This window comes from Chaetodon trifascialis, chromosome 23 (genome assembly GCF_039877785.1).
Source record: "Chaetodon trifascialis isolate fChaTrf1 chromosome 23, fChaTrf1.hap1, whole genome shotgun sequence".
Lineage (NCBI taxonomy): Eukaryota > Metazoa > Chordata > Actinopteri > Chaetodontiformes > Chaetodontidae > Chaetodon > Chaetodon trifascialis.
The window spans coordinates 12,219,313-12,360,617 of NC_092078.1; the positions used below are offsets into that span (position 1 = coordinate 12,219,313).

Sequence of the window (141,305 nt, forward strand, 5' to 3'; positions counted from 1 at the left end):
GGCTTATAATGCAGAACTGCGGTGAGGATTTGCCTTCTGTCTCAGTTCCAGAAGCAGTGAGGGACTGATTGTGAAGAAAAGAGGAGCTGAACACTGAGTCACAAAAACACAGGGCTGGTTTTGATCTGGATTCAATGGCCTGGAATAACCGGCCCCTGAAGAGCTCTTGTGTCAAATGGTATCTGTGACAGGGAACAGAGAAGGGGGATAAACATGCTGCATTTAACATGTGGACATAACACCTCCCCCTCACACCATCTGGAGGAAAACAACCTCATCTTCAACCACTCAAAAAGATCTTGTTTTGGTTGTATTTCATAAACTTTAACCAACCACAGATTTTCATGCAGCAACTGCTTCTGAATAAGCTCAGTTTCTTGAGGAACTGTTGAAAAAAGAAAAAAAAAAAGCTGCAGAAGCTACAATACGAGCATGAAAATGTTGCCTTTTTAACAACAGGCAGACTACCGTGCTAGCAGTGAAGATGCATCGACAAGTTGGCTGACTCCCCTCTCCCTTTGAATCGTCCTCTGCTTTGTAACGTGAGGGTGTTTGGAGGCAGGTCAAAAGGCCCTTTCAACCCAAGTCCTCACCTACTTCCTAATGAATTCCCAGGGTCCATCAACCTGCAGGCGCTCCCATACAAGCTAACCAATGATTACACCTTGAGGGGGAGAGGGGGCGTGTGGAGGAGGAGGAGGAGGAGGAGGAGGAGGAGGAGGAGGAGAGGCTGGTGAGATAGAGCATCCCCAGTACACGCACACATACACACAACCTAACACACAACCACCACCACCACTACCATCACCCCCCAGATTGGAGGCAGGTGCAGCAGCAAATCAAGCCTCATTAGCTGCACCTTCTGCTAGCGTATACTGTGGACAGATGGAAGCTCGCCCTCACATGTTACCTCACATCAGATGGCAGTTGGAGGAGGGTGGCTAGGGGGTAACAGGGAGGTACACTCGCCCCCTTCTGCCGGCACTACTTCCTCTGAGCTACAAGATGCCCCTAAGCGCAGATCTAGCACCAGAATGCTCCTTAACCTTAATCCTGCTGGCATCTACTAGTTTCCAGAGAATATCTGACATCAGATCAGTTGTAACTTATTCCCCGTCAGGCCTGGCCCTGGTTAGAGAGGTGCACGCCTTGCCCAAGGAGGAGTCGTGGACCTGCAGAGGCCCCTGTCGATGTGTTTCTGCCGAATACATGTAAAAAGAGCTGGGAGCGTGCTAAGGCATATGATATGCTAAGACACGCTATGGGGCCACCAGGTAGGCGACAGAGCCATGACTGCAGGGTATCACATCGCCCCCTTGTCCTCATGGCTCTGACACAAGATCCTGAGCAGCTAATTGAGGCAACAGTGCAATTCATTGGTGCCAGGCCCAGTGTCAACACCTTCTTCAAGGTAACAGCAGATTTATCCCATCCCGCTAGGGAAGTGGGCAAAAAGTGTCAAGGGGAGGCCATGTGCAAATTGATGCAGCCTGTGTGATAAGAAATATTGCACATGTGCTTTTCAACACAGGGAAAGGTCGTCAGAACTGGATGGGTTTAGGATGCTGGAATTTCCCGTTGAGCCCCTGGAGGTGTCTTGGGTCTAATTCAGTAAATTATCTGTGAGGGCCGATGCCCGCTTGGTGACAGACAGCAAACCAGTCTAACACCAGCATTCCTCAAGTCTCAGGTGAGAAGAAACTGGACAGAAAAAAAAGCATATCTTCCAGAATATTCATCAGCTGAAACCCCAAGGAGAAAGAAGTCACAGGACCGGGCACATTGATTGGAAAGTAGAATGCATTAACACTGCAGGTAACATTTAAGTGCTTTACCCTGATAATGAGGTCAGGCCCAGTTTTATGACTTAGATAAGTGGTGTTTTGGCATGTCATTATGTATAATTAATCAAAAATATATATTCTCAAAATTAGATGTGGGTGTATGACTAAATTTAGGTTTAGGTCCGCAGGGGTGGGAATAGGGAAATTCTTAAAAGGCTGGTGTTGTAGGAAGAATGAGGGCAGTGGTACAATGGCTACTTTGTCTAGATTTGGTAGCTAGCTGAGGGAGGGGTCACTGCAGTGGGAATGGAGCCGCGGCATTAATGGTTTGAACTTAACTGTTTTCTCACCATTTCCAGCCGCAGCTGGCAGCTGATATCAGCTAATGACGTCTGATAAACACACTGTACACCATATGCCCATCACCAAAAGACAGTTTGACACAGTTAGCATCAGGCTGCAGGAGAAAGTGGAGCATTTAGCGACTGAAGAGCCAGAAATTTCCCTCAGGAGTTGGAGGAGACCAAAACCGGAGTCATGTTAGCCATATCAGCTTCATAAGGTGATTATAGGTCATTGTCCTCTTTGCAGCTTGGTGCGCTGCCCCATGTGGGCAAAAAAAAAGTCTGGTTAGCTCTGCAAAGTGCTCACCTCCAGTAGGACTTGAAAGCACTCACTTCACTTACCTTCACTTATTATTTTACCATGGGCAGTGTTAGTTGGAAGGAACATGAAGACAAATCTTTCAGATGCAATTTAAACATCACATGCATTTCCTAAATTTAAGAGCCCTTTCTAGGCAATGTCAAAATCTCTGAGAACAGTCATGTTTGTGATGTCAAGTCCTTGTGTAAATGAACTGTGCGCGTCTTGACATTTTTAACAACATTAATTTCAATCAAGCTGCTGAGGAGGTACTTCTGTTCGGCTGGGAGCTAATGAAGAGAAACAGACACACATATGGGACTTCTTTTTTTCTTTAGCTTCCTTTTTTTTTGTGCGTCTCATCCTTCGATCTACACCCAGATCCATATGCCATATGGGAAAGTGTGGATGAGAAGATCCGAGAGCTCAGTGCATGTTCAGTCTCTCTCCAAATGCAGCTGAAAGAAACAAAAAGTCTCCCTCTCTTGTCATGCTCATTCCCATGGGCACATGAAAGTGAAGGTTACACTTGCAGCCCTTTTAATGAAGGCCCTTTTTTGTGGGGTTCTGTTTCATTTAGAGGAAATCTTCATTGTTAATCCGCTGCCTGTTGCCAGGTTTGAACACGCAGTGCCATATGTTGTATTCTGCCTCACTACCTTACTTCTAAACCGAGGATTTCAAATTTGTCATTTTGATATGCCTCACAAACACGCAGCTTGATTCAGGTGGGCTGATGGTCTTGTTAATGTTAAGCAGCAAGCTACGACAGTTACAGGGTGAATACATCTTAAAACCAAAATAATGTAATGCAGGGAATTGCGGGGGGGGGGGGGGGGGGGGGCGGATTAATGCCTTAATCTTAAAGGTAAAAGCCTTAATAAAGGTTTAAACCAAGCTCACTCATGTTATATCAGTTACATTAAACATACAAACACTTCTCAGGAGAAGTCGCTCACAGTTTCCAGCTTCAGAGGAGAATTCTGGCTCAATCACGTCTATGTGCTTCAGCCAACATGAAGTCTGGAAGCCATTAACAGACAGTATAGCAGTGCTTCAGCAGAAAGTACAGTAAATGTTAAGCAGGTGAGGGATTCGAAAGCTATAATGATGTGAATTCTACTCATCAATCTTCTGCAGGAAAAAGCTGGAAAAAGATTTTGTGAAGTTATATTCAAGCCTGGCACTATTTTTTTTTTTAATCTCTCACACTGGAAAACATCTTTTGTCACTCTTAAAATATGTTGCAGGAGCCATTTCTTTGCAGGATAAATCCATTACGTGCAGCAGTATAGTCTAGCAGGTTGTGTTTAGGGGTTACATGAGGCAGATGTTTATGAATACCATACTTAAGATACCACCACAGCCCTTTCTGCATTTCATAAATAAAGTCGTCTCCCCCAATGTAAACAATTATTCCAGCTAGTATTTTCACAGGTGGGATTGCAATATTATTATGCCAAAGTCTATACATTACACCATTCATCACATAATTACATTTTCATGACGTAGATTGCCTCCTTATTGGCTGTCACTTCAAGTCTATGCTGTCAATGAGAAAAGCCCCCTCTGTGGTCCGTTCCCATCTTTACTTTGCATACCTGCCAGCACAGCTATAAAGAAATTACCCTAATCATCACAGTAATTAACATCAATAATTATTGACAGTGCCACAGACTGGAGGGAATGATAGACAAAAGAGCTGGGCTTTGCGCTTTGAAGCCAATTTCCTGGAAGAGTGCGTTGTTTGGTTTGTTAAAAAGTCCAGCGAACGTGCTGTATGCAGCGAGGTATAGGAGCCAGGTTCGTGTCATATACTTGCTAATGTAGAGTGCCAACCGGCAACAGCAGGTGACAACCCCCCAACACACAAACACTCCAACACTGCCACCCCCCTGCATCTCCTCTCTCTTTGCCAGGAGTGCACCTGCAGCTTATTATCCAAGCCTTTAGGTTTATAATGTAGCGCAGGTGCCAAAGTGCCAAAGCACCATTGTAACACATGCATGCACGCACACACACACACACACACACACACACACACACACACACACACACACACACACACACACACACGTCAACAATGCACCAAAATGGGCATACACACTTACAGATGTGCAATGATTAATTAATACTATGGTAGGAAAATCCTAAACATTGTTGCCTCCCAGTGTTGGGAAACACAGGGAGCACATACGGAAGAGTCAGATGAAAGAGGAATGCCACTTATTTGAGGAATTCATGCTGTTACATTAGTTATTACAAAATATTGTGACGCCAAATTTCAGAGATTTATTTCTCAGACATGATGTTGCAGTGTACTAAATAAAGGAGAGAAAGACTTTTTATGTCTCAATAAAATGCAGTGTGTGGAGTGATGGTTTGGCACAGGTTGATGCTGGACTTGTCACTTCTCGTTTTTTTTGTTTTTACTGAGGATGTCACTGTTATAATTGACTAATCTGTACAATGAAATGTATTGATTCCTCCAGGAAATGTATTGTTCTGACAGACTATTGCGACTCCACCTTAAGTATATACCTGTGCTAAATGTCTGATGTCACAATATGTCATATGATGATGCACAAAGCACCGGTGTTGCTTTTCAAACAGCAAAACAAGCTTGTTTTGACTCACGTGTTGCCAAGACAGCAGGCTTCTTCAGGATAAGAACAGCAGTCACCTCTGGCATTTATACTGAGACAGGTGTCACAAATCAAGGCAATCAACTTGAGGTCAAAGCACATGTGCACATTATCTAGGAAACAGCAAGCACCAACCAGGAAGAAACAGGACAAAAGTCAAAGCAGATCACATCCGGCATTCATTCATTGAATGCTGACATCAGTGTAGTAGTTAGTATGAATGCCAGTTAGGTGATTATTTATAGATGTTTTTTGGCAGAAAAATCCATTTTGATGTTAAAATGAATGCACTTGTTGTGAGTGCACAAGTGATGAAATGAATTGTGGCATAACAGGGAAACCATTCATTTGCTCTCCTTAAAAAAGAGGTCAAAGGTCAGACTTGTGTTCAAACAGGCAGCCCTTCAGTTGGTGGGGATATAGTGTGTTGCTCAAGGATACATCAACAGTGTGTCTGGGCATTTAGCTTAAAAACCAACAAAACCAATCTTCTTTCTGAACTAGGTCTGGTGCAGCCCTCAACATACGCACCTTATGGAAGCAACAAGGTCCCTCATCCAGCAGATAAACTCGCTTTACAGCAGAACTTTCATGTCAGGCCTCATTATTGTACAGCGGGAGAACATCTGTCTGTGTTTTAATTTCCAGCATACTGTATCCTGGTGTTGTATATGTTCAGTGAAATAGAAACATGCAGTGCATAAAAAAATAAACTTTGTTGGTGTGTGTCTTTACCCACTTTGTTTGGCGATGATTTCGTGTGCTCAACTGATGGGAAACCACAGGGAGCTACAGGCGGGCTGAGACACTGACCACAGGCACCCCGATCCAGACTCAGTGACAGACCTTGTGGTGACATCTGCTTTTACTCAGGAAGAGCACTTCAGCACTTAATAAAGCATGTAATCGCACTGTTGTAACTTGGGAGCAGACAAAGCGATGCAGGCGCACAGTTAACGCTTCTCACACTGGCTTTTGCCTTTTTCAGAAATGTCTGTTTCTGTTTATCTGATTTCAGTTTATCAGCAATTTTACATTAAGACCCAAATGAAGACAAACAGCTACTTAAAGCCTCTGTGATTGATTACAGGTCTTCACTGCACAAGCAAGAAAGCCATTTACAGCAAAACACTACAGTAAAGTCTTTTCTCCTGCATACACCTGCATGCAATTTTCCACATGTAAGTGGACAGGAAACAGCAAGGAGTTGTAGTTAACGTTTTTAATCCCAATGTAATTCAGGAAGGTGAAAGCTGCATGTCGCAACTAACAAAAGGGTTTTTGTGGGTTTCGTGACAGCTGGGTTACAGTTCTTCTCCTTGTTATCAACCAGCAGGACATGTTGATGAGGCAGACAGACCGTACCACATTGCTGAAATATTTTAACATCTAAAGATTTTTTTGTTGTTTCTCAGGTTTTGCACAGACGAAATGTTAAGGCTGCACCAGCTCCACAGTGCACACGCAGCCTAAACCAAAACTCACTTTGAGTGTGTTCTCCGCATCTCTTCTCATATTTCAGCTAAACTGCCTCCTCGCCAGGGCCAAGGAATGCATCAAGCGCCATAAATCAGGGGCTTGATAGGAACTTGGCGGCCGGACAGCAGTGCAGAGAGCTGTGTTATGTAGCCACAGTACAGTAAAGATGTTTTAAGGTGAACATTACCATCTTGGAGGAAGAGAAAAATGAGGGGGAGGATACTTTGATTCAGGGGAGTTTTGTCCAAATGACAGAGCAATGAAAGCCCTTCTCACCTCCTTCAGGCCTTTGCTTTCCTTTACTTGTGAATCACTATGATCACCAGCAGGAATACAGGCCTCAAACCCCAGTCTGGCCCTGCCTTTAGCTTTAAATATTGCACGGTTTGGACTCAGGAAACGGGTCACTGTGCAGGTGGGTTTGCTTCAGCTCTATCTTGTGTCTCTTCCTTGTCACGGCGAGAAACAGGGGAAGAGTTCATGGAAAGGAGGCAGCCGGCGCTGTGTGTGCCAGGTTTGTTTGTCACATCTCCGCCTGTCTGCGCCTTATGCAAATGGGCAGGGGGCTGGGAGGGACGGCTCCATGGGAAACTGCTGGTGCTAATCCAGCATGTTGAACAGGGGAGGAGAGGAGTACTTTTCAATAAAGCACCCCCACCCCTCTGTCAAGTCATACACACACAAACACACACATGTACTCACACACACACACACACACACACACACACACACATGAACGGCGTGTTCTCATCCCGTGTGCGTGCGTGCCTTCGAACAAACATCGCAGGGACAACACAAAGACGCACACATGAGTTCGCTTCCTCTCTCTCTCTCACACACACACAAACACTGAACACCTGTTTCTTTTCTGCGCATCCAAACAGACATGCTTTAATATGTGAACAAATCCCACGATCTTAAGACCCACTCCCAATCCACTGGGTGTAATACCAGGGTGCTTTCAATGAGATAACAACAGGCCTCAGTGTGATAGGCCTGTACCACCACCTAAAGATAGACTAATAACACGCTCCAGCCACAGTCCATGACTTAGACTATGAAATTTATGCAAATTTGTGTGGGAATACGCAGAGCTGTGAGTACTGTTTAGGACTAGTGCACTTTCAGACAGTCTTTTATTCCCGGAGCTCTCCTCAACGACATTTTTGCAAACTGACGCAGTTGTCTGAAATCTTGAGGGTTCATTCGTTCGGGAAGGCCAAAGTTCTTCAGCTAAAGAGGGGCTTTTGTGAGATTTCTCCAAACATTTTCACTGGAGCAAGTTCTGCTGCCATAACTGTTATTAATCAGTTTAAGGTCCAGGGTGTAGAACACTGAACACCCCTCGCTTCACCATCTCCTCCGTGGCTGCTAAAAATGTGAAAGGTTCCCTCTAAAGCGAATGTTTGGTTTGTCTGTTCGGGACTACCATAGAAACATGGTGGTGCAACATGATGCCTCCCCGCTCCCTCTGTAGATAGACAGAGCACATTCAAGTTTCATACAGATTAAAGAAACAAGATCTAAAATGTTAATTAATGAGCTTCAGCAGCGCTATTTTCTTTCACCTCTGGACATGGCCAGGCTAGCTGTTTCCAGTCTTTATGCTAAGCTAAGATAAGCTAAGCTAAACTAAGCTAAGCTTAGCTAACCATCTGCTGGCTGTAGCTTCAAGTAAGTGAATAATTGTATTTCCCGAGTTGAACCAGTCTTTCATGTGGAGTCCTGCTAACTGAAACCTCTTCCCCTGCTGATTTATTTCCAAAGAGACAGATCTTATCTATTTCAACAAACTTAATGTTTTGTTTCCTTTTTTTCTAATGAAATCATGAGCTCAACATTGTCTGCAACCATATAAATCTCTCCCTTAGTCATAAACCAATGAAAAATCTGAGTAAACCCTGCCTTAATGACTTCCTGCTAGATAAAGTGCATTACACTCGTACTTTGATGCCAAAGGAAGAAAGGATCAGATTAATTCATTACCTGATTCCAACAGCACACAAGATGAATATTATATCCCTCCAATAAAACTTAGGGATGTGACAGAGTTCTTTGTGCTGGCATTGGCTCGTGTCCAACAGCCCAGTCCAGCCTCTGCGCTCACAGGGTTGTGTGAGAGTACTCGCTGTGCCTTCCCCCTCTCCATCCTCTCTTTGGTACACAGTCAGACGCATGTCGGAGAACCACAAGGCGCCGTTACCTCTCCTGGACCCATGAGGGTAGAAGAGGAGAAAAAAAATGGACAAGCACAAAGGCAATCAACAAATCCCCTTTGCTTGAGCCCTGCGAAACATAATAGGGCCAAATCATCATCTATTTAGCTTCGTCAAATCACTGACAGAAGGCTTTGATAAAAGAGAGTGGAAAATATGTAGGGTACAAGATGCTGCCAAGACCCTCACCGACTAGAGCACCCTATTGAAGCCAGATGTTGACTCAACTGGCCAATTTTGATAAATGGCATGATGATTACCATTATAGATCGAGTAATTTTATATCAGCGTGCTACATTGTTGGTCCTCTTTAATGATAGCCAAATGAACTCTGGTTTGTGCCCGAGGCCAGGTGGGCTTTGCTGTGATTGATGTGCAGCATGCAGTGCCTCAACCAGCCATTGGGATGGCGCCCCTGCTGCAGACTGGGTGCTGGTCTTGTGGGCACCGCTGATGGTGCCCGTTGTTGTCACCAAGTGTCCAGCTGAGCCCTGAGCCCATCGCAAGGACCTGTAATGAGACTTAATTGGCGCTTTAGCCTGACTTTTGCCTCCTTCAGTGTCCTAAATCCCATTAAAAAGGCTTACTAGATCAGAGCTTCGCGTACTTGACACAGTGACCCAGATGGATGTTACCTCGTATGACCCTCCAAGGTCCCAACAGACTGATTCTGCTTTGGTCCAAACACTAGCCTGTCTCCCATTCCTCAGGGATTGGGGTATTACAGTAGATTAGCTGGAGTAATACCACGATGGAGCATGGGTATGTGGGGTCATGGGATCGCTCCAGGACATGAAAACTAATGTTTGCTTTCAGGGAAAACTGTCACAGACACACTTCTGAGAATCAACAAAATCCAATTAGTTAATACTTAAAGTCAGATAGTTGTCTTTCCTCTGATTCGGCACTGTCCTTGTTCCACCCCTGCAGCAACTAACCTTGTTTTGCTCTCTGTGCCTGCTTTCAAAGTCTTTTCTGGGTGTGATGATCCTGAACATACAGTTATTTTAAACTGTAATCCAGTAAGACAGTTCCCCTCAAGACACTTTCAGACACTGCACAACAACTACTGTGTTGAATCTACAGGTCTGGATGCAGGCAGGCCAGTCCAGTACCTGCACTCTTTTACTGTTGAGCCACTCTGATGTAGCATGTGCAGAATGTGGCTTGGTGTTGTCTTGCTGAAATAAACAGGAACGTCCCTGTCCCTGTCCTGTCTGGATGACGGCATGTGTTGCTCCAAAATCTCTATGTACCTTTCAGCATTAATGGCGCCTTCACAGATGTGAAGGTTACCCATGCTATGGGCACTAACACAGCCCCATAGCATCACAGATGCTGACTTCTGTACTTTGTGCTGTTAACAATCTGGATGGACCATTTCCTTTTTATCCCTGATGTCGGCCATGACTTGTCAGACAACAGCACACTTTGTGTCAGTGTATCCCAGATGAGATACTTGGGCCCAGAGAAGTCAGCAGCGTTTCTTGTTGTTGATATGTGGTTTTCAATTTGTATGGTCGAGTCTTAACTTGCATTCATAGATGCAGCGACAAACTGTGTTTACCAACAATGGTGTTCCTGCGTCTCTGTAGTTACATCTTTTATACAATCATGTTGGTTTTCAATGCAGTGCTGCTTGAGGGATTGAAGGTCACAGGCATTCAGTGTTGGTTTCCTGACAGATTCTCTGAACCTTTTACTGACATCATGAATTGCAGATGGTGAAGTTTCTGTTTTTCACAAAGTGGTGAACCTCGCTCCATCCTTGCTTGTGAACGACTGCGGATGCCGCTTTTATACCCAATCACGATACGATCACCTGTGACCAATGAACCTGTTTACCTGTGGTTTGAACATTTGAGCACTGAACATTTATCAGTATGAGCATTAAATATTTTGTCTTTGTATTGTTTTCAAATGAATTCAAATCAAAAAGGGCTTTCACATGATTGCATCCTGTTTTACACGTTTTACACGTGTCCCAACTTCTTTGGGAATTGGGGTTGTAAAAAACAAGCATTATTAATATTAGTAACAGAATGAATCAAATGAGCACTCTGTCTTCTGATGGACTAGGGCACCACAGAATTCCCCCACCCACAGATTCCACTTATATATATGAACTAGATCAGATGATGTTCAAGCCTGACACAGTCAAATCAATTACATAATGCCTGATTTGCATGGTCTGGCATATTGGACACATTTCAGTGCAGCATTAAATATGAAACCAAAGCCACCTTTGTGAAGAATTTGGTCTTTTATGTCCTGTTTATTTATTTTATGACAAATCTCACAAGAGAAGAATTAATCTGGGATGCGGAAAAGTTGAAAGACCCCCTCCTGCTCTCCAAAATGTTCAAACAAGCTTCCCTTCGGCAAAAAGGAAAAATAAGCATTCCCCTTCTCACCCTAATAATTTTCATGCAGTCCCTAACTTACAAAGACCAATTCAATGCTTTTTGTATTTCCTTGCAACTTCCAGCCAACTGGCTTGACTAGACACGTGGCAGTTCACCTGTTCATCCAGCTGAATCTGATGTCAGACCTCAGACAGGAACCTTCATATTTAGGTCTCCAATTGCATTCGTTCCAATTCAAATATAATGAAATAAACACAAGAAAGAGCCATAACATAAAAGTCGTTTTTGTAGCATAGCTCATTTTATTGTTTAAACAGTTTTGCATAGGAAATATATCCACTTCCAGTAATTGACTGCAGTAAAAACAGCTGCTAGCAGTATAGGCTGGATATAACAGTAACAATCACAAAAGTTGAGCCTTTATTTACACTGATTTTAATCTTGTGGCAATTTTAGCCCCTGCACCAAATGTAACCAGCTTGAAGGCATCGCCTAATGCTCGGCGTTTCTAAAATCAATAAAAGAAGGGATATCAAGGCCTTCGCTATACAGTTCACAATGGACACCTGTGGCTCCTAAACTGTCAATGAAAAGATAAAAAACAAAAGAAGGTTTCCAAAAAGTCCTCTAAAACGTACATTCAGATACATACATAGACCTTTGCACACACTTGCAGTGTAACTACGATCACTACTGGAGACTGTTTACATATTGTTTTGTTGGTGTTGTTGTTGTTGTTCGTTATATATAATTCCACCATGATTCATGAAGTAGAAATGTGTGCGCAGAGGGAAGTAAAAGTGCCACAAGACCCAAAATGAAATCAGCCCTGCAGAGAAAACTGGTGACTTATCTTAAGAAAAGACTTTATTTCATCCTTTCACTGCGCTTCGTGTAGCACTGACCCCCCCGCCCCACTCCCCCTCCAAGAAGAAAATTAAAAAAAAAAAAGAGTGAACATTTCCTCTCAAATTTTTTGAACAAGCTTGATGTGGGCATCGTGTGCTGACATAATTTGAAAATGAATAAATCACACGCACACACACACAAAAAAAGCTCCAAAAACATCAAAGAAGTAATAAAGAGCTTGTTTCCAGATGAGTTTGCCACATTCTGTTCTGTGTGATGGTGTTTTTCTCGTCACATATGAAAGTAAGTCTATCACATTTTACAATTATATACAACAGACACTTGGACAGCTTGAACAGGCACTGCATTGCTATCTTTTTGTCTTCTTTTGGTGAATGTTACATCCTGTAAAAATGCTGGTTTTCATGTTTTATAACAACCTGATGCCAAGTGACTAGCAGCTAGCCAACGTATGGAAGGTGTGTATTGCTCATGTCGGATGAAAATGAAGTTTTAATGTTTCCTCTAAGTCTGCATGTATACTCCCTCTCAGTCCCCACAGAATGTGTGACGTCCGGTTCAAAGGAAAATCACACATATTGCATGAGTGCCACAGGTCCTCCTTGCATAAAGTTGTCCTGTTTCTTGACGATCGCAGTGATCACTGACATAATACTTTCTAAAATAAGTCGCTGTGAGTGCCAAAGTCTGCCTTGAATACGGCTCCCGAAGGCGATGATGGGTGGAACACTGATTCAAATTTCATAAAGTCTCAAGAGCTTTTCAACAGGCTACATTCACACCCAGCACAGCAACATAAATACGTAACCATGCCTACTACCTAACGTCAGCCGGAAGGTGCAGCTCTGAAGCACCTGCAGTGAATGTAAGGTTTGTTTGTAGTGTGAACGAAGGGTTTCCTGCATCACATCAGGCATAGACAGCATGTGGAATGTGCAAAATGAGTGATGCCTAGATGCTGTTAGTGATCTCTAAAAGAGATTTTTCTTCTTTTTTTTTTTTAGAGCGTGGTCTGCATATGAGCCGGCTCAACGTGGGCCAGCCGGATCTGAACAAAGCCGAAATGTAGCACCAGTCGTCTCGCAACATTTCCTCTGACAAAAAAAAACCAAGAAAGAAAAGAAACTATGTGATAGATTAATCAAGGACGTTTGTCACTGCAGATTTTACCCTGCTTCAGATCAGGTGCAATCTGGGGCCTTTCCTACTGGTTAAGTGACATCACCTCCCAGCTGCTACAAGGAACACACTCAAACCACAATCTTGTTGGACAAGAATTCACACCCATTACCAAAAAAAAAGAAAAAAAAAGAGAGAGATAAATCACATCACACTCGCTATGGCCACACTAATGAAAGAACAACAATTCAAATATTCATGAAGTGTTTCCAAAATGGAAATATCTAAGCACTAACCAAGATCAGAAATAATAATATTAAGAATAAAAAAAGCCTTCATTGTTGTTGTTTTTTATTTTTATGGATCTGTATAGAATATCCCCCCCCCTTTTTTTTTTTACTTTACATACAGGAACACAACAACTGATGAAAACACTTTAGAGTCTACCAATCGGAGAAACCTGGAGAGTTCTAACTCGAATCCAGCCTCCGAAACGAATAAACAAAAAACCCAAATTGATTTTTTTTTTTCCTAAAATGGAATTGACTCGTTTGTCCCCAGAATTGAAGATTTACAAATAAGGGCTTAAGAGAAGAACTCTCGAGAAAGTTTACAGTGTACAAACTCCTGTCCCACGGCAGGCTTTTTCAATAGCAAGACCCTCATCTTCTCTCATTGTGTAGTGTCAGAGGCACTCGATCGCACATCCAGCTCACAAAGTCACACACACACACACACATGCGCATGCACACGAACACCCAAGCTGCCAAAGCAGAGTTCAACCCCACAGACTACTGCTATCGACGCAATCAGGATATTTACCTTTATGTACAGTCTCCTATTCAAATAAACACCAACAGCACAGTGACCCTGACACATTTTTATCACACACACACAAGCAAACACACACCCGCTCACAAACACACTTGGGGACAATGCACTTCAGTGGGGTCTCCAATGGCCAAAGGCTGCAAAGCACTTATAGTTTTTCTTTTAAAAGAAAAAAAAAAAAGAATAAAACCAAAAAGAAAAAGACAGAACAGTGCACATAGAACGGGGTGACTTTTTCAATTTTGTTTTCTGCATAAGAAATCTGGGTGAAGACGGAGAGATGGAGCTTGACTTGAGGATTCGTTGTTTTTTTTTCTGCTTCTTAGCCCTCTACGTGGAGCGCCCCGGTGGCACCGCCTCTCTCCGAGGGAAACCTTTCTTTCACGATTGTAGGGAAAGAGTGCAAAGAGGTGTCATAGCAGCAATGGAGGCGCTGCTCTCTCTGTGAGAGAAGTCTCTCTTTTTTTATTTTACATTACAAATGGTAAGAGAATGATTGATATAAATAATGCCCTGTAATACGCCTGAGAGATTTAGTTTAAGACTAGCTTTAAAACACTGCACGGGGAGAAGACGATTGCCTATGTGCTGTATAAGTGCTATATTTTTCTTCTACTGGATTCTATTTAAGCTTCTACTGGGCCACTGGACAGGAAGTTAGAAAACACCATGCTTCTGCGGGCCAATATTTACTTCAACATACTCTACGGGGCTCTGCTGGGGATGTATCTCAGGAATTGACATATGTGCATATCGTATATACATTTATACAAATCTACTACTTATAAAATACTTTCTAAAGGCTTGCTTGAGCCTGTCTGCAACTGATTTGGACAGGTCTCACTAGCATTAGTCGGTGTGTGATTGTTGCGCAGGTCACAGGCCACTTCACTGATGTGTTTAAGGCATCTACTTGGGAATTGCATTCGGTGACGTCGAGAATAGTACGGCGTGGTGTTCGACGAAAGCACGCAACGCGATCCGTGCTCGGTTGCAGCTTCAAGGGATCTACGACAGAATGGGATTCTACGCGAAATGATTTCTTAAAATGATTGTCATACTCAAGTCAAGCCGTCTCTCCTGTGAAAAATGAGCTCCTTCAAGGTCACATGCTAGCACCCCAGGTGGAAAGTTGAAAGTAAGAGTCACAGTAGACCAATCAGTGACTTTGCAGCCGTAGAAAGACCAAGGGTGCATTTCTTTTTTTTTATAAGTACTTCTAGAAAAATACCACCCCTCCCCCTAAAACTCCCGAATTCAAAATACACTGGAACACGTCTCACTGTCATTCGGCAGGCCTATAAGCTAAAGAAAAGAAAAGAAAAAAAAAAAAAAGACCTTGTCATACACTGCATAGAAAGCAGTCCCCACTTTGGTCAATAAAAAAGGAAAACACCCACAACAACAACAACATCATCAACAACAACAACGACAAACAACGATATCAACAAAATAAATGCATTACAATATTGTCTATCTCCAAACTAGCCTCTAATAATTGACGCATCTATAAGCACTACCTACATAGGCAAAACTTGGTATTGCATAATTTTCATAATTCTGAATTCCACCCTCCGCAATAGTAACTGGAAGATGAACAAAATGAGCATTGAAAAATAAGGAAAACAAAAAGATGACAGGTTATTAGAAAAACCACCAAAATACTGAAAAAAAAAAAAGAAAAAAAAATGCTGGTTGATTACAAACTTTAAAACGGCAACTATACACAGCCTTGATATGCAATGTAACTGTGAGATAGAGTAGTACATGAAGTTAAAAATCAACAATTTCATTCAGAGTACAAAACAATTCTTATCATAAAAATGTTAATTTTTTTTCCTATAATGATAAATGCAGCAAAAACAAGTGTAGTGATGTCTCTATATTCAAAGGCAAGGCACGTAATGTGGACTATACGTCATCGTGCAAATTAAGAGTATTGGAGAGATTTTTCTTGTATAAATATGTCTGGACTGGAGAGGCAATGGCTGCGAACGCGCCGTGCACAATTCTAGATTTCAGGGATTTGCCACCACCTGGATTCATAATTTCAGTTTTCAGCCTCTTCCACTGTAGAGTTAACCTTGCACAATCTAGCTTTACACATAAGCCTACTGTACATTTGCATGAATTGTACATTTTCATGATTTAACACTTTGCATTCCATATTTTTTTTTGTAAACATAAGCTTTAGAAGCTGATGGCCAAATGCATATGCTCTTGATCTTATCGTGAACATTTATTTATTTTTTAAAAAAAATGTCATTTTAAGACATTATGTGTCATTTCTTTTATGTTCGGTTATTTTTTTCCCCAAAATAAATTACAAAAAAAAAAAGAAAACTCCCCATAATGATGGGGAGGGCTCAAAAGAAGTGCTGGTTTCGCTCAGCGCTGCACAGGTAGCTTAGTGCTTGCCTTCAACTGCCTTTCACGCTCGATGTTTTTTCTCATGTGAGGAGACGGATATGTGACTGAGATCAAATTTAAATGTTTTCTTAAACATTTTACCCATTAAACTATTTAATATTAATCCCCCTTCCTTTAGAGTCTTAGGGCTGACAGACTGATAGCTTCCCTTCAAAAATTCAATTGCACTTGCCTCTTCCGAGATTTTCCTATTCTCCGTTTTTTCTAATTCCTTTTGGAAAGGAGTTTGCAAAATTCTTTAATGAGGGGTCCAATCTCAAGCCTAACATTTAGTGTTTTTTGAAAACCACATCAAGAGTTTTCAACTCTTACCGTTAATTCTCGAAGTAAGTAGCAGTAAAGAATAAGCAAGGTCAACACATTTTCTGAACAAAGAGTCGTCTCACAGTAAACTGAAATCAAACGGAAGAAGAAACACTCTGAATTCACAATTTTTTTTTGTTCCTATGGTGTACACAGTGAATCATTTGACGTGGGAAAGCCTCTTTTCAAGAGGTCCGAGTCGGAGAGCTTCGAGTCTCGGAGCCATCCACCAGGCAGAGGTTGTCGATACGCAGACCTCCTCACTTTTGTGTGTAAATCAAGATTTTACATCTTCCCCCAACATGGAAAAATAGTAGGAATTGCCGCTAAGAGACTAGAGTGTCATGCAATAAAACATTAAGGCATCTATACATCACAGTATTTGAATGGATCGAAAAGTTCTGCAAACACAACAACTGACTGGTGGGTGGTGGATGCGTGGGCTGGGCTCGGGCGAGGAGACAGCAGACCTGAAGCTTTCTCTTTTTCCTTTCCTCTCAACCAACCCTCGTCTTCACTTCACGGCCAGTGTCCTTCATGGGGAGGGACGGGAGCGGGGAGGGGCGTGGGAGGGGCGAGATCGGGAGGGTTGGGAGTGGGGGGGGGGGACGATTGTGCAGCTCATGCTGCTTTGCTGGTTTCATCCATGGCTGCGGACACCTGTAGTGCTAGCTCTGCACCACCAACACCCATCCACCCTGGGGGTCATCCGGCCTCTGTGTGTTCAGTTCCCTGTCTCAGCGGGGACCAGGGGCTCACCAATGATGTTTATGCTGTAGTTCTGGTGGACATTTGTTGGCAGAATCGGAGTCCCGTTCGACACTTGGAATGGAACTAAGCTCGCCCAGGTACCAGGACTGTGGAGAGAGACAAGAAGACACAGAGAGAGAGAGGCGGAGACGTTAGTCACGCGCCATTCGAGGAATCAAAATCACATTCTTTCTTTCAGTTATACCCAAAACTGCCTTGCACGACTCCACTGACAGCCATTAAGGTTCAAGGTCTTATTTTTGTTTTGCTCAGGCAGAGAGGCGTAAACAAAAAGCAAAATGGCCGCACTAGCTCATTAATCTAAGCTGAGGCGATTCCACTTGATTCCCAGTGAAGGACATCACGTGAGGGGGCCGTGACGCGGGCCCTCTTCCCTGCATTGATGGCAGTATAGAAAAGCATGAGGCGGAGAGTGTGATTGGTGGTGGAGGTGGGGGGTTGTGGGTAAAAAGTGAAGGCGGGGTGGGGTGGGGGGGCGGGGGGGCTCCCTACACAAAGCTGTCCCATCCCTATTCATCTCACGCTAATGGCAAAACAACACAGTGATTGTTCCTGGGGAGCAACGGCGTTAACTGAAAACGAGAGCGGGAACAAACAGCATGTTGTTCCCGTGGGGTGCTGCGCTACGTAGATGTCAGATAATTAGCCCTCCACCACCGCCGCCGCCACCCCTCCTCTCCCCCACAGGCCCCCAGTGTGCACTCATCTAACACCCTCCCACAGTCTGAGAATACCTGTGTCGCACAGTTTCTCTCCGATTCACCAACTTTTTCACCAAGTGCTGAAGTTACGGCACGGACGCATCAAGGGGAGAAAGAAAAGTGGGGAAAAGGAACGTTTGGGGAGAAGATGGATGACGAGGAGGAGAACTGTTTTCAAGAGAAGCAAAAAATCTGACTGCCCGTGGGTCTGAAGATGCCCGTTTGGAAAGGTGGAGCTCCCAGACCAGACGACACTGTCCGCGATAACCCAGTCTACGTTTCACACAAATCGCTGCTCTTCCACTTAATACAGTGGGAGTGCAAACTGAATTCACCTGGTGGCCTGAAAGAGTCAGCCTCGCTCATGAAGAGTGACAGGAGAGAGGAGAAGATGGCTTCAGAATCAAAGCAAACATCCCTCCACTTTCAGATTGGGTTTGAGTGCGCAAAGAGTTAAAAACAACCTCAAGGCTAATCCTCTCGAGCAGGCTTTTTTTCCCCCCTGTCCAACCCGTCCTCATGCTATCCTCTCTCTCCTGCTTTCTTCCCTCCCTCCTTCTCTCTTTCACCCTGCCAAAAATCATCGGACAGGAAAGGGGGGATTAAGTTTTTCCTACCTTGCTGAACAAAGAGCGCACAGAGTGGCCAAGGGCTGCAGCTTTCTCTTTTTCCCCGTTCGCTTTCTTCCTCCCTCCCTCCTTCCATCTCTCTGTGTTTTCTCTTTTCCTTATGAAACTCCTCTCAGGTAATGGCTTACATTAACGGGGACCACACAGCTACAAAAGCGGACTCGCCGGCCTTTGTGCGCACTAAACCGGCAGATCGGTTTTAATCTTGTTAAAATCGATGGCTGTCAGTCCATATCTGCATCCCATAACCTGAAGCTGCACTGGGCAGGATTATTCTATGTAAAGAACTCCTCTACTATCAGGCTAACTCACAAAGCGGGGAGGGGGCCTGAAATCCTCCCATCACTGCTAATTGAGACTTGCAGATTTGCCTTATTAGTATGACTGAAGTTTGAATAGAAACTGTCCTAAAAAGCCTCAAGTGAGGGCTCCATCTGAAGAAAACCATACTTCTTGTACTTTCAAACCATTTGCTACGATGCCACAACATACAGGCCATGTTGGAAAAAGGAATTCTGGGTATTGTTGTTCCAATTTGTCAAGAAGTTCCATTTTGCTGCCAAGATGGCGTTAAAACAGCTCAGTTTTTTTTCATATTTTGCCTCCACATGACTTGTTGCTCTATGTTTCTACACTCCAAGCAGCTACAAAACAATAAAACTAAAAAAACCTGACCTCCATCGCCGTATTTCCTTAGGTAACCTTCAAGATGGCCTCCACTTGCCCTGTCCAAGCTCCCAAACCTCACTAATTCTACTCCCTGCAAGCACAGCCCGGGCATACAGCGTGCTTCGTTTAAGGATTAGCTCCCTAAATTAGATTATCTAATGGCATCTTAATGGATTGCTGACCCATTTCCTGCACAATGGCAACATGCGAGTCTGGCAGCATTTTAATTTGGGGGCGAGCACTGAAGAGGCATTGCTGAGCGTTCCGTTTAAAGGACAAGCAAGATAAAAGAGGAAAGCGGCTGATTCCATCCATACGTTCGATGGTTTGTCTTGAATAATCCATCAAAGAGGAATAAAATCAAATAGATTACCGTCCCATCTTTGTAACAAAATTAACTAGATTCAGTTGGGATCTATTTTATCTGCGCTCATTACTGTACGCTCGTGGAGAGAAGAGGAGGAGTTCGCTGGTGTGTGAGTAAAATAAGAGACCTCGAGCTGCTGCAGGGGACATTTTTCTCTGCTACCTCCACTGGCCTATTAGGAGGCCTATTCAAGGGGGTTCTGCAGAGTGCATGTGTGTTTGTAAAAAAAAAAAAGTTTGTAACTTCAGCGGGCGCAAAATGAGCTCTACACACACACACACACACACACACACACACACACACACACACACACACACACACACACACACACACACACACACACACACACACACACAATCTCACACACGCAGATGCTCTACACTTCCAGGGAAGAGGGGAAAAGGGAGACGTAACAGGAAAAGGCTTAGCTCAGCTTGCTCGCTCTGCCATGGTGAAATGGTTCAGGTTCTTCTCCCCTGAGAGGGAGACATACAGTATGGAGGGAGGGGGAGGGAGGGCAAAGGGGGGGTTCTGTAGCTTTAAGTTAAAGAGAGTAAAGCATGACTTCAGCATAAAGCCAAACAAAGCTGCGCTTGTTAAAACGGGGAAAAGTAAAACATCCTCACGTGGCTGAAAAGCTGACCTGAAATGACTCTTTTTGTTCCACGTGGTTTGACTTCGTTTGTTCTAATGAGCTTCATCAAGGTTTGTGTTACGAAATGAGAATATCTTTTTTTTGTTGGGTGCGACGCCTCAAATGCTGAATCGCTGCGCCATCTTTCCGTGAAGAGTCACATTCACAGCAGTAAAATATAATCAGGACAAATTTGACAGAAATAAACTTCTAATATTTTGCTGCTTTTACCAGATATGCCACGAAATATTAAGCTTCGACTTTCCAAAGGCTAGGATTTAGTGTATTTTATGGTGCATTAAAAAATCTCTTAAACATAAATATGAAGATCTATTCTGGGGCAAAGAGACCAAACCTAGAATAAAGCTCAGCCAAATCCAATTCTCTCTTAAGGATTGAGTGCAAAAAAAAAAAAAAGTCGAACAAAGTAAAAACACTATAAATTACTGGGAGAGGCGGCAAATAATTGAAGAACAGGAACAGAAAGGCGGGAAAAGATAGAGTGAGACACAAGTAAATGTGTTTTATCAAAGCAATGCGTGACCTCACCTTCACACTCAGAGCCACAGTCCAAAGGAATTAGATTCATATGTGAACTTGTATGTGGCATATCTGTTTTTTTATGTAAGGTGTAAGAAAATCAGGAAAATCATTTATTATATGCTGTTATTAATTCAAGTGTGTGTGTGTTCGTGTGGTGCAGGCAGAGAGACGGCATGAAAGAATGAAAAGGTTACCTTTGCCAAGTAATCCCCAAAGTGTCGTCAGTGGCACTGGGGCCATAATGCCTGCCGTTTTGAGTCACGCTCCAGTCACACTTCCTCAGCTGTCAATTGAAACCTAGCAGTCAGATCACTGGGCCAAGACAACTTCCACTTCAGATAACACTACAACTCAACACTGTATACACAAATGCATGCAGAAGAGCCTAAAGCAGGAGCAGCAGAAATGTAAAAAAAAGACTCCAAAATGAGTCCTAGCTGGTGCTAACAAAGTAAAAACAGCGAATGGAATCAGGATATTGATTATTTGTTGGGGAAAATAACAGTGGCATCAAAGCTACGATAAAACAGACACAAAGAAAAAAAGCATGCAATCACAGTTAGTGGTAACAGCTAACCTGGAAGTAAAAAAACACGGAGTTAGTTAGTTGCAAAGGTGAGTGGCATCATATTGGTAGTTCATCTGTGAGCGGTTGCTGCTTTCCAAGCCGGCTAGCCAATGAAGCCATGCAATCCACTGGATGCATGCACCCTGTCGATAATCAGCGCTTCACTGTGAGTGCACTTTAAGATTCAGGGAGGAGTACGCATGCCCTCAAGCATGCAGACTTTTTTTCATTAGCTAACTGTTTTTATTGATTAGGGGTCAAAAATTGTACAATGGAGTTAAACAGCACGCACACGCACACATACACACACATGCACGCGCGCACCAAACCCTTTTCCTCCCCTCTTAAGACATGCCAACCTTACATACAGATTACAAATTACTGCAACAGAAAAGCCACACACAAACTGCGCCTCCTTTGCATGCATTATGCGAGCGCACGTGTCGGCAATCCAGCTGAGAGCTATCTCTGCCAATACCAACCTAACCTTGCCCTGTGGTCAACACATTCATTTAGTAATGCACCGGGATAAAACTGCACTGTTAGCACTCTGCGTGCAGCGGCAGACGTTTTTGCAGGGGCTCTTAAGAGGGATTTAATCAGATATACGCATACGCTGAATATTCAAAGCCATTTGCGGCGGTCGAGAAATGTGTTCTTTTCTCCTCCGAGCACCTGGGCGAGCACATCAGGAGAAGATGATGGTTTCCTGCTTAAGTCATACTTAAATACAGAATGTGTCTTTGTTATGTCCCTTGACTTTTAAATGCAAAGCAGTGGCAAGAAACAGGGAATTTTAGGAGTTAATCTCAAAAGCCTTTCAATGACGTAATGACCCTCCATTATATTACAGTTTAATGTATGAGTTTTCCTTGATCAAAAGCTGCTTAATAAAACTGAATAGGAAACAATGCATCTTGTTCCATCCAGTGTGCGTTCTCTGTATTTATCCAAGGTTGGGAGACTAAACCCCCGCGCTCTCCAGCCTGACAAAAGCTTGGAGAGAATGCGCAGGCTGGGCCAGACGCTCGGTGCCACCGCTCCTCGAGGGGCTCGCCATCTGTCCGCTGGCACCGGCACATCAGAGTGGCACGGGCAGCGGGGGAAAGGAAGGGGGACGGAGCCGGGGAACGTTAGCAAACAGATGCGGGCAGATTGTGGATTAGGATCTTTCCTTAGATAATACCAAATGACATCTGATCACGGATCTTTCCCTGCGGAATGCTAGATGGTGGCATTCCCTCGAGGGGTTAACCAAGGCGAGAGATGAATGGAGGGTTTTCACACATTCGCTGCCTGGGAATCGTAGAGCAGGTGTGGGAGCGTGTGGTGGTGTTTTGTTTTTTTCCATATTTGAAGCCTACTGTGTGTGTGTGTGTGTGTGTGTGTGTGTGTGTGTGTGTGTGTGTGTGTGTGTGTGTGTGTGTGCATCCAGGGACTTCTATTTTAGTGGTGCCACATTTTAAAATAGCTCCTGCTCTAAAAAGCAGGTTGTTTTCAGCTGTACTACCAAGTTATCGGATGATTATTGAGTCATTTCATAGTAACGTAATAATATAATTATCATTCATGGTTTGGAATTAACACTGTGCCGGCGGTTTAAACGAGGAACAGGAGATCTATGTGTGTGCTGTATAATTAAAACAATGATTCCAGGAATTAAACAGCCGTCTGACTCTTCTGTTTTTCCTAAAAAAAACCTGCAGTGCAAATCATGGCCTCTATCCATCATACAGACAGACAGACAAAGAACAGCGCACCCCCATGATCCAGCCCCAACGCTGACCACCCCTAAAAAGCTTCTAGGCATGCGTGTCTGACGTGTTTCCCTTTCCTGTCAACCCTGGCGACAAACAGGTGCAGCTAACCGACCAAAAGTGTCGGCAAACCTCACGGATCCCGCACAGTAAACACCCCGTGGCCAGATGAGGACAATGACAGAGTGTTCGGTGAAAGTGTTGAGCCACGACGGACTTGGCCCGGCGTGGGCCCGCTCCGCCGGGCCAGATCCCAGGCCGTTAAATCACACCACAGAAAACAAAAACAACTGTGACAAGCAGAAGCGCGATGAATCAATGTGAAGACTGTTTAGAGCTCGCTAAGCCGACAAGAACGTTCATTCATCTGGATATAGCATGTAATGGCCTTCAAGAAAGGTGTCACTGCTGTGCTTACAAATCCCTCATTCTTCTTTCACATTTTGAGCCGCTGTCTTTTCGGTATTCCTCTTTCCAAACCGAGTCAGTCCAAACACATCTGAGCTGCCTGAAATAATTCATGTGTCTGCCTTGTCACTGCAACAGGATCACAAAAATGTAATTTAATTTGGGGTAATTACAAATTAGGCCGTAAAAATAGCAGCGCTTTTTATTGTATTTTCATACTTTATGTATCTGGCTGATTTACACTCTAAAACAAAAAGGCATTATAGCCTCTGGGGGCAATGCTTTGGACAAAATTCAGTGGCTCATGCAGCTATGCTCAGACTGCTGCTGTCTTGTGTCGTCACTTAATGCCCCACTGAAAGAAGTAGCAGGGCTGCAAGAAAATGTGACAAACTGTGCGACATCAGCCAAGTGAATCCTCCGTCTCCTCCTCCTTCTCCTCCTGCGTGGAATAAAAGCATCCCGCGACTGCTGACAAACATTCAGATTGTTTCTTCTTTTTTTTTTGCCTTCTCTGATTTTAGGGGAAAAAAAGAGTGCAAGAAAGGCAGAGAGAGAGAAACAGACTGAAAGAGGAGCGAGGAAACAGAGGCTAGCTTTGTCATTTTTACTAAACATAAAAAAAAAAAAAAAAAAAATGAGGCGAGCTGAGGAGAAACCCAGCGATCATTATGTAGCCGCGTGCAGATGCATTCAATTAGTTGTGGTTGGAAAAGCCTTGGCCTGAGACCAGCACTTTCAATAAGACGGGGTGGGGGAGAGCACTCTCTCCCATCCGACAACACCGCAACACTCCTAACCTCGCACACACACACAAACACACCCACACACAGACACACACGGGGTCACCACATCTGTCCGAGGACCGCTGCTGGGGCAACCGCGTGACGCCAACGCTAAATATTCAGCCTGTGTGCTGTAAATGAGGGAGTGTGCTGATTACATGTGGTGTGTGTGCATGTGTCTAAAGTAGAGTGTGAAGGAAGTGGAGCCGAGCACATTACACTCTCAAAGTCACCCACATGTCCCATCCATCTTCTGAGTAGTGGCCACACAATGACAGTGAATTTCCTGACACTCGTTTTTTTCCTTTAAGGCAACTTTAGCGAAGAGAAGCCTTTTTCAATGCTAGGCTGTGAGATTTCAACTCAAACACACTCACACACACTCACACAGTAATATATATATGCATCAATACTAAAAAATCGAGAAAATGAAATAGTGTTTTAAGGTACGTCATTTTTTTATTTGACTGATATGAGATTAATTCTACTCTGCTTACAAAGTGTATTTTTCCAAAACATTTCTTACTATACAAAATGAATACAGTCCCTTCAAATTCAGCTGCTGGACACCCTGAGGATATTCAAGTGTGAGTCATTTAAGGCTCTTTCAAGGGTGGCTAAATATAAACTGTTAATGTGTTAATGACACCAAAACCTAAGCTAAAATTAACACAGCAGTAAAAAGCATCATAGCATTTAAAGCAAAAATGTTTTGATTATCACTAAGACCGGCTATCTTTAGCCGTGCAAGTCTTCGATCTTATATGTTGATCATTTTTAATGCCAACAGCGACGGCTATGCCTGACCTCAGCCTATCTGATCTAACGAGACAGTTTAATGCTTCCTGCGAATCAAATTCAGAGTGCGAAAGGCTTTTGCAAATAGCAGGGGTTTCACATCTGATGTGCAGGGAGATGGGAGACAGAAAATGAAAGGATAAGAGGAGCAGGTGAGCTGAGTGCTGGAGGGGGGAGAGCTCACCTGTTGCTGGTGGAGGAAGGCAGGATCTCTCGGGCTCAGGCCGACAAAACGGTTAGCCGTCGGGGTGCCAGGGGCTGAGTAGCCTGGGTAACATGCCATCACAAAAACACAAATGCATGCTTGCATTACAAATAGCATTTCAGGAATTTACATGTAGCAGTTGCTCTTATCCACAGTGGCTTAAAGTCAGGCATTTGTCAACAGTACAAACAACCAACAGTGAAAAGTGCACGTGGAGTCCCACACAGTTCAATTTTGGGCCCACTCCCATTCTTCAGTATTTGGACATTTTGTCAACAAACATGGGATATTTTTCCACAAATATTATTTTATTGTTGCTGTAATGTTTCCTATAGTTTGAAAAACTTTTCACAGATATTTTTTGTATTTTATACTTAGCACCAGCTGAAAATCTTGATTTCCAGTCACCTTGCTGCAGTGATATACAACCCTGATTCCCAAAAAGTTGCAATGCTGTGTAAATCATTAAACCAAATGTGACAATTTGCTAATCTGTTTTGACATTTACTCAATTGAAAACAGTCTAAAGACAATATATTTAATGTTTTATCTGATCAACTTCATTGATTTTTGAAAATATATGATTATTTTGAATTTGATGCAGCAACACTTTTCAAACAAGTTGGGACAGGAGCAGGTAACAGGTGATAGTATCATGATTGGGTATGAAAGGGGCATCATGGAAAGGCTCAGACGTTCACAAGCAAGGATGGGGGGTGTTTGTGAACACGTGATTGTATGAACAATATTACTACATGGGCTCAGGAACACTTTGCACTCTGAGATACTGCATTTTAGGCTGTTATCCAGCTACACTTTAAACATTATTCTCCTTATTACCATTTCAAGTTAAAACATAAGTGCTCTTAGAATAACCCAGCAAACACTGAGCTGAATGTAAAATCATAAGTCAAACAATGTAAAAAAAACTAAATGCTGGGTCTTTAGTAGCAATTGTCATAGGATGTAGAACTGCAGGCAGCTTGGTGTTTGCTGCAGGTTGGGCAGTAGGTGATGGGTCGTGGCTGTCAGTAAGGTCTCACCTTCTGTGGATGTGGTGATGGGCTTGGTGTCGGGCATGGAGAGCGAGACGGGTCGCACAGCGCCGTGGTGTGGGGAGGGAGCCAGAACTGGGGTGAAGTGGCCCGGGACCTTTCCTACCACCTGACCACTGCTGTTAGGCTGCAGGGAGGTAACAGACAACAAGAATAAACAAGTCAGCAAGTGTTTTCCTTCGTGGGATGACTTATTTCATCCAGATTTAAGGCACGTTCATGCCAAACATGCGCAGAGTGGTTTACTGAATCTCTGGAGTTTATCAGCTTCTGTTTTGGTTTGTTTGGTAAGATGAGAACACCGCCTGAAATATCTCAGCGACAACATTTTGTGCACGACGGCCTTCAAATGTGCAGTTCAATGGCCACAGATTGACGGTATTAATATCAGCCAGTAAACAGGAAAGCTGATTTGAGGCTAAAAGCACAAACAATCACGCTTTGTTAAGGTTCTTCACCAACTGTATTTGTTTTGCCTACCTCTAAAACTCCTCTAACCCTGTGACGACAAACTGTGTCCACTGACTTATGTTTACAAGCTCTTGTCCGCTTGTAAATGTGCAGTTGAGCAGATCTCAATAAACCAATACAAGCATGTAACAAACTACACTTTCCCTCCCAAAATGGTTAGCACTAAACATGCCCTGTCCCCGTTTCAGGGGGGAGTTAACTCATCTTTACGGCTGTGTTTGGCCCTTGCAGACCTAACATCAACAACAAAAGGTGACTGGACCGCTCTCACTCTTACACTTCATGTTCGCCGTGAAGAAAAGATTTCAGCACTTTCAGCCGCTGTGCTGTCACAGTTATTACTAAAACTCTGGGGGGCACAAGCAACAATAGGTCCTCAGTCCCTGACGATGGATTTCCTACATGATTTTAAACAATGATTTTAATGGCGCTCATAAATGGAATTTAGGAGGACTCGGGCGTGAAAAGACAGAGAGCGCTGCAGAGTGACCTGTTACAATGGTGTGAATGCGCGAGTATGGAGAGCGAGGCAGAGAGACTATATATATGGAGAAAGAAATAAAGGAAGCTAGTGGGAGCTACTCTTTCAGACGGCTGGAGACTGTCTGGGGCGTTCATTTCAGGGCCGCCCCAAGTTCAAAACTCAAACAGGCCTTTTTGGAAAAGAATTGTGTCCACAGGGTTCCCTCCCATGTGAATAGAATGTTTAATTAGAGTGTAATATAATCTGCGTTAAAGCAAGCATAAAAACATTCTGGCACTCGTCCATGGGATTATAGGCGCTGTGTTATTTGTTGAGCCTCCCCCTGCTCGCTCCTCCATCCTCCCTCCTCTCCCAACTGGTCTTCTAGCGCTCCCTCTCTTCCCTACCGGACCCCACCTCACTATCCCGCCACCAACCCCCTCTATCTCCAGCACCCCAGCAGAGGGCCAGTTAATTCTGCACAAGAGCCGGGCCCCGGCAACGGCAAATATTTACAACCTTTATCATTCCCCGCGGTTTTTCTCTAGAGTAACAGTCCCCCCCCCCACCCCACCCCAGCTCGCTCCCTGCTCTGGAGATGGAGCCGTCTACGAGGCCTTTGTTTACAGTGAGAACAGCGGGGATATAAAACTCACATAAATATCACACTGCTCTCTCATCTATAAAGACGCCTGCTCTCTCTCTCTCTCTCTCTCTCTCTCTCTCTCTCTCTCTCTCTCTCTCTCTCTCTCTCTCTCTCTCTCCAGCACACTGGCTGCACTGTGTACCCAGAATGTATAAAAGCCCTCAGCTATCTGATTTACTACAACGTCTTGATGCAGTTTTGTGTGTCACGTGTAACTGCCACTGCAATAGGTTGGTTGACTTTTTTATGGAGACACTGTTTTTTTTTTAGCAAGACCACAAATATAAGGCTGAAAATGTACTATAACCATCTCCATGAGCATTGCATCCAACAGAAAATATACGGGTCCCTGCCACATGAAGTGGTCTGCAGAGTTCAGTCTGGGGCTGCCTGCAAAATGGGAAGCAGTTTAGTTTAACTATGATTTAATTCACTGTAAATTATTCTGATTAATTAGCCTTTTTTTACGCTGGCTATTCTAATTATAGGTTTGTCCCCACATGCAGCGCAGGAAGCTCTGTGCTACAAAAAGAGACGTTTAAGGGTTCCCAGGACAAAATCCTATCAAACTGTGGTCATCTTAAGGGCTTAAAATGTCTAATTTGGGGTTTGTAAAACGATTCCTTTTTTTAGATTCTCTGGACTTGAGAACAGCACTAAGAAAAGGCAGTTTTATAAACATGTCATCCTAACCCTCCCCATAAATAAAGAGCACAACCAGGAGCAGCTTTCAGATGAAAGCAAAAACAAGCAAAACAGGATGACGTTTCTTTACTTTACTTCACGAGGCAGTAATGAAATAATGACAAATGCATGCTGGAATTAATCTAATCTTGAATCTCTTGAGGTCAGATGGGAGTAGAGCTGAACAAGATAACAAAGAACTACTCCAGGCCATGAAAGTCTGGCTTCTTCAAAGCCAAAAAAAAAGAAAAAACAGAGAGAGAAAAAGGCTGACCTGGCTGCTCTGTGGGCTGGACGGGTCGTATGACGGCACGTAGCTCTTGAGGGGATCAGCAGGGTTGAGGTGGGGCGGGTAGCGGATGGTGGTGTGCGAGAAGTAGGGTGACGGCGCCGGGGGCAAGATCGCCGAGGCTGAGAACTGCAGGGGCGAGTGCGGAGGGGGGCTCCTCGTCGATATAACTGCAAGAAAGACAGGCAGAAGAGGCGAGAGGAAGATAAAGATTGAGCGTTAAGATAAAGTGATCATCATTGATCCGAGAGGGTAAATTAACATGGATTTTTCGACTGTGTTCATGAGGAAAAAGTGGATTAGAGCTCCAGATTTGGCAGGAGAGCGGCACCGGTAACTCACCACTGTGTCCTACACCTGATAGGCCCGGGTGATGAGGCTGAGGGAAAGTGCTGAGTCGTGGTGAGGAGTCCTGCGGGGAGGTGGGGCTGAACAGCGGCTTCTCTGGCTTCTTCATGGTAGGAGAGGACATGTCTGCTGGCGGGAAAAACACACAAGCACACAGAAGCACGAAAAGGTCAGGAAATCTGTACACGCCTTACTGACTGTTCAAAAGCTGTATTCTTACAGGGAAGTGAATTAAAATGACTTCACTGGTGCAGGATTATTCATGGGGATTTTTTTTTTTTCAGCAAAACTTTATGCGAGTTCCTGAAAAACAATCAAAACATTTCCCTACAGCTTCTGCTCATGCTTCCATTTCTCATGAATGAAAGGAATTAAGTGCCAAAAATGAGTTACGGTTGAAATTAAAGCAGAACTTGATCTGCGTGGGATTAGTATTACCAAGGGCCCCCCCCTCTCCTCCCCATCTTCAGCAAATGCAGCAGACAACGGGAAATGTATTTTGCAAATTACAGGCTGCAAAGGGTCAAAATCACTTCTAATCTCTGGAATCATTACAAATCAGAGGACATCCCCGACAAAGAGGAGTCCTGTGAAAATTCGGCTTTTGTCATGTCTGAGCAGACAATTAAATCCAGTCAACTGATGCACAGTTGCAAAGCAGCCGGCCGCTCAAATAGGATTTAAGAATTTCAAGACCCTCACGTAATCTTAAATAGAACATTACACTGTAACATCTGCTCGCCGCGGCCTTACACGCTGTCTGACAAGCTACTGCAATTCCCCATGAATAATCCTGGAGGCTCAGCAGAAGACATGAATTTCGTTGAGAAAATTTTGTGCAGCTCCGTATGAACTAAAAGTACAAACTCGTACAAGTCGCTCATTACTGCTGCTCTACACTTTCGTGAGCAATGCTGTGCTGTCACAGCCGTGCGGTTTTCAATTTTCCATGGTGAGACAGAGTGTCTGAAGGCAACGTGATAAGAACTAGACGAGAGGCAATGGCCTATGTCTGCCCGTGCTTCCTCGACGAACATTCATCACGTGCTTTTCTGCTCTGTCACAGGCTCTCGGGGTGTATAACTTTCAAATCATCCATCTCTTTCCCTCAAAATAAGTGATATAAACCCCGTTGTTGAGGCATTTCCATAGCATTAACCCTCCCACCGCAGGGAAGGATCCACCCGAGTCACGGGAAGAATCACTCAGCTCCAGAGAAAGAGAGCGACAAAGGTGGCTGGAATTCGGGGGGATTTCCCAGTCTGAGGTTGCAAGAGGATACAGGCTTAAGTGCTTTCATTTTTGTGTCAAAGGCAGAAATACCTCGCAGAAGATTGATATCGCTGCTTAATGTTTCCATGTAAAAAAAGGAAATTTCTGCAGCGGAGGTATTCGGCTTTTTTCCCCTCCTCTGCTAATTAAATCCATCAGAGAATCCACCGGACTGCCTCGGGAAATTAAACTGGACAATTAATTACCAGAAATTAAACACTTCAAATAGTTTAAATAAAAACTGCAAACTGCATTTAGACCAAACTAGTCGTCGCCATCTGATATATTTTGTATTAAATGAGTGAACGTGTACTTTCTTGTAAAAAAAATCCCACAAAAAAACCCCCATTTCTTCCCATGTAAAGAATATATGACAGAGAAACTATTCCTTCCTCTACAGGGTGAGGTTTAGTCGAACGACAACCATGTGCGAGAAATGACCGCTTGGCACTTGGGAGGCCTCATATGGGTTTAATATCACCCCACTTCTCATTTATTCTCTCCTGACAGAATAATGGCTGTCTTTGGAGAGTTTCCTACCCACTGCTTTCCCTTTCTCCTCGCCCAGAGTGTCTACGTTTACGCTGAGCAACACTCCCGGGCCATGTGCAATGGGACAGGCTAAAATTTCATGAACCCACATTGGGCTGTGGTTGAATCCCACCAGTGCTGTGTCTGTTGCGTATAATCTGGTGTTTTCCTCTCTCAGCCTTCCTGCTTATTATGTCGGAAAAAAAAAGAGAGGATGGAATAGAAAAACAAAAAAAGAGGAGGCGTACAAAGTTAAAACAAAAGGTGAAACTGCAGCACGGCTCGCTGAGGGCGTTTTATTTCAATCATTCTGCCTGTCACAGTCGAACAAAACCTTTCCTGCCCCCTCTGTGGGTAAAATCCAGAGGCGGTGCGGGCAGCAGAGTGCGGAGAGAAGTCAGCAGAGAGTGAGAATGATCCGGAAACACGGGACAGTGAGGCCTTAATTAAAAGGGTGAGGGGCTCTGCTCTGCACCGGGAGACAACGTAATGAGACATGCAAGCTGTCCCGTGAGGATCTCGCTTTCTCTCACGCGCAGAAACAAGCAAGACAGCACGCTTGTTCCTCTGATACCTCCACCTTTCCGTTTTTTTCTTCCTGTAAGCCCTATGTAAGAGCTCATTAGGTGGGCTTTATTCCTTAATTCCCTTCTAACTAGTTCTGTACCTTTAAAGTGGGCTCATGATCATCAGGACTCTACAAATGGGGAATTTCTCTCAAGTTCAGCCAAGACGTATAGCCTGATTTCCTGAGGAGAGATCATCTGACACGTTTGCCCTGTGGGCTTATAAACAGGAATTTCTCCATAACAGTCACTCACAAGGTGTTCCAGCTATCTGTGTACAGATACACCCAAGATTTGAAAACTTGCGATCTACAAAACTCGTGACAAGAGCCGCAGCGCTGTTGTTTTTCTGAGTCGTGAATTTCAGCTGTAACAGCGTGTTCTCATAACAGACTGTCTGCATTGCGGAATCCAACATTTCCTTTGTGTAAGCGACAGGTGTGAGAGAATACAGATTTACATTCAGACAGCAGTTCAAATGGGTTTAAACATTTATATGACTGCCGATGCCTGGGGCTATCTCTGTCATGGTATGTATTTTAAGAGGGTTGAACAGGTTCATGTGCAGAGAAACCAGATGCAGCTCATCCGCAACGAAACGGGTGGGGGCATTCGTGTCCAGTAGCTTCTGACTAAGGCTGAGAGTGAGACAGAGTTCAGCTGCTGTTAGGGAACAATACAAGGGGTTCACTTAGATCAAATCTATTTGCATGCGATGAGGACGAAATGAGGAACGCGCTCGGGTCATTTGTTAAATTCTGTCGACATGCTTCTGTTCATCGTCTGAGCTGCGTGAGACTGCTCCTGTTTGTGTGACTGTAGGAATGAGATGGAGGCGCAGCCATGCCTGACAGGCGACTCATGGGTAAATAAAGGTGGTCAAATAAAAGGCAGGGAAATCACCTCCGTCTCTGTCGTGCCAGTTTGCCCGACTGCTGGCCGGTGAGCTGGGTGACGAGTAGAAGTCAGGTCCCGTCGGGCTGGTGTCCATGTTCTCGTCCATGCTGACGGTTTTGGGCCTTTTGCTGTGGGACACAGAGAAGTTTACGGTTTAGCACAACCACTCGTTTCTGGTATCATGACTTTCAAGACTGCAAAGATGGCGTCTGTACTGATCTGGAGCCTTTGAAGTGGATGTTTGGCACCAACAACTTGTGTCGTGTGAAGGTTTGGTTCAGTTTGCATTGTTGGAAAAAATAAAAATCTCATAGCTGGTCGTTAAAAATGAAGCTAATGCCAGGAGATGGTTAGCTTAGCTTAGCATAAAAACTGGAAAAGGGGGGGAAACAGCGAGCCCGGCTTGCGATTTGTTCATTTTTGTACAAACAAAATATACAAACAAGACATGAACACATTTTTTTTTACCTTTGAACAGAGCCAGGCCAGTTTTTATGCTAAGCTAAGCTAACTATCTCCTGATTTCAGCTACATATTAAGACCTAAGACATGTGAGTGTTATCTATCTTTTCATATAACACTTGGCAAGATCAGCGTATTTCCCCAAATGTCAAGTGGTTCCTTCATGGCTAATTTCAGCTCCATATAAACATAAAGAGCACACAGGTCACGCACTGGCCTTGACTTAACCTCACTGAGATTTTCATATCATGAGTAATAATGTCATAAAAGAATACAATGCCACTGCTATGATGTTATAATAGATGGACTTTGTCCAAAGAGCTTGTCTTGTTGCCGTTGCTTCCACTCACCTGCCGGGAGGGGAGGACAGGGAGCGATGCAGCCCCACGCTGGAGTTCAGGTCATGGTAGTAGGGTTGGCTGGGCATGTCGGCCATGGAGAAGTTCACGGCTGCGCCATGGGTGATGGGCACTGTAGAGGACAAAAACAGAGAGAGTCAGGCTGCAATTGCTGCAAAGACAGACTTCAATGTCAGCAGTGTCAGATTGAGCGCTGTGGATTTCCCCTATCTTTGCATCTAGAGACGGACAATTAATTGCACAAAGGCCTGACTGACTGTTATTGACGCTTTGTGTTTAGAGGCCCTGTGAATCAAATTAAACGCTCCCTGTTCACAGGTTAACTGTCTGACCATCACGAGCGTTTCTGCTGAGCACTCTGATTAACAAGTCACTGCTTCCTGAAGCGGCCGTGGCTGCAGGCAAGAACGAGCGAGTTTACTGTAGCTGCATTTTACATGCACGGATGAAGCTCTGTCAATTTTTATTAGTCCAGTTATTTACTGTATATGTGGCACTAAGGAGACACACTGAATAGAACTGTGTGTTATCTAGTTAAAATAATTTGTGGTGCATCCAAAGCTGGATGAGGCCTGCATCACTTCACTCCTCCACGCTGCAGTGGAACACACAGCAGTCTCCCCGGGTGGTGATTTACAGTGGAAAAGGTGTTGTTTTTCTCACTGCGGTCAAGGTGAGGGATACTGTTTCAAGGGAGGCCGGGCCGGTGTTTACAGAACAAAAGGAGTTCACCACCCATCCTCACTCTCTCTCCTCTGTCTGTCTACAATGTGTGGCCCGCGAGGCAGCCTGCAGCTCGAGCGGTCGCTCGGTTTGGAGTCGATGAGAGGATGGAGTGTGTGGCGCCGTCTGTTGTGGTCTGAGGTTCACCACTGGCACGATCCCTCCGCCAGCCTCCGCCCTGGCAGCCCACTGCAGCCCTGGCAAAGGCCCCTACCCGCTGCTACCCATACCGAGCTGTCTGTGGAGGAATGCATCCGGCCAGAGGACACTGAATGCAACACCATTGTTTTGGGGTTTTTTTTTTCATTTGTGGCTGAGGATACCCCCCTCCGCCCCCCAACCATCTCTCTCTGTGCTGGTTTCTCTCATTCGCTCTTTCTCTCCTCTTGGAGAGGGTTCTTGCCACAATATTTGCGGTGCCACTTGGCTGCCCTGCCAGTCATCTCATTTAATAATCTGGGCTTTGACTTTTAAGCTCAAAAAAAAAAAGAAAAGAAAAGAAAAAAGAACAGTAAACAGCAAATGAAACAATCACGCCAATGATTTGATTCTTCCAGGAGATTACCTCCTCTTACTGTGAGAGGAAGCGCAGTGTCTTTGCAAATTTAGTTCAGCGGCTGCACTTGCCCGTGCATGTCCACATTTTCTGTGGGCAAAATATTTTTACACTTGCAGCCGAGGCTCCTGTTGCATTAATGAGTGTCCTCGTCGAAATGCTGGATTGCGAGTCAGCCTTGAACCTCGCAGCCCCCTTTGATGGACTTCAAAGAATGTCTCAACAGCCTGGAGAGTTGGGAGAGAGGCGCGATGACGGACGAGCGGCTGCTTAGATATCTTCCCGGGGAGTGACCGGCTGAGTGAGTGACAATTCCTGTGTGTCCGTCGACCTTTTTAAAATTCCAGCTCGACTTCAGTCGGCTTTAGTGAAACCCGGCTCGGTCACATGAGAGCAGACACGGCGGCGCAGCGGCCATCTGGTCAGGGGGCAAATTAAACACTAAACAAAAACACAGCCTTTCAAAGGATATTCGGTGTCTGAGCATCGAAATGAGCAGCTTCTGCCTTTCAAATAGCGATGTGCGAGACAGTTAACCTGCATCGGAAACCCTTTGATACGGCAGGTAACACAGTCCACGGTCAGCTTTAGAAACCGTGTGTTGTTCATACGTTCGTTGCCCAAAAAAAGCTGAGAGTTTGAAAATTTTGTCACTGTTTTTTTAAGGATTTCAAGTTGAAAATGATGAGTTTCTGCTCATCTCCAAGAAGCTTCAAGAGATCATCACTTTAGGCCCGCAACTAACTTTTTAACTAATTACTTTCATTACCAATGAAGCTTAATTTGACTAATCTAAATGGAAAGACTTCATCTGAATTTTCAAGAAAAAAAGTTTACTGTCATACAAGATAAGAAGAAAAAAGCTGATATTCTCACATTTTTGCAACTTTGCATTTGAAAATAGCTGCAAATAATTTCTTTTTACCCCTTAACAAAACATCTCGACTGCATGACTAATAATTAAACGGGGTATTGTTTTTATTCTTTTAGTGGCCCTGATTTATTGGTCTTCACTTAGTTGAGACTGACACTGACTTGAACTGCGCTGACGTGTTCTCAACTGCAGCACCCAATGCAAATTACACACCACACTGAGTCTAACCAGCAACACACAGACAGCACAGCGCAGACATGTTTTAAACACACACTGTCAGGGGGATGACTGGAGTCTTTGTGCGTCTCCAGCATGTTCCAGAGCTGCAGCCTGAGCTCAGAGGCAGTACAGGTAAACGCCGCCTCGGGGTGCCCTCAGCTATCAGCGGCAAGAGGCCTCCTGGAAGAACAACCGTCAACGGCTTTTGCGGACGGCAGGCATGTCTATACAAATGCACGCAGGCTCTTAAAGACATCTGCGCAGTCGACCGTTCTCTTACTGCCAAGCAGACTGGCCAAACTGGATTCGCCACGCTGCAGTTGCACGGTGGATTGAAGCAAATATAAAGACACTGGCATTTGTAGGAAAGCCATGAGAGTGAACGCACACCTTACAAATCAAAGGATCAGTTGTTTGGGCTTATATGAAAACACCTCAACACATCAGTCAGAGTCAAACATGAGGACAGATTTAGAGTCTCTGCACAGCCGCACAGGTGTTTTCAGTTATATTACCTGATTAGATCTCTTGTCATGGCCGCGTGGGCATGTGCAGGCTGTGATTGATTGAGTCCCTGACTCTCACACTAACTCGGCTGCACCTGTTTGGGCAGGGAAACTTGCACCTTTGGACTTTGGTGTCCTTAAGTGATTCCCAGCAGAGCTCCGCCCAGCTCAAGCCCAAGCACAGGTCTAATCAGCAATAAGTGAAAGAAAAGCTCAAAACACCTGTGTGGGTGCGCAGGTTGTTTACATGTGCAAAAAGAACAGGGCGCTTACTTCTGGACACTCGCACCAGTTCTGCAACACTGAAGACTCCTGATTTGATGAAGCTGTCTTCCAAGTAGACTGTGGAAACAGGGAAATACAGAAATAATACACTCATCATCATGTTATTTAATACTTTCATGCCAAATGAAATGGACAAAGAATTAAAGTGGATGTGAAATCAGCATGGGGTTCAGTCTGTCTACCAGCTATTCTCAACCATTCTGGATGAACTACTGATCATTTTTGTTCATTTTCCAAACAAAGAATCATATTCAGAGGTTAAAAATGGAGGCGGCAACATCTTCTTTCAGTCTGAACCTGCCCTAGTGTCTTATTTTCAGACATTTTTCCAGATGAGGACACAAGAGCAGGCAAAAACAAGAGGACTGAGACGAGGCCATCAGTTTATAATAGGCAAACATACAGGTGCAATCATCACGCAGGGATTTAGGCACCGCTAGCCCATTACATACTTCAAAAATGGAAAAAAAAAAGAAAAAAAAAAAAGAAGCTGTAATCGGTGTCTGTTCCCTTTTTCATCCAGCATCTCTCACGCTTGTCGAAGGATCATCTTTATTTAACCATATTTAGATTTTAGCTGTGGAACGTTGACTCAAAAATGATTCTGCAAAAACAGTCACTGTGGGTTTTTTGGGGTTTTTTTCCCTGTCGAAGTGTTTAAACTACGGTAGAGTGAAGAGTGACAGGACAGGTGTGTGAGGAGGAGGGAGTGACACGCAGACTCCCGCTGCGGTGAGTACAAGCAGCGAGGCCGCTGCCCATTCGATCAAACACGCGAGTAAAATTTAATAACTGTCAATATTGACACTGTTATGCTCAGATACAGTATCGCAGCGAGAACTACCCACCTTAAAGAGCCGTTTACTGCAGGACTGATATTAAAGATCACTTGGAAATACGAGCCCGCTTCGCTCTCTTTCCAACCTAAATAAACCGTTTTAAATCTTGGAATCTTGAAACTGGTTGTTGCAACACGGCCGGATTTCTTTTCTTCTGCTTTCAGAAAACTATTTTTAGCGAATGATACTTTCATTTTTTGTATTTATTTTTTATATCTATTTGTTGCGTTCCGTATGAGCTGCCCGGCAAAGCTGTCAGTCAAGTAAAACAGCCAGACAAGTTATTGACACCCAAATGACTCCGGCTCGGCTTTGATGCAATGCCAAGGGCGCTCGGGCCGTGCCAGACAGATAGGCGGGCCGCTCGATTGGCACCTACAAAGCCTAATGTCTCCAGCGAGCCAACGGCTTTTGCGGAGAACTGTGCCATTGCAGAGGGCCTCCAAGGCCTGAGTCATTGGCTCGCGAGCGTGTTTTCCTTGGCACCTATATCGGCAGGACCTGCTCTTGAGGTAGAAAACTAATTACGCGTCTGAAAGTATTTTCATTCCAACATTGTGACGACACAGCGCAGGTCAGTCCAGGGGAACAACGCCGCTGTCAGAGAATATTCTCCTTCTTGCTGGCTCACCTTGACACACTCAGCGACCAGCCAAAGGTGCAATCCACCGTAACGTTTCCACTCCAGGTCTTAAGTGTGTCTCTTTTACTTTGTTTACAGTGTATTTGATGCCGCCGCTGGGATGATGACAATTCAAATTTAATGATCTAATCAAATTTTATTCCTCCTCAGCCCACGCGAAGTTAAAACCTACGGCCTCAAAAAAATATATTAAAAACAGGAAGTGTGCAAATTTAGTTTATCTAGTTTGAACCAATGGTCCCTTTTGGTCAGTTCACAAATAATCGTATTTAACTGTTGCTGTTTGACAAATTGTCATTTTTATGTAGCTGTCATTACATCACGAGGGACAGAAGACACCACGGTTAAATGTGGTATGCATCTCAGGCTGCTGCAGCAGGTTTTTTCAGTGTTACAGTAAAGGTTATGCTATTTTGTCGAGTCAATGAGTTCACAGCAGATGAGCGCTATTTAAACTGGCTAAGTTATGGTGTACATAGGACACTGTGCAGAGTGCGAGCTGCTGAGGAACAATGGCGCGATGACAGGAGGGAGGAGGGAGGACAGACTGCTAACGTACATACCTGGAAGAGGGTTCTTGCCTGGCTCATTGTTACTGGGACTTCCTGACTGCTGCGAGTCTGCAAACACACAGAGAGATGGGGGGGGGCTTAGTATAACACAAGGACAACAATGTCTTACCGTGACGTGGTTTTCATGTCAGCATTGATTATTACCAGCGAAGAGAATCTGGAGGCTGGGTGAAAGCATTATATCCTGTGAGTTACAATGAGTGAATAAGAAGAAAATTAAAACAAAATGAGCTCAAAAGAACTCTTATTTACAGTATGTCTCACACCTTTGACTGGCTGAAGCCAAACTGTTAAGACACTTGAAAAGACAAAGTGCATTTCATGACTTCCTGGGTGCCTTAATGTTTTCCTTATCTACCCGTCGAGGAGAGCATACCCGCGGCACACTGAAACAAGACACTTTTGTTTAAACAGCGTTATCATTAATGGGAGGGACAGGCTAAAAATTTTTACCAGCAGACCTCTGGGTAATTTTTCAAAGGGGCTGGGGGAGTGTTGGGGGGGTTGTACAGAATGTGTTCGGTCCTGCTGTGCGAGGTACGAGCACAGAACAAAACGTGGAGAGAAGACAGGAGGGGCTGAGGAAATACAAGGAAACACGTGTGGAATTTTTCCACCGGCTACGGTGCTCAAGCTTTGGTATGAGATGTCCCGCACTGACGTATTTTACCTCCAAGCTCGGCTGGGAGGGGAAACCGCTTCATCATTCCTTAGCAGTTCCTGCTCTGGTTGATCATATAACAAAAGTTGTGAAACAACGAAATGAAGTGTATAAATCGCAGAGCGCTGCATGCTCGAAAGAAAAACAAATGACTCAAAGCAGCGGAGCCTCATGATCACACATGGAGCTGCCGCCGTGCCGAACGGCAGCGTCTGAGTGGACCCCCATAATGAGTCAAAGTGGTCCAAGCCTACACATGCCCCGGGACAGAGAGAGCCCGATGAGAAGCAGCAGGGAGATTAACATCTACGCCTTCGACGCGAGAGAGCCGAGACGAGAAGCTAAAGACAGTGAACTCAGATACCCTCGCCCTGCAACAACAGCCCTTTTCCTGCCGCAGCTCTCCTGAGCTGCGCAACGGAGGCAACGCAGAGAGAAGGAAAGAGAGGCGGGTGGACGAAAAGGAAGAAAAAAAGTTGAAAGATTTATCCCTTTCTTGTTCTCTCTCTGCGTCTCTCTCCCTCTCTCTCTTGTTCCCCCTCTCCTAAATTTGACTATTAAACAGCACTGCAAAAACAGAATGTTCTTGGCCGAAGCTCAACAATGACAAAGTAGGGAGGGAACAGGACCATACGTTAAGAGGAAAAAAAATCCCCTCTTTCCAGTACGCTTTGCCCTAAAAACGTGCGAATAACACTCAAGTTATGGTCTTACAATACACTGCCTGTGCACTGCTTCCCAAAAGCTTAAAAACATACGCTGACTTGTGTTTTCTCATCATGTCCTACAGGTTTTTAGGGCTCGCTGTGAAGTCTCTCATGAGCATGCGGAACGTTTGTGAGATGCTAATCCTTAAAGCAGTTAGGGTGGCAGCTCCTGATTACGTTCATTGTTGATTGCTTCTGTCTGAAATCTGTTGGAAATGAATGAAACATGCCCATCAAACGTCCCAGAACCCAAGGTGATGTCGTCAAACTGCTTATTTTGCCTGATCAGCAATTCAAAAAAACCGCAAAATAGATTAAAATCGTGATGATGTAAAGCAGAAAACAGCTGCAAAACTTCACATCTGAGAAGCTGGAACGACCGAATGATTAGCATTTGTCTCTGATAAATCACTTCAGCGACTAACCAGTTATTCAAATTGTTGTAGATTAGGTTTCCATTAATCATTTCAATACTATAACCCGTATTACATTCGAAGTTGTACACAAGTTGTTGGCCTCAGCAAATTGCAAGTTTCATTTGCTTTGCTCCCATAAGCTGCGAGTCCCTGAAGTTACCCCTGCACACACACACACACACACACACACACACTCGCAAACACACTGTGCGCAAAGCAGCTTTTGTGGGCGAGCGGAGGTTTGTGTGGATTTGGCACGGCACATGTCCATAAAGTGATTGCAGGGAGCTCAGTGGCCTTGTCTCCCTGTCTTCTCCCACCCCCCACGCCACTTTCGGAGTCATCCATCAGTCTAGTTACGACTGCCAACTCCGCGCTCGCGCCCTGAGAACTGCTGAGAGGGAAAGAAACAGGCGAGCGGGGAGAAACGAGCGCCAGAGAGAGAGCGGAGAGGAGGCTGAAGAGGTGGCGAGGGGGGAGAGAGGAGCACGGAGGCGGAGGAGGTACGCCGCCGGTTCGTTTAGATCGGATCAGAGTTTCGTGTTTTTGTTTTTTCTTTCCCTACTTCCAGGGCTGAACAGGCAACCATGACAAAAAGAGCAGATGGCGGCGGCAATTAGAGATCCCAGGCAGCATCTTCCAGCATGAGGCCCCACTGTAGCACCAGGAGAGACCACCTGGATGACTCAAGGTGGGATGCAAGCATATGGCGCATCTGCCAGGCCTGCACCGGAGCTGGAAACACCTCCCCTGTTGCATTACATTTTACCTTTGACCCAAGAAGGGCAGCTTCACGCTCCTTCATCTTCTTTCAAGGCGATTATATTGTTTAGAACAGAGCTTGCACATTTGTCAGGCGGCACGTGCGATTATACCTGCTACGCTTCAGTTTGAATTTAATCATCTTTGTCACTCAACAGGTATTTAAATAAAGCCTCAATTTCAACTCTTAGACCCAGAAGATTCTGGATTACAAGGTGTTGCATTCGAGTGCAGATAAACTGCCTGTGAATTTCAATAAAAAAGGCACTTCAGAAACTGGCTGAAATATAGTAAAGCAGTTGGATATTAGGAGCCTGAAGTCTGGTATCTGTGTCTAAAAGACGTCCTGTGCAGAAGCCCGGCCAATCCGATAGTCTTCAAATAAACAGTAGTGTAACCTGTAAATAAACAGTTGCGGTCGAGGAGGCTGGGCTTTGCCCTGGGAGCTTGGCAGGGCTCGATCGCAGGGCCAGACACCACACACACTCCCTTTAACACACACGCACATACACACACACAAACACACACGTACACACAAGGCCCTTTTCCAAAAACAACATTTCTTGGCACCCTGCGTCCCGGCCACTTGTTTAAATAAACAAACCGCTTCATGAAGGCAGTGTAAAAACAGTCCCACGTATGAATCAGATTATCTGCTGTTACTCAGCATAAAAAAAAAGCAGCAGAGGGGGCTTGTGGGTATTTTGGATGTGTCCATGAGCTCTTACACCTTCTTGTCCGGTGGGATACTTATCATACCGCTGTAATGATTAGGGCAATTAGGGGTAATGGCAACAGAAATCTGGCTCGGCAAGAAAGTTTCTCAGTGCTTGGGAGCTTTCTCCACGCCCAAAGTGTGTTGCTCGCCTGGATTTTATAATCACTAAAACACTCACACACACACTCTCCCTAACCCACCCTCTCTTTTTTTGGCATGATACCCATTCTGTTCCCACTAAAACGCAGAACACACATGCACATCCACACACAGCGTGGATTAAATTAGCCACATAGTTTGGGAAACTTTCTCTCTTTCTTTCTTTCTTTTTTTTTTGGGACAGTGGCGGCGCACGTTGCTCGCCCGCAAACACTTGCAGACACGTACAGATATCCTCCACAAAAAAACAGTGCGCACGCGCGCCACGCACACCCTGCAGATGCATACCGCTGTCGACATTTCAGGAGGAGAAGCCTGTCTGGCAGCCATTTTATGCCGAGCGGGGTTCTGTGCACATGTATAGCACTCTGGCTGCCAGAGGCATGGGTCCCGAGCCAAGACGCATTTCAGCAGCCTGGGGAGGCGAGGGGAGGGGAGTGTGGAGGAGAGGTGGAGAGGGGTGGACTCCCGGAGAAGTAGGGAAACAGAGAGAGGGAGAGGGGCAGAAAATATCGACCTAATTACGGAGCGGCTCCGATGCGTAATGTTTCGACAATACAGCTGCTCCTGAGTAAATATTTGATGTGGCCGAGCAGACTCTCTGCTCAGTGTCCTCCTGCTTCTCTTTCCTGTTCCGCTGCAGGAGACTCCAGCCTGCCCTTCCTTGGAAATGCACAGGCGGAATATGCGTGTGTGTGTGTGTGTGTGTAGCGCGGGGTCATGCAAGTCTTGACAGTGTGCATAAATGACTGTACATGTGCCGGTATGGAATGCGTGCGTGCGTGCATGCGTGCGCGCTCTGTAACGTGTCCTCCTGTGCTCCTGGTTTCTATCATCCGCGGCTTTGTCGATGACCTCACACTGCTCGGGCTGGCTTCCAACAGCCGGCAGAACCTGCTCTCTTCTCCAAATCTCTTTCTTTCTTCTCCTCGCTATCTGTCCATCGCCGTCCCTGTGCCTGCAACACTATCCGTCCTCCATTGTATCTTTTCATACCCTCTCTGTGTATATCTACCATTCAGCGTGTATCTGTGACGATATCGCCTTATCCGACGATAAGCGCGCAGGATCTTTTTTCAAATTTCTGCATTTTTTTTTCCCTTCACACTTATCTCTTTCTTTCTTTTAATGTCTCCATCTGTGTTGGCGCTCTCCCCCCTTTGCCGCCTTCTTTTAATGCCCCCTCTCTCCCTCTCTCTCTCCGTTTCTACCTCTTTGTCTCTCTATCTCTCTCTCTTCTCTCCCTCCCTCACGCTTTGTTGTATAAACAAAGTGGCCTTTATCAGGATGAGCCGCAACCCAAACAAGCTAAACAAAAGATATGGGCGAGGAAATCTGCCCGCAGAAGAGGGAGGATCTTATCGTGCCAGCCATTGTGTGCCAGCCTGCCAACTGGCGATGCCCCCCGCCGCCGACCCCTCCCTGCACACACACACTCACACACCAAATTCTGGCATCTCAGCACCCCCCCCTACCCGGACTCCTGCATGGCGTTCTGCAAAGGGCTGGCACATGACCTGGCCGACAGGAAAGTGATATTGAAGCGGAGGGTGATGGGGAGACGAGCCAAAATGGGACGCCATCTTGGGGTGGCGTTGTCTCACAGGGAGGGTGAGCTTCAACTTCCTGATTGAACTACTTTACCTGAATTTGGATTTGAACTTCAACACTTTTTGAGCTGCAAGCATTGAAAAGCGCCTCTCTGACGACCTCCTCCGTGCATTATTGTTGTTTTTTTTTTATCAGTGATACCTCTGCACGGGCGGGAATGGATCGTATTGTATTCCCTTTGACAAACTATGACTACGTTCCCCCAACGGTGCCCATACACTGTGTGTGACACTGTAATGATTATCTCATAATTGGAACAAGGCAAGTATTTCTTATTGGCTTAGAGGAGCACCTGGTAATCCGGATAGCTACCCTATCAAATGACCGCGACTGACGGGGAATGCAGGTACAGTAGGATGAGTTACACACACATGGACATGGACACACACACACACACACACATCACTCTGAGGCGAAAGAGAGAGAAAGGCAGGGAGAAAGTGAGAGGGGCAAAGTTGAAACGTCTGCGAGAACAATGACATTTTGCCTTCTTTTCTCCGAGCCAGACACCACAGACTTGTTCAATAGAGCAGGAGGGGACACACACACGCACACACACACGCACACACACAGTAGGACTGTCAGGGTTTTGAGACTTATGGAATCAAGTGGGATCCCAGCCCAGACAAGAACAATGAGAAGCCATACAGTGTGTGTGTGTGTGTATGCGCGGTTGACTTGTACCTCTCTGCGCGCGAGCGCTTCTCTGGACGTGCTGCCCACCTCGGTGTGTGCGTGCGTGCGCGTGGATCATCAGTGTGTGTTTGTTTCTAATCGGTGCATACTAATGCCGGTGAAGAGCGGGCCCTCTTTCTGTCCGCCGAGCCTCTGCGCCTTCTCCTCAGTAAACTCTCACGGCAGTGAAAAGAGGAAAGCATTTTAACCGAGCCGGGAGGACAACAGGCTCCTCATTGAGGTCACCAAACAGTGTGGACGGGGAGGGAGCGCATTCAGTGGCGAGTGGGCCTTGAACAAGGGAGTGAATGGCCTGACGGATCATTAGCCACACCGGCCCGGGAGAGGAGAAGGAAGAACCTGGCAAGCACAAAGGGATAAACAACCACAAAACCAAGGATGCAGATGAGGGTTAACCCATCTAAATTCAACTTCCCCACCTTTTAATTCATGAAATAAAGTCTGCCCAACGTATACTGTGCATACAAACACAGAAGCAAAAAAGAGTCAGCTCCACGTTCTGACTCTGTGCTGCAGCGTGACATGTGCACACACATCTGACTCACACATGCTGACATACATGCATGCACACACACCCAGCATCCCGCGGCGAGCTGATCCGTGCTGTACATGTGTGATGCAGTCAGCGGCCGAGCTGCAGACAAACTGCACAACACAACGCGACACAGTGGCTCATCTGTCCCATGAAAAATGAGCAGGCTGGCCTCCAGTCAGCACTCTGTGCCCCACTTTATGTTTCCACCTCCTCCCACTCTCTCTGTTTGTCCTTTTCTCACAATGTGGCCTTTCCTTTCGCCTTTTTTTATTACATTCCTTTTTTTTTCCCTTTCCCTCTTTCTGTATCCCTTTTTATTCTTTCTGTTCCTGTCACTTTCCTCTCAGCCCGCTGCCCAAGCTTTTTTATCTCCTTCGCAGCACCTGGCACCATCCATTGCATTTAGTGCCGCGGATATGTCCATAAGCAATGAGCAAAACGTATTTGAGCTCGACGATTAATCAGCGAGTAGCTCGAAAGGGAGTCGATGCCTAACAATTTTGATCATCTGAGCAATCATGAAAGTGTGAGGACTTGCAACTTTTCTCAATTCTTATCACTGAAAATTAAATGCAAGCTGAAGGCTTTTTGGACATTTTATAAGCTAAATGATACATCTAACTGATAAATTGAAAAAATGCTTCGCAGAATTCGCTGATACTGAAAGTAATTCTTAGATGCCCCTAACATAGTTCACACTTATAACCACCACCCGGATTATCTGATTTTCTGAAAGTGTGGTCTCATCGTTCACACGTTTAATCAGCGTCAAGTCTAGCCTGTGAGAAAAAAGAACTTTGCATCTGCGCTGAAACAATGGGCCCATCAATGGCCAACCTCGGCATCTTTTTGGTATGCACCAAACAAACAATTAGCTTTGTTGCAGCGTAATTGACTGGCAGGACCGGGTGGCATTTACATTCGCCCGCTGTTGCCACCCTGCCATTCTGCTGGCTGGGGTGAAAGAGAATAGGTCCATATGAGGGTGGAAGGTTGGCCACATCTCTCTGGTTCGAAGACACCGCTTTTTTTTTTTTTCCACGGTGGCAAACTTCCAAGCAGGAGCGTTTTTTTTCTTAAATGCACGGCTGTGGAGGAAGGAGGGAGGGGAGGGTGGAGTGAGGACGAGACTATAGATTTAATTATGCATGCGTGTTTTCTCATTCAATGTAGTGGTGGGAAGGGGAGAGGGTAAGGGGATTGTGGTGGGAGGATTGGGGGGAGACAGACCAATGACATTCCGTCGTTGTAGTCCTCCTCCTACACACACACACACACACACGCACACACACACAAGGAGCAGTCTGGGAGCGAGCCGCTATAGGCTAATGAGGTGACACTCACCGTCTGGAGACTAGCCAAAACAGTCCATTAACTCCTAGCCAGTAGTTAAGAGGAGAAGAAGGAGAAAGGTGGTGGTGGGGAGGGTGGAGAGGAGAAAAGAGGAGGCGGACGGTGGGGGGGGGGGGGGGGGGGGGGGGGGCTAGTCGATGGTTGGTGGGCGGAGCATGCGAGGGGGGAGGAAAAAAAAGAGGAGAGTCTGAAGTCTTTCAGGATGTGAGGGTGGGGGGTATTTCTGCAGTTTTGTAGTTGTGAATGAATCAGCGGGGCGGCTGGTGGGGGGGGGCTGTGCACGAGCGTTCACTGTCGGCGATTATGCTCTGTGGACGCAGCTCTTGAGGAAAAGTAAGACTGTGTGTGTGTGATGGAGCAGAGGTGGTGGGGTGGGTGGTGGATGCCGCGAGAGAGAGAGAGAGAGAGAGAGAGAGAGAGAGAGGACAAGGGAGATAGATCCAAAACCCCCCAGTCAGGCAGACAGACCTTTGACAGAGGAGCTCTGTGATTCGCCTCTTTCATCTTCAGAACCCCCCTATCCAGTCGGATAATTATGAGACAAATGCACTGGACCCCTGCTGCTTGAGTGGCAATGGGCATGGGAGGCCAGAAACACAGAGAGAGGGTTCAAACCTGCACGTCTCGACTGGTCTGGAGGGAGGGGGGACACAGGGAATGAGAGATGGTGGGGGTGTTTAGGGGTCTGGGAAATTCCCTACTCTCCCAAGAGAGACAAGTTGGCCCACAGATCATAGTTCAGGGACAGCCTGGTTGTGATACTAGCTCAGGCTTAACTGGTTTGAGCGGCCGACTTTCTTTCAACTTTCCACACAGACGCACAGATCGAGTGGAGGAATAATCCACCGTTTGGTTCTCAGACGCACCTTTCTGACAAACACGTCAAAGTTAAAGTGATTTATGGGAAAATAATTCAGAATTTGGTGGAAATACAAAAAGAGAAAAAGAACAAGCAGAAGTACAAGCCAAAAAAAAACAAGCTCTTATTTTCTGATGCCAATAGTTTACAGTTTTGGTGGATGAAAGGCTTTTCTTTTCATTACAAGTTCAGAGGCAAAGTCATGTCATTTTGACTCGCCTGTGTAATGTGTGTCTGCGAGGCCGCTGCCAGTGATGTGTCAGTGATTGTCAGCGCTTACGACGGCGTCAGGCCTCAGCCAAGAGGAGTTCCCACTGGCGAGAGCAGCAGGCCGAGCCAGGGCGACTGGGTGCTCCCTCACAGGGCAAATGGCTCCCCTCCAGCTGGGCGAGAGGCCACTGAGGATCCCTGCCACCCATTGCCACTGTTTGCACTCCCTGAGCTCTGCCAAGCGAGCAGCGGTAAAACGCACACAAACACACACGAGCGCACGCACACACACCTTAAACTGGGGACGTGGAAGGAATTATCCGATCATAGAATGCCACCACATCTAAGACCAGATCTTGGCCCAAAACAGACAAAGAAAACAAAGCGTGCACTCATTCAGACGATTTTGCTGGCACTGCTCCCCTGGAACGGGACATAGGGTGGAGAAGGGGGGAGAATCAACCACAGAGTTTAATGTGTCATTACAAGCATAAAAACAGACTACTGACATTGCCAACAGATGTCGAGCCAGTTTATTTTTGCCATTACAACTCCAGTAGGGAATGAAGCTGCAGGTGCAAATGAACAGTCTTGCAGCTTTCTTCTTTACTATCCAGGCTACTGTGCTGCTGCATCATCATTTCTCCTGATCTGTTACTCAGACAGGCATCATGGAGATAGGCCCGCTCATCAAACCTCAGTCCTGCTGTGGTACTAACCAGGACTGAAAACTGTAAAGAGCCAAAAACTGGCAGCGAATGACTGGTCAGGTTTGTAATCATGGTTTTAATTTTCTTATGTATATTGTATCAGCCCTGCTATTAAAAGCTGTACATATATAATCTTACATGTGGATTAGATGTTACTTGTGTGCCACATGTGTAAGGGCGGTACCTTCTGGCAAGGTGCAGACCAATCAGCAAGTTCTAATAATGCCCACACCTTTCCAAACTTCCTTCTCCCAATAGTGCAGTAATGATGGAAAGATGTTTTAACTCTTCAGGGAGAACGTTGTTCAGATGCAGCAGGCCGATTGAGGAACTGGTTGGTGGTTTAAATGCCGGCTGCCTGCTGCACGGCCAGTAAAACCCCTCCTTTCCCATTAATGAGCCTAGAGACGGAGCTTTCAGAGGCCCCCAGTCAGAGCTGGCCCAAATCAAAGCATCCGTGGGGGCAAGAGGGTTGGTCGAGGGAGTGGGGCTCGGGTGTCTCTACTGGCACAAGATCATGGAGTGAAGGTTTTAGGGCAATGAGGGAAATTATGGGAGTAATTTCACAAAAAAAACCCAAAAACGCTGCTTTTATTAAGAACAGCGTTGGCGGTTCTCGCGGAATCGCAGCACCAGGTAAAGGCTCATATGGTGAGCTGCAGTCGGATGCAGAGCAGCGGTTTAAAAAAACAGCATCATAAAACAGGTTCTCACATAACTCAAGAGGGAGTGACAGCGGCTGTGCCCGCCACAAGGTCAGAGCGTTGGCAGCCATCCAGAGACAGTGGAGCTCCTCTGCTCCTCGTGGACCCTCCAACTGTCTGGAGAAATCCAGCTAACAGCAGTTAAGGTGCAAACCATCTTTGCTCTTTGTGGTTGTCGGTCCCAGATGCACTATTTAAACACAAACATCCAGAGAGTCAATACAGTCAACAGCCCGTCACTTACCACAACAAAGCACCATAAAATCATGACAAAACATCTTGGTCTTACAGGAGATCAAAATGCATATCTAAAGTCTCAGGTTCAACAGAGCTTGTCATACCACAAGCCTACGATTGATAAATCATACTTAAGTGCACGCTAACCAAGTATTCATAGCCAGAGAGTGAGAGGGAACTCTATTCCACATTCCTGGCAAAAAAGACACAGAACAAATCTGTTCTGTGCTACTAAGGCCTGCTGGGGCAGCCCCCTCTGCCACTGCAACAATAACAACATGTGGTTTGGCTGCACAGCGCCAGTTTACAGTGGGAAGAGGAGAGGCGCTAAATGAATTTCATATTCTGTTGTTTAAACATCGCTCCAGCAAAGCGTGACATCCAGAGAGGTGGCCACAGTGTTTGGTCACATGGTTCGCACACATTATATCAGTAGCTTCTCGGGTTGTTGCAATATGGCATTATGCACTGCAAGTATTGAGATACTGCAAATGAAATCTAACAAGCAAACTGTGTTTATATTGAGCACGCTGTACGAAATAAAGGTGTGTGTGTGGAGCGTGCACACATGCTGTGTCCTCAGGCATGGCAAGACTGGTCCTCCCTCGCTATTTAGTACGAGAATGTAAAGGCCTTTGTTTTCAGATTATTTCTGGGTTGTTGCCAAAATGCGTAACGATACGCAGAACAAAGACACATGTCACCAGGCCTCACCTAGCAGGTTTCTGTTTGTTTACATATTGAATTTTGCAGTTTTGCGATCACATTCTTGCAGCAATAAAGTTAAGAAGGGAAGGCTTTCGGTTAAAGCGAGTTGAAGTCTTGCTGTCCTCTCAGCGCTGCTTCAGCCTTTCCCACGAGGCTCTCAAACCATAATCTCTTGAAATATTTGCACAGATGACGGCAGCGCTCGGCTGTTTTGACATGGAGCGGCATGAGCGAGATCACTTTTTCCATCACTTTTCAGTTCAGGAACAGGAATTCCCCTTTTCCCGCTTTTCCCTGTTACCCACCCGCCCGCACGCCTCCCACCAACCCATATAACCCTCCCAGCACTCCTTCCTCCACTTCCTCAGCCTGTTAGGATTTGTCCACTCAGGGCCACACTACAGGGGCCTTTACACCCGCCACACAGCCGGCTCCCGCAGCCCTCGCTTTCCACTCGCCCAAGCATGTTGTTTTCACTTTATCTGGGATGCCAAAAGTTCATTCACTGAGATCAGGGGTGGGTGGGAGGGCGAACAGGGTTGGGGTAAAAGCTGCAGGAGCATGAGGAGGGAGGCAGTTCCTGTTCTGCCCTGGTTCGGCTCAAGAAGGCGAGCACGGCAAGTTCTGTTTATGTTTAATGTTTCTGGCAGGGTCGTCTTTGAGCTGCGAGCAACAGACTTTAGACAGAGTGGTCCCCGTTCGCCTGACTGCGACTCGATTCCCTCGTTCATCACGACTGCTCACGCGCACGCCCACAGGCACTGGTTCAAGCTGCAAAAATATACCAGCAGACACACTCACAGACAATACACTCACACACTCATCACCCCCATCTTTCCCATTTTACCTCTCTTAAAGTCTCGGTGGTGCAGTCAAATGTCAGCAGATGCATAACGCTGCTGTTAGTTTGCATTGATTCTGTTTGCTTCCAGGTGTTTTTTCGTTGTCTGAAGTCCTTAAAAAAAACTCCATCACTGCGATGACTTCCTTTCTTTCCTCCTAAAAAAATTCAGACTTTGTTGGACAACCAACCACACCGAATATTCACAGTGCTACAACTATTAACGTCAACATTTGCTTACTGATTTCCACATATTAGTGCTATTAAAAAATATTCAATTCTACAGTACATTAGTGTTACAAAAAATAAGATTTTGTGAAGTCTAATTGCTCAACCTTCTGTTTTTGCTCCTTTAAGAGTCCCTGTAACTGATAATAAGAATACTAACTGTGGATCGCCACACACCGTGCTACTGTGAAACGGTGATATTTCCTGAAACCGTTATTGCACCGTGAACATCTCATACCGTCGCAAACAAGTAAAAACATGCCCTAAATCTATATACATTATCCAACCTGAAAACAGCTATTTAGTATAGTAGTTGCACTGAATTTGGTGGAATCTATCCAAAGGCCATTAAAACACAATCTCCTGATACTTGCCACGGTGTTGCATCATGGGAACTGGAAGGAATATCAAAAGGCCGCTACTGGCGCTGACTCAATAATCCCCCCTCCTGGCAACATATACATGTATACATCTCTACTTGCCTTTGTGTTTTTTTTTTCTTGAGCCTGCTTGAATGTGCATGTAGAAAACACTCGTCGCTGACACTGACGGCACAACGGGCTCGCCGCAATCACAGCTCTCACACGGCTGGCAGCCCTGCGGAAACACTTCCCATTTGCGGTGCGGGGCTTGGTCCAAGCCACTTGAACTTGGCAGGGCTTACCTGGAACAGCCTACCCGTAGGACTGCCACAGACTCTCCCCCCTCAGCCAAGGCAGGAGGCCTCACTGTAAACTGCAACAGCTGATGTCAGACACACCTCCAGAAAACTGGCTGCAACTGACTTTTATCTGCTTCTCCCTGTTGAGCTGGTTGAACGGCTTGTTTCACAAGTATTTTTAATTAACTAAGACATAAATGTCAAATATTACTGTGTAACTGGTACCCTCAAATATTATCCACAGTTGTAAAAAAGCCTGCGTGTAACTAGTTAAAAGTTGACCAAATGTTTCATGGTGGTACGTACAGTACAGAGGCTACTCTTCCTTTCACAAAGGACAGAATTGTGCCTACAAGGTGACTTTTTTTTATCAATTGAGAGAGAATTACACAGATCGTATGACACCATATGGAATTCTTTTTACACATAATGTATTTCCTTTGCAGGCGCTGTGAAAGGCGAGGCCTACAGGGAGTCCTCTTTAGGAGGAGGGGAAGGGGAAAAAAAAGCAGTATGTATGGTGAAGAGGGAGGGGGGTGGGGGGTCGAGGGGTTTAGTGGGGCGGTGCAAGCACGCTCAGCGAAAATATGCCTCATGCACTCGTTGAACTTGGGGGCCTGCGCGGGCTTCTCTCAAGGTTACAGGAGAGGCCTGTGCGGAGAGGAGCAGGAGAAAGAAACCATGCAGCAGCAGTCCACACGCAACATGCTCTCCACCGCACTGTTTCCACTGCTCTCACTGCGAGAAACGCTTTATTCTCCTCTTCCCATGAATGCTGCAGCATGCAATAATGAAAAACTTGCAACATAACCTTTTAAACATCGAGTTAATAGCACCCCACCACACGTTTAATCTCTGACTGTCACTGAGGCTTACAGCGAGTGGCTGTTGCTCAGATAACAGAAGCAGCAAGCGATCGCCTTTGACACCAGGCTTCCTTCCCTCCTTGGAGCCTGCCGGGACCCGGGCCATGTATCCGTTGCCGCACCCCTGAGCTCTCGACCACACAAAGGTAGGAAGCGGCCGCCGGAGCAGGGCGCATTGTGGCGAGGCCACTAAATCACCTCTCGTTTTATTCACCGCTATTTACGCACGTTTCGCCAGAGGAAACCATAAAGACAACAAGGTCTAGTAAATACATCTGAAGAGGCTCGCTGCAAAGAAGGGAGGACAGGCCAATAACTAGCTGAATCATATGAATGGTGAGGATACACAAGCTTTTGATATGATGCAAGGCAAAAGCTTAAGAAAATCATACACTCACAACACCTGCACAGTGCAACTGAATGTAAAAGCTAGTCCAAGGGCGCTGCAATGAATCCAGTTTAATACTGTTAAAACTCTACTCACCCATACAACTTTTAGGTCAGTTTATACACCGGAAACAAACACGCACTACACACAGTAGCCTCAAAAAGTAAAACCTCTCAGTCTCACTACAGTTTAACAACAGTAAGAATTAGATCATACAGGTCTTATTCTAAAGTGTCCAGCCTCTGCATGAAATAAAAAGATCATTTTACCACCATAAATCACTGCAATGCACAGTAGCTGCATACGTGATGGTACACAGCATTCAACATGTCAGAGAGGAATGTAAACACGGCGCTTGTGCCAGAACAACAACTTGACTTTCACCCTGACAGAAAGGGGTCAAAGGGCAATAGGTAGTAAACACTCAGCTGAAGGAATTGGTCACTTTGCCTTTCCCCAAGAATTAGCAGGCCATTAGCACCTCGTAAAAGGGCCACTTCTGTGCTTTACAACAGATTAGGCCTGCTTTCATACAAACTGCCGAGCAAAGTGATTCAGTGCTATCACACAGAGTATGGAAAACAGGGCTCCAGCGTATGTAAGAGTGAAAAGCCACAGAGGAATTATGTCAACATAGCTTACTTCAATGCACAGATACTACTTTGATATACTGTAAGCTTATTAAAAGGGCCAAAAACATTTCTTCACAGTCAATCCTAGCTAATTCCCCCCACCAAAAAAAAAAGAAACAAAAAAAAAACAAATTAGCCTCACATGAAGTGGGTCATTCGCATGTCTTGATTAAAGTAGGCCTCAGCTTTGCCCAAGTGGCCAAGCAGCAGACTGCAAGTTCAGCTTTGCACACTGAAGGCCTTATCGGACCCCTTTTTTCATAAACAAGAGGGGGGGAGGGGGCAGAAAATAGCCCCACATGGAACAAAACGAAAGGAGCATCAAAGCAGCTATAGAAGAGCATCAGCCGGAGTATTAGAAGCCACTAGGGGTTGTCGACGTGATGGCACTGGAGAACATCTTCATGGACGTGAAGCGGGCAAACAAATTAAGAGGGATGAGCTCGCACTTGCTGGATTAGTTTTAGATTTATGGAGGCAACTTGGAGGCAGCGCGGAGCAGAGAGAAAACAAGTCTGTCAAAGCTGTGAAGACGCCCACGTAGTTACAGTAACGAAAGCACATTTTCATATTTATTCATAAACCACTGAAGTTAAAGGATGTATCACCGTGTAGGACTTGCAAAGTTATTTGACTGTGGAACTGTTCCAGCAAAAAGGCTCTGAGGCACATTACAAACCGGCTCGACTTATCGCAGCACTTCTCATTAATGAAGATTGTAACCTCATTTCTCTCAGTTAACCTTGGCAACTGTAGTACAGTTTGTTCTGTCAATTGTGCGGCCTGATAGCAGGCTACGCTGAGCAGCAGCCCCTGCAGCAAGCGCTCGCTCTGAGCACTTCATTAAACAAGGGTGTGGTGCAGGTGCTACGAGAGGAGAGCGGACTCCAACTGTAAATGCCGTCGAGTTTATGTCAACAAGGGACGATTTACAAATGTTCAAACTGAAAGGAGGAGGGTGCGTACTCATCCTCCTCCGAGAGAGGATGGGAACAATCCTCAAAACATTTCAATGCCTTGATGATTTCAGCAGTTGAGTATCATTCCAGGCTGCAGGGACGAATCCGGCAACGGGTCCTCCCGCGCAGCCTGAGACACTCAGCAACCCAAATGTGAGTCGATGGGAAATGCACATGCGAGGGTATTTTTAGGACAGTGTAATTTCCCGGTGACACATTTACTGCGAAGGACCTCAAGAGCGATAACGTGCACAAACCGCAGCGTGCCGAGGAGAATGACAGCGATCCTCGGAGCCACAGGAGAGCCGTAATGCCGAGACGTCCTCCGAGTGCAGCCCCCTGTATAATCCCACAACCTACTTTACGGGGAACGCTCCCCTCTTTCCCTGATGCGAGGATCATTAATCACATCTCAAATCAAAGGCATATCCCTTGTCACAAGTTTTCATTCCCTAAACTCAAAGCTATCTATGTCAAATACTCCTCACCAGAGCAGCCCATTCAAACTTTCCACAATCAATTATCTCGAAAGAGGAGCTGGTTAAAGTGCATAAAATGTGCATCCCTGAAAAAAATCATCCAAATCTGGCGGTTTTAATACTTTTTAGCTGAAGTACCACCACAGTAGTGTTTCTGTGCCACCGTGTGAAAACACAGAAAACACACTTCTGAAAGGAGCCTGCTAGTGTCATTAAAAGAGAAAAAAAAGTATGATGGTTTTAACTTCAATTTAACCAATGCCACTCAAAGCCGAGCTCTCAAGATTCTCGCTCAGCACGCAGGACTGGCACTTGAGACATGAAAGGGCAGCTGCGTCGTTTGGTTTACATTATATCTTAGTGGTTTCCACATTGTGGCCAGGGGGATAAGCATCAGGAGAGCTTTATCTCTGTCACAGTGCTCTATGGAATATGTAAACACTATGTGTAATCAGTGCTGCAGTGAAATGGAGTGCAGGGGGTGTGTGGGAAAGTGAAGTGCTTTAGGAATAAGCCGCCATCTTATTCCTTGAGCTCAAAGGAAGATAAGACATTGGAGGCAAAGCGGCAGAACCTCTGAGTCTATATGTTGGGTTTTTATAGCAAACAGGCTTTTTTTTATCAGTTAGAATGAACGACTGAATCAACAGATGGCTTTTTGAAACAAACAACTCTAACGCAGGCAGCATTATTCATAACTTAGGTGTTAACTTTCACTCTGCTTGAGGACCCTCACGCTCATCAGTCCTCATCTCCTCGGTCTCTTGGCTTAACTCCGTCAGTGCGCCTTTGTCTCCGTCATCCACCCCGCGAGGCAGCGCCGCTCCTTTTTGTGGAGGACCGGCACTCGTTTTAGACGAGAAGCATCTCTCCCGTCTAGAGCCCAGGTTTTAATATGGTGTCCAATCAAAAGTGATTAAGCATCGCAGAGCACAAACAATGCTGGCCCTTAAATCTCTGTGAACCCTCTTTCACTGGAGCGAATGAAAGAGCACTCTGTCTGCAGCAGCAGATGACAGACGTGCGCTTGAAGATAAGTCTCCTCCATGAGCCCTTATCCTACGAGCACCCGCTGCCTGACCAAATAAAGAAATAAATAAATAGATTACAAAATGCCAAATATAACAGAACGGGACACCACCTTGAAGGCATCAATGGGTGCTTTGCCAGTAAATGTTGCCTTTTACAGCAACGCGGCTCGAGGTGATACCTAAAACCGGCGGCGACCAGACAAGTTGAGTGAGTGAGCCACCATGCATAACTCAGCTGAAAGGAATTAAGCTGAGACTAGAAGACAAGCACAAGTCAAACGTATACAAGCGTGCAAAGGCAGAATGAAGAACAAAAAACCTGTTGACGTACAAGCATGAACACAACTCCCAACAATAAATCACCAACAAAATCAAGCAGCTGCCTGAATTAAAATATCTTTCACATGTGAGAGAGTTATTCTAAAAAAAGCAAACTTGGCAAAAATGTCCCGCAAACCATCCTGTCATTACCAACGATCACAAAGCATGATGGATGCCGTGTGTAACACAATATCCTGAACTAATGCATCTGATGCATGCGGTTCCTTCAAGACATACGGCAGCATGAAGATTTAAGGAGCGCTGGATACTGGTGGCAGCTAACTATCACCAAGAGGATACTGTTCTTACCGGGCCTTTTTAAAATGCCAAGAGCAAGAGTAGTGTTGCAGCTTACAATGACACAGTGGTTGGACAAATGTTTCATCATTAATATAATATGAACATGAGACTGTGTTGCCTAAATGCACGTTTTCAGCACATGTAATGCAATCTTACACCTGGTAAGCTTCCATCTGTGGTTGGACTGACTGGAGAAAAGTACTGGCTGGGTACGCTCATGTCTCGGTTTGGCAGAAAATGCAAATCAAGTTTGATTGATGTTTATTCTATATGAGATTTAAGATATAATTTTACACATTTTGCTTCCAAATAATCAAAATATTACAGCGTTAAAAAAAAAGGCAGGATGAGCAGGGATCTGGTAGCCCACACGAGGGGTTCGATAACCACACACACATGCAGACACATTTGCAAACTTGAAACAGAGAGAAGCAGACAGACGTCATCGCAGGGAGGTCATGAGAGGGAGGAGCTGGCGCTATGACAACAAGACATCAGCCGTCTGCAGCCTGCCGCCGTCAACAAGTCAGCATGAGCACTACCATCTGACTGGGCTTTCCTAACACTGCCCCCATACACTCAGCCAAAACTAGCTATTGCTGCTGCTGTTACTGGCTCCTGCTTTCAATTTCACTAGAGTGGGCCAAGTAATGGCTTCAGCGTTTTGTGGTCTGCCGACATATGGTACGTGTAGTGATCTGGTCCTGTGCCCCCCATCGACCATTCTGGGACATGCACGGAGAAGAGGGAGGCAGACAAAGCCCCAGGGGTCAGCCACAGTTATTGGGGGGGCGTGTATGGGTCTTTTTATTATGACTGCCACGAGAATTGGGCTCCGTCGAGCTACCGCTGCAATCAGCGTGTTGGCGCACAGTGTGGAATCAACCGAATAGTACTTGTTCTCTGGTGCTGGCAAGATCCATAAAATGCACAGGAGATGGAGCACCAAAAGTCCAGTTATCTTCAAAAATGCACCCTTTGACGCAAGTCCTGCAAGCCAAGCAGGTGGACGTATGCTGTAAAGAAAACACTGCGATTTGCGCAGCATATTTTTTGAGGCATGTCCTGCCTCTTGCACGCTCCACCCAGACACCACCCCTCACCTAAATCAAATGGACTGCTTCCAGTAGGTGAGAAAACATCTGATATGGCCTATCTCTTGTTGTGTGCCGAATGTGTGAAAGGGCAACTCCGGACAATGTCCAGAGTTCAAACCAGAAAACAGTTTAAGTGTTTATAGCAAAGACAAAACTCATTTAAGGAGTCATAATGACCATATTAAGCCTGTCTTTATCACTTGCGTCAACACTAATGCCATTAATGGTAGTCAGGCTGCTGCTGGCCCTATCTGGCTGCATGACCTAGATTAAAGGTTATTTGCTCAAGTCACACAGGCAGCTCCTTTGGCTCGCCCTTGTTGGGTTTCTTTATCTGTGTTTGTCTGGACAAATCCTGGACACAAAGCACCCATTTTTGTGCTCCTCTCTGGAGATCCTGTTACAGTGTTCCAGACACGACGCGGTCCACCAGCAGTGCCTCTGGGAGCGCGGCGTTTGGCGGGGCGGCGCGATTACGTGCTTCCTCTACTTCAAGCATACGATACATGTGCACTCCTCTTACGTCTCCGAGCGCGCTTTTGTGCCGTGATGGTGTAAAATGATCGGCTAGGGGGGTCAAATGATGTCATGCTGCGAGAATTCAGATATAGCAACACCCCCCGTCCCTGTTACCAACCAAAGAAAATATACAAGTGGATCCAACGGTGCTTCAGGATTCCCCAAAGTCTGTGCTCTGATTGCTATAATAATTGCATTATTGCTCAAGCACCTTCTGCCTGTTAGCACTTGAGATACAAAGGTAATTTCCATGTCAATTTCAAGATGGGTTTCAGCACATGTTACAAAATATTCCTGAATCCAAACATGAAATAAATGATTGTTAGACTTGGAGACTATTTTTATTATCAAGTTTTTGCCTGTCAGTGGTACTGATGGATATAACTATGCCTCTCCAGCCGACAACACGCATGCACAGAAAGTGTGTGGCTGCAGAGGCCTTGAGGTTGATCCGGTGGCCTTATTCCTCCTGTGCTCCACAAGGACGAAGTACAACTGAGGGAGTGAGCGAGACGCAGAGAGAAGGAGGGAAAATGAGAGAGAAAAGAGTAGTGTTCGCTGACCTCATTCTGACAACAAGCCCGGGAAGAGCCTTTCCCTGGAACTGTTTCGCAATAGCGCTGCTGTTTATACAGGTGGTGGGTGAGTCGGGCAAGATATGCAGAGAGCATGCATTTTGCAACACCTCGTTATGAATACTAAACATATGCAGCATGTCAAATCACACATACACAAGCGCTTTATCCCTGGTCCAAAGTGTGGCTTAAGTTTCGTTTTAGTTGTGACATTTGCAGGGAATGCGTCATTTTGCAGGCTGCGGCCAATTTATCGCTTTCTGTTTGAAATTCAAAGTCAAGCTCCTTTACGCGATCCAAGAGCTGTCAAACACTACTATCCTCGGGTATCGTCCAGTGAGTGCTCGCCTGTCCAGTGAGTGCTCGCCTCCTGGAACGGAGGCCTCTGGTTGGCTCGTGTGTTTGGCTGCGGGGCCGTCTCCTGCAACAACATCCACTTGGCCAGAGTTCAACCCACGTGGAAGGCTACAATAGCCCAAAGGTGGCTGCCCAGACCATTGTTTATGCAACAGCACACTACTGCCAGGTTAAAGGGAAAAGAGCAAGACAGTAGATAAATATGCCTGCAACAGAGTTATGCTTTCTGGTAATCTTCTCCAGACAAATACGGCTTAATACAACACTTTATTATTAAACAAAGATTTTTTTTCATTCTTGCATATGGGATTTTTATCAAGATTAGCAAAAAAATTAAAAATAGGGAATTGACCTATTCTCCCTGCTTTTTGCACATTTGAAGTATTATTTTGTAAAGTTTAATTGAACATGTTGCCATGTCAGAATAACGCTATTAACGAATATCATATTAGAGATACCGATCTTTGCTTTTAGATTGTGTTTGCTTTCGAAAAGAAGTGGCACAATGTCGCAGCGATGCAAAATGGAAATCTGGCACCAAAGCCATTTAACTTGATAATAGATTTTTACGCTGCTGTTTCTGCAACAGCTGAAGCCTGAATACAAACCCATGCATAAGTTAATGTAGCGACTATCTTGTTTTCCCACTAACTAGCAAGGTGAGCCAAATCTATTACATTTTAGAGAGATGTGGAAGAAAGAAAAAAAAAAGATCCACACAACAGCTGCTTGGTAAACATACCAAAGTAATTGTTCCAAATGCCTTACTTTAACACAGATTAAATGCAATTAGAGGCTGTTTATCTAACCACAGCAAGTCTCTCTGCCAAAAGAAAAGTCTCTGTCATTGTTTCTAGCAGATATGCTCAGAGGCATTAGAGCTGGGAATAGGGTGGCTTTTTTCAGATGTAGCTTCCTTATGTACAGGAAGGAACTTTTATACACAAACAAAGCATATGCTCATTGCATAGGAAGACTATAGGGATGGAAAAAAACAGTTGGCTGGCTGAGGCGAAGGGTCTTCTGAGGTGAATATGAAGAATTTAGGTCAGTGCAGCTGAGACATTTAACCAGCTCAAGCCGCTGCAGCCTGGGTGGAAATAGCACGGGAGGCCAGAGAGAGGGAAACCAGTGCGTCACAGCTCCCGGCCCGATTCCAGGCTCCCCCCGACGCAAACAAGAGCCATAACTTCCCTAATGATCCCAGATCATGTACGCCTCGGACATGTTCCACCAACGGGGAGCGCTTCCTCTTCACCTTTGACCTCAGAGTGGGCGTGAATGCCTTTGACTCTGCGTGAACAGGTAGGGACGGTGTGGTGGGATGAATAGCTGCCAAAAAAAATCCAACTATTAAGTTTGAATGTGCCATTGTGATAAAGCTTTAATCCAAGTATGTACGAAATCTTACTGCAACACTCCTAAAATCTGGAAAAATCCCACTTTAAGACCTGACAAATCTCTTAATATCTTAAATATTTGCCAAATCTTGATAATCTGACACAGTCTTGCTTTCATTTTCAGTCTCCCTGTCACACACAATTGTGCCGTGATTCAAAAGTCCAACACCACACACACTCGCACACGCACACACACATTGTAAACAGTCTTTATTGAGACGTGAGTGCTTGTATAAACACAGCCAAGCCCTATTGAGGGTCCAGGGCTGGGTCGAACAATAAGAGGGGGAAAGTTGCTGGACGTTCCTCACAGACGGTGTGTACAAAATCCAATTATCAGAGCCACGGCATTAACATTCCAGCAGTCTGGCAGGTGACGGCTCCGTCTTTTCAGCCCCCCCACCCCACACCACACACACCACCAGCATGGGATAGAGTCGCCCGGCAGCACCTCAACAATACACGCACACACACGCAGCTCCCCCCTTCTAAGATCCTCCAAGTATTGAGACATATATAGAGGGAAGAAGGCAAAGAGTGGGGAGGCAGATGGGGGGAGAGGGGGGAGGGGGGTCCACCAGCGACACTGGTCTTTTCTTCAGGAGATCAGCGCGACCGGCGTAGCAGGCAGTATCAGTCAATGGGGCATTCTTCTCCTCGCTGTCTCTGGGTGAGAATATGTTGATCGCTGATAACGCTGCTTTGATTGCCATAATGGGGAAACCACTTTCTGTTGTGAGCGTTTGCCTCTAAACAGTGCACGCTTTGTCAGCCCTGGGTGATGTTCGTGGCATACAAGATGTCGATTAAAAAAAGGTTTAACGGTAAAACAAAAACAATGTTGTTGTTCTTGGCTACAGGGTGAGCTGATAGTGGATTAAAATAAAGTCTGCGGGCCCCTCAGTGACAACAAGCAACGCAGCTCACCCAGAGACTGGCACACTGCATGTTTAACCCTGCCTTCACTTATTATTAGAGGCAGGTATTATTATTCACTTATTTAATTAGAACTTCTAAGCCCTGGAAATTAGCCTCTGCACCATCTTTCAGCATTGAAGCCTCTGGTATAACGGAGCAGGCCGTCATGCTATCATTAACAGTTGTACGTTTCTTTACTTTACATACAGTACATTCAGCTCTTATCACTAGGGGAGGTGGTGTACGTGATAGGGTGCATGTGATATGCAACGCCTCTGCCTGGTGTCATGCCCTGTACCCTTGTCGGGTCCTATATATAAACGTACATCTGGTCCCCGTTCTGCTCTTTCTGTCTTACAGAGAAGGCTGTAAGAGATACCTGCAGTGCAGCACATTACGGCCTGGAAGAGACTTTTATTTTCATCGTGGATTCATTATTTTTGGTAGATTCTTTTCTTAAAATGCCCATCATGCTTTGCCAGAGCTGGAGGAGACATCTCCAAAACACTTATTTTGATTGACCAACGGGCTTAAAACCAAATATACTCCACTTATAAAGATACAAAAAAAAGAAAAAAACGAACGCTTGAAAAGCAGGAAGCAGAAAATGTTTGACCTCTTTTCCTTCACAAACAACGATTAACGGCGTGTATAAAAAGACACGTCGATTGACTGATTGACTTATCAGCTAAACACATCAGCACTACAGTACAGTGCAGTACAGTACAGTACTTGATCCCTGCAGATTCCTTAAGCCCCGTCACCAAACACCCTCGCAGGGATTAAGTTTAAATTGCGTTCATGCCAATGTGAGTGAGCGCATGCATAAGTATATACTGTAAGTTAGTTTAAGAGAGACGTGTAGGGCATGCCAGCCATCATTACGGGCATTTCTGTACAATGGAGTGAGTGAAATATGGTGTAATATATAGTGCTCAGTTTTTACTCCACTGTTGGCTTCATCTGCTCTCTTTTCACAGCTAACAGTAACTAAGAATTCAACTTTGTCCCCCTCAACAAAACTCCTTCTTCCTTTTTTGCTTCTATTTCCCCCTCTGTGTGTTTCACCGTCCTCCTCTGCGGTGAGATGTTAGTCAAGTGTCTTGTGGCTTTCTCCACCCTCACCAGAAGGCCTGCGCGCGGTTAATTATTCTTGGATGGCGGATGAAAAAAGTGAGCTCTTTCTTCTGCTTTTTTTTTTTTTTTTTTTTTCATTAGCTCAGCAGCAGTTTCCCATTCATAATAGTTGGCACTGGTTTCGCACTGCCTGCCAGAGATCACACCCCAACCATTTTCATTTTCCTTCATCCATTTGTTTCATTCATGTCATAGATTTGGCAGGGGCCTGCGTCGTTTTCCTGATGGCCGTCGACCCTTCAACACCCTTCTTTTGAGTCTCAAACTCCCGTTTGTGGCTTTGTTTTGCATCAGAGTGAAGAAAATGTGGAAACAACAATTCACACTGGTTTGCCTCCAAGTGACTTCCTTTTGAAAAATAGAGTATTTCAGTCTTGAAGTTATTAATTGTAATCTAAAACTGAACTGAAGAATCTTGAGCAAGGCCATGTAAAGCACTGCTGACATGCTCTTGGATGGAGACACAGACTTCACACATTGCAACTTTTCCTGGGAAAGTGGATGCATATTGCCTGTGTATGTGAGAAGCAGTGTTGGGATGAATCCAAAGTTAAAAAGAACCATTAAGTAAAGAGAGAGGGCGAACATCCCCTGCCTTCATATAGTATATTATCCTATAAGATTGCAGAGGTAGTGACTGCACTGTGTAAAGCACTCACCCCACACTTCAAGTGCATTACAAAGTGCATTCAGCTATCTGAGGCCCCAAGAAACAGCAGTTTATCATCATACAACTGTTGGAACTATGCCCACTGACAGGAAAGCTATATCACACATACACACACACATTCAAACGCAGTGCTCCCACCCACTCGCTCACAAACCACTTTGCTGAATCTATCAACTGCAGCTGCGTGCATGTGTTTTAATGTATGCACACAAGCTGAATACACGTGAGTTCATATGTGCCTGGGAGCAGCATGTGAGTCCAAACACTGTAATGTACTATACACATAGCCTGCAGATGCAGTGCGTTCTCTCAGGGCTGCAACCGAATCCCAAGAACTCCAAAGTGTCAAATAAAACTGAGGGCTCTTTACTGTCGTTCCCAACATGGAAACAAACAAGATGGCTACCGTGTCTCCGACACAAGCAGGCCTTCGCCGGCTCCCATCTGAATGGAGTTAGAGGCTGGCTAACAGGAGCACAGAGGAGAAGAGTCTCCTGGGGCAGTTGGCTCTGCAAGCGGGACCAGAGGATGGCTGCACCGTGGATTAGGGCCCCACAGTGGTCCATTGTTAATTGGGCGCCATGTGTGAAAGCTACAGAGAGATTAGTTTGTACAGCTGCTGCCATTTGTCATAACTGCCCTTAACAAGACACACATGGCAACCCAAGTTACAGCCAGAGGTTTTACAGAAAAAGGGGAGAAAATGTGTGGTGAGCTTCTAATAGTTTGTGAAACAGACCTGCATCAGCACATGAAGATGTTCCTGGGAAACACCGAGCAGACTCAGCTGGGATCCCATAAGAGATGATGAGTTTGAGCATTACTCATTCAGCCATCCGCAGGTCAACTGGGGTCATTATCATAACTGCTCAAAAAAGGTACGTTAAGCCTGTGGAAATCCCAGACCACAGGTTGCAAACAATTGTGTGAAAACAGTAAGGGACGGGCTCTAATGGGCAAATCTTAAATTAGATAGGGTCTGTGTTTTATTAGACAGGCAACAGCGGGAGGCGACAGAGATAACATGTGGGCTAATGACTGTTATAGTCTGATGACCTCTTGTTAGCCAGATTTCCTTGTAATGTAGGCCATGAGGTTTAGGGGAGGGATGGTGGAGTTATTTTTTTGGTAAGAATCCACAGTGTAATTGTGGGTTCTAGGTCTGCACACATGTTGGAGGCCTAATTACAATCTTGACTTGGTAAATCCGGAACAAGCTTTTAAAGCACTCTCACTTTCAATTTTTGCCCAACAGATCTTGCACACTGTTGCTGTTGAGAGGTTGCGGCTCATTGAATCTAAATGCAGTCTTTGGAGCTGAAGTGCAGGTGAGCAGTAATCTGACGTGTGTGTGTGTGCAGTAAATGAGTTCACGGTTTTCTGCAAGCACGTGTATATATGGGCATGTAAGTGTGAACATGTGTCCCCGTGTGTGCATATTTACGAAATTCTGGGACATTTTTTCTCAAAGTTGGTGCAGCTCAATGAGCAGCTGGAGACTTGTGTCAGCGGAGAGAGCAGGCCAATTTGAGAAGAATTCAAGCTATCTGGGGCCAGATCATATAGGCTTTCAAAAGACACCATGGTAACAAGCCCCGTTCTACCCCAGTAAAAATAATGGGCTTCATTAACCATCCTGTTCGCGCTGCAGCGGCCTCTAACCACAGGGTCCAGACAGCACTGGGCGAGCTTGCTCCTTCCACGAGGAGTTGCACGATGGCCGAACAATCTCATCATGACTAAACCCACTGACTCAGTGTTTCCTACTGGTTAAGACATTATCTAAATATCTAAAATCACATCTAATGAAAGCTGCGGCAGAAGTGAAAACTTATGGTATTTGATGGTTGTTTTAAATTTGATTAAAATTTTGCTTTGTCGCTCAGTCTAAAATTTTCCTTTTCAGTCAAGTCTTGTTTTGGAGTTTCTGATTTAAGTATCTGTTTGTGCTTGTTGTGCTTATGCCATGCCTGAATTTAATTCTCACGTATAATATTTATGTGGAAAATATGTGGGAAAGGTGCGTTTTTCTATTTTTCCTTTAATTCGCTATATCAGTCTGTTGTTTTCATGACTTGATACAAAAAGGCAGCGTGAAAAGCAGATCTATCTGTCACAGCGGTGGAGGTACCTCTGCAGAAAACCTGCAACATCTGCTGGGTTGGTGATCCTAAGATATGAGAGTTTCATGTTGTTCCAAGGTGTCCATATTTCCTCTCCACCTGCCATTCCATATACATGGCTCACTTTAATCACATACAGCATAAAAGACTGACTGTTTTGCCTGCTCAAAATGTAAATGAGTTATTTTCCTCCCTTCTCTGCTGTCCTATAACTTCTCTTAGTATATGGGTCAATAAAAATAAACAACCGTATTGGGGGCTGTAGTGTTTATGACATTGGATATATCTCACCTTGTGCTAATCCGGAGTTGATTCCTAAATTTGGGAGCTTTTTGAGAAGTGAACCTGACATATGTGAGGGAGGAGTGGAAGCCTTTTGGCTAGTTTTGACAACTCAATGGGGCGCTGATGAATCCGTCCCAAGCAGGCCATTCCCAAGCCCCAGACACTATATCCCCTCTTTGACCTGGTGCACTGACATTAGAAAGAAATCCTCTGGGGATTCCCCCCACCCCCACCCCAAACAGCAACATGCCCACCCAAAAGTACATTTTGCACAGCGCTGCGATGGCGGGCCTTTCTTTTTCTGTCCCGCTCAGGTCTTGTCGAGCCGTCACAGTGATGGGCTGTACTGTATCGCCAGACAAAAGAAGAGACAACCATCACTCTGGGCCACTGATCGGCCCTGTCTGGACTGAAAAGACTTTGATGGGGCAAAGCAGGGTGGGGGGTGCTGCCCAGAGAAGTTAGTGTCTCCTGGGCAACCACTCTGATTGTCTGTCCCTGCCCAAAGTTCCCCATCACACCCCACCTTCTACCCCTTCCCTTTTTTTTCTTCCCTTCATTGGTTGTTCACAAGGCTCCTTCCTGGGTAAAGGGGACTGGCTGTTGCATGAAAGTCTCAGTCTGGTACTTGAGGGTGCTTTTCTCCTGGTTGATTTGAAAAGATGCAAGGTCAAACAACATCTTCACATGAATTCTCTATGTAAGGCCCCTGTTTCTCTTCCCTGAACCTCCTTATCCCCCTCTCAACCCTGCTGTCTAACATGACCAGTCTAGAAGGCCGATGGGACAACAGGAAGTTTTCCTAGCGTTTGCGCCACTGTGATGGCAAAGAAGAGAGGGCAGCCATTGGATGGAGAAGCTCAGGCGGCAGGGAGGGTCTGTTTTGTAAGGCAGGACAGTGAGGTACAGTGTAGTGCCTGGGATAGGGGGTGAATGTACCCATTTGTCTTCATTTGGGAGGACCGGCAGACAGGGTGGGGGTGGGGAATCTATCCGGGAGGAGTGGGAGGTGCCGGTCCTCCAGTCAAGTGGCCTCGGGGGGATTTGAAATGCATTTGGGGTCCTCCCCAAAAGCCTGGGAAAGTGTGGTGAAGCTGAGATCTTAACCATAGACTAATGACACATACAGCAGTCCTTAAGCGAGTGTAGCCACAAACTCAAAACTGTGTCTCCTGCTGGAATACACAAGAAAAGCCTTTTCACCACAATGCCTGAGCTTCAGAGTGCCAAAGAAAGGCCTCGTCCCATTTTTTGACAGATGCAACAGTGCAAACTGTGACACAAGCAAATTAAACACACTGTAGCAGAGCAACAGAGGGAGCTGTAAATTTTGTTGAGAAAGAAGGCATCCACATTTCTCGGTGGCCTCTGCTCCGAGTTGCCTTGTTTCCATGGAGATTTATGTACACATGGCACACAAAAGAGGGCTAAGGAGGTAACATGGCCTGTTTAAGCCTTGAGGTATTTGCTCGAGCAAAACCCTGCTGCTAATAACACAAGCTTCATACTGAGCCAGGCAACCTGGCTGCACTGCACACAGGTTAGTGTTTGAGAGAGAGCAGGAGGGGGAAAAAGGCAGAGGAGAGTCTGATGGAGATCACAAACAACCAATGATCCTGGAGAGGCAGTGAAGACATTAAGGGAGAAAGAAAGTAAGAAAGAAAAGAAGAAAAGCAAGAGCACTGCAAAACATAAATAGCTCCCGGGTTAAGAGAAAAAGGATCGGGAGGACATTTAGAGGGAAGCGGAAATCAATAAGGCAAGCGGTGAAGCTGGGAGGGAGTTCTAAGTGGATTAGATTGAGAGAATGTGTTCGATAGGTTATGGCTCTGAGAGAGAGGTAGCCAGACACCGCAGGCTCTATTGCATACTAATAAGGAAGCCAGAATGGAAGCTAAGCACGGGGTTGTGCAGTTCAATCTGAAGAGTTTTTCTATACGGCTCCGGAGTCATCGGTTAAGGTTTTTCCCAGCATTTGTATTTCACGTCCTTGCCGATTTTGCTCTGAACATTCCCGGTTAAAATTCATGTCCAAGAATAAAATCCTGCTCAACTTCCAGAAGAATCACTTCTTCATCTCACCGAGAAAACTTCACATTAAAGGGGGCCGATTCACTCGCCTGAACCCAAAAAAGGAAGACAAACAGTAGTGTCCTTAACGCTGTCTGCTTACAACAACTTTTGTTTCACACTTCTGGCATGAACCCAGCCACCCTTTCTCTGGCCAAGCGCCTGGGCCTGGGACAGCTGTCATGGTTGGAGTCCTGAGGGAAAGCCAGGGAGCGAGAAAAGAAAAGGGACTGGGAGAGAGAAGGAGCGGGAGTCATTTGGCCGGGCAGCGTGCCGCAGGGGTGATTCCTGATGGCAGAGGAGGATAAGGGGATGAAGGGAGGGAGGGATAGATGTTGTGCTTAGTCACAGACCTCCACTGTGACCCAGAAGGTCAGGCCTCCACACTGGCCGCCTGACCAAAGCCTCTGAGGCAGCCGGGCGGAAAACAAGATGCACACAGCTACCCCACACAGTGTAGAGAGCAGGCAGTGGCCAATCTTGAAGATAGGGACCAGCCAGGCTACCCAGCCTGAGGGACTGGTGGGGGGGGGGGGGGGGGGGGGGGGGGGGGGGGGTACCTCAGTGGTACCTACTCCCCCTCACTTAGGCCAGTGAACCAAGGGACCACCAGCCAGACCAGAAGCAGTGGTGGGGGAGTGGAGACAAACACTTGCCAAGAGACCACCAGTGATCCCGCAACCGCCGCAGTTTGACCCCGATTGAGGAGGTCAACAAGGGGGGCTTATGAGCAGCTCCCCCGCCTCCTCCCCTGACCAACACCCCCGCAACCCCCTCACACAAAAAGTCTTCCTCCTCCACGTGCCCCAGGCCCGCAACGGCGCGTTTTCACTGATCTGTTTTGCTCAATTAAACTTCAGAGGACACCCTGCCACATCTCTCCGCAAAGGTCACGACCCCGGGGGCAGAGGTTAAGTCTGTCGCTCGTAAAACAAGGTCTCCATTAACATGGCAGCTTGTATCCAGAGGTAATCCATCCACTTCCACAAACTATCATGACAGTGTGAAAAAAAAAGTTACCTACTGAAGGGGTGGCGGTGGGGGGAGTCAAGGTAATGATGTTTTATGGCTGTGTTAACTTCCAGCGCCAGAGTAATGGGGAAGCTGCTTGACCTTGACTTCTTTAGTCTCCCGTTGGCCTACCTCAGCAATCCTTTTCTGTCACTGGCTGTGAGGAAATCCACTGACAACTTAGAAAATGCTCAGAATCCTTTGAAGTGATTTCTAATTTGTACTAACATTCATACTTTATAGCACTTAAGCTGCCGCCTGTCAAATTCATTTATAATTGAGGCAGTTAAGGAAAATGTACGGCAGGTAATTTCTGTCACGTTTTCCAAGATTCCTACAAATCACTCGAATGAATTGCTTGTATATCTGAATCATGCACCTTTTTAACATTACTCCGCGAATTGCACACGTGTATTCAGAGCGTTTAAACGCGCAGTTTGGGTGAAGAACTTCACTCCTGCGTTTGCTGAGGAACCAGTGATGAGCAGCGTAACAAAACCAAATACAAAACGAGGGCTGCAGTATTCAAACATGTCCCGACGTGACGATTATCTACATGCCTTGTTACAACTATTCCATCAAGCTGTCAGACAGGATATGCAAAATATGGATCCAGGTGGGGAGCGACGATGCGTCAAAGAAAAAACAAAAAGAATCACACTTCTTGCTTTATCAGATAAAGATAAAACAGTGTATTGGAATACAACAGCAGTGTGTGTGTGTGTGTGTGTGTGTGTGTGTGTAAGAAGCCAGGGCCCTGCATTGAACACGGCCTGCCAGTTGGCACAATGGATGCCACAACCCCCACTCCCAGCCCCCAGCCTACTTCCCAGCGGGCATTCATCTGGGCATGCACATGGGTGCTACAGCCCTGCCTGGCTAAACGCGTCTGTGCCCCAGAACAAGGGGGCTGAGTGCCCTCTCTAAATTCACCCAGCGCACTCGCTGCCAACCCGCCGACCTTTCTCAGGCAGCAACCCACCAGAATCAAAAACAAATGCACTGTGAACTTATTGATTTTTGCCACACAAATAAAAAAAGGAAGAAAAAAACACTGTTGAGTAAATAACGCCAGCAACATATTTTATGTTATCCAGTCGCGCAGTCGAAGTGAGCCACGGCCAGGTAGCAGGACAGAGAGAACAATGTCAAAAGCACAGCCCGGACCCGTTTTCTCTCCCCGCACTTCGCACAAATACCAGATTCTGTTTCAGACCGAGCCGTTTGCTAGTTCCTTTGTGTTTGATTGTATGTTTGTTTGTTTCGTGCAGTTGCAGCAGAACAAAGGCAGCGGCTTCCATTCTGCCACTGTCAAAAAACTTTCCAACGTGCCCACTGCATTGCGGATGCCAACCAACGAATCAAAGGCATGCTGCAAGCAGACAAAGAGGGTTTGATGCCAACCTCCAAACCTCTAACAACCATTACTGGTGATTTGCCTGCCTCCCTGGCACAGTGCAAAAACAAAATGGCGCCGCACCACACGCTACCACAATATGGCTGCATTGTCTGGAGATGGGCACTGCTTGGTAACTTGAAGAAAAGGAAAAGACGCTTTAGCTTGCAAAAAACGAAAAACGGTGGGGGGGGGGGGAGAAATAGCATGCCCGTCTCTGTGATCCCGGCGAAAGAATTCTATTTTGTATTTGCCAAAGTTTCAACTCAGAAAATTTGAGGACAACGGCAAATAATCGCTCCGATCCGCAATGCGACGTCGAATCCGAGCGCATTTATTTCCCCGACGACGGAGAACGTTATGTTCATCATTTACTTCAAACATGAAAATGAATCTTCTTGCCAGTGTTTCACTCTTCCTCCATAGCGGATACATTTCCCTAAAATAACAGCTGGTGAAATACTATCTGCACAAGCGCTAACTTATCATCTAAATGGTGCATATTCTGAAAAAAACACAGCACTATGTCATCCTCAAGTTGGTACTGAACAGTTAAACATGCAGCAGATGCAAACCAGAGAAGCGGTGGCATTCTACAAAAGACACAAAAGAGGGTCTGATGCCAACCCCGGTGCCAGTGGCAACCATTATTGTCTGTGTGCTGTGCCTTCTGCTTTCCCTGGCACTTATCAAACACAAAATGGCGCTCAGGGTTTGATGATAATGAGCTAGCTATACCACCATTTCTCCCCCAATAGCAAAGTATTGGTGGCTATTCGGCGTCGCTGCAGTAGATTTAATACGGGGGAATTTCAACAGGGAATACTATAGGAGGCATTCCTATGGTGTCAACAGATAAAGGGAGGAAGTTCACCACTGTGAGAGACCTGAATGCCTGAATTTTAATTATAGTGTTACAACCCTATTTTGCAGGAGACAGGGAATTTTAGTTTGAAAGAGCGGTTAAGGTTAAATTTGTAAAAAATAATAATAAAAGGATCTAAATATATTAAATATTATTCCATCCTAAATTAATGTTCCCCCTCACCTTAAATTCAGTTTGGAATATCAGATCGAATCGTGATGTTTCTGCCGTCGAGTAGTGGGTGAGAAGTCCACAATGTGTGCCTCAAAGCTGCTTTTCAAAAGGAATTTCCACTGATCCACTCTGAGATGTGTCAGTAAGTGCGTCTATTTTACATGTGTGCAGCTTTCTCTTGGGTGCATATGAATGGGAAAATTGTATTGAAATAAATCTGAAAAAAACTCATTTTTTTCCTCTTATTTCACACACTGCTGGACAAAAAAAAGAAGCAGGGTTCAGTCTTTACATGGAGCAGATCCGCAAAAGGCTGAGAGAAACCAGCTTTTCAGGACTTCAGACGGAGGTTTCCATTTCGGCACAAACACCATCTCTAACATTAAGAGCACAATATTTTAAATACACTTCACAACCAGCAGCTGAAACCTATTTCAAACATTTAAAAAGTTCACCAAAATCTGCAATGCTATGCTGCAGTGTGACTTATTCCGAGTAATATGTTTATTAATGCATTTTTTGTCCTTTTTAATGATGGAAAATCCCATTTTAAAAGAAAATTGTTCTAATGTGATTTTTGATTGACAACACAAGCGTTTTAAAATTACATGCTACATTACACAAAGAGGGCCTGTTTGTTTTTTTCCTTTTTCAGTTTTTAAAAATAGGTTGTTAATAAAACAGGAAAAACAAGGGTTTTAACGGTAAATAGACTCAGCATTTGAATTACACTACAGCTGAGGGTTCATTATAATTTAACCTGCCCATAGTACAACTTTCCACAAATGTCACAACTTAAACAGACTGAGTGTGTGTGTGTGTGTGTGTGTGTGTGTGTGTGTGTGTGTGTGTGTGTGTGTGTGTGTGTGTGTGTGTGTGTGTGTGCGTGCCGTTATATAAGCCTGTGAGGCTGTGTGTGTATGAGATAATACACACCCCGTCCAAATTACAGTAATTGAAAAATGACTGAACATGAGTAGGAGCTGCTGCTGGGGTACAGCAGAGCAGAGACACGTTGAAAACGCATTCTGCGTTTAATATTGATCACAGCTTCCTGTTTGGTGTTGCACCACATAAAAATACATGCTGCGCGTACACAGCCCCGACGATCGAGTTCCCTCTGTTTATTTTTCTGGAGGACGTAGCGTGACTTCAGCCGGTCTCAGCGAGACTGCCAAAAAGTAACACATGTGACCCCTGACCTTGCAAAGCCATCATTCACACATGCGTGTTAGCTCACACACACACACAGTGACACAAACACACACAGTGTGAGTTTGGACCTACCTTGGTCCTGGACATAGTACGCTAGAAACAAGTCCAGCTCCTTGACCGATACTGTTATGTGGTGTGGCTGGACACAAAGTGCTGGGTTGGTGCAATGTGGAGACTTGACAAGGCGCTCCCCATCTGTACTTTCCAGAGGGATGCCTTTGAAGAGGATGACCATCACCAGGTCCAGACGCCAAACTTTGTCGGCCTGCCGCAAACAGTCGATCCGGCGGATCTTGCCCTTCTGGTCCGGGTTGGAGAGCACGCAGCACGGGTGCTTCTTGCCCGTCACGCTGAGGACAAAGTCCTCCCGGTACTCCTGCCGAATGTCCTTACGCAGCTTGGCCAGCAGCCTGGAGGCCCATTTCTGCTTAACCTCAGGCTTCTCGCTGAGAAGCTCGTCCTTCACCGCGCGCTCCTCGTCCTTGGACATCCGCTTCTCGTGCTTCTTGAAGTACTTGCGCTTTCTGGCCTGGAGGTTGAACCACGTGTAGGCGATGGCGCGGACGTGAGGAAGAAGTGCCTCGATGAAGGGATGAAATTCATCCTGGAGCATCCGAGGGGACGCGGCGAGGAGAGGGAAGAGAGAGGGAGAGAAATATAATCAGAAACTCATGTCGTCAAACGTGGGGGAGAAATATGGGTTTACTCAGCTACTAATCTGAGGCAGAAGGGGAGTCTGACCACAAATAAACAATTCCTCATAAGCAGTCACATAATATCTCATTGGCAGTTTCAACAGCTCTTAGTTGAGAAGTTTCTCATCACATAGCAACACTGGATTTACCATCCTAGATGTGTCTGGGCGTAGCGCAGGTATGACAAGGACATTCCACTGTTTATATCAACTGCCAGCACTACATTAGCACCAAGTCCGGTGACTGAATGCCTCTGCTCTCACTCCCCAAGCATGCTCCGAACGGGACTCCTGTGCCGCCGCTGCTGCGAAGAGCATGCGCCCCTCACAGATGCATTTCTCTTATCAAACCATCCACATTCCAACATGAACTTATCCCATGTTCACAAAGGATGGAGGACAGGCTGGAGGGCCATGCGGGGCGCAGTCACAAAATGGGAAGCTGAGGAGATTCCCGTTCTCCTGGCACACACAGACAGCCTCGTGTGCAGGCTGCGTGTTCGAAACGCATTAAAAACACCAGCAGAGGCGAAAGGTGGCGTATCAAACGAAGCAGTAGGGCGAAAGGTATTCGCAAAGGTCAAGTTAGGACTCGATTCGAAGTTCGTGCCAAATCATTTCAGGTGCTGAGGTTAACACACATGGCGACACTTCTTGCACTGCTTCATTCCAAAAAGCTGAGGTTAGTCTGATGTTAAAACCATGCTGCGCGTTTCCAATGCTCCATCTCTCTTTTAGTTAAAAATAAAATGTTAAACTGAGGCACAATTTTCTGAGAAATTATCAGAGACTCAGATTAATATTAGTGAAAACAGCAACGCCAATTTTACTTTTTAATAAGGGTTATCTCTGCTTTGTGCTTTGTGTCCCACTCTATAGCACATTGTCAATGAACAATTACTGCAAACAAGAGCAAAAAAAGAAAACTTTACTCGATCCTCACCAGCAAAAAAAGCTAAATACCAACATTTCGACAGCAAGCCAGCACTTCAGTGACCTACAGGCAAATAAGAATAATCTCTTCACTCTTGTTCCCTGTAGGTGACGGAATGTAAAAGACGGTGTGGATGAGTTAGAAGTCATCAGAAATTACAAGAGCTGCGAGTGACAAGTGGAAACACCAACTTATCTTTGTTTTAGGTCATTAAAATGTCAGATTTAATAAGTGTGAGCAGCCCCTTTTGAGCGTGCGTTTGAAGAGTTAAACCACACATTGTTCTTTTTGTAGGCAGCCAGGCAGGCAGGCAATAGGAAACCACAGAAATCCACTCCCTATCTGTGCCTGCCGCTGGTGCTCCTCTGAGAAGCCACATTTCTCGCTCGGACCAATAAAACTCTGCTCCAGCAACGTCAAATTATCATCATTTATTATACAGTGCGAATAAACATTTTATTCTCTAGTTTTGAAACGTGTTATATTTAAAGTGGGTACTATGGATTTTCTATTCATAGTCTTTCAGAGAGGTAAAAAATAAATGCAATAAATTCAGAATTCCCTTAAATGTCACCTCCTCACTACATAACGCTGCCAATTAAACTGACAAGACATAAGCAGTAAATGTTGTAAATGTGTTCGGCAGCAACTGTTTCTGAAATCCTTTTCACTTTCTGGCTTCCTGTTCCAAAACACTTGAAATATTCTGTTAATTTTTTTTCAACCAGGCTAAAGCCAAACGCTGTAAAGATAAATGACTTGGCCAGGGCCTGTACAGCGCACTTCAGCCGGGGCCATAAAAGCACAATCCTCTTAAGTACAAACTAAACCACATCTCAGTCAATCACTTACTTATGCCAAGTAAAATATAAACAGTAAAACTGAGTCAGCCAAAACAGTCAGCTACTCTGTCCAACCGCTGAATCAACCTTATCGTGCGTTTGATCTTCCTACATTCAAAGTGGCTTTATCTTCGTCCAACTTCACTTCCCTAAAGTATAGGGGTTTTACTGTAAATAAAAATATACACGTGGAGAGAAAAATACAAACACGGCACAGGCGAGGCTGGGAAGTGTGTGTGAGGTCACTGCAGGACGCAAATAACCTAATTAAACCTGAGAGAAAATGAGCATACCTGTACAAATTACACGAGGTGACAGTCTTGGATCGCTATCTAAAAAAGAAAATATCTTTACGCATAACTTTACGCACGCGTAAAGATTGGCACTTTGGTGACTTTGGAAGTGCTTGCAGGACTGATAAATGATTTTTTTTTCGTCAGGACTTAGGTTGGAATCTCAGAAAAGTAAAAATCAGCAGAACATGAGCCAAACACATGCATTTTGGATTAAACCGTCAGCTGATTTTTTTTCTTAAGCGCTATTTTCACTTACAAGGCAAAACTTCATTGCTGCTATGAATTATGAAGCGTTTCTCAAGCAGAGACTGCACAGTCCTGACGCATGCACACAACTTTCAATCCCCTGGCCGCTGGCTGGAACATTTTTTGTCACAAATATGCAAAACATGGCAATTAAATGTATGGATATTTTTTTTAAAAAAGACACAAATACCTGAGTGAGACAAATTGGAGAATACATGACGAGACGGCAACACAAAAAGTGACTGTACTTGGACTGATTCCTCTGATCACTTTATCGCGCCATTCCTGGACCGATGTGCACCGTGCAAGACCGTGGAGCAGCTATCCGCGTAAAAACAAACGAGAAGATTATCCAACAACATCCATGAATATCTGCGCTCCAAAGATTGTCGCCTCCGCAGAGAAAAGGAGGTATTTTACGCAGTGAAATTTCAAGTTGACATGCACGGTGAGCACTTGCAGATCGGGACTCGGGAGAGCCGGTGCCGAGCGGGGCTGCAGCGTCCTCCTCCACTACACGGGCTGTGTGCGCGTCTCGGTGCTGCGGTCACCTCGTTCACAAAAGCATCGCGGGGAGCTTCAGAGGGCGCCGTGCGTGTGATGTTCAGCCCTGCTTCAAGCAAACCTGATATGAAATCGACCGGTGCACCTTCGGTCCTGCGCGATTCCAGCAAATCAGACACAACTTTTTTTTTTCTTTCTCTTTTTTTCACCCACGTAATTACACAGTCACACTCCTCCTCCTCCTCCTCCCCCTTCTCCTCCGAACACACAGCCCCTATCCACCGTCCGGCACCTTCTTCTCCACCTCGGCTGTCTGAAAACACAGCGTACAATTCATTTAGCCCCTAACTTTTTTCCCTTTTTTAAAAAAAATTAGCTTCGGGGACTTTGGACCACAGCCTCGGTCACGCACACACGGGGAAGGGAGATTTCCCTCCCCGGCTCTGGCACTCTTTACCGCCGGAGATCCGCGTCAACAACGTGCGCTCCGGCGCTCCTTCTCCAGCTCTCATCGCTCATCTGCGCCTCACACTTAAACCAAACTTTGGCTCTTCTCTGTCTCTTATTTCAATGTCGCCTTAAAATTATCTTGTTAAGTTCCTGAAATAAATCATAAGAGCAGAAATGTATATAGGATAGAAGATAAGGCACAAATTATGAAAATATACGCTTTCTTAAAATAAAGGGTCCTTTAGAGACCCCAACTGAAGAGAATAATTGATTAATTTATTGTTTGCTGTACAATTTGCCTGCCAGGTAAAAATGACACCGAGTTTGAAACTTTGGCACGTTGCTGTTACTTTATAGAGCATTTTACTTGATATTTTACCCTTTAAATGCCATCAGTGTCCAAACACCTGAATTGTTTTGTCCACATCCAAGTACTATATCATAACATGCTGAAAGGAGTTAAACATTACTTTGTTGCTGCAGTGTGTGTGTGTGTGTGTGTGTGTGTGTGTGTGTGTGTGTGTGTGTGTGTGTGTGTGTGTGTGTGTGTGTGTCCGACAGAGCTGTCAACAGTCCACTTAGAGTTCATTTGCCAAATTAAGGGGAATGGGATGGTAGCATAGGCTGCCGGAGAATTTGTGCCAAGTTTAGTGCAATTTTGGCCCGACCGTGCCAGTGTTGCGGTCCCTGTTAAGTTAACCCGCTTCTCCACATTTCTCAGCCGTCGTGAGGACAGGACAGTTGGCTATTAGGAAAAAAAAATGTATCACAGACGGAATCATCAACATTTGAAAGCAATAATAATCCACGTTCACGTACCATCGCACTGTACTGCATGGATTAATGGGGAATCCTGGAGCCTGGTTGAAACACACAAGCCGGTAGCTTCACATTTCTCACGTTCAACTTTGTGCTTTGGAGGGTTTTCTCTTGCAGTGATCGAAAAAAAAAAAGTCAACACCGGAAGACAAGTCTTTGCAGATAGCGGTGAACTGAAGTTTGGATCACCTCGCGGTTTTTGTTTTTGTTTTGTTTTTTTCGTTTTTTTTCCTGTCTTCCTTCCTCTTCAAGTCTTACTTTTTTGGATCGTTTTTGGGGTTGTTCAGTGGAGTTGAACGCGATCCAGAAGAGGCTGAGTTTTCGGCACTGGGTTGGTCTCCGCCTTCACTTTCACTGTCTGACTGACTGCCGCCCTCCGGCTCTCGGCTGTAGCTGCCAAGTCGGATATACTGTAAAGAGGATGATTTCCGGTACGACATTTCTAAATAAAGGCCTCATTTACTGAAAGTGGTCGAGCAATTTCTCCTCTGGCGTATTGGCCCGTTCATATGAAACGTTCATGCAGTGCCAGTTAACGTGGAAATTATGTGTAATCGATGGAAGATGGACGCATTTATCACTGTTTTTTTTTTTTTTTCTTGGCTCAGTTTAAAAGCATCAAACTTTTCAGTGCAAACCGTGCATGTCAAAAATGTTATGTTTTCAAAAGATAAACAGCAGTTACTTTAACTCTGTGGCGCTGTATTTACTATGTATCATTTTACAGGTTTTTTTCTGGAAACCTAAAATTCACAAAAATACCGCTAGCCAGTGATTTTCACCAGTTATCCTGGCTTTCCCAATTGTCCTGTCTTAGCATAGCTACTATAAACTCTAATGTTATAGTGTGTGATATGTTAATGATATCAATACTGTAAACTGAACGTGTAATAATAACTTAACCCTCTGTTATATCAGAATACATTTTTTTAACATCAAAACGGGACAAACTACACATTTTATTTTGAAATAACTGCCCGGTGATCAGCCAGCCGTTTCTCCGTAGCTTGACGCAGCTTATTGTTGTAATAGTGCATGCATCCTCGTTTCTCATTGGCCAGAAGCTTTGGCCCCGGGGCTCTCTACCCTGGGCCCCTCACTTCCGCTCCTCTGACGTGCTCTGTGGGTCTTGACAGAGCCGCTGCTGGACGGTCAGCCTGTACAGCGATGCAGTCAATGACTAATGGTGGGAATCACTGCACGGTTGTAATTACTGCTTTACCGCGTGCAGTAATGGAAATGAGATAATAATAATAACAATATTAATAATACATTTTTTTTGTAGTTGTAAGTGGAGTGGGAGTCTAAGCCACTACAATATCTGATTTCCTTCATGTTCACGTAGCTGCAAGATTGTACCCAATTAAGTACGGTGAAGACATTTTTAAGTAATTACTGTGTTGTGTTGTGTTCTTAAATACCATGATCCCTATAGTATCCATATATCATACTGATAATTTTGTCATTAAAGTCTCAGGCTATCATAAAAGTAACTATTTCCCCAATCAATAAAATATTAACAGCAGAAAAAAGCATTGAAAGCACTGATACGGATGCTAATCATACAGTAATAGTAGTACAGTAATATAATTATAGTTGAATAGTATTCTAGTGCATGAGTGCTGTTAAGGAGCTCATTAAGTAAGAAGAACAGCAGTAGTGTAATAACAGCGGAAAGCAGTGTTTTAACAGTCATAGAAAAGTAATAATGGTGCAATGTTGCCAGCGCAGGCTGTTTAGAAAGGGTAACCTTGTACTGATTAATCATTCACTGGATGCACATTACTGTACACCAGCCTAATCACAGCGAGCGATGTGATTGCAGGACTTGAATGGGTAGTCTGACAAGAGATTTTACTGCTCGCTCATCACTGTTATCGTGACATTAACACAGTGCTCATTGTTGTCGTGTGGGTCCAGTATTTGCATTACCCACATCCAGTGATCAGTTGTGATTCTTAAAGCAATCAAGCTAAGAGCATTCAGTTGTAGTGGAAATGGCTATAAATTGCTGATCAATGATCAGCTCTAGGCGAAGTTCACTCCGGTGCTGTGTGTCTTAGTTCAAACTGTGGCAGCCCTGAAGCAAAGCCATTTGCTCAGTTGAGACCGAATACATCTTATCCCTCTTTCTATTATGTCTTTAAAAGCACTCTTTTAGAGCCATTTGAAATGGAAATACAAGCACACTCAATACATTTTGGAACACACTCTTATTATCAAGTATTTTTCCCCCAGAACATTTTATTTTTGCTTCTTAATTTCTGTTAATGGGTGGATTAATGGATACTATGAAATGCTAGATCATTATCACCAACCCTGACTCCATACTCTCTCTGCCTCCATTTATCCAGCATTATGTCATGCCAATCTGCTGGTGCACATGGCATGAGCCTCCTCAGATTCAGCCCTGCTAATGTGGACCTACCGCCCCCATGTGGCCACAGACACGACTGCTAGTTGCTTGTTAATTACACACAAGCTTGCAGGACATTTCCCTATTTATGTAGACCTCTGGCTCAGCTACAGTGCTATGACAGTTACCATTAGGCATGAAAAAGACAGGTTCATCCTTTGATGGTCTTGATTCTTAATGTAATAATAATGGCAAATCAGTCCTTGTAATAAAAAGAGTTATCTGATTACATGTTTCCAAGCCTAAAGTGAAAACATGAACACGCATACAAAAAGAACAGGTGTTACTAATAACATTAACAATGGCTGTTTTGTATCCAGGTGTCCCAGTGAGACATGACAGTGATCCAGCATGCACAATGCCAGTGTCCTCTTTATACCATTAGGTGGCGATATACCAGTGCTGTGACTGCAGAGACCACCTGTGTCATCTGGATGTAACCCAGTAATGCTCATTGTATCACTATGCTTGACATTTAACTTAATGAACTGAAGTACAGACCGGCCAGAGAACACAAAATGTGATTTTGATTCTCAAAATTCATTATGATGTGGCATCCAAATAAGCTGTAATGTGAAGATAAACACAGCAAAAGATGATGTGAATTAGATGCCCTTGTCCATTAAGGTCAGGTTGTTAATTCAAAAGCAGCGCTGCTGGTACTTACTGTACGATCACACTTTACCAAACCCATTTCCAACCAAATGCACCATTTTCTATGAGCCTTTCATAACAGCTGTAAGTAATTTTTCATAATAAGACAGCAGGTCAGTCGGTCCCTGCTGACTCCTTCAATATGCTAACCTTTAATATGAACTTTTAATTAAATGCTATTTCTGACTACAGTAATTCACATAATGTTCTGTCCCCACTTGCTGAAACTGCTCTTTAAACACCTCCTGGGCTCTTAAACGCGCTAAGTCTCATTCTGTATATGAACTTGAAGATATAAGAGATAAAGCTGATTGAATTTCCTGCTGAGGATTCCTTTAAAACAGGGTAATTTAAGTGGAAAACATGCTGCATTTGGAGGTGCAAAAAATGTAATTTGTAGGAAAAATGTTTAAGACATGGAGTGTAAATGAATGAATATCACACATTGTTCACATGTATATACGGACACAGAATGTGACTGAAAACAGGACAAAATAGAAGAGCGAGCAACACCGTGGCGTGTGCAGAAAGGGTCAGGTCTCTGAAACGCACTGGGACACACAAACAAACCTCAACTTAAACCCTGGTGATGGAGCACAATAAAAGCTCGCCTGTAGTCAGACAAGTAAATAAATATTCAGAAAGAAATGTCAGCCTGCGTTGCCTCTTCAGCATGGGAAAGGCGCGGGCTGGACAAGGGCTCTTTGTCCGACACTGTCAAATTAACACTGCAGAGGGTGCGCAGAGAGGTGCACTCGAGGAATGCTCTTACACCAAAGGGAAGGCAAACAGCTCCTTTAAGTTATTCATCTCAGCAAAAAGAAGTCATGTTATATTCAAAGCTCCGTGTTCGTCATTCATCGCCTTTAAAATCCTTGATTCTTTGCATTCAAATTGAAGTGTAGCTGGGCTAAAAGCAGTTGAATGATCAAATTCACAACTGCAAGCTTTGAGGATTCACTCAGCTGTAAATGTTAGTGCAAGGGATGCTCTTAAGAAGATGTCTTAAATAAGAGCTGAAAGATATCTTTCTTGAAGGCACATGTGAGGACAACTAGTTAGGAAAATGTGGCAATGCAAAAGCTGCACTTAAACTGCCTTTTCCACAAAATCGCTCATTTCTGCAAATGTGGCCAGTCTTCACCAGGGCACAGACACACAAAGACACAACCCACAACTTCCAAAAGCAATGCAAAACGATGGTACTGCAGGTAAATCGAACTCAAAGAGGGTAATATGATATTTGTGTGGGTCAGACGGTGTTGCAGTTGGAGGCAAGACATGGATTTTTAGACGCCTTCCAGAAGCCTGCAGCTGTGGCATTGTGAGTATTACATCAAATAATCGTCCTTTTTAATGCAATTCAGCTTGACAGGGATGATTTTTAACAAAGCCGACTTAAGAGCGAGACAAAAAGAGCTCCACTTACCATCCACCACGTCCTGGCTGACATGTCATAACAAAGCTGCCATTTAATGGACCTCTCTGCGAGTTTCCCAGCCATCACTGTGCTCCCGGCCGAAGATGAGACACCTAATCAGAGGGGCAGCGGTGGAGGCATGCTGGGCCACATGTAGGCCAGACCTGACAACGTTGCATTGTGGGGGAAAAATAAGAATCAGCAACAACTTGACCAGTGACTTGAACCTGACTGTGGTAATTACAAGAGCCATGACCCTGCAACCCCGACCATCCCCCTCCTACACCAAACCTCCTCCCCCTTCTCCCCCCTCCTTCCCTCTCTTATACTTGTTCTACAAAGTGCTGGAAGTTGCACATGATGTAGTGATGAACACAGCTAAAAGCAATAATGCTAACTTAGGTGGATATAATGGACTTTAAGAATTTAAAAAGCAGGCAGGAATAAAGTTTATCTGCTGAAAAATGAGTCAGAAGCTGATTGTGATTCAGTGCTGACATTTGGCCTGAAGTCGTCTCTCTGTTTCAGCCTCATCAACCCTGTTTTTGTGAGTGAAAACCTGCTCGTGCTGGGAAGCTTGATATCACTGTGTGGCAGTGAGATAAAGGTCATTCAGAATACTGAGGATCTTGACAGGTCCAATCTTCAGTATTACCTGTGAAGATGAAGATCAAGTAGTCATCAAGAGACCTGTTGCGTTGAATTTCCCCTCAGCGCCAGAGGCTTTACTGAAACACAACTGTGCTTTTTCCACGAGTTAAGACGTTTGGCGTGTCCATGTAAATGTTATCTGAATGTCAGTTGAAAAGACCTTTTCTCTCCTGCCGCATTCCAATCCTCCTCACTGAGGCCGCTCGGTGGCAGCTGGACTTCCCCACAGGGATGGTGGGTGGACTTAGCAACAGTAACTTTGCATTAGTTACAACAAATAGATGACAGAACAACAGGGCTAATGCTTGGGAGTGAAGTCAAGAACTTCACTTGACTGTATTACATGCCGCTTTTACACTCGAGTCAGAAGCTAATGAGCGCTGTATTTTTGCACTTCAGGGTCAATCTCCCTGAATGCAGTTTAAAATCCACTGTAAAAACACTAAAAATAAGCCATGTGAAGGAAAAGAAGCAGGATTTAACCACTCTAATTAATCAACTGCAGTGTAGACAACATGCTGCTGGTCGCCTTCCAGCTGATTGCACTGTATAGCTGCTCTAATAAGTACCTGCTCACAGCTGACCTTTTCAGCACACCTGACTTTAATGAAGCGCTAATTAGCAGCCTAATTACGAGCTGGCCATTTTAATTGGTTCTTAAACACAAAGAACAGTGAGGCACTCAGCAGCCATCATGCAAGGCAAATGTCAGCCAAACGAATATTACTTTTGGACAGTTTATTCTTTAATTTATTATTTTTATCATTTTAAAAAGTCACTTGTTTGATATGTACAGGTGGTTTTAGGTCCCCATGTTCATTTTAACAGCTCTGAAAACATACTAAACATTGTTTTACCACGTTGATACTCAATGATTTGCTCTAATTTTACTTTATAAACATGATTCTGAAGTACAGAACATGATGTATTACGTGTGTTTGGGGATCTCAGAGACGCCAGCTGTAAAACATGGTTAATTATGATGGATTTTCATATTCTCTCTATGTCTGCATTTGGTGTTGACAATACATTTTACACATTCTCCCTCGCAAATCCCAAATAAATCATTTTGACTTAGCTTTTATTGCCAATTAATGACTTTTATGAACGGTTTAATAGGGAGTTTGTCCTCTGGAGTCTAACTGACCCCAAACTTAAGTAACACACTGCACATGTCCTTGTCAGTGAAGTATTTTACATGCATAAAAACATTTAATTTTTCTTACGTGGTGAGATAACAAGGCTGTTTAATTGGTTGATTTTTGTAATTATTACTATTATTTCACATGCGGTGTACAGCAGTGGGGTCCAAACAATGAAGAAGTAAAGCCAATGTCAACAACACAGAAAGGTCAACATAGTTTGGAGAATTTGATCGCATCAATAGAAAAATAGTTGAGCAGGGAAAAACAACATTTCTGACAGATTACTCATCTGACCTGCAATGTGCTCTTCATTCTTCTGGAGAAAGGGAAACGTTCAGGGTCGAGCCCACGCGAGAGAGCCGTGTGCACCTTATTGATTTTGAGGGTAAGATCGATAACATTTTTCATCGCCTTGATTGGATTAACTGTTTCAAGTTCAACTTTTAATTGGATTTCTACTTTCTACAATGAGAGCTTATTTGAAAATCAATAGGCCAATCAATACTTCCATGTTCAGGAAGTTCCTCTGAAAATGGAGGAACATGGCGGACACCTGCCACTGGCGACCCACCCACGAGACTCGCTGAGGTCTGAAAAAGGTAATTATGCCTTCAGTGATAGTGAAGAAAACACAATAATGATTATTTCTTACTTAGTCAAAGTGGAATCAGAGAGTCTGTGGAAAACACGTGTATTTAAAAAGCTGATTGGATTGTTCTATGTGTCATTTCATGAATACAGAAAACATTTCCTGAATGATAAGAAACACTAATCACAACTATACAAATGGCGGCTTGTTAAATCTGTCAGATTCTTGCTGAACCATCAAAAAAAAAAAAAAAAAAGCTACAAAAACTGATACTGGGGTTGACCCTAATTACAAAGTCATATAGGATGCATGGCCCATATGGATAGAAACCTAAAAATGATCATGCTACCCATAATAAGTAATCGGATAATAAAATTTATCTTCCATCTCTTAGACTTAATCCTCGTCTCGGCTTGGCAAAATGGCAGCAGAACACGCCAAGCCACTAACTCCAATCCTAGACAGGTAAACAGCCTCGAATCGGAGAGATGACTGTTCCAAGCATAGTTTATGTTTATCAAGCATGAGGCTAATTATTTCTTTTGTTCAGCCAGATGTCACAGACTGTAAAATCAGCAGGTGGTCGCTTATTTAATTACTCCAGTTGACCAACCATTACCAGAGATTAAGAGTACATTTAACCCAGGCCACTGCAGACCGCTATTATCTAGACTGGACTCCTTCAATTTTTACCATCCCCAGGCTCATTAAAACACACTGCTGTATTTTGGTTAATATAGTTTATTATAATAACTGGTTCGAAATCAGTCCAAAAGACAAGCAGAATTTAATCCATGACTATATTGTTGCATGATTTTTGATTTATCTGTACTTTACTGTAATTTACTGTCTTCAAAGATATTGCAAAGTCCCTCCATCACAATCAAATAGCAGCCAAAAAAAGAGAGACGGCATAAAAACATTAGTTAACTGAGGACAGATGTGTTTTGTAAATATTCAGCCATGATGGCGTGTTTCTTTCACCAAAAGTGTAATACTGAGAAAACTGTGACGTTCCCCACCTTACTGGGACTGTGGACAAATCAAGGTTTTGATTGGTCAAGACCAAGTGGGTTGGGGTTGCTGAGGGTAATACAACGTGTGTGTTGAATTTATGTTTAAAACAGGTAACCATTTTGGACAACATACAAACAGCTTGTGTTCACGGATGATGCACACGTTACACACGCCTCACTGAGACTGAAGGACTGTTCAGGACAATGACCATTTGGCTGGAGACAACTGTTGTGACACATAGGTGGTGACTGAATGAGAGAAACAAGCAGCATCTGAACCGGTCAGGCGGTCTGATCCTGCAGAGGCAGGTTTTTCCTGCAGAACTGGCTGAAAATTAGATTAGTTTAAGGTGGACTTTACACAGCTGTGTGATACTGAAGGTATTCTCCAAGTAAAGATGACCGGGGGGGCTTTGAACAGGTCATAAGGATCAGTCTTACCATGTTTGACGGTGGGTGTCCGTGTCAACATCTTACGGCTGATCACGTCACTTAATAGACAAAAGGAAGAAATTTCCCTTCAGTCTTTAAATACGCTCCATCTAGTTCTATTTAGGCACTGATCTTCACTGTCCTTCTCACTTCGAGTTACCATTTGTAGCTTCCAAGACATGACAGGGCCTTTTTGTTCATTTGGACAAGTGATGGATATGAGCTGACAACACAAGGTAACCATGTCAAAACCCCGATTTCCTTCATGAAGAAAAAAAGCATATAAAATGAGCACAATGTTAAGATAAGTGTGTTTGCTAGTGGTGGTAGCTTAGCAAGCTAACTATATTGGTGTTAGCTCTTTGGCTAAAATGCTGTAGCTAGTGTGACTAGAGTATACAGAGATGCTACAGCAGTATCTGCACTGGTGTACTTTTATGACAAAAGTTTATTTAAGCCAGATTGCTGTTGCATTTGATAAATGCTGTCTGAAATTTCCCCAATTTCCATTATAGCTGCAGCTATAGCTTGCTAAACAACAAGTTGAGAAAGGAGAAAAGAATCAGCTCAAACTTACCCATAATCTAATTTATTAGAATATGAATACCTTTATGATATTTTCTATAATCACAATTAATACAGATCAATTGACAATTGTTCAGAGGCTTTCTAGGCAAAAAGAAATGAATAAGATATTTATGGTGTATTCCTATTATTCACAAAACTGTTCCACTGTTTGAGGTATAAATGAACAAAGTAAAGCTTGAAAACACATTCAAAAACAGCAAATGAAGTGTGAACTAAACTGCACAGATCCAAACTGAGAGCCCTGGGGGACGCCAGATAACGGCTTCCACCTCTGGTCTCTTAGTCTCTGGCAAATCGAATGAACTCCAGCCTTTTTCTTATCCTGCTCCAAACAATGTGAGCTGTTGAAGATTATATGTTGTTAATGAAAGATATACCATACACAGCAGCTACAGCAGTGTTGATCCTGGCCGAGATTACTGAAGTATTGACAAGTGTTTAAAGGTTTAGCTAGGAGTAAGGGAGTAAGTCATCCACCCGGTTTATATGCATTGCAACACATATCAGATTTTCACGACTGTTTTTTCAATGGCTTTATGGATATACAATGCTTATTGCTTTCAAAAATGATTTGTAAAAAAACCCAAAAAAAAGGCGAACATAATCTTTCAGTACCCCCTTCTTCAAAGCTAATCACACACATTTACCAAACCCATTATCCCACCACCAACATATATATATCTATATATATATCTCTCTATATATATAGACAAATATTATTATATTATTATATAATACTTATTCACACAAACATCCAAGAACCTGAATCTGAGTTATAAAAACCACCAAGCAAATTTATCAACACACGCTCATGCAAATGCCAACAATTGGATTTACGATATGAATAAAACAACAAAAAGGATGCACATCAAATATTACAACTTCAAGTTAAGACTTTCTTTCAAGAGTACAACTGACGCAGTAAAACAGTGTGTGCTAATGTGAAAATCAGTGCATAAAATTGAACTGCTACCTTCAGAAATTTGGTGAAACATGCATTTACTGAATGCCTGCTGACTATTGCAACATTTCCCCAGGTCTTTGGCTTTTATGGAGACCAACATGACGGTGATGTACTGTGAGTGTAAAAGAAGACCTTGAAAGGCACTTAAAACTACTTGGTTATTATATTGTATTCCTACACATAGCAAGCTTCATTAACTTACAGGTTTAGCTATGGGATTGCCAATTATTACAGACAATGACAACCACACTATGCTAGTATTATTATGCACTGAATCATCTTATCCTTAAGTATCCTGTTAAGGATTTAAATAAAATCTCTATACAGTACCATAGTGTTACAGCAAAACCACCATAAATAGTCGATAGTCGTAGTTGTATCAACTGTTAACTAGCTGTATGTCACCACATGCAGACCAGTCTGCTAGTTTTTGTATAAAGATGTGCATTTATAAAGCCACTTGTTCAGACCTAACTAACTATAATGTATAACAGCTGCAGCACTACAATGATGAAATTATATTGGGGCACTAAACTGAAAGGTCAGTGCACTGTAAGTGCTATTGTTTACAGAGCAGACTTAAGACAGACAGAAAATGAAAATAACAGTTCAATGTTTAGGGAAATATGCTTGTTTGGCTTCTTGCCCAGAGTGAGACGAGAAGGTTGATACCATTCTCACTGCTGTATGCTAAATGTATCATTGCAGCTGGTTAGCTTAGCAATAAAGACTGGATGGAAGAAGAAGCAGCTAGCCTCGCTCTGTTCACAAGTAACACAATCCAACTACCAACAGCTCATTAGGTAACATGTTACACCTTGACTATTTAATCTGGACAATTCAATCTGGATTGAAGCATAAAAAGACAGGCTGTGGTCTCATAGGGTGTTCATGTCTTTATGCTAGGCAAAGCTATCCCCCTGCTAGCATTAGCTTCATATTTAGCGTACAGATATGACAGTGGAGCCTATCTTCTAGTCCAACTGAAGCGTAAAATATTTTCAAAAAATTTCTAAATAATCTTTTAAGATATACAGCAAGATTTTGGATGATAGTATGTGACACCTTCAATAAGAAGCTACCTGATTATACAGCAGGTTTGACTACGACATCTACAGCCCGACATTGATCATATAAACTTATTTCTTATTTTAGAGATTACCATGGCACGGTTGAGTATTAACTGTCTGCTTATTAATACACATCTTCATGTCCGAGTAATCACGTGGTATAAAAGTAAACCTTATCAGTAGTCAAGTTATGACCTTTGCTCTGTGGCCATGCTTCATAAAACATAACTTCATACATAGAATGTTCATAGAACAATACAAGAAAACATTCATGAATCATCAAATGATTATCAGTTGAAGAAATGTAGTTGACAGATGCCAGATCCCTTCACTATTCACAAGCAATTTCCAAACTGGAAGATCACCAGCCAGAAAAAAATCAAACAGAAATCCTGCTCATGCATGACAAATAAAAAGGAAACAGTTAAAAGAAACAAGGCACAAACTTTATACAAAAAGTTGCCTTTCTAATAGACACACTGGAGTTACCCTAGTTCTGTCTGTAGTTGATTAAAGGTCAGTAGTGAAGGCTCTTTATTAAAGTAACCTGAGAGGGGTCCCTTTCGCCAGCTGCTTTCAAGCGAAGACTTCCGTCCTTCTGATGCAATTAGCCATTAAAAGTGGTTTCCAAATGCTGAAAGTAGCAGTCACAGTGAGTAAAAAAGCAACATTTTCCCGTCACTCCCTTAGGTGTTTCTTGACCCTGTTAACGGCCAGTCTGGGTCATGTAGAGAAAGGCAAAAAAAAGAAAAAAGAATAAAAAAGATTAAAGTATCCACTGACAAACCAAGACTGCTGCCCAGCTCTCATAGCACAAAAGAGGATGGTGAAGGCGAGCAGATGGATTCTTAAGAGTGTATACAGTGTTTCACCGTGGTAGCCATACCATCTGTGCAGGTCTGAGGTATGGCAGTGCTACCGGCCTACACGTGGGTGCGGAAGTGGTAGCTGGCTTGGAGTGGCTGCCGGTTTCGGAACGGGATGAACCACAGGAGTTTCCAGCGAGTGCCGCAAACCTCAGCTAGCGCCCACTGCCAGGATTTCTTGGAGCCAAATCTGAAAAGAAGAAAAAAAAGAAGCAGTTATTCATTTTAAAATGTGTATTATGAGACCACTTAAAAGAAATAGCTCAACATATTGGGAAACACCCTTATTCGCTTACTTGCTGAGCAGAAAAACTTATACGACTTTCGCATCTCTGCTCAATCTAAAGCTGGAGCGAGCAGCTAGTTACATGTAGATTAGCTTAGCATAAAGACTGAAAACTGCTTTGTCCAGAGGTAACAAAATCTGCCTACAAGCCCCTCAAAAGCTCACCACTGGCACATTATTTTCTTGTGTGGATTCTCCACACACTGACAACAGAAGTCCAGGAAGTCACTGCGCGGAGTTCATTTGAAAAAGAGCCAGGCTAACTGTTTCCCCGCAGTTTGCAGCCCTGATGCTAAGCTAAGCTAAGCTAAGTGGTTGAGGCTGCAGCTTCACAATGAATGGACAGACATGACAGTGGTATCCATTTTGTGAGCTAACTCTCAGCAAAAAAGACAAGAGGTTCACTTTCAAAAACACTGAGCTATTCCATTAAAATGATCTTAACTTGCAGTAGAAAGCAAGTACAAACCTACAAACTATTTCTGGCATGAAGACAAACAGAGCTGAACAGACTCACATTTCATTTGAGAACTGAGCCATTTTCTCGATGGTGGTAGTATCCTGTAAGGGAGGAGGAGAAAAAGATGATTTGGGACCATGATTTAACTGCCAAATGCTGAGCCAAAAGCATTAGCATCATTAATCTGTGTTGTAGGTTCTCTGTTGGCTCCAGCCATAGAAAACTTTTCTCCACACCAGCTTGCTGTTGCCAACCTCTAAGTTTAGACATTTCGAACGTTACAGCTCTGCCAAAATTCTTGATGAAAGCTTGTAAATTACTTTGGTTTGTAATAAAAATGCTTTTGTTATGTCATCACAGATATTAAGAAAGCAACTCTGCGCACACACAAAGCCTGACCCCAGACTTCCTCTCTTGTTTCTTTTCTATTGATCACTGCATTGCTGGCATTGACTGTTTTATTTTTGTGCGCTATGTCATGTTGTTCCATCTGAGGCTTTGTGTGCTGAATTTGCTTTCAATAGGACAAACAAGCTAACTGATGGGAACAAGCAGCATCACGCTTATTTTACAGATCGTGCAAAGTGACGTTTGACAGTTACATTAGCTTGGAAATGTCTACTGCACTCTGTGAAGAGAAGAATAATCACATCATCATAATTACAGAAGTAAATGTCATTTGAAACAAGTCTTACAGTCATTATTCAGTACTCACAGAGAGGATGCCTGCCATCTGAGTGTAAAATAAGCTGCTCATGCCGCCAAACATGACCAAGCCCATGAGTGCCGAGACGCGCAGCAGAGCCAGTTCATGGCGTGTTGTAAACTTCTCCTGGCAGAGGCAAACACAACAGCAACCCTTTGGTGTAAAATACTCTTATTTTGTAATCTTAAAGGTCTATGTGATGACTTCTACGCAGACAAATTGTATCTTTTATAGATTAACAGTGTTGTAGCTGATGCTTTTAGCACAGATACTGTGCCAAGTTGTCATACAGCATTTTTAAGATACCTAAAAGAATACAGCAACTACTTGTACTCCAAACACACGCACGTCTGAAATGTAGTCTGTACGCTCTAAAGGCATTTCTTCGTCAATTGAAGATATTGTTTACTTATATTCCTGTAGGATGTACCTGGTCAAGTCCTGTCAGTGGCTGGAAGTAATAGTATTGGCAGAAGTCCAGCACCAGGGTGAACAAGCTGAGGACCTGAGTGTAGAAACAGAGCTGCAGGAAGAGCCAGTGGTTGTCTTCTCCCACACAGTTATTGATCCTGGAAGGAAACAAGCAGGATTTAAGTTGTTATCTTACATTATTTTTCTTTGTGTAAGTACTGGACTGATATGATCTGGACTGAGGTTGCAGAGAGATAATGGCATGTGCAAAGTAAACATCTTTCATTTATACCATTATAGGAAGCAAATAAATAAATTAATAGCATGCAAGTGAACATCTGTCTGTGTGTGGCTCTGGAAAATATCTCTTGAATTTGCAGTAATATTACATGAGAAGCGACACTGCGTACTGTGCTGTACTGTACCTCTGCTATTTCATACAAGTGTCACATCTGTGTAAATTCAGATGCTGTGTGGGTAGATTTGAATAATGCATTTTGTTATTTTTCAGTTTATTTTCAATTTTTCAACACTTCAAAGCTGTATAAAGTATTTTGATATGTATGGTAAGACCCTCGTGAGCATGTGTGCGCATGTGTATCCTTACCAAGGACAGTGGTGGTCCATTCTGCGTACACAATGGCCACAGCGACTGCAGTGGTGCGACCTTTTAGGTCTCATTAAGTTGCACTTATTGCACAACTCCCAGTGCTCTCGCTCTGTGACATAAAAACAATCAGCAGTTTATCATTGGTTATTACTGGTAATGCTGGTATTGGTAGATGTCATAGTGGCACAGGAGCACGAACCTATTTACTTTGGTCTAAAGGCAGAATGAGAAGTACAAGCTGTTATCAGTTTCACATGACCACTACTCCTTACTGCAATGAATGTGCTGTAATTATGCAACAAGAGGAATAAAACTGGTAGAAAACGAATTTTCAATTAATTGACTGTGTTCAGTTATTTCTAGATGGATATACAGCTAAACATACAATGACAGACAGATTTCAGCTTTAGAAGAAGTGAAATGGGCTGTTCTGTGTCCGTACCTGAGTGAGGTATGTGGGGGTCAACAGGAAGACGGCCAGGATCCGCTGTGGAAGCTCTGAATAGGGCCGCGAGGCAGAGTGCTGATGCTATGTAATAACCTGAAGGGATAGACAATGTTTAATTCTGCTTAAAGTGTGTGAGCCAAACTCTGAGGCCATGCCAGAAACTCCAATGATTATTTCCAGTGTTAACCTCCCAAACAATTCTCTCAAGCATCAGTAAAGATACTCACAAACAACTATGGCCCAAGGGATGTGTCCTTCGTTGTAGTGTGGAAGCAGAACCAGCTTGGGAATAAATAAAGTGTTGTAGAGCCAGATCCCAAACACCATGCTGATGCACAGCCAGCCCATGGGGTCCACCACAAAGTGCAGTCGAAGCTTCATGGCTGCAGGGACTCCAGGGGAACCTACAGTGTCGCAAGCACACACACACACACACAGATCCAAATCTCCAGTTGATGTGAGGAAACCGATTTCAAGATTACAGACAGGAACTAGCTGACTAATCTGCTCTCCTCTCTCACAAGCTTAATACACCTGATGTACATGTTGTACTTTGTACTTGTTATATTATTTCTTGGATACCATCAGCAGCAGCAGCATCACATTTGTTTGCAGTTGTTCAAAATTGCCTGTTTGAAATAGATTATCTGTCACAAAAATGACATTTTGCTTTAAATGTTAGTACATATAGATAAGTGAGTGGCAGGAAAGCAGTATGATTGAGATATCCTTATCTGGCATGTACTGAGGAGGCAAACTGAGCCATGTTTTCTCAACTGGTACTCAAATAAAACCTGGCCTAACTACTATGCTATAAAGCAGGTGTCTGTAAACAAGCCAAGACCCGCCTTACACACGTTTAACGTTAGCATTATCTGCTAATCTAACACAAACCAAATCATCCCAAACAGCCTTCATAATGCCGCTTGACTGCACTCAAACCCTAGTCATTGCACAACCTGCTTGCTCCATCATTCATAGTAATGTTAACCCTGCCAGCAGCCGCGATGGGCTTGGCTCTCTAGCCTTACTAGGTTAGCTAACAGCAGCGGGCTAACGCTATTTAATTCACACGCGCTCATATATACAATGAATAATTCAACGTGTTTAGCGTCGGTCTCGTTTTCTACCCAACAATTAAAAGATACATACTTTTTATTTATTGCTGTCCTATTCAGCACACGTATCGGCGAGAGGCACTTCCTCATCCGAGCCTCTGTGGGCTGGACAGGAGCTCTGCGCTGTCACCTGCGCGTGAAAAAACAAAAACACACTTCCGGTTTATTAATGTTTTAAAAAATAAAACTCTCTCTGGCTATTCTAGCGACACAAAAACACATATTCAGTCATGAGAAGAAGCGACCTGAAAGCGCCTGTTTGGTGCAACTATTTTTGTATGAGAACTACTGATGCAGTACCAATGAAGCACTCTGTCACATCACTGAGACATCAATATATACTTTATACAAGATCTGCCTTACCAGCGTACATCATATATTTATATGCATTCTCCGGGCTCCACTCTTACAGCTCTTGATGCAGTTTATCATTCTGCCCTTAGGTTCATAAATGGGGATGGCTTTGAAATGAATCAATGTTTACTGTATGAGATATGAGGTTGGTAGTCAGTGGTATTCAGAAGAGTACTGCACAGCAGCCTGTTTATCTGTACAGCACTTCTTGGCAAACTGCCTGAGCATCTCTCATGTATTTCAACTATAAATCAAGTTCACATTGCACTAGGTCTGAAGACTGGTCCTCAAAGATCACCATGTCAGTACTGAGATTGGGAAACTTGTTCTAGATGTTGATCTATTTTAATCAAAATATATTTTTCTAGCCATATAGTAGAGTGAAGGGGGGTGTTTCATTTGAATTATGGTCATCCTAGCTGGACTTGATGACGTGGATTATCTATCATTTCTATAATAATCTATCATTTCAATAATCATTTGTTGACAGTGTAATCATTTTTAAGGTTCACATATCAGCAAGGAGGTGATTGCTCCAGATGTCCACATTCTTAAGAAGAAATTGGTGGGAGCTGATGAATGCTGGGTCTCTGATTTTAGTGTACCCCCTTACATTTTCCACTGACAAAGTTTAGCATTTATTTGAACAACAATATTCCAGTTTCATGTCATATATCTTGGCTGTATGCGGCAGCTTCAGCGGCTGTCTTCAGCGGTTGGAGCGCGTCAGAAAGCTGTCTGCTGCCCCCCTCCGGTGAAATATGAATACTACATTAGCAGGCACTTTGTTTCATCCACTCTTGTCATTTGAAAAAAAGTGTTTGTGGATATACTTTCTCAATGGCATTGTGTTAAACTTAGCACCACACATATTCAATTGTATTTTAATTAAACGATATGAATTTGAATGGCGAGGTCAGTGACGTAATCCAACTTCCGATAGCGTTAGCTACCGGTGTTTGTTGACAGCAACACCGCTTAGCATCACACTACTGTGGTAGTTTCGTCGAGTTTTGGGGGCAAAATGGCATCATCGAACTCATACAAACTCAGGTGCTCCATTCCGGGCCACGAAATGGACGTTAGAGGACTCGCATCTGCTGTTTTTCCGGAAGGATCTTTCGTGTCTGTGTCCAGAGACCGAACCGGAAGGATCTGGGTACCAAACTCAAGGTAGCTAGCATTAGCCTGCTACTGACTAAATAATTGTGATGGTTAGCTACGATTCATTTTAATTTATAAGTAACTCTGTGGTCAGGAAAGTTGCCCAGGCCAAGAAGAGTAGCAAGCCAACTAACAACCCCCACTGAAGCCATTTTACAAGTAATAAAGTCGTGTTAACATTGGTAGCTAACTTAGCTAGCAAGCGCACTGCTAACGTTTACTCAAATTAGCTTTGTCATTCATTCAGCTGCAACTCTTAGCCTACACAGCGTGGATGTTCGAGTACTTGCTTAAGTTCTCCAGCTTTTGAGTGGTGTTTTATATTTTGTCTGTCAGTTAAATTTACCAACCCTGCTCTCACAATTGGCAACCACTCGTTCCCACACGAGTCTGCTCACTGAAGATGTCTTTGCTCTCTTTCCCCTCCTCTTGACAGCCCAGACAAAGGCTTCACAGAGATGCATTGTATGTCTGGTCATTCAAATTTTGTATCCTGTGTATGCATCATTGCACCCAGTGAAACATATCCACGAGGACTTATTGCCACAGGTGGGAATGATAACAACATTTGTGTTTTCACAATGGACCGACCTCAGCCCCTGTACACTCTCCAGGGTCACAAAAATTCAGGTGAGGTGTGTTTTATTCTGCACTCTCAGGATAATCACCTTCTAATAAGCATCCAATTTGCTCTGCTGTTATTTGCCTTTATATCAAGCATCTCTGGTTCTCACATTTAATCTCCACAGTTTGCACTCTGTCTTCTGGGAAGTTTGGGACACTTTTGAGCGGCTCCTGGGACACCACAGCCAAAGTATGGCTCAATGAGAAGTGCATGATGACTTTGCAGGTAAATTAAAGCTTCTGTGATGGCACATGTTACTCTGATCTGCTCTTAGAAAGGTTTTCCATAAGACTTGGATTGTAAAAAAAAAAAAAAAAAAATCCCCTCTCTGACTGCCCATTTACAACATGCCGTGACATTGATGTCATCTCTCCAACTGTAACAAGCAAAATCTCTGCTTGATGACTTTACTACAGGGCCACACTGCAGCAGTGTGGGCAGTGATCATCTTACCTGAACAAGGTCTTATGCTGTCTGGATCAGCGGATAAGACCATCAAGCTTTGGAAAGCCGGCCGATGTGAGAAGACGTTTACTGGTGAGTGGTTACAGAGACATAAGTGTATATGTTTTATCAATGTCTTTGAACTGAACTGTTCGGAACTGAAGTTTACATACAGTCTGTTTGCATATCTGGTAAATGGGAGAAGTAAAAATACTAATACTAAATACTAAATGGTATTTAAAATCCCTGATTGCAACACAACCTTTTTTTTGTTCTTCCTTTAGGTCACGAGGACTGTGTAAGGGGACTAGCTGTGATCAGCAACACCGAGTTCTTCTCTTGCAGCAATGACACAAGTATCAGACGGTGGCTGGTGACAGGCGAATGTGTACAAGTCTATTACAGCCACACCAACTACATCTACAGCATGGCTGTCTTCCCCAACTGCCAAGGTTTTTTCTTTTTTCATTTCTATTAATATTTAAAGGACTGTGGAAGAGTTGAGTGGGAAGCTTATTATGTGTGCACAATCAAGCGCTGCTGCTTGGTCATGAATTCCAGCAGCATCCATTTGTTTTCCTGCTGTAAGATGATAAGTGGCTCACCCTGACCTCAGACGGATGCTTTTCCCCTCAGATTTCATAAGCACAGGAGAGGACAGGTCTTTGAGGATATGGAGACAGGGAGAGTGCTCTCAGACCATCCGCCTGCCTGCCCAGTCCGTGTGGTGCTGCTGTATTCTACCCAATGGCGATATAGCCGTTGGAGCCAGGTAATTGAGCTGCATTTGGCATGCTGATGTGTGGTCAGTACATAAATGATTCCCCTGATAATGTCTCACCATATTTATTCAAGCTATTGTTCACGACTTTCGTTTCTGACTTCACTCTTGCATTCACACAACGCATGATGGAGATTCTCACATGAACAGACACAGGAAGTAGTTTTGTGGCTGACTCAGATGCTGCTCCTCTGCCCACAGTGATGGCATTATCCGCATTTTTACGGAAGCTGAAGACCGCATGGCGAGTGCGGAGGACCTGCAGGCTTTTGAGGATGAACTCTCCAAAGCCACTATAGACCCCAAGACAGGCGATCTTGGAGACATCAAACTGGAGGACCTTCCTGGAAGGGAACACCTTAATGAGCCTGGTAAGAAGACAGATTGACATTTATTTTGTCTTCCACATCCAAGATTGCACAATTCATTCAAAGACGGCTCTGTTTGCTTATTTCCGTCAGGGAATCGTGATGGACAGACGCGGCTGATTAAAGATGGACAGAAGGTGGAGGCATATCAGTGGAGTGTCAGTGATGGCCGTTGGATGAAAATCGGAGATGTGGTTGGAGGCTCAAACCAGCAGACCTCCAAGAGTGTGATGTATGAAGGAAAGGTAAGACTGTAAGCTCATTAACAGGACAAGCTATGCACGTACGCACGAGAACGCTGATTGATGATTCCTGATCTCCCCTCAGGAATACGACTACGTCTTCACCATAGATGTGAATGAGGGAGGGCCGTCCATGAAGCTGCCTTACAACGTGTCAGAGGACCCCTGGCTGACAGCACACAACTTTTTGCAGAAGAATGACCTCAGCCCCATGTTCCTCGACCAGGTCGCCAATTTTATAATAGAGAACACTAAAGGACATGTGGTGGGACCAGCCCAGCCCGCTGGTGGCGACCCATTCACCGGTGAGGCCAAAAGATTGGCCAAACAGCCAATGTCGTGTGCTTGTGTACTGTACATGTTTTATATATTGGCCACAACATTTAAAGGTTATTAGACTGAATCTGTATTTTCCTGAAGGTGTTTTGTGTCTTCATCTGACAGGAGGAGCTCGGTATATCCCCGGGGCTTCCGATGTAAGGCCAGGCTTTGGAGCTGATCCTTTCACAGGTACAGTGTGTTTACTTCGAGGTTTTCAACAGTCTCAGCGTCACCACAGATGTTCTTTTCACAGCTGTTTTCCTTCCCACAGGCTCCGGTCGTTACATCCCAGGGTCAGGTCCAAACCCAAGCACTCCCGTAGGTGTGGCAGATCCCTTCACAGGTGAGTTATTGAGGATTCATTTGTGGCAGCTGTTCAGTGGTTTACCCATTTCTCCTCTATGTAAAAGGATACAAGGCCTTTGTCTTCTTGTTATTATTCCTTCGATACTGATTGTAACACTGACGGGGTTATACTCTTGCCTTCTCTGCAGGAGGAGGCGCTTACTCCTCAGCAGCCCTCAGACAGACGGCAACCAACATCTACTTCCCCAAGACTGATGGTGTGAGCTTTGAGCAAGCCAATGCCCAGCAGATCATTGGTGAGCATTTCAAGTGTGGGTTTGATGATGTGCCTTAACAGTCTACGTAAACAGGGCACCTGCAGATCCCTAAAAAGTCTGGAAAGGTCTGAAAATAAAGGCAAGCAAATGAAGGCATCACGTCCCCAAGAAGAATGGTCCGCCGGCCCCGCCTGTAGCTCTCTCCAGGAATTTGACTTAAAAAATGTTAAAGAAAACTCTCAGCTATGCTCATCAGGTTATCATGCTTGACAAATATGTGAAAGATGTTTTTGTTTTTGATGTTTTTTTTTTATTATTATTATTTATTTCTTGCCCTGAAGAGATTGTTTTCCCTGGTTCATTAAAGTTTCCTTGCTGTGTCGGGGTTTGTTCTTTCCTCACCAGCCAAGCTCAAGGAGCTGAATGGAGGTGCCCCTCAGGAGCACAAGCTCTCTGACGAAATCCTGGAAAGCCTCGAGAGGCTGCTGGTGTCTGTCTGTGAGCCCAACTCCTCCAAGCCTCCCCCAACCATCCAAGAGATCAATCTGCTGTGGAAGGCCTCTCACTGGCCTGAAGGTACAGTCCAATATCCGACCTTTTTTCCCTTACCATAACAGAAAAATGAACATGGGTTTATGACTGTTCACTAACCAAACTCCCTTTTCCTTCCCCTTGGACTCCAGACATTGTATTTCCTGTCCTGGACATTATGAGGCTGGCGGTGCGCCACCCACTGGTTAACGAGAGCCTCTGTGGAGAGGCAGAGGGAGTCCAGCTGTGCAACCACCTGCTGAGCCTGATGAGGCCCGAGGGGCGTCCTGCCAACCAGATGCTCGCGCTGCGGACTCTGTGTAACTGCTTTAGTGGCAGGCACGGCCGAGCCCTCCTTATGGCCCAGCGTGAAACGGTGCTATCACGTGCTGCAGACCTGGCCTCCATCTGCAATAAGAACCTCCACATTGCCCTGGCGACCGTGGTGCTTAACTATGCTGGCTGCCTGCACAGCCAACCTGATCTCGAGGCCAAGGCCCAGTGCCTGTCCGTGGCCAGCAGAGCCCTGGAGACGGTGCAAGACAAGGAGGCTGTGTTTAGGCTGCTGGTGGCCTTGGGAACCACTGTGGCCTCGGACCAGACAGCCCAGGACCTGGCTCGCTCCCTGGGGGTCAACTCTCAGATTTCTAAGTACTCATCAGTGTCTGATCCACCTAAGGTGGGCGAGTGTTGCCAGCTGGTTTTAAAAGAACTACAGTGATATGAATGATTAGGAAAAAGGAGCACTTCTTATTATTAACTGTTGAATCGGTTGTGGTTGAGACTTCAATAATTGTATGTTCTGCAATAAAAAAAGGATAAATGAAATCTCTGCTTGTGCTCAGCCTGTGTTTTTATTACTGCAACACCTTTCCAAAGCCCTGTGATTTGTTGGATAAATGCAGGTAATAATGGTTTATGAATGAGTATGAAATATTAACAGTACACTGTATAAAGTTAAATCAGTCCGGCCTTCAGCATGTTTTATATTATTTCCTACTGCCATGCCACACTTTGTCCGGGGGAAAGAATACCTGCAGTTTATTATAATATCAAGTGAAATACAGTTCAGTAAACTTGGTAACAGTCATCCTCCAGTGGTAAAACGAGCCTGAAGCCTGTATTATTCTCCATGTCATTGTGGGACTCTGTAAAGTCAGTTTTAAGTGAGGTTGTGTGTCATGAGGTCCTCCCATAAAACCATGCTGGAGATATGAAGCATACATACTGTATAACCCAAACACCGTGCAGAGGTGAGAGGGAGCGGAGAGTTTGCTGCACCACCAAGACTCCTGCAGCGCCTCCCTGTGGTAATACACGGTAACTGTAAGGGATCTGTGGCAGCGTTGTCCACCCCATAGGGACGCCTGAGGGTGGGGCGTAACAATTAAATGAAGCTTCTCCACTTGACTGCACCAACTACCACGTCGCTCAGGCCACTAAACAGGGTGGGGCTGTTGCCTTCATCTTTAAGTGTATTTTCAACCTAATATCCAAATTTTACTCTGAATTAGTTTGAGTCCTTGGTGTTAAAACCATCTCCATCAACTCTAAATTACTTTGTCCAGGAAAATGGACTCCACCTTGTGGTCCTCTACACCACCTTCCCCAAATTTTTAGAAGAATTTGAGGATTTTATTTCATTCTCTCTCTTTTTTTCTCTCTCATTCTTATAAGATTTTAGTTGTTTTGGATTTCAATGTATACGTATATATGGCCTTCGACCCTCTAAGTAAAGCCTTGGCTCTTATTGATTGACTTTGGGCTTCACTACATTATTATTACATTAAGTAGGATAATTAGGTTCAAAAATACTGTTCCTGTATATTTTTACGACATAAGACAACACATAAAACATATAAATATGTATGTATATGTATATGTACAAATATATAAGTAATACTACTTGTAAGAATGAAAAAAAGAATGAAAACAGAGTCATTTCAAAATTGGACAAAACGAAATAATTCGTCTACATTCGTCTACACGTAATTCATCTACATTACGTAATGACGCATTTGTATACGTCACATCCAGGAAGTGAGCGGACGGGAGGAACAGAAGGATCACAACAGAGCGCGAGAATCTTTGACAGCGCTGTTTTGTGCCGCTGAAACACGCTGTTCTTCTGTTGTTAGCGAGAGCGGACATGTCACGAAAACCCAAAGATGAATATTACCGCTTCTTTACCGTTTCCGACACACGCACACACGAGAAGGGGCACACCGAGTACAAAGTGTCGGCAAGGGTTGGTTTGTGCTTGTTATCTCTCTAGAGCAGCAATAGAAACCTCTGCTGTCATGATGATTAATAGCTCTGTTAAGCTAATTAACGTGTGGTTTGCCTTTTTTGTTCGCGTTATTTTTTTTAAATTTTTTTTTTACGTAACGTAAATTGTTTCATACTCTATGTTGCGCCATTGTAAGTTACTGTAAAGTGAGTTACATCACTCACAAGTTACCAAGTGACTTTGTATGGCTATTCGTCTCTAACACAATGAAGTCAGTGCTGGTAGTAGAAAACAAAGCCCCTGCAGCTAGCTAGATACATTCACAATAGGCCTTTATGTGAGACAGTGGAGCACAGTGAGCATGCGAGTGAAGCAGACTGAACTTGTGATTCATTTCAGGAGCTCCAGCACCCCCATGACCACACTAATACCCCGTGGTCTGTACAGGCATGCATGCAAAATCAAAGTGGCTCTTAAGCTTCATAGACTTGCAGCTGCGTGGCCTTCGTATATGAACATTTATTATGTCTTACACAGCTTAGATTTTCTTTTTATGTATGTTTTCATGTCTAATCATGATACTCTCACCTGTTACCAATGAACCTGCTTACCTGTGGAATGATCCACATCTTTCCACATCTTTTACATCTTTCCCAGTCTTTATTTGCTCCTGTCCCAACTTGTTTGAAACATGTTGCTGCACCAAATTCAGAATAAGGATGATGTAATGACATTGATGAGGTCAAGCGTAAAATATGTTGGCTTTGTACTGTTTTTAATTGAGTTTTTTTTCAAAAAGGATCAGCATATTATCACGTTCTGTTTTATTTATGTTGTACACGGCGTCTTGACTGCTTTGGAATCTGTGTTGTACTTTAAAGCAGTGGCACGGTGCCAAAAAGCTGGTCTGAGACACAGTATTAAACATGTAGTTAATGAAATAATCTGTCCTTTATTCTCTGTGATTTGTAGTTTGTCTCTAAGCGTCATCCGGAAGATGTGAAGGAGGTGGTCGTGTGGAGGAGGTTCTCGGAGCTGAAGAAGCTCCATGGGGAGTTGGCCTACACACACAAGAACCTGTTCAGGCGACAGGAGGAGTTTCCACCATTTCCTCGCGCACAAGTCTTTGGTATGATGTGCAAAGATGATGACACACTGAAGTTACAACCAATTCCAGCATGATCACCAAGATTACTGACTAACTGAGTTGTTTGGTGTGCTGCAGGGGCTGGTTGAATAATAATACATGTAAAAGTCTCCCCAAAAACAAATGCAATGTAATTTCCTAGCATCATAATCTGAATTGTCATTTATACTGGTACTTATATTGTCTGTATCTGTTTCAGGAAGGTTTGAAGAAGCTGTAATTGAAGAGAGGAGGAAGGCTACAGAGGCCATGCTTCTGTTTACTACCAGCATACCTGCACTCTACAACAGCCCACAGCTCAAGGACTTCTTCAGAGTAAGAGACACTCACATGCACACATTCGTACAGAAAGTGACATGAAAATGTGCCAGACCACGAGTCATTGTTACTGGACTCCCTTTTTATTTTCTTCCCTCCTCTCAGGGAGGTGAGGTCACAAGGCCTCTGGATCCCACCCCTCTGTCCTCTGCCGGGCCTCTGCCTCCTCCGCTCATCCCCCTCCCCAAACGGAGGGCCTCGGACTGTGAACCCGCAGAGGAGGAGGAGGGGAGGGAGGCTCCCACCTTACCCCAAGACCTGGGCAACAACGTGGGCTTAGAGGTGGGAGAGCCGGAGGTGGCGGCTGAGGCTTACAGCGAGATGGGAGGCTCTCCAAGAGAAGAAGAACAAGAGGAGTCAAGCGATACAGAGTTGGATAGCAGAGGTACAATGGAGGAAAATGTGCCAGAATTTGTACTCTGTACTTCTCTTTTTCACAGTTAATCTTGTTTTTTATCTTTGGTGCATGTTTTTCCACTTTCCACCTGCCTCCTGACCCACCAACAGCCAGAAACCACCAATCACAAGAGTCCCAGGAAGAGTTTGACTCCCTGTTTGACTCTGTGGCAGAAGAGCAAGTCCCATCCCTAAAGGAGGAAGTTCCCCCTCCACTGACTGATAATGACTTGGCTGTATTTGATCCCTGCTATAAACAAGGTGAAAATAAATGTGAATGAATAGATGTGAACCAGTACCACCATCTTAATCTAATTACAGCCTGGTCCTCCAGTCATTCAGGATTGTGTCTTGTGCAGATTCTGTTAAATTTGATTCCAAGTAATAATTTCCCACATTGACCATTTGTTTGCATGCTGTCCAGCCAAAGTACCTTTCTGGTCAGTGATGGTTGCAGAGGTAGCGTGGCCGAGCAGTCTAAGGCGCTGGATTAAGGCTCCAGTCTCTTCGGGGGCGTGGGTTCGAATCCCACCGCTGCCAAGGTTGTTTTTCAGTTATAGTCTGCTGCCTGAGGACCTTGAACTGTTGAGAAATGATGCTAACATCTAAAACTGCGCGTTGTTTGTGGTCATTGTGTTTGAAGTTGTTTCCAAGTTCATGTTCATGTGCGATACACCCCTCAAACCAGGTATATTTGAAAGAACTGGATGATATGCTGCCATGGAGTATAGTGGCTTGTCTACAACTCTTAATTATTAACTATATTATTAATTCTCAAATGTGCTCTCTGAAGAGCAGGACCTGAACGTGTCACCTGAAATAGTAGAACCTATTTGAAATTACCTTATTATTAATGTAGCTGTAAAATGGTAGAAATTGTGTTAGGAGTGGATTATAATTTCTTAAAGCCACATTGATTTCGTCAAAACACTTGTTTTGTCGGACCTTAGCATTTCTGTCAACTATCTCTCTATTTCAGATGGATCCAACTCCTCCAGTGACCACTCAGAACTGCTTTCATTGCTGCCAACCAGTCTGGATGGAGGGGACACGGTTTACTTGAATCGGGCTGCCACTGAGCTAACAGCTGCGATGGAGAGGGAGAAGGAGGGAGAATTTAGTTGTGCCATTCGTGGATACAGGACGGCGGTGGATATATTGATCACTGGAGTTCAGGGTGAGAGGATGCATGAAATGACTCAAGGAAGATGGGTTGGTAGAAAAGGGGGGGGAAGAAGGACTGAGGAGAGAGTATCCAGTTGGTTATGCACAGTTTTGCATGTCTGAATTGACTGAGTCTACTGTAGCCATTAAATTAAATATGCCAGTTTACCTGAATGCACTTTGTCATGTTCATATCTGCATGAAACACAGCAGCAGCTTTATGGCTGTCATGAGGGAACATGCGCTCAGTTGCAAAAATTGCTAATTGTGCGGCCGTGCTTAATGTGCAAATAAGGCAGTGTATCAGCAGAAATGACACTGTGTGTCTGACTGTCATATCGTGTTTAACTTATTTACTCTGCACTACATATTCTGCTGTGCTGTTCACATGCTGCCACACTGATAAAGGCATTATACACAGCTGATACACACACGCAGGCAAGTGGACACCGCACTGCAGAGCATGTTTGGCATGTTAGTGTCAGCAACGGATAACGTGACAGGTCAGCCTGCTCTAGTTGTCTCTGGGAGTGACTTACATGGGTAGCGTGGCCGAGCGGTCTAAGGCGCTGGATTAAGGCTCCAGTCTCTTCGGGGGCGTGGGTTCGAATCCCACCGCTGCCAAGAAATTTTTATCTTAAGCGTGACTTCTGGGAAGCTGTGACAGTAGCTGCGTTTCCATTACAGTTGTTCGCAAAATAAAAGCGATATTTCTGAAATTTCGACAAAGTTCAAGTGCTACTTGCAGGTGTTTCCATTGAACGGTGTTTTGCGAACTAACCGAAATTCTCGTAAATTCTCAGCCGTCCCGCGAGACTGGAAGATGGCCGAAAGCGTTATGCGTCTCGGTACACTGATCTCAGGAGCCGCTACGGCTGTTGCTGTACTTATCATGAACAGAAGGCGGAGGCAACGTATAACTGTTCAAAGGCGAAGTCCTTATGTGTGGCAGCGGCCACGAATAAGGGATTTCTGGGAGAAGATTGTAAATGAGGAATTCACAGAGGAACTGTGGATACAACATTTTCGGATGACCCGGGCCACGTTCAACAAGCTTTGCGATGTTCTTGAACCTCTTGTGGCACCAGATGCGACATGTAAATGCGAAAAAAGTGTTTCCATTACACTTTTGCAATACACTCTTATATCGACACATCTGAAAAACCACCTCATGAGAGCGTAAAAATGTTTTTGCGATATTTGAGAGGATTTTCGAAATATAGGTGTTTCCATTACCAGTATTTTATTGCGATATTTAGGTTTTGCGCATTTCTAGGGGTAATGGAAACGCAGCTACTGACTATGTGGCATGCTGAAGTCCTTTCCAACTGCTGATTTGTGCGAGAAGTCATGCAGGTCACGGTACAATCAGTTAAAGCACCAGAGCTTTCTTTAGGCTCTTGAAGAGATTTCATCCACACTTTTATTATAGCAGCATCTGAGGGTATTAAACCCACCATAATCATCTCCCTGTCCATGTGTCTGTCTCTCCAGGAGATCCAGATCCGATACGCAGGGAGTCCGTGATGAGAAGGACGGCCCAGTATCTGAAGCACGCGGAGATACTGGTTGACCAGCACTCTTCACCCACACACACTCACACACCTACACACACGCATACACAGGACCCTTAGATGCAGTCGTTGTACATGTATGTATTTCTATATATTGTTCACACATGATGACAGATCAAAGACACAGAAGCTCAGGGTTGTGACATGTGCACTTTCTCTCTGGATAAAGAAACTCATGGGCATGCTCGCACAAATGCACAGTTACGATACAGTATGGTGGCACACATACATACCACAAGAATATGTGCTCCTTTGGACCACAGTGTTCAGAAATACAAGCTTGTTCAGGTGCAAAACTACTACCCCAGCACACACACATAGATACACACTCCTGTGGAACACACTACTCTGCAGACTGTTCCTTTAGCTGCCTTTGTTGTGTGAAAAGTCTGATTTATATGATCATAATGTCTGGAAACTGAAGGTAAAACGTGAACTTAATGGATAAATAATCCTTCATCTCTTTCTCTCTATCTCCTCTTTGTTTAATTCTTACCTCCCTTTTACAATGTTTTCTTGTTAAATACGATAATAAATATGTATATCAGTAATTTGCATTTTGCACAAACAATGTTTTTCTCAATAAATATGATTTTAATTTAAGTCAAGAAGATATCTGTTTCCTTGGCTCAAAGTTTAGGAGTGCATAATTCTTTATTTGGATCCCCATTAGCTTACATGACAGTTGCTAGTCTCCCTGGAACTTTTGGGTTATTTTCGTAGCTCTGCCGTCATTAATCATAGTCAGAATCACTCGGTCACGTGCATATAGTGCATGAGTTACAGGTACATATAAAATTGTATATATTCATCCAATTGTGATTATTACTAATGATGATCACTATTATAGTCAGTAGTACTTGGCTGCTTCTGTAAATGTTTTAGGATTGAAGGTTTGCAGTAGCAAGTCAGTACCTCTGAGAGGCGCTGTTAGCTATCAGATAATATCACTTCCACATGTTCCACTGCAGAACCTCCTCATTCCCTGTGTTACCCATCTGCACATCAGCTATTTCTCATATCTGTTATTCTCAACTGAGCAGTTCCAACAGCAGAGCAGCAGGATAGCATCGTACCTACTAAGCTACTAGAACGTGCGCTGTGGATAAACTCCTCTGTCATCAGCTGCAGCAATCAAATGAAAAACAACTGCAGCTAACTCTGTTTTTTTTTTATTCTCATGGTAAATGTACTGTTGCAAGTACTGAAAGATGCAATGAATGAGGTGATGTACACAGTACGCAAAACTTGATTTGTAGGCAAATCAAGTTATGTCAGAGGTGCTGCTTTCTTGTCATTGTGATGCTTGTTGTGTGCGTTATTTATTGTCCATCAGTCTTTATATCTGTATATTTACTTCCCACAATTCCCTATATACAGGTATGCTTCCCTCTCCTGTGCCCAATGCTCTACCTGTTTAAAAGAATAGTTAAAAGATGCATCAGAAGGATAATACATGGTATTTTTTGATTGATAATGTATCCCGTGTATTTACATTAAGACAGTATTCCAGATAATAGACCACACTGTGCTAATAAACACATATTTCATGCGTCTTATTAAGCAGTCATCTGCAGAGAAAACAGGATTATTTCTTCTGCAGGAGTTTCAATGTGCATGTTTTGAATCATATCTAAGGAATCCGATCAACCTCCTTTTAAAGGTTAAGTTGTAGTCTTGGTTTGATCGAAACAAAAGAGGAAAAGGGTGGATTGAGAGTGAATACAGGAGGAAGTGGGATACAAAAGAGAGGGAAAAGAGGAACGAGATCAGTGCCATACAGCAGAATCCCTTCTCTGGAGAGGAGAGAGGGATGGAGGGAGGACTGGAAGGACAAACAGATGGAGAGCCGACAAAAAAAGAGGAGGCCAGTGAGAGAAAAAGGCTAGCCTTTCTCTCTCCAGATGAGAAAAAGAGGGGTTACGGGGAGCGAGAGATAACGGAGAGGACGGAGGAGAGGAAAAAGGAGGGATGTGATTAGAGGATAAGCAGAGATCATCCCTCCATTGTTAGAGGGATGGAAAAACTGACCCTCCCTCTTCCTCTATTTTCATCCCCCTGTATCTTTTTTTGCATCCTTTGTTTTGAGCATTGTGGGGCGCTTGAAGAGGATGGAGGGATGGCAGAGAAAGCAAGAGATAACATTGCTCCATCCTGTTACATATCCCTCTTCTCCTCTCATCTCTCCACCTCTCTACCTTTCTGCTCGTCTCTCCCTCTTTCTAGTGCTGCACCTGTGAAATGCAGAGGACGTGAGATAGAGAGGAAGATGGAGAGACAAAGAGGTGGATGGATGAGGGAGGGAGGGATGAAATGGGGAGGGGGTAGAGGCTCGCAACATTAGCATGCTGAGAGTGTCAGCACTCTCCTCTTTTTCCTCTCCCTCCATCCCCATCCCTCTTTCCATCCCCCCCTCTGTCTCTTTCTCCTCACTGGTCACTGCAATTATACCATCAAAACACTCCAGCCTGAGAGCATAATAGCTTCCCCCTGTGTGTGTGTGTGTGTGTGTGTGTGTGTGTGTGTGTGTGTGTGTGTGTGTGTGTGTGTATGTGTGTATTATCATGAGAGATCAAAAGAAAGAGATGTGTGCGTGTGTGTTTGTGCATAATTTAGTGCCATACATGGTGCATTACACGTGCATGTATGACATGAAGGGCAGCTGTTGGTGTGTGAGTGTGTGTGCCAAAAACTGGATTTGCAGCATGTGTAGGTGCACATGAGTGTGTGTGTATGTAAGTATCTTTGGAGTCCTACCGGCTAGAAAAACTGCTTCTCCAACCTCTGACCAAACTCACTCTTGAACGCACGCTGAGAGACCCACTTTGCATGTGTGTGACTAGTGAGTTCCTATTTACACACACACACGCTCACGCTAATGGATGCACACGGGCATACAGTCACGGCTTTGAGACACAAACCGTTATGACCTACATGCCCAGTGGGTCATCATTAAGCCAAACAGCACACTCTGACACCTTCGGCTGTCCACACACACACACGCACACACACACTCTCACTGTTTTTGTTTTTGTTCCCTCAACTTCCTCTGTCCCTCTCCCCTTCCGCCCTCTGTCTCTTCCTTTTTCTCTCATTCCCTAACAGACACAATCCCCCCTCTATGAGCTTGTTATCCCTCTCTGTCCGTTCGTTTCTCTCTGTCACCTTGCCCTGAGCTATTTGAGTACACTTCTGTCTCTCTACAGCACTCCCATCTCCCTCTCTCGCTCACACACATACACACACACAGACAAACACACTCATTCTCTTCCTGTCTGTCTCACGCTCTGCTCCAACCTCGTCTCTCTCTCCGTTACTGTCGGACTTGACATATGTTATCTGTCTCTGCGTCTGGCTGTTAGGTGAACAGTAACACCAAACGCATCCCAGTACAACTGGAGCAAATCAGCAGCTATTGATTGCTATTTTAATAGATGGGTTTGGAACATAAAAGGCATTTAGGGGGTCAGAAGGGTATGATGACAGATGCTACTGAGTTGCATTGTGGGAAATGTAGGATATGGTGCTTATGGAGCTTGACCCACTCCAGTCAGACACTTTAGGATTTACACGAGTTATATACCGAAACTTATTCTAAGAACTTGATCATAATATGATTCAGGATGGATCTCAAAGATGGTAAAGGGGATTACCAGAAATTTATGGTCATCCAAGGTGGACCACAAAGAAAGTAACGGGAACTAAAAAGCGTAAAACATTGCAAGTATAAAAAGTATAAGACAAAGTATAAAACGAAGTATGAAAGTGTGTTTAGACATGCAGCAGACAAAGCTGCATGTTAGCACTCATTTGGAGTCGTGTTGCTACCAACTCTAGGTCCAATACTCACTGTCCTGTTTTGGTCTGCGTCGACTTTTGAGTGCAAGATCGGCCTCTTTCGCTGCTGAATGCTGCAGTGTGTTGAAGCCACTGGCTTTCTCTGTCAGATGTCTGACAGCTAGCTTGGTTGGAAGACGACAACAATGAGCTAAATGTGGCTAAAACACTCTGCATAGGGTTGAGGGAAACTACAGTTCCTGATAGCTCTCATCACTACGAGCGATCCCTTTCACTTTACCCATTGTTACTGTAAAAATATTGATGAATACAGTGTTAATTAGGTGTTAATACCTCTCACACTCCCTCACTTTACACTATTGCTCTGACTTGTTTGTTGTCTCCTCTTTATTATGGCTGTCGCTTCCTTCCTCTCCCTATTTCTGCCACTCTCTGCTTTTTCTATCCTCCCCCCTTCTCTCCCCATCACTCTCTCCCTGTAAGTAAATCAATGAACATACACTTTATGCCATCTATTGATCCTTTCATATCTATCTGTCCTCACACCCTCCTGTTTTTGCCCTCTCTATTTCTCTGTTTCTCTCTCTACTCTTTCCCCCATCCTTTTTTTTCCTCACCCCTTTGAATATATAATCTCTGTTTCCCTCTTTCTCTCCATTTCTCTCTCTCTCTCTCTCTCTCTCTCTCTCTCAGTCCCTTTCTCTTTATATCTCTCGCTCTGGGACACCCTATTTATATGGCTGGCACCTTCGTGGTTGTACTGAAGTGTGTGTATGTGTGTGTGAGTGTGTGTGTATGAGTGAGTGTTTGATGTTGGTCTAAGTGGTTAACATAATATGAGTCCTCGGAGAGATGACGTTCCCGCACTCACACACACGCACTCACGCACAAATTTAGGCTTTTTGGTAGGCTTTTCTGTGAACAATTTGTGCTTTTTAGTATTCTCTAGCTTGTGCAGCAGATCCATGTATTATCTATCAATTGCATTCTCCCACTCTGCCAATCTGTCCAAATACACGCACACACACACACACACACACACACACACACACACACACACACACACACACCTTTCAACCACCTTCCTAGAATGACAAAAACCCGGTATTATCTTTTGTTATTTATTATTGCAGATGGAGCCATCATTTCATGACCTCGCTGTCTCTCACCATCCTCCCTCTCTGCATATGTTTTTATTTATTCAGATCTCTCTCACTTTCTCTCTTTCCTGCCCTCTCCTCCTCTCTGCATGTGTATGTTTATTCAGACACATCTCCCTCTTTTTCTCCCTGTCTCTCCCCCGTGCCTCTCCCTCTGCACCCGCATGTCCAGCTTTTGTTACCAGCCTCGTTTCCATAACAACTGCGACCTTTCTGTCGAGCCTAACCATTTTTAATCAGAGCCACAGAAAGATGTGAGATGAGACTGAGAGAATTGGGAACTAGAGGGTTACTCAGGCGATGCATTGTAAAGACGAAAAGATCATTTATCCTCAAAAAGAGATAATAAGCAGATCAGAATAAAGTGAGGGATGGAAACTGGCCCTGGTGTCATGGCGAGATCCTGTGCGCAGTATGGAGGTGGGTTTAGATGGGCAACATTCCCAGCAACAGGTAGCAAAGTGCTGATCAAGGTCAAACATCGACTTAAACGCTTTCCTGGAAATTAATGTTTCTATACGATCAAAGCCACAAGGTTGAGGTAAATCATGATGGTGCAAAAATTATGATGGTGCATGAAGAGTATTTTTCCTGTGGTGCTTCAGAATAGGATCCATTTACTCTGACGGTGTACTCGGCCATGGATTGCTGCTTACCTTGACATTGCAGTCATCAAGGGGCTTCCTCCAACATCCTGGTTATATTTCAGTGCGACGAAATCTTTAAACATTACAGACAATATTTTTAGTATGTGTAATTTTAGTTGCGTTACTGTCATCAGATGCGATATTGAATGTAAAAATCTGAACCTGCATGAACATAATAATCAGTTCTGTGTTGGTTTCTGCCCTTGGTTTCAAAGAAAATTCCTGTGGTGAGATAAAAGTGTTAATGAATGACCACCTGACTGTCAATGGTGAATGGCCTATACTATACGCTCTACAGTAGCTGAAAACACCCTGCTAAAAGTCTGACTCCATTCTGTAATGCAGCATCAGCATTACAGACTTTGTGTGGCCTTCAGAAATGCTCTTGAGTCTCTTCAAGGTAGACTTCCCATGCACATAGCCATCTGTGTGTGTGTGTGTGTTTGTGTGTGTGTGTGTGTGTGTGTGTGTGTGTGTGTGTGTGCGCGCGCGCGTGTGAACAAGTATCCATCTGCAACAAACTGTTGCTATCATGACTTATGGAAAAAGGTAATTGCATTCATTTGAAATCAGTTATTACTTCCGACTATCTAAACCAGCATCTTGTGTGTGTGTGTGTGTGTGTGTGTGTGTGTGTGTGTGTGTGTGTGTGTGTGTGTGTGTGTGTGTGTGTGTGTGTGTGTCGCGCGCACACGTACTGGGGGTCATGCCAACATGGGAGGGACCGGACCGTCAAGTGGCCAGCTCTCGAGCCCGCCCGCCCACCGCGCGCCACTCCACACCGGGAGCAGCGCGTGAACATGATGCCAGCCGTAGATAGATGGATTTGCGAGGGAGGAAAAAAAACCTGCACAATGACACAACTGGAGTAAAGAGGAGGCGGCAGATGAGTGAGAGTAAAACTGAGCGAGTTACGGAACAAAGGACAAATAAAGAGGAAAGGGGAACGGGAAATAGCCGGAGACCCGCTGCTGGCTAGTTCCCCTCTGCCCGCACTGATGTCCGAGGCCCGCCCGGTGCCAGCGAACGACAGTCGACCGAGGCAGAGCACACAAGAGCGGCCACTGGAGTGGAAAGCTGCGGGGAAGGGACACCGCTGGAGCTCTTCTCTGTGACTGAGTGTGAGTTAATCTTTAAACTTCTAACACAACACAGTGTTTGAAATGCGCCACGTTTAATAAACTACGACTGACAGAGTCTGCCCCACTGCTCTCTGTGTTGTTTATTTTTGCTTTCATACTGCGACATTAGTCCACCGCTGCCAATTAGTCACAGGACGCACCGCGCGCACGCGCGCACACATACACACTGACAGCTCGTGCGTCTGGATGGCCAAAGCTGATTCCTTTCGCGTGGTAGAACCGGCAGATGTTGCCACGCGGACTCTTCAATCACATAAGCTTCAAACATTATAGAAATTATCCATATGTGTGTGTGTGTGTGTGTGTGTGTGTCTGTGTGTGTGTGTGTGTGTGTGTGTGTGTGTGTGTGTGTGTGTCTGTGTGTGTGTGTCTGTGTCTGTGTGTGTGCTATAGATGGATAGATGAAAGGTTATGTAGGAAAGCTTAATGGAAGAATTGTAGAAATATTTTTAATAAAAAGTTACACATAGATGCATAGTTTGTGTATGATGAGCCCAGACAAATCAAAAGAAAAACAACTGACCCAAATAATTTTGCTTTCTAATGAAATTTACAATATGATCTGCAATTAAACTTGATATCTATCCATTTGTAATATATTTTGGCCACAAAAATATATTTTTGAGGAAATGTCAATTGCTTGTATGCAAATGGACGCACAAGCCCGATATTGGAGACACAGTGGTGCAACCTGTTGGCCTGTGAGATTTTCTTTTCCCTGTATAATGGCACATGCTAATAACACACCCAGACTAGAATTTCCAAATATATTTTTACTGACATACATTATTTAATAGCAGTGAGTAGTGTGTGCTTTGTTCCTTATGGGTTCAGTTTTCCAAGTGACAGCTACAGCAGTCCAAGAGAACCGTTCTTAAGTCTAATCTATAGTTAATAGCTTTCGTTTTCATTGCTCAGTGTTCATATTTTGTGCAGCTTTCCGCTGGCTTTGAAAAGCTAATCTGTCCCTGATATAAGCGCATTGGCTGGCTTGCCATCTGGGCTGTATTATAGTAGAGAGGCGAGGGCATTTGAATAATTGATATTTAGCTATTTATAGTAGGATTATTCTCTTCATGTTGCACCATGGGACCTATGCACTGCTCTATCTATCTATCTATCTATCTATCTATCTATCTATCTATCTATCTATCTATCTATCTATCGTTGACAATCAAGTGGCTCAATCGGCCTAAAATTTAAGATACTGTGTGTTTTCACATTTTCTGTATTATTGTCTACCTACTGCACCTCTTTTACTCTGTCCTCACATCTGTCCATTTATCATCCATCCATCTTTCTGTTTGGTGAGTGGTAGTGTATCCATCTGAAGTGGATTAGGGGTGTTATCAAAGCTAAGTAGGACGACTGTTCACACACTCTCTCGCATATGCACACACATACACACACACAGACATACATACATGCTGCTCACTCCATTTCACTCCCCAAGGACCATTGACCATTGTTAGCCCTCTCTCAAGCCTCTTTCGCTTTTGTGTGAATGTGTGTGTGCATGTGTGTGTGTGTTTGACGGTAAACACTCTGATCAAACAGTGCTTAACAAGCTGCCTGAACTGATAACAGAGAGAGGAGAGGAAGAGAGGATGAGAGAGTAATAGAGAGGAAGGAAAAAGGGGGCATCGGGAGGGACAGGAGGTTACAAACTAAAAAAAAAAAAAACATGGGGATGTGTGTTTTTGATCTTGATTAAATAGTGAGATGTGCTGTTACTCAAAAGCCTTTTTTCCATTTTACAAGTGTTTCCAGGTATTGTAGGAAGACCATGCTGATGTACTGTCAGTATTTTAAGTACCTACATTTTCCATCAACAAAACACATTTTCCAGCAAAAATGCTTAGTAATATTTGGACAAGGTTTGTTCATCGCGCTCCATGCCAAGATCCACGTCCGAACACAATCGTCTCCCTCCATTTTGTCCCATGTATTTTTATGATGTTTGTGCTTTCTTAGACAGCACACAGTTGAGTGAAACAGGAAGGACAGTGAGGAGAGACTTGGGTGATATGTGGCAGAGATCATGAGCCAGATGTTAACCTCCTGCACCACCAGCACGTAGCCTGGTTCCCAGTCTGTCGACCTGGGCTTCAGTCAGCTCTGCGGTCTGCTGCATCCAGCTGCGACATGTTAGAAAGCCGCGGAGGAGAGTATCAGCTGTTAGCTTCTCTGTGCTAAGCTAGACTTCCTCTCTTCAACCCTGTCACAATGTATGCTTATGTTTTGCAGCTCTATGCAAGGACATTGCAGCTCATTCTTATTACTATAAAAGCGGAAGTGGCTGTACCCCGTGATAGATCGGTGACCTGTTTTGCCATCCAGGTAAGGTCATGTGACAGTCACATGACATTCTTATTCTTATATTTGATGGATCACATGGCCTATTTTAAGACACATATTTTCTCACTCTTTAATTTTATAACCCCAGTTCCATAAAAGTTGGGACACTGCATAAAGTGTAAATGAAAACAGAATGCAGTCATTTGCAAACTTTCCTGAGCCCATGAACGACTGAGTCTTTCCAGGATGCCCCTTTCATAGCCAATCATGATACTCTCACCTGTTACCAGTGAACCTGTTTACCTGTGGAATGTTCCAAACAGGTGTTTTTGGAGCATTCCACATCTTTCCCAGACTTTTGCTGTTCCTGTCCCAACTTGTTTGAAACATGTTGCTGACATCAAATATCCGAATAAACATATTTACAAAACTTAATGGAGCTGATGAGGTCAAACATTAAATTATATCGTCTTTGTGCTGTTTTCAGTTGAGTGCATGTCAAAAGGATGAGCAAATTCAGTCACGTTCTGTTTTATTCATGTTGTTGTGTCCCAACCTTTTTGGAATCATGGTCGTATGGCGCTTTTTTGTTTTTGTTTTGCCCAAAAATTTGGAGGTATCTGTCTCTGAGATTTCTGCCTTCACTCCACAGTTGAGGCGAATGAAATTTCATTTTTTGTGCTGCCTGCGTTGAAGCTGAAATGACATTGACAGAAATTCAAAAGCAGAAACCCGTGGATCCCTTTTCTGCTTCCAGAACACACTTTCGATAGTTTTAATAGGCATTTCTTCTGTATAAGTGCTTCCTATAAAAAAAAACACTCATCGCGAGGTCTGTGGATAATCCAGAATAACAGGGACAATGTTTGCTGCGCATTGCCCTTGATTTTTTTATGTCAATTTGCAGATCTTTGAATGCCACAAACAGAATTCTGTTCACCTTTATTTTATTGGGAGACAGAAACCTCACAGACACATGCATCAACACCTTGGCAAATAAAGCAACAGCTATCTGCAAGGATAGGTAGAACGTTTAGTATAAATGAGAAAATACCCACTTTTTGACATTTTCATGAACTTAAGTGTACTTAAATGTAGGACCCTTGAACTTAGCTCGATCATTGTATTGGTGAATAATTGATTTTGTGGTCTCTGCTCCACCACTTTCTTTCTAACTCTCTCTCTCTCTGTCCTCTCTGCCTCTCACTCCAGTGATGGATTCCCCGACAGATCTTTTCAATGACTCTGCCCCCCAGATACACGCATTTGCTCCCACTCACAGCTCTACAGATCTCCCTGGAGTTCATCCTCAGTCCAGTGCGGGTCGGCCTCCTCCTGCCTTTAGACCCCCTGGCTTTCCCCTCATCCACCACCTCCTCCAGCCAGGTGGAGCCCCCAGGAGGATTGGAGGGCAACTCAGCACAAACCTGAGCACACACAGGCACCTAGAAGACAGAAATCTAGAGGAAGTCAGAGGAGAGAGGGATGAACAAGAGGAGCAAGGGATGGAAGGAGGAGACGAAGGAGTGATGGAAGGAGAGGACGGCTTGTTGGGTGTTAAGAAGAGGCACAGTGATGCCGCCCTTGCAGCAGAGTGGAGTCAAGATGTCTTGAAAGTGAAGAGGATGAAGCTGGAGAGTCGACCAAGAGATGGAGAGGCAGAGGGGGGAGGCAGGAGGCGTGAGGGAGGGAGGGAGGGGAAGAGAAGGGAGAGGGAGGAGCTGAAAGAACAGCTGGAGGAGGCGAGGGAGAGACTGCAGGCCCTGCAGGAGAAAGTATGGAGGGCTTTTGGGGAAAAGCACATGGCAGAGGAAGAGAAGAAAAGGAGGCACAGCAGCAGAGGAGGAGGAAATGGAGGAGAAGGGGATGTGGGGATGATGGAGGAGGAGGACATTACTGAAGGGTTGTACAATGAAGAAGACATCGACAGCGGAGAGATGGAAAAGGAGACTTTCTCGCTTCTTTCCGTTTCCCCTTTTGACAACTTCCACAAACGGAGAGACGAGAAGAAAAAAAACAGAGGAGGAAGGATGGAAAGAGGAGGAGGAGAAGGGTTGCACTTGGAGGGCGTGATGGAGGGAGCGGGGTTGTGGTTGGATTGTGGAGGGGTGGTGAGAGGAGACTGGCATGGGGGGATAGAAGACGAGGGCGAGGAGGGAGGGCAGAAGTTTGCTCAGGCACTGAAGCTGGAGCTGGGCAGCGCTGTGGCACGAGTCATTGACCGAGTTCTCCGCCTTTACACCGAAATGACGGATTTCACTCCTTCTTCTCCCCCCGCGGCCATCTCTTTCCTCCCGTCTGACGCAGGGAATGACGGAGAGAGGGAGAGGGAAGTGTGGATGGGCCTGCTGACGAGAGGAAGAGGGGAGGAAAAAACGGGAAGTAAGGAGGAAAAGACAGGGATGCAGGATGGAGAACGAGAGAAGCAGCTCCAGAAAATGAGCAACGGGAGCGCTCTTCCTCCAGGACAGCCTCATCGCACTGAAGCATCAGACCTGGCCCTGCCACTCGCTGTTCAGAGGTCACCTGACATACGAAAAACCCACCCACTCCTCGGCCCACCTCTCTCTACTCACCTAAATCCCTCTCACCCCAATCTCTCCCTTCATCACCCTCCTCTACCTCGCCCTCCTCCTCTGTCTCATCCTCCCCTCTTGCCTCCAGCCACACAACCCAAAGACCCCTCCTCCTCCTTCCACCCATCCTCATCCTCCTCATCTTCTTCCTCATCCTCTTTCCCCGCGCCTCCCCCTCCTCCTCCCCCTCTCCCTCTCCCCCTTCTCCACTACTCCATGCAGCAGCTCTTCTCTCGCTCTCTTCACCACCCTCAGCTCTCCCACCTCCCCCCGTCCCGCAAGGACTATTTGAGCTCCGACCCTTTCTTGGAGTTCTCGTCTCACCCCTCGTCTCACCCGTCTTTCCCACCGCTCCCCCTGCTGGGTCACCTGGACCCCTCCCTGGCACGCCACGCTCACGGAGGCAGAGAGAGGGAGAGAGGGATGAGGGGAGACGGGGGCTTGAGAGGAGGGGGAGGGATGGACGGAGGAGAGCTCTACCTGACAGCTGGAGGAATATCCTTTTGTCAGCAAGGGGGGAGGAATGAGGGAGGGATTTGTTTGTGTCTTGAGTGTGTAAAAGGACACATGTATCTCCTTAACTGGCCTCATGTATACACCCAGGAGGGCTTGTCTCCCTGCCATCTGAAGAAAGCCAAGCTCATGTTCTTCTACACACGCTACCCCAGCTCCAACACCCTCAAGACTTACTTCCCTGATGTCAAGGTGTGTGTAGCCCATCACAGTGCTAAGGCTGGAGCTTCACAGATAATGTTTATTTTCTGACAATAATAAAATAACTTAAGTGAAAAAGAGTTACAACAAAAACATATTGAGGGAGAATATTTTACATTTGAACAATGTACTTTACTATTGAGTGGTTTAATATTTATATGATTAACCTCTAATCATATAAAGAAACGTTTTGCTGTAAGCAAAGCTTTTCTTTATATGATTAGAGGTTTTTAAAATCAGCACCTGCGAAGTATCAAGTCACTATAGCTAATAACGTGTAGTAGAAAGATCATTGTTTCTTCCTTAAAAGTAGTGGATTGAAAGTGTAAGAAGTATAAGCTTTTGACTGTGTGGTGTCTCAGCATTGTAGTTGAGAATTGAGCAATTACACACTGTTATAGTCGGACGTGATATTTGTGCCACACAGGTTGTAAGAGCCTTTGCAACTTACTGTAGTTATTTTGTGGCAGTCTAAAGCCTCAAAAGCTATGTGGCCCGTACGGGGATCGAACCCGCGACCTTGGCGTTATTAGCACCACGCTCTAACCAACTGAGCTAACCGGCCATGAGCAGTGATTGGTCCCGCCCTTTTTTTCCGATGTTGGAGAATAGGATGTACAACGATGTAGAGTTGGAATAATGTTGTTCCACAGGATTGTATTGTAATTTCTGTTTGAGTATCTGTTGATACCACTGTATCTGCAATCTGTCAATGCTAGCTGATCATATGGGCCTGCAGGCATTATCTCTAATTGTGAAACAAAGTTTCATTGTGGTGAAAACACAGTCCTAAAGGTGTTTTTATTTCTTTAACCAATTAAAATGCCATGTTCTGTTATATATTATTACGCTACTAATATGTGAGTAAGAACAGTTTCCTTTACAAAGCTCAAAAACAGTTTCTCTCTGTATTTGAGCTACTGGCTAAAGCTCTCTTTGAAGTATTTTTTAATATAATTATTAATGATAAATGAAATCATCTAATAAGCCCCCCTCTCTTGCTGTCCTCACCTGCTCACTGTCCTCTCCTGCTGTCTTCCTGTCCACTGTCCAGTTTAACCGCTGTGTGACCTCCCAAATGATTAAATGGTTCAGTAACTTCAGAGAGTTCTTCTACATCCAGATGGAGCGCTTTGCACGACAGGCTGTCCGCGAGGCACTCACCCGGTTGGTTTGAGCTGGCACTGGCTCATATTAAACTTTTCTCTGGATGTTATAAAGTACTCAGTTTGTTTTACAACATGAGTGTGTATGTAAAGTAATGCATTAAGTGCAATATGCCCATGGTTGATATAATAGTTGAATATAAATAACACAAAATAAATGTCTGCATTGTTGGCATGGATATTAAAGTGGTTCAGTTTAAATGAGTGTATTTGTCTGTCTGTGTAACCCAGGGAAGGTGCACCTCGTCTGGGCAGAGAGAGTCAGCTGCGAGTGGGCCGTGATTCAGAGCTTTACCGCATACTGAACATGCACTACAATAAAAGCAACATCTACCAGGTAAGCACAGTGTGTCAACATGCAGCATGCCTGTTTACCACTCTCACTGTAGCTTTCAGCTTGCTAATTGTCAAACTGTTTGTTGTCCTTGGGGGATGCTTTACTACCCTGTAATGCTGTCAGTGTAGTGAAAGCCTGATGCTTATATTTTGGTTGTAAACTGGGGACCATTAGTCTGTTGATCTGCAAGTTTTCTTTAATAGCAGCATGTTTGAGCACAAACACAAGAGCACCCCAAGGTTACATGTACGGTGTGTTATATCATCATGATCTCAACCTGTAGCTGTTCTATACTATGACATGGCCATGGTTGGTCCAGTGCAGGATGACTTCTGTCAGATGGCGAGCTGATGGATTTTCACTGTGTGAATAGCTGCTCTGCTGATGGTCAGGCACGCCTTGGTAATACCAACAAGATTTAAGAAGCGGCCATCAATTTTAGTCATATCATTATGCCTCCGTGCCAGCTCCAGTCATGGCATTATGTTATGCTGAGGTATTATATTTTCAGCTTGCCTGGCCATCCGAACCATTCTCGTGAATGCCATATCTCAGGAACACCTTGAGGGAATTTCATTACATCTGGCACAAATGGTCAAAGGTCACTGTGACCTCACAAAGCAGATTTCTGGCCATAACTCACAAAGTCATGTGCTAATTATGACAAAAATTTCACTTAAATGTCTCATAGCATGAAATGATGATGTGATGACATTTTACATCCAAAAGGTTAAAGGTCAACTTCACTGTGACATCATAGTGTTCTGCAAAAACAGTTTTCTGGCCCATTATTCAACACCGTAACTCAGGAACAGAAGGGCAGATTGAGACCATATTTCACATTTGGTCACATCTGTGCTGCTGGGTTTTATTTGTGTGACGGTGAAGCAGCAACATCCATATTTCAAGCATTGTCTACTGTCATGGCAACAACTTTCTGTTCGGTCAGAACCAGCTTTAATGGCCAGGCATGTGAGCATGTGCAAGGACTCCGACTCTCTTTTTGTTTCTCTCAATGAACCCACACACTAATAGATATAAAGTAGAACAACAAAAAAAGATTAACAAAGACAAGTCAAATCAACTCTATTTATGTATAACACATCATAAATTTGCTCCAAGGGGCTTCACAATCTGCACAGAAAACAACATCCTCTAACCTTAGACCCATTAGTCAGATGACGACTCCGATTAACCTCAGGTAGACAGCAGAGGAGAGATCCCTCTGCCAGTATGCACAGACATGCAAAATATGTTGCATGTGCAGAATAGACGAACAGTTTTGTACACAGTCATGGTGACAAAATTACAGATACATTTTAGATATGTATGATGAGCAAACCCAAGAGGCCGAGAGGCTGAATCTCCTGGAGAACAAAGATCCAGATCCAAACATCTGCAGTGAGGCACCGACAGCTGGGAGAGAGGAAAGCCAGGACGGCCAGAAAAGAATGAACACAGAGGGAGAGAGAGAGACAAGGACAACATGCACAAAAGGGAGGTAGAGAGAGCAAAGAGGAGAGGCAGAAATGATTGTACTCCTTCAAAGTCTTCACACACTTGGATATAAACTGCAACTTAACTGGTTGGTGGTCATTGTGATTTTGTCTTTAACTAATTCTCTTGTGAGGATTTAATTTCACATTGATAGACAAAAGCTTCTGTTCTCTGTTTCTGTTATTTTAATTTAATAAATTACATATTTTTGTGTTGAATTCTTTTTTTCTGATGCTTAGTTGTCAGTTGTCCTAAAGCATCACTGTTAAAGAGCTTAACTATGTCTAAATCTGCTTGCTATATGTATGTCTCTCAAGTACTGTAATATAAAAAGTTTCTTCTTGGCTATCTGTGTATGCATGTGTGTAATAGAGTTGATGTTGAATGCCCTTGTTAATGGCATATGTGAGAATCCTCAAAGATGCCCCATCAATGTGTATAGTGCATGGACTTGGTTGTAGAAACCTGAAAAGGTTATCAATTATCAGGGTGATACCCTGTCATAGATCATAGGTTTAATTCCTGTTGTTAGTTGCTAACATTTATGTGTGTGTTTGAGGTACACTTATGTACCTCAAAAACTTCTTGGCCCGTACGGGGGTCGAACCCGCGACCTTGGCGTTATTAGCACCACGCTCTAACCAACTGAGCTAACCGGCCATGAGCTGTGTGCACTCCTGCCCTTTTTTTTTTTTTTTTTCTTTTTTTCTCAGACATCATTATTCAAATTATATTAATCAAGAGAGTTTGGTTAAACTTGCTCCTAGACCATTTTCTCTAAACCTCAGTTTGCTTCATTCATGGTTGTGACCACATTTAAGGAATTTCACACCAAATTACTTTGCTATTGCTAGACTTAGTAGTATTTAGATTTACTGCAATGCATTGATTTTTTTAAAAATATGATTATAGACTAAGATTTTTCATCTGCAAAGTAACAAGCCCCCACAGCTAATGAAATTGGGCGAATGGCACAATATTACCATGAGAAATCTTGTGGAGTGAAAGTACACAGGAGCATAAATGTTTTATATTCAAGCGGAATAGTACTACAGAGTGACTTATGTACCTTAAAAAGCCTCTTGGCCCGTACGGGGATCGAACCCGCGACCTTGGCGTTATTAGCACCACGCTCTAACCAACTGAGCTAACCGGCCATGAGCAGTGCTACGTCCCGCCCTTTTTTTTGCGATGTTGGAGAATAGGATGTACAACGATGTAGAGTTGGAATAATGTTGTTCCACAGGACTTGGTTTAGTCGGGTGACCCCTCATAGCTGGTTCTGAGACCATTTTATCTAAACCCTCTTCATTCTTGTTTCATGCATGGGCGGGTGTGACCATTTTTAAGGAAACTTACAGCGAATTACTCTGCCATTGCTAGACTTATTCATATTTTAACTTACCGCTATGCATTTATTTGTTTTTTTTAATATGATTGTACGCTTTAGAATTTGGGAAATGTAGTGGAGTAAAAGTATACAGTTGCAAACATTTTCATTTCAAACAATCTGAAGTTTTTATCCAGGTTGTATCGCATTTGAGGACTAAAGGTGCTGAACATTTTAGTTTATTATTGACTACGGTGCTTATGACACTCCACCACGGTGCATCTGTTTCACTTCGAGTGACACTTTATTACTTTATCAGTGTATGGAAACCAACAGACGTTTGTCTTCTGTTATTGCGTTAGTATTTGCGACGGTACTAAGACATTCGTGTCACTCAAAACTATATTGGCCCGTACGGGGATCGAACCCGCGACCTTGGCGTTATTAGCACCACGCTCTAACCAACTGAGCTAACCGGCCACAGATGCGTGGAGGCTAGCGTGCCGAACCAGCGTCTGGATAGTGATGATGTGACTTCATGTAACGTTTGAGGAACTTGCGTGTTGTAAGTTGTTGTCCAGTTAAAAGAGGCAGAAAAGACTCGAAGGAAGGAAGTCCCAGTCCTCAATTAATGTAGGCTGTAGGCACTGAAATATTTCTAATGCTTTAGGTGTAAAACAAACCTTGATATCTTGCACAAAAACAAGTCCAAGTCAAATATAAAACACTGAATCACCTCAGTAGTGTTACAAACAGAAATCACTCAGCTCATTATGAGCTAGAAAACGTGCAGCTGCTGGAGGCCCTGCTCACCTCCACAGGTGTTTTGAGTTTACTGGCTGATTAGATGTCTGCTCAGGTTGAAAGCGGCAGCTATGGTGGAGACAGGCCCTTTCCACTGCACATGTTTTCATGGCATCCGGCAGCATGTGCACAGGTGTGATTAATAACCTTAATTATGCCCACGCTCCATTAGCAATTCCAGGGCCCAGGTATTATTCATGCTCTCTCACATCAATGGCTGACAGTGACACCTACTGCATCAGAGCCATCATTTATGCACGTCTTAACACCTGTTCTTGCTGTGGTAGCCATCACATTGAAAAGAATACTATAACATAAGGTCACAGCACTACATGCACCTGTACACAGGTAAAAATTAATGATTCTTTAATTACAATAGGAATAAAATTCTGAAAAAGAAAAAGTCCAACACTATGACAGACATACATACTTTAACAAACACACACATGCACATAATTCTATACAGTAAACTATAATGTCCTCTCTAGGCTTTGACTGGATCGTGTTCTCATTATATGAATCTTATAATAATGAAAAATTGCTCTTGTTATATTAAGATCATTCCATTTTCTTGTCTGCAGGTCCCAGAGAGGTTTATGGAGGTCTCAGAAGTGGCTCTGAGGGAGTTTTACTCAGCCATTTGGACTGGAAGAGACAGCGACCCCTGCTGGAAGAAAGGGATATATAAAATTATCTGTAAGCTCGACAGTCCTGTGCCAGACGCCTTCAGACTGCCTGGTTGTCCCGTCGGCTGATGAAACCACCTTTATCTGGTACATGTATCCAAATGCACAAATGCATGCGTGAAAACACAAGCTTACTGAAAGTAGGGGATTTTGTTAAAGCATCCATAAACTGTACAATTCCACACTGTGAGAAACAGAAATACATTCAATTCCACAATTCATTCATAATTCATTCATTTGGGGGGGAAAAGAAATTGACCATTTAAGATAGTAAAAGGATTTTGCTTGATATAGTGTGCAGGGAAAGACACATACATGCTTCAATTGACAGCCAGGCTGAAGGGTCAACAGTAGACTGACACACTCAGTGCTGTGATAAGAGTCTTGTGACTGCACTTATCGAGGAACGTGACCATACCATTGAATGAAAATGGACAGATCCTTCTCCAGTGAGCTGGCTTGTGAAATCACAGAGCTGCTGCACAGGTTTGATAAAACTGTCGTGAAAATAAGAGTTGCCTCAGCCGCAGAATTGACTGAATTATGCATAGTTGCTGTGTGTGTTGTGTGACTATGAGATGGCTGCTGTTTCAGATGTGTTGTTAAAATCTGTGAGTTTCACGCTCTGGCTACATGTCATTCATTCACATGAAAGTATAATATGCATTCCCTGGCAGCCTCTTGTAAATTCAGTTCACAAGAAGATGCCATTCTATGCATCCCCTCAGTTCCCAAATGTGCTGCTGACAGCTGTTTGCCAAGCATGAGCAATGCACAAATACATGTTTCAAATACTTTCAGACAAGAGGGTAGAGTCCACAACCTCCTCAGATTAGGTGCCCCCTCACTGTGAGCAGTGCCCCGCCTCTGAAAATTAAGAGAAAGCAGAAATCCTGCAGCGTAATCATGAGCAATCTTGCACAAACAGCACCCAGCTATCACACCCGAACATTTCACCGCTGCTCTCCCTCAGGGGTGTTCACAGTTTTACATTAGAGACTTCTCAAAGCATCACATATGATTGTTGTTTGCTTGAAATGAGCTGCTGTTGTTGCCTTGTGCGTGGGCTTCTCTGGAGTATCAGAAGTTTTTTTTTTTTTTTCAGTGTGCCCCACAGCTTTTCCATTTTAGATACAGATATTTTTCCATGGCTGTGAGGATGCTTTCCTTATTTTTTTTTTTCCATGTTTGCTCCCACAACACAAGGCTGTCATGTTTGCATTCATCTGAAGTTGGTCTTTGTATCCACAAGACAAATCAGGCTGGAAAATCGTCAAAGAAAACACGAGGACCAATTGTAATTACTGTAATGTCACATACTATCTTGGAACTGTTTGGTTAATTGTAAGATTTAAAAAAAAAAGAAGTTGCCCTTGTTTTAGAGAACTATCAGGGCTATGTTTTCAATCAGTGCATTTCTTTTGCTTGTATATCCATCTCTTTGTTCAATATTAAATTATTATACAGCTTTTGTACATGATGGCACAGTGTAATCAAAATGTAATTAAAATTCTGCCAAGAGGGACAATATATTGAATTTAAAATAGTAAAATTAATGTTTTGTTGTTTCCTTGATGTGCTCCTATTGTTGAAATACTCTCCTCTGTTTTTGTATTCCTTTAATGTGATGCTAAGCTAAGTAGGCCAGTTGCACAATTAGTATATATGAACATTTGTTCCTCAAAGCTATTACAGAAGCATTCACTCTGTCGACTGTGCATCATGACTTTTATCTCGAAGGAGCTTCTGTTCATGAAAATGTTTGGTTGACTGCTCCAAATAAAGGCCCCCCCGCTGGCTTGATCACAACTCTGCCAGACCGAGCCCATGCGTAAAGTATTTGTGACGTGTTTTCAAGTGCATGTTTCCTATATTTGCATTACATTTTGTATTGTAATCTCTTACGTTTCTCTCGTTGCTTTTATTGCTCTCTCTTTTTCTATTGTAAATACTGTGCCTCATTCAAACTTTGGTGATTTTTGATGTTGAAACTTATCAGTGCATTAAAGTGATACCAGGCTTGCGTTGTGATGTCTGGATTTACATTTTACACACACACACAAAACACACAAACTCTACGGTGTTCAGGTCCTGGTAGCCAACACTAATGCCATCATGCTTTAAGCCTTTAATCTAACAAGCCTACCACACAGAAACACACACAGACACACATTTTCACACTGACACTAATGCTTGGGTGATGGCTTAGTAAGAGGCTCAGCCCTGGACTAAGTCTAGGCACCTGAGACAGCACTACACACACACACGTACACACACACACACACACACACACACACACACACACACACACACACACACAGAGTTTTCCCCGGTATGCTAGCAAATCTAAACCACAGGAGTCTTGCAGAAAAAGCTCCTGTTTTTTGACCAACATGTTGGACAATGGGTCTTGCAGACCTGGTTAAGCCCAAACGCACGCTCCATACATTAGTCTGGCATTGTGAAAGAAGACGTTGCGCTGTTGAAAATGCTCCCTGACTTTTGGACTGTCTGTCAGCATTTGAGAATGGACCATGTCAGACTTCAGCCATTCAAAATCAACACTATATTTTTGCTGTTTTTAGCTGGTATCTATTTACAAAATCTGATCAAAGGCCTGTGGAGTACTGACTCTGAAGCTTTGAATCTTGCAGCATCACTTTGTGCTTCCCCCTCTGACAAATCAGTCATGCCTGTGGAACTGGGAATGCACCATGGCAAGAATGCTCTTCACAGTTTTCATAGATTTTCACACTTTTCCAACAATACATTCAGCTCCACTTCCATTTATTCCTCACTTCATCCATGTCCAGTAACCCCTGCTGCAAATTTCATGTTCCTAAAATAACATTTTTTTTCTACCCACCTAAGAGGTAGATTCCTGCAAGCGCCCAAAAGGTGCTTCTAAAGGCATCTACAACGGCCTGACAGAATCGACAGTTTTAATCTAAAGTTCAAGTTCTGCATTTCTGCTGGGGTTGTTTCTTCATCGTATAACAAGTCTTTTGAAAATCAAAAAACAAACCACATTAAACTATCTCCACACTGTTGTTTCATTTGTGAAATCAAATGCTATTACAAATGTGTGTTATGCAAACTTGAATGATGTAACACATCTCCAGTGGATGTGTGTGTGGATGTTAACTGAACAGATTTGAAAATTGTGTTACATATATTATAACAGCATGGTCATATGACATAGGTCACAAGATTTATTAAGCATTCTGGGAATGAAGTTCCACTTGCAGCCATCAAACACCCACCCACCCACACACACACACACACACACACACACACACACACACACACACACACACACAGGCCAGGACTAATACCAGGATGACATGCCTGTAAATCCTGAAGTAGCTCAGCCTTTGACTAAGTCTGTAGCTACCTGAATGGGCGGTAACACATAAACTACATGATGCTTATTTACCAGTTTTGCATCAACATACTGTAGTGCATAATCATGGATTATATCTCACTAAAAATTTGCGCTTACATACATAAAAAGATGATTGATCATCCGTTCTTCATCCCTTCTTGCAGCTTCCCACCACTTGTAGTTTGTCTTTCTGCGTTATCTGCTGAAATCAGTTCCTGACCCGGAGAAAATTCATCTGTATGACAACCAGTGTTGAGGTTCATCTGCCCATGAGTGTGACAAATAAACATTTTTTACGCATTTATAAGTGGCGCATATCTGGCGGGGCACAAGGGAAGCATCAGCTTTTTGAAACTTCAATCAGGAGGGAATCTGAAAGGCAACTGGACTGTAAGCGAGGGCTGAGTGACTGAGGCCGAGCAAACAGCTAAAATAACGCCGGAAATCAAACTTCCAAACTTCAGCGTGGCATTTGTTCCATTACATTAACAAGAGGCAGGTGAGTTGAGTGGATCTTAAGTGTTTCTTCTGGCTTCATTGACAGAATTTATGTATTTATTTGTTTGTTAGCATTTTTTCTGACAATGTTTAAGTCAGTCAGATTTTTTCTTACCTTTTTTGTTAATCCTATCTGTCTCCCATCTTCTCCTCTAACAGCACCTTAAGGATATTCAATTCATTTACTATAATATGGCCTTGACCGCCGTCCTTTAAAACAAACACTTAAAATACATCAACCGTATTGAATATTTTTGTCCTCGTGTGAAAGCTTAATTGGAGAACTGAAAAACAATTCGATTAAATGTACCCCTCATCTGGATTTTATTTTTGAAACCGGAAGCTTTCTACCTTACTGTGGCCGCTTGGTGCTGCTCTGCTTCCCACACAGGAGCCGGGCCGCTGGACGATGGCGTTAACGGTGCTGCTGCTGCTGGAGTTGAGTCTCTACGCCAGCTGTTTCGTCTGCGGGATTGTCACCGCCGCCTCCATCACCATCGGCCAGGTGACTTTGCCCAGAAATAAATGAACTATCCTAACTGATAAGCTTCTTCATGTTTATCCTCTTCCGGGTAGTTTCACTTTTTCAGTGCGCGTGTCTGTGCTCGGATCTTTCAAGTTCACCGAAACGAAAAGTCACCACATATTTTTTATGTCGTGCTCAGTTGTGACTCACGCTGTAGTTTGTCTCCTTTTTAGTTTATTTGCGTCTTAGAAAGAACATTACACTTGCCAAAACTTATTTCTACCTCTTTTTTTACGCTTTAATTAATTCATATTTTCTGCCTGTTACCTATCAGTAATTCTGCAAATACGACAGCAAAAAGCAGAGCGCGAGCAGCTAAAGAAAGGCACACTTTCACTTTGACTTCATGCTAGCTTTGTTGTCGCAAGTCTGACGCATTTCTTTTTATTTGCCAGTGTTGTAAATCGAAAACAGCACAGTGTTTTGAATCCAAGATTAAAACTGCGTTTCGCTTCTCAAACACACCGTGAGAGCGGCACAAAGTGCTCATTTCCGTCCACTCTGTTCAGTTAGCTGCACTGGATTTACGCAGCTAGCTTAAAACCATCATAAACGAAATATAACATTTATTTTGAACTCAAAACGTGTGAAAAATGTGCGCGTGCGCAAACGTTAACGTGCGCGCGCGAGTAATTACACGGTCATGTGTGCACCGACCGTTCTCTCATCATGTGACCAGATGGTCCTCGTGCCTAATTCTTCTCTGGCTGCTTGATAGAAGTCAGATGCTCCAGTGAAGGTGTGTTTGTGTTTGCTTGTGTGTCTCTTTTTGCTTCCATCTTGTTGTCGCACTCATAACAATGTAACAAACCGGGCAGTTAAATGTCACACAATAACAAAAATGAAACAGAAGTAAAATTCCAAGTGTCTGTCTTCCCTGCCAGGGTAACTTCGGGGGTCGGTGCATGCTATATGGACTCGTCAACTACAATGCGACAGCAGGCCTCATTGGAGTGCAGTCGTCCAGCTCCTCGTCCCTGTGTTATTTTGTGTCAGCCATATCTGTTATGGTGGCCGTGGTGTGTTTCTCGCTGTCTCTGTACTGGCTGTACAGTTTCTGCATCGACGGGGAAATCAGAAGGTAACGGCAGATGTGTTTGTGTGTGTCATCACAAGCTTGCTTTGTTGTTCGTCTCCACTCCAGAATTGCAAGTTTGTTAGTGGAACACAATGAGACAGGGTCGGGGGACGCTCAACTCAGGCAGGTTAGCTGGATGGGTTCGTTAGGTTTAACTGCAAGTTTTACACATTGAAGCTGTCTTTACAGTACAGACTGCAACTGGTGGTGAGGCAACATGGTAACGTAGTCATGTTAAATGCAGTTGTTTGACATCATTTCCTCATTTGATCAGAGGTTGAAATAACACTTGATCCTTCCATTCCTCTTTTCCATCGCTTTTTTTTTGCGACTGTTCTCACGCTTTGTGTTTATTCTGTTCTCCACAGGGAGCGCATGTGGATGAACCTGATCGTGGCCGTGTGCGGCGCCTTCCTGTTCTTCCTGCTCGTCTCGGGCTGCATGTTGAAGATCGGACGCGACACGCTCTGCAACTCGGTCACACAGGCCGTCCCCAACATCACCAGGTGGCACCAGGCGCACGCACACACATAGCTGCACACAATGCAGCCACAGGCACGGGCATGCACAGACACCTCCACACCAAACCAAAACCTCTCGCGAAGAAGTCGTGAATAAAACTAAACCAACGTTTGAAAGCCAAATGTTTTACTTCTCATTTGCTGGCTTTCTTCATGCCTTTTTTTTCTGAGTCTCTCTGTCTTCGTCTCTTTTTCACAGCCCCATTTCTCACTACTCAAAATACTGATCCTTCCAGTTCCACTCCTGTTCTGTCAGAAGTTGGTTTGCCAGCTGAAATATCTCCTCTAAGCTAATGTCAGCACCTGTTCAACAGGGTTGAAACTTGATTATCTGCTTCTATCAGCTTTCTAACATGCATTCTGTTTCTGTCTGTCAAGCTGTGAGGACGCCCAGATGAAACACTGGGTCAGTCCAATTAAAGGAGGAAGGTTCTACAACAGTCTATACAAAGCTGAGGTCAGTGCACGTCATTGAGTTTATTTAGTGTCTAGAATCACATGGGCACAACAAGCTATTTCCATAACTCTTGGCATTATGTTGACAAAGGCACCACCTTAGTCCCACATTAGGAATAGAAGATAAAGCTGAAGCAGAAAACCTCAAACATTGCTTTATATCATATATGTGTTTATCTTTTGTGTCATGATTTGACTCCTCCATGGCTCCCTCTCAGACGGCAGTGTGGGTCAACTTCTTCTTCTGGCTCATCATCGGGGTTCTGGTGATCATTCAGAAGCGTCAGAGTTCAGGCTCGAAGGTGATCGTAGGAGGGTATGGTGGGCCGGCCGGAGGGCTTTTCGGTGATCCGGGGGTGACGGCTGCAGAGACGGAGCCATTTTTCAACAGTCCTGCCAGGCCACAGTGAGGACGGGTGTCGAGGATGACTTACAAAAAAACACATACTTAAGCACAACATGATAATGTGGAGTAGATGTGGAAAAAGGGTAAATACATTCAGTGTACACGTCCAGTGAATACAAACACATTGTTTTATGCCTCCATAGTGGTGACCACTGTGGCTAGAGGCATTATGTTTTTGCATTGTCCCTCCATCAGTCCAATTCTTGTGAAGGCAACATCTCAGGAACACCTTCAGGGAATTTCTTCAAAATTGGCATAAGCATCTGCTTGAACTCCAGATTAACTCATTTTTGACTGATTTTTGTTTATCTCAATGGACTGAAACACTGACATCCAGCAGTAGTCCACCACAATATTGCTGATAATGGGCTGCAGGTGATTGTTGTTGCATCATGTAATAAAGCTGTTTATCAGTCCTCTGTACGTCTCTGTAAAAATAGTCTCTAAGTGAAGACAGCATGTTTCTCGGAAATTATTCACTTGCATGTTTCGTAAAAGCACACTAAATACCTTCCTTCAAAGCCTTCACTACAAACTGCAGCTTGACGGGTTGGCTGAGGCAGACAACCACGAGGTGGTAAATCAGGTAATAGATGATAGATGATGAGGTAATACACAAATCAAATCACAGTAATTTGTTATTAATGTTATTTGCTTTAGGATTTTGTGCCACCTAAAAGCAAAAGAAGAATTGTACCTCGACGAGGATGGGATTCGAACCCACGCGTGCAGAGCACAATGGATTAGCAGTCCATCGCCTTAACCACTCGGCCACCTCGTCTGGCGGTGTAAAAAAAAATGCGGTGGAGTCAGACAAGAATCGTGCTGAGCCTGCTGAACACTGAGCCGTATGCTTGATGATAGCGTCATTTGCCCGTTTTCCACATTTACTCACTTACCGAAGCCCTGATAAATGTCTGACTACAGGATCACATATTAATATGCGTGTTTCTGTTAGTCTTCGTTTACATAACCAAGAAACTGGGGAATGTTTATTGCAGGCATTCATTTTTCAAATTTTATCAGTGTGCTCTAACTTTGTATTTTTGGTGTAACTTGCATTTGTTTCCTATGTAAAAGACATTTGACTCATTTTACAAATGATCAACTACGTGGTCGGTAAACGGTTCAGTCAGTTCAATCTCAATATGCGAACGGAACTGCTGCTTAAAGAAACGCTTGCTGCAGGTCGAAGCAACAGAAATAACATATTATAATACGTCATGTTTGAAGTAGTTCAAATGGGAAATAACATATTATAATACGTCATGTTAGAAGTAGTTCAAATGGGTCTTTAACTTTAATGTGTGATATATGTGCAGGTTTACTCCCAGGTGCTTCGCAGATACTTCAGTCTGATCCTGTCTCTGTGCTCAGGAGTAACCATACCTGTAAAGGGTGTATGCTAAGATATCAGCCACTTGCTTTGTAGTGACGCTACTTGACACGTGGTGCTACTTTTTAAACCAATAAACCAAAGAGTTGAAACACAATGACCCACGTGTGTTTTCTGCTGCTGTGTATCAAACGGGATGGGAGACACAGGAGCAGATATGTTGAACTGTGTCTCCCTCTGCTGGTTGATAGTGAGCAAAGGCTCACGTGTACCAGAGCTGCATTTGAAATGTTTAATGTGTTAAATGTAGTTTATTCTTGTGTCACTTCACTGTCATTGAATGATTACAAAGGTGACATTTTCATAAGGGTTGTCATAATTGTATTGTAGTACTGAAGTGATGTAATGAGTCAGCACCCTATAAACTTAACTTGTCTCTTGTGTAACCTCACAAGTAGTACAACAAGAGTAGCATCCAACCAGTTTTACCACACCTGGTAAGATCTGTTAACATCAGCAATGCATTGATATTGTTACTCAAAATACCCATAAAATATACATTTACAGGTCTATCTGAAAAAATAAATACAGAAAATAAATACAGAAAAATAACACATACTGTTGCTGCATAGCCTTAAATGTACATTATTTGGCCATCAGACACAGGATTTCTCTAGATTATATCACCAGCAGTGACCTGACAGATCAAAACAGACAGAATGAGCCTGTGATTACAACATTTTCTCTTTCCTTAATGGTCTAATCTCTGGATTACCTGACCTTCCTTGAGCCCTGAGAAAGAGAGAGAGAGAGAGAGAGAGAGCGAGAGAGAGAACAGACAGGACTGAAAAGAGGGAGACGGATGGGGACAGGTAACGCAGAGAAATAAAAGAAGACAGGGAGGACAGACTGGCATTTTGAAGGTTCTGTAATACAGACACAGGAAGTCTGCAAGAGCGAGCACTCTGGAGAACATCAATCTTCAACTTGAGTCTCAGAAGACGACCACAAGGCTTGTGATAAATCTGACCCTGACCTCCACGGTAAGTCACTTTCCTGTGCCATTTAGCTGCTACACTGGGCTGCTGATTAGAAAAATAAACTTCAATACCATGTCTGAGAGAGAAAAATCAGAGTAGAGCGGCAAAATGACAGCGAGAGACTGATGGTAGGACGTGGCTAAAAGAGAAACACGGGGAAGAGCAGTGGACACTGTAGACTGAGCTAAGCCATGATAAGCCTCTTTAAGCTACTTCGCTCTCCACAGATCAAATGTTCTGTTTTAAACCTGTTGATCTGTGCCGGGCGTCCGACTGCCAGTTATTGATTCACTTTATCTGATTTTTTTGGCAGCACAGCTCTAATTTATTGCCAAATCAGATGAAATCTATAGAGAACAGACCAGAGGCCTTAAATCTGAAAACTGAACCAAAGAGAGCCTTTTGACTGGACAGACATATTTGAAGTCTGATTTCAAGCAATTGACTGCTTGAGTTCTGACCTTTGACCTCCATCCATCCCTCTGCCTCTGTCCCAGAACATGTCTGAAAGCCAGTGTGAATCAGTGGCAGTGAGTGTGGAGTCCCTCCTGAATGATGCCAAAAGGATGCAGATGCAGTGCCGTGAGCGCAGCGAGCAGCTCTCCATGGCCGCCACACAGCTGAGGGTGGAGTCGGCCGCCCTGAGGGAGCAGTGCGAGGCCTCGCAGCTCGACATGGCGCGAATCCGCCGGCAGCTGGAGGAGCTGATGGATACCAAAGCCGCGTTCGAAGCCAGGGAGAGGCAGGCTCGTAAACTCAGCAAGCAGCTGTGAGGAGAGCTCGATTGGCACATGGGAGAACGGAGGAAAGTGGGGGTTAAGGAGGTGGAGGACAAGAGAAAGAGCAAAGAAATAAGATGCGTTGGTGTCAACCTGAGCTGTAGTTTAGAACAGGATATTGTTGAGGATAGCCAGCCTGAACATTTTTCTGAATGAAAAAAGTAAAAAAACTAAACTGTATCAGACCTACAGCTCTGTCTCTTTCCTCTTTGCTTTTGTTACCATGTGTAATCCCTCTCCTGTTTCTCACTTTTCATGTCAAACACTGTCCAAACACACCCTTGTCTCATGTTATTCTCGAGCCTGTCTCCACCTGATCGTTTAGTTTGATGTGCACACTTTCAAAATAATAAGGTTAATAAGGGTTAATAAGGATCCACTGAGCATACCACCAATGCAGTATGATTCATTACTAATGAAGTGCACTCACTTTTATCTTATTTACAAAGCTTTAACTCCTTTTTAAATTAAAGTTTAGGACCATTCTTCATACAGCCATTTCTGAGAGGTTTTATGCACACTGACCCCATGATTTGAGTGTGAAAAACTGGGTGAGCAGCACCTTCAAGGTGATGCAGAGGGATGCGCTGGGTAAGGTGGACACACACGCAGCCGCACTGGTCATAAAACTACAGCTGTTCATCCAAGAAGTCAACAAAGCCATTGAGGGTAAGTGGTTAAAGTAAACTGTTTGGAGGACGTCTTCTTTCGGGTAAACACAGAGCCTGTGTTTTTGTTGTTTATGAGGTACACCTTGATAAATCCTGCAGCTGTGCAATAATTCCTGGCTATTGCACGGCTGCTTTGTGTTCATTATAGTGAGAGTTGTTTATAATGTTCTGTCCACCCTATTTGTGTCAGAGAGGGTACACTTAAATATGATAAACAACTCTTAGTATAATGCAAAATCAACAGCAACATGAACAGCCTCCGAAATGGCCATAAAGTTGAAACAACTCGTACTAATGCAGCCTGTGTGAGAAAAGCTGTGCACTGTCTCAGCACCTAGAACAACACCAGTAACCTCACTTGTGCAGCCAGTGTGGGAAGTCCTCCTGTGGAGCTGAGCGTCTCACAAAGCACTGAGGCCAACAAAGGCCACATCTCTGGAGTCACATCAGCAGCATTAACCAGTGTAGGAGAAGCTTGGCTTTGCAGGCACAGTTGATATCCCACCAGTGTGTTCGCAGGGAAACCATACAAATGTGATGAGTGTGGGAAACATTGGTGCTGCAGAGAACGATACCAGTCCACAAAAAATAAGCCTGAAATGACTATCCAAGACATACCCAAAGTAAACTGATAGCTGTTCTTGAACCAACTGTAGTACATATATGGTTTTGGCCTATTCTGAAAGGTAACACTCAGTGCTACTGGCATTGAATAGCAGTTTAAACACACTAAAGTAGAGGAGTAGGTTTTTGTTTTTATTGCAAATAGATGCTTGCAGATGACTCTATCTGAGATTTATTGGTTGGAAAACACAATGGGACCACAGCACGAAGCCTTACCCTAGACTAGGCATCCTCCAAAAAAGCCAATGTATTATAATTAACTACATACATATATTTCTATTCATAAAATCTAAATTTCAGAAATCTATATTCATATTTAAGGCATCTGTACCTATGGTTTGGCTATACATCTTTATGTTGAGGAGATTTCAATATTCATCCCTTCAAATTCTGTGTTTTGTATAAATCCCTTTGTGTTAAATTTGAGGTGAGTTGTAAATGATCCACTGAAGTGGCCTAGCAGCATGTTCAGAATTTCATTGGCTACTCAAAGTGTCAGTCATCTGCAAAGTCAGTTGCGATTGGCTCGATTGTCACACCCACATTATGAGTGGCCAGGTCATTTCAAACCTGAGTAAGTGGAAGAAACCAGGAGACAAACAGAAGAGCAGCGCATTGCCGGCTAGTTTAAAAGGAGAAAACTTTTTTTTCTTTCTATGAATTATTTTCTTGTTTTGGACTAAATATTTTTACTGTTGTGGGTCGTCTGGACCTTTTTCGATGTTACCAGACCGTTTTGTCCGAGAGTTATGGATCTGTGGATCACGGAGAGACGAAATGGGTGAGTTGCCTCAATTTTAAAAACGGATGTTTGTCTGCTGCGAGTCCGCGTGCGGACCGTTGGAACTGTCTTGGCTGTCCTGGTTGACGTTAGCTTAGCATTTTTATTAGCATTAGCCAACACTCAGCCACTGCCTGCATCTGAAATTCATTACCAACAAGCTATTTAGTGTTAAAACAGTATGTGAGACCTTTTAGTATGTCTGAAACCTTAGTATGAAACAAGCAGTATTTACATTGCATACTATTTACAAGGAAATATTAACATTACAATGTGCCAACACTGATAGTGACGACAACATCACTGCTTCCTCTTACTCACACACACACACACACACACACACACACACACACACACACACACACACACACACAGAATTACATTTTAGTTAAGGGAAAGGTACACACATAAAAGGAACAAACAAAACCTTGTGTCACAAAAGATTAAAATTTTAATCACCATTATAAATCATTCTATAAATACATGGTTGTCATATCATTAAGAACTTATTTTAAATAGCAATAGATAACAAACAAGCAGTAAGGTGGTTGGTTGCTGGGGTCAAAGCGAGGGTTGGGTCGGTTTCTCGTTTGGCCAGTCCGGTCTGGTGTACAAACTTATGGTGTGACTTTATGTGAACCCACTCACCGTCAGACATTCGGGCAAATTAAAAAAGGAGCCTACATCAGCAACCTGTGCCAGCGGCTTTAAATCCAACTTGTGTTGCATTAGTAATGAGCAATGTGATCACGTGATTAACACAATGTTTGTTTTACCTACTTTATGTACACTCGTTTCAACTCAGTGTAAGAGACTTTATTGCATTTTGCTATCATATGAAATCATTATTCAGTAACCCAGAATATGATTTTGGTGTCTTTTGACGACTGGAAATCATTTAATAGCCTCACATGTGACTGAATGGAAATGTGTTTCTTGCTGACTGACACTCTCATATTTTCTCTGGCATTAATTGCATCCATAACAAAAGTGAATGGTGGGAATAACAGATCACATGGCTGCAAGATGGCAGACCAGAACGGGCTCTGATCAATCGAGGAGCGAGGAAATACCTAATAAGACACCTCGGATGTACCCATTGTGTCACTCAGTGGTCCTGCTTGTGCTGCCCTTATGCACTCATTCATGGGCTGTCATTATGTTCAACTCAAGAGCAGATGAGTCCTGTGCGATGCCTAGTGGTAAACTTTAGCATTACCGGTCCGGTCTTTGGCTTAATATCAACCTGGTTTGAATGGTTTTACATCGGCCCAACCCTAATCAAAGGAGACAACACTGGAACTGTTAGTAGAAGTAGCTGGGAATGTGTGTGTGTTAATTTTGGTTCCTTTGCCGCTGGTCTTCAAAAAGATGCTCCTATTATCACCGCTCTGAAAAACAAAATGAGAATGGCTTACAGATAAACTCCGTCAGTCGGTGTTTGTATGTATGCAGATGGCTAGACTGGCAGACTTACTTTCAACTTTCTTTTTTAGTGGTGACAGTGCTGCCTTTGCCTGAAAACACACAGAGATCAACATATACAGTATCTGTAACCAAGATGCATTTAGGTGCTTCATTTGTTGGGGTGTATGTAGTGTTTTTACCTTCTTGATAGCAGTCCAGTCTTCAAGGATGTCAATGTCTCTCAACATGTAGACGATGAAAGGCCCTGCGAGACACAGAGGATGTTAAATTATCTGTCAGTCACAGCCTGAGCAAGAGGCACATTAGCTTTGACGTACTGTTCGAGTGAGGGATAAGTTTTACCTGAAACCAGAGCTACTTTCTTTCTCCTCTCTGACCGTCCCAGCAGGTTCTTTCTCTTACACTTCTTGCCCCTCATCTCATCACTCCACTCTGGAATGAGAAATTCATTGTTTACATGCAAAGTCAGCTGTCAATGTCTGACTACATGCTATGCTATATGTAGTGTGTATTATATTATGCAACGCCAGATTTAGTTTTCACAAGGAAATCAGCTGTACCTGAGGTGAGGTCGATATTCTGTCTGTCCTCCTCTAGTCTTCTGATCTTTTCCAGCAGCTCTGTCTTCATGGCATCAAACAACAGCGTCTGCTCACTCTGTAACACACATACATGTGCATAGCTTTAGTTTTCTAGCCATTTTCTTCAGGAACATTGGCCTAAGTGTGTGAGTGTCTGTGGACAGTACATGGCATATACTGTGTGTGTGTGTGTGTGTGTGTGTGTGTGTGTGTGTGTGTGTGTGTGTGTGTGTGTGTGTGTGTGTGTGTGTGTGTGTGTGTGTTACCTCCAGGTGCTGCCTTGCTCCTTGTAGTTCACACTCGTGCTTGTGTTTGATCACCTGCAGACACAGCTCTCTGTACACTCCTGTACACAGAGAGGATGTTAAAGACAGATGAATGCTCCTTTCCCTGCACTACCATTATGTGATTATCAGGTGGTTCATCAAGATAAGCAGGCTGTGGCACCCTTTCTCCAGTTGCAAAGCCATGACAGGAGAAGGGGGCGTAACATGTTGTAATTAAAATAAATCAGAGCAAAGACAGACAGACAGAGATGAATGTTTGTTTATCGGCTCCACCCACTGGCCAAAAGTTGTATCACACTAATATAGACTTGAGAAAACGCACATCTTAAGACAAGAGGTCTGCTTATGTCTGCTGGAAAACAACAAGATAAAAATCACATGTTGGTAATTGTACCACATCCTGCTTAATTTTTCAGATATGTTTAGGGTACAGTCTGCAGGGCGTAGGGCAAATTACCCACCAAAATCACATTATTAACTTTAAATTTGAACGTCATGCCACTGTGATCTGTGACTTATAATGTCTGCCATGAGAGAAAAGCGTAAAGCTGGTAAAAATCCGAACTCCTCATCTTCCTTTTACCTACCGGCCACTTGTGTTCGTATCTGCATGCTGCTCTGTAGTGCAGCCAGTGGTTCTCTGTATTCGCCAGCCTTTCCTGTCAGCACCTCGTCCAGCTTCACTTTCACCTGGTTCAGCCGCTCCCGAAACAACCTGCGATCACACAGTGAAGTCAGTCCTCTCCTTCGTCTTTTCTTCCACTCCTCATACGACTGAGATGATTTCCGATCACACCAGTGGGACATGGTTCCCTCCTGTTTCGACTTACTTCTCCTTGAGCTCGTGAAACTGTTTTTCTAGATCCTGCATCTCATCGAGGCATTCTCCTCTCCTCCGCTCACAGTCTTCATCATCCATCTCTTCACAGATGACAGACAGAAGATGGTGAAGACACAATATCGCCACCTCTCCTTGCATACAAGTCAAGCAACAGAGCAGTTAGAGTTTACCTGAACTCTCCTCTTCTTCTTCCTCCTCCTCCTCTTCCTCACTCTCGTCCAAGTCGCTGTCCCTCTCTTCCATGCTCTCCTCCATCGTCTCCTCTCCTCCTCTCTCGTTCTCTCTTGGCTGCTCCACCTCTCCGTTGGCCTCAGGGAGTTGGGACTCTCCTTCTGCCTCCATCTCCTCCTCCGGCTCCCTCACAGGGGGTTGGGCAGGCATGGCTGGCTGAGAAACAAATCAAACTCTTGTCCTTTTCTTGTTGAGTTGTTTCATCGATGAGCATTTATTAAGTACAAGCGTACCAATATGTGTTCATTTTCAGCACATTATTGTGTGTTTGCTGAATAATGGCGAGTCCCCTTTTTGTCTAAATGTGTTTACTACTGCCATGTGTCTACATCCTCATTAAGTAAGATGGCTTTATAGCATTTATTATTTTATTTTGTTTTTATTTCAAGAGTCCTCCAAACTATTTTAGAGTAAAAAAGCGGCACATTTACTCATCTTTTAAACACACTTTGAGCATATAGTTTTATATTTGTTGTTTTATTTTACATTTCCACACTTCCTGGCACTGCGCTGATTTAGTCTTGCTAATTTTACACAATATGGGTGATACTGATGAATGACAACACTGTAGCTGCAATAACAGTAAGTCACAAAACAGAACACAGGAAGAAGACCGAGAGATAAAAGATACTATTTTGATGGCAAAGCAGAAATTTGTCCGTGGTTTGATTGAGAGTGTAGCTCACTGTGCAGATACAAAGGAATTTGAATAGGGTAGCAGAGGGAAGCCCGCGGGACGTCGAGCTACCGTATGGCTTCCGCATCTCTGTCAAGCCAGCTAGAAAAACGCAGCACAACACCGGAAATTACCCGTTTTTTCTCTACGAAAAGCAAAAAAATTATACGCGCAAAACAAAATAATTCCCCTCACACCGCGTTAGAAACATTTTCAAGAAAATATTACTAACATATTACAACCTGCTTTCCCCCCAGCGTTTGGCTACATCCATTAACAGAGCTTTGTTTTGGTACCTTACCGAACGTCCTGTTTCAACTCGGCTAACTTGACCACTAGTAGCTTCTGTGATGTCATACAGTAAGATGGGAAACGTTACGAGCCCGACGGCGGTATTTAGACAAAAATAAACACACGAACTGAGTCCGAAGCCTGTTATACTGTCAGTCTATTTACTTAAAACCCCAAATAAATTAACCGACCCTCGTAATTGCATATCATGTCAAATTAGCGGCAAATACACCACAGTGAAGTCAAGTGCAACACTAGCTAACAATTGAAACCGCACAGCGAGGGAATGACTGCCTGCTCATCACAAAGTCACATTACTCAATCTATTCCGTTGACACATATTGTCACTAAACGTATCAAGTGTTTCAAAGCAAACGATACACCGGCGTTTATATGTCATTAAGCACACTAAAGCATCGCCAGAGTAGCTTTCACACTGACCCTGTCTCTCAACTGCACACGGATTAACAAGTAACGTTACTCGTCCATGCAGGCGGACGATGCTGTGTGTAAACAGATAACAAGCCGACGACCGGAAGAGCCTGCTCACCGTCTCCCTCCGCTCGCCTGTAGAAAGTGTAATTTGTTAGATTTCCATTATTAAAAAGTACTTCCTCTTCACTTCTGCCTTCAGTTCGACACTTTGCCGGACTCTACAACCCGTAAATCCAGCCAATCAGCGCCAAATCCTACCGTCGGGGTGACCAATAGGACCGACCGTCCCCTATCATCGCTTGTCCAATCACGATGCTCAAGCGGAGTTAGTAAACCAATCACAATCCAGTTTACAGCTAGAAACCATCAGAATTAAGCGAGGGGCTGGATTTAATACAAATACCGCGCATCTCCATTTTTCAATGGCATTATAATAGGTGAAATTACACATGCACTACAATGAATACAGTGATTACAGACGATAATAACTACAAAATAATTGAAAACTAGAACATAACGAACTTATATAAAGTAACACATTTTAAATTATTCTTACATTGAAAATCTTGTACAATGACTTTGGCAATATTGTACGCCCACTTGATTACAATACCAATGCCGATGAAGCAATTTTGAATTTGAATTTCTAAAAGACAGTGTCGTTGTGATATATACATTATAAACCAAACACCAACACAAGGATCCAATTTTATCCATTGAGTCCACCTGAGAAATAGTTATTCTAGGATTCAGAGATATCAGCACAATACCATGCCATTGTTCTGCCGATGTTCAGCATCACTCTGGGTTCACATTAACCTCTTTGCGATTAGCCTACAACACAATGTAAGTCACAAAGTGCAGACCCACTCTTGCTTGTACTAGGTTATAAATGCAGTGTTATACGGCAATAAACCAGAAGATGGCAGCAGACGTAACGCAAACTGTCTGCAGAGCCATGCAAACTATAATGGTGGAATTCATATCATTTGGACAATAAGCCTTTTTCATGGCAGACATTTTGGCATTATTGCAGGAAAGCTACAGGTGGAGCTAATAACATCAATCATTCTTC

General features: G+C 44.1%; 7 protein-coding genes and 7 non-coding genes across 24 annotated transcripts; 6 read left to right on the forward strand and 8 right to left on the reverse strand.

The window, feature by feature from the left end:
* Nucleotides 1–11,414: 11,414 nt before the first annotated feature.
* LOC139351109 (nuclear factor 1 B-type-like) lies at nucleotides 11,415–77,500 on the reverse strand. Of its 7 annotated transcripts, none has more exons than XM_070992800.1 (12): nucleotides 77,133–77,266; nucleotides 72,420–72,951; nucleotides 38,775–38,831; nucleotides 36,718–36,786; nucleotides 33,558–33,678; nucleotides 32,752–32,873; nucleotides 29,474–29,605; nucleotides 29,117–29,301; nucleotides 26,567–26,705; nucleotides 25,503–25,585; nucleotides 21,197–21,285; nucleotides 14,273–17,545 (listed from the first exon to the last, which is right to left on the reverse strand). In XM_070992800.1, the coding sequence occupies exons 1-12, from the start codon at nucleotides 77,148–77,150 to the stop codon at nucleotides 17,413–17,415; spliced, it is 1,680 nt and encodes a 559-aa protein (XP_070848901.1). In that variant the 5' UTR covers nucleotides 77,151–77,266; the 3' UTR covers nucleotides 14,273–17,412. The 7 variants fall into 7 exon arrangements, with proteins under 7 accessions (XP_070848904.1, XP_070848901.1, XP_070848900.1 ...); XM_070992799.1 differs by having other exon boundaries at nucleotides 29,474–29,608; XM_070992798.1 differs by lacking the exon at nucleotides 77,133–77,266 and adding an exon at nucleotides 75,550–76,049.
* Nucleotides 77,501–86,819: 9,319 nt separating this feature from the next.
* On the reverse strand, nucleotides 86,820–92,330 carry zdhhc21 (zinc finger DHHC-type palmitoyltransferase 21). Of its 2 annotated transcripts, XM_070992808.1 has the most exons (8): nucleotides 92,092–92,329; nucleotides 91,859–91,957; nucleotides 91,414–91,525; nucleotides 90,826–90,964; nucleotides 90,405–90,521; nucleotides 89,747–89,790; nucleotides 88,964–89,133; nucleotides 88,665–88,795 (listed from the first exon to the last, which is right to left on the reverse strand). In XM_070992808.1, exons 1-7 carry the CDS (start codon nucleotides 92,243–92,245, stop codon nucleotides 89,001–89,003), a joined length of 798 nt encoding a protein of 265 aa, XP_070848909.1. In that variant the 5' UTR covers nucleotides 92,246–92,329; the 3' UTR covers nucleotides 88,665–88,795; nucleotides 88,964–89,000. The 2 variants fall into 2 exon arrangements, with proteins under 2 accessions (XP_070848908.1, XP_070848909.1); XM_070992807.1 differs by having other exon boundaries at nucleotides 86,820–89,133; nucleotides 92,092–92,330.
* Nucleotides 92,331–94,262: 1,932 nt separating this feature from the next.
* On the forward strand, nucleotides 94,263–99,207 carry plaa (phospholipase A2-activating protein). Its single transcript, XM_070993701.1, has 14 exons — nucleotides 94,263–94,509; nucleotides 94,937–95,130; nucleotides 95,250–95,350; nucleotides 95,542–95,662; nucleotides 95,854–96,021; nucleotides 96,206–96,341; nucleotides 96,552–96,721; nucleotides 96,812–96,963; nucleotides 97,046–97,265; nucleotides 97,405–97,470; nucleotides 97,553–97,624; nucleotides 97,776–97,883; nucleotides 98,250–98,420; nucleotides 98,528–99,207. The coding sequence occupies exons 1-14, from the start codon at nucleotides 94,361–94,363 to the stop codon at nucleotides 99,094–99,096; spliced, it is 2,397 nt and encodes a 798-aa protein (XP_070849802.1). The 5' UTR covers nucleotides 94,263–94,360; the 3' UTR covers nucleotides 99,097–99,207.
* Nucleotides 99,208–100,410: 1,203 nt separating this feature from the next.
* On the forward strand, nucleotides 100,411–105,810 carry snx15 (sorting nexin 15). The gene is made up of 7 exons (XM_070993186.1): nucleotides 100,411–100,623; nucleotides 101,578–101,734; nucleotides 101,952–102,067; nucleotides 102,176–102,455; nucleotides 102,578–102,727; nucleotides 103,446–103,643; nucleotides 105,125–105,810. The coding sequence occupies exons 1-7, from the start codon at nucleotides 100,525–100,527 to the stop codon at nucleotides 105,262–105,264; spliced, it is 1,140 nt and encodes a 379-aa protein (XP_070849287.1). The 5' UTR covers nucleotides 100,411–100,524; the 3' UTR covers nucleotides 105,265–105,810.
* trnal-aag (transfer RNA leucine (anticodon AAG)) lies at nucleotides 102,925–103,006 on the forward strand. The gene has a single exon. It is a non-coding gene; the product is annotated as a tRNA-Leu (tRNA).
* trnal-aag (transfer RNA leucine (anticodon AAG)) lies at nucleotides 104,173–104,254 on the forward strand. The gene has a single exon. It is a non-coding gene; the product is annotated as a tRNA-Leu (tRNA).
* Nucleotides 105,811–115,462: 9,652 nt separating the features above from the next.
* prox3 (prospero homeobox 3) lies at nucleotides 115,463–125,382 on the forward strand. Of its 2 annotated transcripts, XM_070993601.1 has the most exons (5): nucleotides 115,463–117,320; nucleotides 117,423–117,530; nucleotides 118,594–118,706; nucleotides 118,937–119,042; nucleotides 123,255–125,382. In XM_070993601.1, the coding sequence occupies exons 1-5, from the start codon at nucleotides 115,464–115,466 to the stop codon at nucleotides 123,426–123,428; spliced, it is 2,358 nt and encodes a 785-aa protein (XP_070849702.1). In that variant the 5' UTR covers nucleotide 115,463; the 3' UTR covers nucleotides 123,429–125,382. The 2 variants fall into 2 exon arrangements, with proteins under 2 accessions (XP_070849702.1, XP_070849701.1); XM_070993600.1 differs by having other exon boundaries at nucleotides 115,463–117,530.
* Nucleotides 118,031–118,104, reverse strand: trnai-aau (transfer RNA isoleucine (anticodon AAU)). The gene has a single exon. It is a non-coding gene; the product is annotated as a tRNA-Ile (tRNA).
* On the reverse strand, nucleotides 121,126–121,199 carry trnai-aau (transfer RNA isoleucine (anticodon AAU)). Its single transcript has one exon. It is a non-coding gene; the product is annotated as a tRNA-Ile (tRNA).
* On the reverse strand, nucleotides 121,623–121,696 carry trnai-aau (transfer RNA isoleucine (anticodon AAU)). The gene has a single exon. It is a non-coding gene; the product is annotated as a tRNA-Ile (tRNA).
* Nucleotides 122,276–122,349, reverse strand: trnai-aau (transfer RNA isoleucine (anticodon AAU)). Its single transcript has one exon. It is a non-coding gene; the product is annotated as a tRNA-Ile (tRNA).
* A 2,227-nt stretch (nucleotides 125,383–127,609) lies between the features above and the next one.
* On the forward strand, nucleotides 127,610–131,714 carry tmem179ba (transmembrane protein 179Ba). The gene is made up of 5 exons (XM_070993335.1): nucleotides 127,610–127,747; nucleotides 128,653–128,849; nucleotides 129,215–129,352; nucleotides 129,746–129,824; nucleotides 130,042–131,714. The coding sequence occupies exons 1-5, from the start codon at nucleotides 127,652–127,654 to the stop codon at nucleotides 130,231–130,233; spliced, it is 702 nt and encodes a 233-aa protein (XP_070849436.1). The 5' UTR covers nucleotides 127,610–127,651; the 3' UTR covers nucleotides 130,234–131,714.
* Nucleotides 130,929–131,010, reverse strand: trnas-gcu (transfer RNA serine (anticodon GCU)). Its single transcript has one exon. It is a non-coding gene; the product is annotated as a tRNA-Ser (tRNA).
* A 4,176-nt stretch (nucleotides 131,715–135,890) lies between the features above and the next one.
* brms1 (BRMS1 transcriptional repressor and anoikis regulator) lies at nucleotides 135,891–140,479 on the reverse strand. 3 transcript variants are annotated; one of them, XM_070993071.1, is made up of 10 exons: nucleotides 140,346–140,479; nucleotides 138,768–138,984; nucleotides 138,587–138,677; nucleotides 138,344–138,471; nucleotides 137,736–137,815; nucleotides 137,449–137,545; nucleotides 137,231–137,320; nucleotides 137,068–137,132; nucleotides 136,938–136,977; nucleotides 135,891–136,851 (listed from the first exon to the last, which is right to left on the reverse strand). In XM_070993071.1, exons 2-10 carry the CDS (start codon nucleotides 138,976–138,978, stop codon nucleotides 136,844–136,846), a joined length of 810 nt encoding a protein of 269 aa, XP_070849172.1. In that variant the 5' UTR covers nucleotides 138,979–138,984; nucleotides 140,346–140,479; the 3' UTR covers nucleotides 135,891–136,843. The 3 variants fall into 3 exon arrangements, with proteins under 3 accessions (XP_070849172.1, XP_070849173.1, XP_070849174.1); XM_070993072.1 differs by having other exon boundaries at nucleotides 138,768–138,980; nucleotides 140,346–140,429; XM_070993073.1 differs by lacking the exon at nucleotides 140,346–140,479 and adding an exon at nucleotides 140,237–140,285 and having other exon boundaries at nucleotides 138,768–138,980.
* Nucleotides 140,480–141,305: the final 826 nt, after the last annotated feature.

What these genes read in the sequence shown, in the direction of transcription:
- LOC139351109 (XM_070992797.1), bottom strand. Translation starts at nt 75,576, where the DNA reads ATGTATTCTCCAATTTGTCTCACTCAG. An exon ending in CTCCAATTTGTCTCACTCAG is followed by an intron (nt 72,952 to 75,549) that starts GTATTTGTGTCT and finishes CGGATGCTCCAG; the next exon opens with GATGAATTTCATCCCTTCAT. An exon ending in ACTGGTGCGAGTGTCCAGAA is followed by an intron (nt 33,679 to 36,717) that starts GTAAGCGCCCTG and finishes TGTCCTCTACAG; the next exon opens with TGCCCATCACCCATGGCGCA.
- zdhhc21 (XM_070992807.1), bottom strand. Translation starts at nt 92,245, where the DNA reads ATGAAGCTTCGACTGCACTTTGTGGTGGACCCCATGGGCTGGCTGTGC. An exon ending in CCCTTGGGCCATAGTTGTTT is followed by an intron (nt 91,958 to 92,091) that starts GTGAGTATCTTT and finishes CTATCCCTTCAG; the next exon opens with GTTATTACATAGCATCAGCA. An exon ending in AGATGGCAGGCATCCTCTCT is followed by an intron (nt 89,791 to 90,404) that starts GTGAGTACTGAA and finishes CCTCCCTTACAG; the next exon opens with GATACTACCACCATCGAGAA.
- plaa (XM_070993701.1), top strand. Translation starts at nt 94,361, where the DNA reads ATGGCATCATCGAACTCATACAAACTCAGGTGCTCCATTCCGGGCCAC. An exon ending in ATCTGGGTACCAAACTCAAG is followed by an intron (nt 94,510 to 94,936) that starts GTAGCTAGCATT and finishes TCCTCTTGACAG; the next exon opens with CCCAGACAAAGGCTTCACAG. An exon ending in CCAGGGTCACAAAAATTCAG is followed by an intron (nt 95,131 to 95,249) that starts GTGAGGTGTGTT and finishes TAATCTCCACAG; the next exon opens with TTTGCACTCTGTCTTCTGGG.
- snx15 (XM_070993186.1), top strand. Translation starts at nt 100,525, where the DNA reads ATGTCACGAAAACCCAAAGATGAATATTACCGCTTCTTTACCGTTTCC. An exon ending in AGTACAAAGTGTCGGCAAGG is followed by an intron (nt 100,624 to 101,577) that starts GTTGGTTTGTGC and finishes TGTGATTTGTAG; the next exon opens with TTTGTCTCTAAGCGTCATCC. An exon ending in TACAGAGTTGGATAGCAGAG is followed by an intron (nt 102,456 to 102,577) that starts GTACAATGGAGG and finishes ACCCACCAACAG; the next exon opens with CCAGAAACCACCAATCACAA.
- prox3 (XM_070993600.1), top strand. Translation starts at nt 115,464, where the DNA reads ATGGATTCCCCGACAGATCTTTTCAATGACTCTGCCCCCCAGATACAC. An exon ending in GTCCGCGAGGCACTCACCCG is followed by an intron (nt 118,707 to 118,936) that starts GTTGGTTTGAGC and finishes TGTGTAACCCAG; the next exon opens with GGAAGGTGCACCTCGTCTGG. An exon ending in ATAAAAGCAACATCTACCAG is followed by an intron (nt 119,043 to 123,254) that starts GTAAGCACAGTG and finishes TCTTGTCTGCAG; the next exon opens with GTCCCAGAGAGGTTTATGGA.
- tmem179ba (XM_070993335.1), top strand. Translation starts at nt 127,652, where the DNA reads ATGGCGTTAACGGTGCTGCTGCTGCTGGAGTTGAGTCTCTACGCCAGC. An exon ending in ATCGACGGGGAAATCAGAAG is followed by an intron (nt 128,850 to 129,214) that starts GTAACGGCAGAT and finishes TGTTCTCCACAG; the next exon opens with GGAGCGCATGTGGATGAACC. An exon ending in ACAGTCTATACAAAGCTGAG is followed by an intron (nt 129,825 to 130,041) that starts GTCAGTGCACGT and finishes GCTCCCTCTCAG; the next exon opens with ACGGCAGTGTGGGTCAACTT.
- brms1 (XM_070993071.1), bottom strand. Translation starts at nt 138,978, where the DNA reads ATGCCTGCCCAACCCCCTGTGAGGGAGCCGGAGGAGGAGATGGAGGCA. An exon ending in AGAAGAAGAGGAGAGTTCAG is followed by an intron (nt 138,678 to 138,767) that starts GTAAACTCTAAC and finishes TCATCTGTGAAG; the next exon opens with AGATGGATGATGAAGACTGT. An exon ending in GAAAGTAGCTCTGGTTTCAG is followed by an intron (nt 137,133 to 137,230) that starts GTAAAACTTATC and finishes TGTGTCTCGCAG; the next exon opens with GGCCTTTCATCGTCTACATG.